The 130,014-nt window shown below is 52.6% G+C and overlaps 4 protein-coding genes across 7 annotated transcripts; 2 read left to right on the top strand and 2 right to left on the bottom strand.

Moving 5' to 3' along the window:
* Positions 1–8,217: 8,217 nt before the first annotated feature.
* On the top strand, positions 8,218–37,932 carry GFAP (glial fibrillary acidic protein). The gene is made up of 9 exons (XM_084615967.1): positions 8,218–8,751; positions 17,154–17,214; positions 21,882–21,977; positions 23,627–23,788; positions 24,463–24,588; positions 25,724–25,944; positions 26,669–26,712; positions 28,600–28,685; positions 34,270–37,932. The coding sequence occupies exons 1-9, from the start codon at positions 8,237–8,239 to the stop codon at positions 34,303–34,305; spliced, it is 1,347 nt and encodes a 448-aa protein (XP_084472093.1). The 5' UTR covers positions 8,218–8,236; the 3' UTR covers positions 34,306–37,932.
* Positions 37,933–42,817: 4,885 nt separating this feature from the next.
* Positions 42,818–69,113, bottom strand: LOC311513840 (Ig-like V-type domain-containing protein FAM187A). 4 transcript variants are annotated; one of them, XM_084615965.1, is made up of 5 exons: positions 69,007–69,113; positions 65,929–66,080; positions 50,809–50,941; positions 49,269–49,371; positions 42,818–44,264 (listed from the first exon to the last, which is right to left on the bottom strand). In XM_084615965.1, the coding sequence occupies exons 2-5, from the start codon at positions 66,069–66,071 to the stop codon at positions 42,940–42,942; spliced, it is 1,704 nt and encodes a 567-aa protein (XP_084472091.1). In that variant the 5' UTR covers positions 66,072–66,080; positions 69,007–69,113; the 3' UTR covers positions 42,818–42,939. The 4 variants fall into 4 exon arrangements, with proteins under 4 accessions (XP_084472091.1, XP_084472090.1, XP_084472089.1 ...); XM_084615964.1 differs by lacking the exon at positions 69,007–69,113 and adding an exon at positions 68,628–68,967; XM_084615963.1 differs by lacking the exon at positions 69,007–69,113 and adding an exon at positions 67,205–67,335.
* Positions 69,114–69,183: 70 nt separating this feature from the next.
* EFTUD2 (elongation factor Tu GTP binding domain containing 2) lies at positions 69,184–105,508 on the top strand. Its single transcript, XM_084615962.1, has 28 exons — positions 69,184–69,303; positions 71,191–71,299; positions 72,972–73,137; positions 73,557–73,635; positions 78,042–78,117; positions 82,400–82,465; positions 82,746–82,781; positions 84,271–84,361; positions 85,875–85,957; positions 86,467–86,633; positions 87,665–87,789; positions 89,345–89,408; positions 90,061–90,151; positions 90,680–90,815; positions 91,557–91,684; positions 93,030–93,223; positions 94,226–94,337; positions 94,699–94,839; positions 95,420–95,521; positions 97,181–97,263; positions 98,029–98,115; positions 99,336–99,462; positions 99,999–100,086; positions 101,581–101,699; positions 102,332–102,426; positions 102,827–102,980; positions 104,347–104,454; positions 104,731–105,508. The coding sequence occupies exons 2-28, from the start codon at positions 71,195–71,197 to the stop codon at positions 104,824–104,826; spliced, it is 2,919 nt and encodes a 972-aa protein (XP_084472088.1). The 5' UTR covers positions 69,184–69,303; positions 71,191–71,194; the 3' UTR covers positions 104,827–105,508.
* Positions 105,509–107,865: 2,357 nt separating this feature from the next.
* On the bottom strand, positions 107,866–116,089 carry HIGD1B (HIG1 hypoxia inducible domain family member 1B). The gene is made up of 5 exons (XM_084615553.1): positions 116,072–116,089; positions 111,384–111,499; positions 109,952–110,055; positions 109,252–109,386; positions 107,866–108,079 (listed from the first exon to the last, which is right to left on the bottom strand). The coding sequence occupies exons 3-5, from the start codon at positions 110,046–110,048 to the stop codon at positions 108,015–108,017; spliced, it is 297 nt and encodes a 98-aa protein (XP_084471679.1). The 5' UTR covers positions 110,049–110,055; positions 111,384–111,499; positions 116,072–116,089; the 3' UTR covers positions 107,866–108,014.
* Positions 116,090–130,014: the final 13,925 nt, after the last annotated feature.

The raw sequence follows: 130,014 nt of genomic DNA on the forward strand, positions 1-130,014 counted from the left end.
GGCCAAGCTTCCCAGCCCTGCTGCGCTGGGCAGGATTTGCACTGGGGCCAACAGGAGAAAGGCTGCAGAGCAGCACCTGGAGGCAGCCCGGCCCAGCAGGGCCAGCATTGTCCTACGAGCACGGCAGCACTCTAGACAGATCCGTCTGCTAAATCACGTTGGGAGCTGGTGGGAGCCCACACAGGCCCGGTCTCCCCTTCACTCCCTGCAAATTCTCCCCCACACTGCACTCCCACTCAGACACCACACCCTGGCCTTAAAGGGACCACTCCCATAACCAGATACAGACCATAAACACCAACAGCCACCAGTACCAGCCCTGAGCTCACTTCTAAGCACCCTGCTTTGCACTCGGGATAATTCCAAGTCACTCCAGGGACCCGACGCTCTCTTTTACACCCAGCTGGAGGTTGTGTCATTTGCACATGCACCATCAGCCGGGTTTGAACACACGGGCCTGGAGAGCCACAGCACAGGCCTCGTCCTCCCGTCAGCGACAGGAGCCAGTGGCCGAAGGAAGCTGGCTGCTCCTCTGTGCGTGGACCGCCCCATGCAGGGACCCGCAGCCTCTAGCCCGTGGGCTGCACCGGTGCTTGTGAGAAAGCAGCAGGGTGCTGGGCAGTGGGCTGGGCAGTGGGTTCCATTGCTGGCTCGGGGAGCAGACAGCCGAGCCGAACGCGGGGCCCGGCCCCACAACCTCCGCGGGGCAAAGCCCAAGCTGGGCCCACGAGGGAGGCAGCTCTGAGAGGGTGGCAGATCACTAAATGCTCTGTGGCCTGGCCGCGAGGGGGTGACACACCACTCGGTGCCCGCGCGTCACAGAGGCTCTATGTTTGAATAACTCCTTTGAAGGGGTGTGTGACGGGTTCAGTCACAGAGACCCCCTTGGGATTGTCACCTGATGTGCTGAAACTACCTCTGAGCCTGTTTTCTTTGCCAGCTTGGGACTCCAGAACCCTGCCTTGTTGAGCCAGACACGTTACACTGCTGCAACCCAGACCCAGGGTCTGAACCACGCCACCAAAGCTGCATGCTTTAACTGAAAACACTCAACAGGTCACTTATCTCCAGCACCCAGACACCCAGCTCCCAATGGGATCCAAACCCCAAATAAATCCGTTTTACTCTGTATAAAGCTTATACAGGATAAACTCATAAATTGTCCACCCTCTATAACACTGATAGAGAGATGCACAGATGTTTGCTCCCCCAGGAATGAATCACTTACTCTGGGTTAATTAATAAACAAAAGTGATTTTATTAAGTATAAAAAGTAGGATTTAAGTGGTGTCAAGTAATAACAAACAGAACAAAGTAAGTTACCGAGCAGAATAAAACAGAACATGCAAGTCTAAGCCTAATACATTAAGAAACTGAATATAGGTAAATCTCACCCTCAGAGATGTTCCAATAAGCTTCTTTCACAGACTAGACTCCTTCCTATTCTGGGCCCAATCCTTTTCCCGGTACAGTTTTTGTTAGTTCCAGCTCAGGTGGTAACTAGGGGATTTCTCATGACTGGCAGCCCCCTTTGTTCTGTTTCACCCCCTTTTATAGCTTTGGCACAAAGCGGGAATCCTCTGTCTCTCTCTGGGTTCCCACCCCTCCTTCTAAATGGAAAAGCACCAGGTTTAAGATGGATTCCAGTATCATGTGGCATGTTCACATGTCCTGTGAGACTTCATTACCCAGAGGCTGGCACACAAGTATACAGGAAGGCTTACAAGTAAACAGAGCCATTTACAACCAATTGTCCTAGTTAATGGGACCCATCAAGATTTCAAGCCACCATTAATGGCCCACACTTTGCATATTTACAGTAGGACTTCAGAGTAATACTTCATATTTCTAGCTTCAGATACAAGAGTAAAAAGAAAAGGAGGACTTGTGGCACCTTAGAGACTAAAAAAGTTATTTGAGCATAAGCTTTCGTGAGCTACAGCTCGCTTCCTTCATAGAAATAGGATGACCGCACTCAGTAGATTATAAGCTTTGTAACGACACCTTGCAAGAGACCTTTGCATAAAGCATATTCCAGTTACATTCTATTTACACCTATAACCATATTTCCATAAACATATGGAGTGCAGCGTCACAGGGTGTGTGGCAAAGCGCCGATGCCTGGCCCTGTTATGGTGGAGGCCAGGGTTTTAGTGACGTTCGTGCAGGACGTTCGTGCAGGATCTCAGCTCTCTGGCCTGGGAGTGCTAGACCCTCGGATGGCCAGTGTGCCCCGTGCCCCTTGGCTCCTCAGAAGGGGTCAGCCATCGGCTGGGCTAGAGCTCATGGGCCCTGGGCTGGGTGCCCCTCCCCTACATTGCAGGGTGGGGATAGGTCTGTCCCTCCATCTTACTGCCCCAAAATGGGAGAGCTGGCAATGCCGCTGGGGGGCCCTGCTCAGCGCAGCCCCCAGCCTGGCCTCCTGTGCTTTGGCTGCCATCCCTGGGTCAATTCTGAGCTACACACTGACTGCAAAAATTCCCACCCCCAACCCCAGCCTGGGAAGGGATCCATCCCTTGCCCAGAGCACTGGGGGGACAGCTTGCTGGAGTGAGGCTGGTTTAATGCACATCCCCCTCCCACTGCGAGATAGCAGCTTCTGGAGTGGGGCAGAGGGGAGGGGGCAGAGACAGCCTCTCCCATGTGGGGCAGAGGTGGTGTTAGCTCTTTAGCTGGGGTGGGGGAGGAGGATGTGTCTGCCCTCGGCTCCTGCCCCTGGTTTTTTGGACACCGCCGGCTTTGGCTGTAGCCTGTGCATGGAGGGGGCTTGGGGTGGGGAACAGGCAGGGACCCTCATTCAGAGCCAGGCCATGTGCTGTGGTTCCCACAAGCCCTCAGCCTGTCTCCGGGGGTGAGGGCACCGTTCGGTGAGTTCCCAGCCCAGCCATAGGGTCGGTCTGTTCCCGTGCCAGGATGGGGCCCCGGGGCTCTGTGGGGCAGCCAGAAGGAATCAATCCCTGGCGCTGAGCGCTGGCTGGACGACACCTTGGAGCACAAAGCACCTTCTGTGCCGGCCCTGTGGGGGAGAGTCATGCTGTGGCCCCTGCCCCATTAATAAGGCCTTTGTGGAGCTGTTGGCTCCTGGCCCCAGAGAAGCCCGATGGATGCGCTGTCCCATGGCAGGGCATAGCTGAGCCTGCCTCAGTCTCTCCATAGTGAGGCCCTGGGGTGCAGGAGCCCAAGTCAGCAGAGGGGATGGCAGGGGGGCACGGCGGGGGGGAGGGCACGCCTCAGGCAAGGTGTTTCCAGTAGAGGTGAGGGGATGAGGCCTCATGGGTGCAGTTCCAGTCTCCCACTTCAGAAGATGAATTTGAACTGGACTCGGTGCAGGGACGGGCGACTAGGCTCAAGGAGCAGGGAACCAGGCGATGGTGTAGGGAGAGATGAGAGCAATCTGTACATACATCAGGGGGCTACACACCAGGCAGAGAGAGGAGTTATTTACATTAAGGGCCCATGTTGGCACAAGAACAAATGGCTGTAAACTGGCCAACAACATGTTTAGGCTTGAAACTAGGCCAAGGTTTCTGCCCATCAGAGGAGTGAAGTTCTGGAGCAGCCTCCCAAGGGGAGCAACGGGGGCAAAAACCCTAACTGGCTTCAAGACTGAGCTTGACGAGTTTATGGAGGGGATGGGATGATGAAACTGCTGACAGAGGCACGTGGCCCACTCACACCTGTTATTAGCAAATATCTCCAATGACTGAAGATGGGACACTAGATGGGGAGAGCTCTGAGTTACTACGGAGAATTCTTTCCCCGGTGTCTGGCTGGTGAGTCTTGCCCACATGCTCAGGGTCTAACTGATCACCATATCCGGCTGGGAAGGAATTTCCCCCCAGGTCAGATTGGCAGAGACCCTGGGGGGTTTTCACCTTCCTCTGCAGCCTGGGGCACGGTCACTTGCTGGTTTGAAGTAGGGTAAATGCAGGGTTCTCTGTAACCTTGATGTAACCATGATTTGAGGATTTCAGTAACTCAGCCAGAGTTTCTGGGTCTGTTACTGGAGGGGGTGGGTGAGGTTCTGTGACCTGCGATGTGCAGGAGGGCAGACTAGAGGATCATGTTGGTCCCTTCTGGCCTTGGACTGTATGGCCAGCTGCTGTCCTCACCAATGTGAGGTGCCCAGGCTTTTGGGGGCACACCCCCAGGTTCCCTGCACTGCTGTGAGCTGTCACTCTACGAATTCTTTCCCAGTGAATTGAGGGAGAGCCTGTCTGTCCTTTCTGGGCCCACGGGGGGAACTGTGGGAAGGCTCTGGAGGACGAGCCGCACTCAGGCGGAGCTAGCTTGTGTCCGCACTGCGGAGTGGCTGTTAGTAGCTGGGGAGCTGGAGTCACTCGGGTGCCAGCCTGCTCCCCTCTCAGCCAGAGGGTAGCACCACCGCTCTTGAGCGAAGGGGCTCAAGTTAGGGGCAATCCTTGAGGGCACTGAAGCCCATCCCCATTCCCCTCTCGCCCTCCCTCTCGAGTCTCAGGGCTTCGACTGAAGGAGCTCCCCATCCCTGGGGTCCTAAGAGAGCTTATTGGAGGCCAGCTCCCCAAGCAGCATGTCTCTGCTGGGCCAGGAACCAGGCGATGCTGGCCCTTGGCAGTGGGTGTGTCCCAGGTCCTGGGCTGCCCAGAGAGCACCAACCCCCCAGGCCCTTGGACCAGGGGGAGCCCATGAAGGAAGGGAAGAAGGAGACAGGCCTTGCAAATGGGCAGAGCTTTTCAGGTCCCTCTGTTTCGCTGCCCTCCCAAATTCATTCTTAATTAACACAGCTGCAGATCAGTCCTGAGACGAAAGGTTATAGCAGAGGGAGCCCAGCCTGGGCCTGCCCAGGGCCCCCCCTTCCTGCTCCTCATTGAATTGGAGTCCTTGGCCGGCTGCCTTCAGCTTCACATACAGCTTCTGGGGCCTTCTGCTTAGCTTGTGCGACTCTCAAAATCAGCGTGATCACCCCGGAGTCCTGTGTCAATCACCGGTACCTACTCTAACTACTGGTGTCTCCCAGAGGTCCTGACTCCCAGGTCCCTGCTTTAGACCCTGGATAACTCTCTTCCAGACGTGGGAACAGACCCCAGTGGGCCTGAATTCCAGCGCCCTGCTCTCTCAGCTAGACTCAGTAGCATTAGAAGCTTCCCTGAGAAAAATCACAATAAAAATACAAAAAACGGTCCGTAAGTTTCCACAGCTTTTACAGAACCGCTGGGCTGGAAACCAAGTCCAGAGCTTTCAAACAGACACTTAATTTAAGTCTTTCTTAATTAGCTTCTCAGCGGTCTGGCTAAGCTTTCCTTTTAAAAGAAATTCTCAGTTCAAGATAGAACAAGGGTCTGCCGTCCAGCTGACTTTGATGGTAACCATCCAGGATGGCAGCGAATACAGCTGGCCATCACTGACTGGAGAAGACGCCATGTGTGGAGTGCTGGGAATGGGCTGGAGGAGAACCAGGGTACGTCTACACTGGTGCTGGAGGCATCCTTTCCAGCTCACGTGGACACACCGGAGCTCGATGGACTGCGCCGGTACACTAAAACTAGCCGTGTAGCTGCAGTGTGCTCCTGGCGGGGAGCTGTCCCGAGCACGATCCTGTCCGAAACCCCCAGTACGTACGCAGGGCGGCTTGGCCCTGCCGCCACTCGCCCCACCACAGCTGCACGGCTAGTTTGAGTGCCCTGGCTCCGTCAAAGCAAGAGCACGCACATCTACCGCGCAGGAAGTTACGTGGCCAGCGCCCGCGTAGACGGACCCTCGGATAACAAGACTTGAATGGGACTTAAGGGTTTGGTTATAGTTAGGCACGTGCTTTGCTAAGTGGGGCCCTGAATGTCAACTGTAAAATGCCCCTGTGCTCAGCCTCCACCCACACAGAGACCTGCTGGCAGGATCACACACACTCGGGTTCTTGGAAGCCAAAGGTTTCAATGGCAGCCTCCATACTGGAGAGATGAGAACAGGAGCCAGTGACATGGTGTGGGATTGCTATACGTTATCAAGGGGGCAGTTGTGTCTGTGTTTGTAAGTCAGATTAAAGTGCAGATGCTTCAAAGTGCTCTAGGGACACAGAGAATCCCCAGAACACTTCGCTCAAAATTTCAAAAGAGGCTCATTAATTATAATTGAAATGATTATTTATTAATTTCTATCACAGGAGTGCTTAGAGAGCCTGACTGAGATCTGGGCACTGCAGTGCTGGATTCACCACATACACAGCACAAGAGACAGGCCCGGCCCTGCCAGCATATAGTCTGAAGAGACAAGAAAGAGAAAGGTTGGGAGGGGAAACTGAGGCACAGAGCTGGGCAGGGACTTACCAAAGGCCACCCAGCAGGTCGGGGCAGAGCTGGGAACAGAGCCCAGGTCTCCTGACCCACAGCCCATGTCTGAAGTCATATGATAATTCAAGAAATGATTCAAACAGCTTAATTCAAACTTTTAAACAGCCGATTGGAACTAATCATAAACATGTTAATAGCCTAATTTTTTGGAGGGGGGAGGCAAGCAGGGGGTGTGAAGGCATGTCTACGCTCGAAAAAATGTTTTCAACTGTGTTAGCTAACACATTTGAATGGACACAATTTTAGACAGGCCTTTGCACCTGGTGTTGACAGGGCCCATTGTGTTAAACATGTTACATGACCATTTCTCCAGCCATGTCCTGTGAATCAAGAGAGCTGCACGCAGAATGGGTCCCAGCCTTGGCGAAGGACTTGCAGGCAGGTTTTTCCAGTGTGTGCAAGCTGAGAGAAAAGAAAAGACTGGCATGGTCCCAAGCATGTGTTGTCTCTTCGCTAAGGAGGAAAGTAAACTGCAGCCAGCAGATGTGTACTGTGCAATGAAATACACGACATGCCCCGGTTGCCGGGACTCCTTCAAGCATCACTGGTGTTATTTTTGAAAAGGTATTTTCCTTTAAACCAGCCAGCTCCCTTGCTATACCGAATCTTTCCTTACCCGAAAGGAAATCTTTCCCACCCCAACTCCTCCAAGTATTTCAGCAGCTCAGAGTAGGGGCTGGGTCCCAAAGCCAGTGCGTGCACATGGCTTGGCTCCATCTCCAGCCAAAGCAGAGAGTTCTGACAAGGGTAATCACACCGCCTGGTCTCAGAGCTGTCCCTAGTTTGGAGTTCCTCCATGTCTCCAGAGGGCCTTAGCTGCACAACATCATCGTCTGGGAAACCAGCTCTGTGCAGATTGGTTCCCAGAAGCAAAAGCATCCTGAAGACAATCCACACACATCCATGCACAACCCCCCCCCCACACACACACAAAACACACACCCTTTGCACACACACATGCACTCCCAAAACACACACCCTTTGCACACAGGTGCATATCCCATACACAACCCTATCACAACATACACACATGCACACCCTTTGCACATATACACACAAACACACAGCCCTCACATGCGCACACCCTAGACATTTGTTCACCCTTCTCACCCCCCATAGAAAACCATGCACACCCTTCTCACAAAACACACACAGCCACATGCCCCCCTCTTGCACACCCATCCCTTGTTGAGCAGAACTCCTTTCACCCAGGAAGGCCCTGCTGCGTCCCTGGGGACTGGGGCTCGACCTGTGCTTCAGAGGAAAAGGCCACATTGACTCTTACAGAGTAGCAGCCGTGTTAGTCTGTATTCGCAAAAAGAAAAGGAGGACTTGTGGCACCTTAGAGACTAACCAATTTATTTGAGCATGAGCTTTCGTGAGCTAAAGTGAGCTGTAGCTCACGAAAGCTTATGCTCTAATAAATTGGTTAGTCTCTAAGGTGCCACAAGTCCTCCTTTTCTTATTGACTCTTACGAGTCTCTAGGATACTGGGAAAGGGGCACTTGCAGACCAGGCTGTCCCCTCCTGCTGCCGCCGCCTCCCAAGTACATGCAGCCATGAAACGAGTTCGCGGAAAGCGGTGCCAGAGGGGCATGGGGTGCCTGGAATGGTGCCACGCACATCACCATGGCGCATGTCGATTTGCATTTGTTTCTCCTCTGCACAAGGCAATAGCGGAGAGTTTCTGCTTGTTCTGTCACTCTTTGTTTCGTTGCCAGGGGCCTGGGTGGTTGGCTTGGTACATGGCAGACATTAGGACCAGGCACAGTCCCCACCTCCTCCTGGCCTCCCCCTCCTTCTGCCTCTGTCACCCCCCCCCACCCCCAGAGGGCTGGTCCTGTATATAAACCCCAGGCCGCACAGAGAATTCCATCTAAGGGCTGCACTCGGGACTCAGCACAGCCTGCAGGATGAGCCTGAGCATGGAGAGCCAGCGACAGTCCTCTTATCGGCGGCGGTTTGGCCCCCAAGCCACCGCTGTCCACCAGCCCCTGAGATCCTCACCCCTCTTCTGGCTCCTGTCCCCCAGCCCCAGCACCAGAGTCTCCATGACCAAGAAGAGGACCTCGAGCCTGAGCATCCGTGCCAGCCCCAGGTTCTCCCAGGACAAGGCAGATTTTTCCCTGGCCGACGCCCTCAACACGGAGTTCAAGGAGACACGCACCAACGAGAAGGTGGAGATGATGGAGCTGAACGACCGCTTCGCCAGCTACATCGAGAAGGTGCGCTTCCTGGAGCAGCAGAACAAGGTGCTGGTGGCAGAGCTCAACCAGATCAGAGACAAGGAGCCCACCAAGCTGGGCGACATCTATCATGAGGAGCTGCGAGAGCTCCGCCGGCAGGTGGACCAGCTGTCTAATGCCAAGACCAGGCTGGAGATCGAGAGGGACAACCTGCTGGACGACGTCAACGGCCTCCGGCAAAAGTAAGGAGCCTCCTTTGCCAGGCGCAGGGCTGGAGAGCAGCCAGAGTAGCGTCTGGTGGCCACGCAGCCAGAGCAGGTCACCTAACCAAGGAGAGTGGCGTGGACAGGTTACACCCAGAGAGAGAGCAGTCACTAAGGCCAAGTAGCTGCCCTTTAAAGCTGGTGGGGAATCTGTGTGTGGCTGCGAAGGCAGGGAGGTGCAGTGCTAATGCCCGGGGCTGGGTGCTAGAATTCCTGGTTCCCAGCTCTGCCGCGCCCCTGCCGGCAAGTCCCGTCCTTGCTCTGTGCCCCAGCTGCACAATGGGGTGATGCACTGGTCCCTGGAAGGGCTCTGCGGGTGGGAAGAGTGAAGGGTTATTCCACAGCTGCAGAGCGGCCTCCAGTTTTCAATGTACAAAAATCCGCACCCAAATGTCTGCGCCTGTAAACCTGCGCGCTCGTAAACCACACACCTCTAGCTAGGTGAGCAGCTACACACAAACCCCTGTGTACCTGCACAAAACACACACATGCACGCACAAACAGCTGGATCTCAGGGATGGCAGCTGGCCCAGGCCTCAGCTGAGAACGTGTACTGCAGAGGGACCTGATCACCCTGACTCAATCGGGGCGCTTCTCTTGCTGAGCCGATGTTCAGAAATGTGCAACATTCCTGGCACAATGTGCTCTGGGCTGAGACTCAGCCGAAAAGCCCTTGCCCTGGGAGCCAGGCTGCTCACTCTACACATGTAATAAAACCTCCATCTGACTGAACGCACGGGGAGGGCAGCAGAAGGAGGCGAATGTTTACCAGCCTCAGATAGAGGTTTGCTCTTGTATTTTACTGGTTCTACACCAACCGTCTGTTGCTTTCTAGAGGAACTGTTATCTAATGGTTAGTGCAATGGAATCAGTGCCCTAGCTCCAGCCCTGGAAGAGGAGCGTGGTCTAGCAGTTAGCATATGGAAAACCTAGACTCCTAAATTCTGTCCCCTGCTTGGAGAGAGAAAGGTGGTCTAGTAGTTGGTAGAAGGGTCTTGGAGTCATAACTCCTGGGTCCTCACCATTGACCAGGGCAAGGTGTTTACTTCTCTGTGTCGAAGGGGATAATAATAGTGTCTTAGCACCACAGGGAGTTAGAAACAGGGTTAGTTTATGTCTGTGCTGAAGAAGGGCACAGGATTATTGCTGCTGGCAAGAGCTCGTCGGGAGGTTTCCAGTGAAAGCGTGGTTCATCAGAAAATGCTGATCCATTGAAGCAGAACTTCCCGGGAAGGGGCAGTTTGGATGAATCTCTGGATTCGAAACGGTTTGAAATTGTTGAAACTTCCCATTTTGACATTTTCAAAAGGAAAAGTTTCACTTTTCTGCTAGCTATGACTTTGGGTTTAAGTTTTACATAATATATGCTTTTAAAAGGTTAAAAATGTAACAAACTGATCAAACTGAAGAGTTTCAGTTGACGCCATCTGAAAAGTTTCTCAGATGATTGGGTCATGAAAAGTTTTCACATTTCTACTTTTGTATCCTGACTCAGGATGGGAAAAATATTGATCTATGTAAAACTCTCCTGCTCTGGGACAGCATTCCCCACCCAGCTGTCACTGAGCGAAGCATGGGGGTGGGGCAGCGAGAGGTTCTCTGTGTGACTTTGGCAAGCACCCACAACTGGGGCCGGATTTTCAGAGAGTTCAGCTTGTGTTGAGTTCAGCTCTTTAGAAAATCTGGCCCCAGTTGTGTCTGCTGAGCCCTTGAAAATCTGGCCCTGAACCTCTCTGGATCTCAGCTCCTCGTGTGCAAGGTGAGGATAAGGCTCCTTCCTTTCTCCCCGGCCTCCTCTTGTCTCTTCTGAATGTGAGTTTTCTGGGCAGGGACCATCTCTTACTCTGCATCTCTGCAGCACGGGGAATGCTGGGCCTCTAGCATAGTAAAACACTCAATAGTTACGACAACACTGGGCTGAGGACAATGACAGATGTAGGGGATAAAACCAGCAGTTAAAAAGGTAAGGGGCGAGATAATAGAATCATAGAATATCAGGGTTGCAACGGACCTCAGGAGGTCAGCGAGTCCAACCCCCTGCTCAAAGCAGCACCAATGCCCAAATAAATCATCCCAGCCAGGGCTATGTCAAGTCTGACCTTAAAAACTTCTAAGGAAGGAGATTCTACCACCTCCCTAGGTAACGCATTCCAGTGCTTCACCACCCTCCTAGTGAAAAAGTTTTTCCTAATATCCAACCTAAATCTCCCCCACTGCAACTTGAGACCATTACTCCTTGTCCTGTCCTCTTCTACCACTGAGAACAGTCCAGATCCATCCTCTTTGGAACCCCCTTTCAGATAGTTGAAAGCAGCTATCAAATCCCCCCTCATTCTTCTCTTCAGCAGACTAAACAATCCCAGTTCCCTCAGCCTCTCCTCATAAGTCATGTGTTCCAGTCCCCTAATCATTTTTGTTGCCCTCCGCTGGACTCTTTCCAATTTATCCACATCCTTCTTGTAGTGTGGGGCCCAAAACTGGACACAGTACTCCAGATGAGGCCTCACCAATGTCGAATAGAAGGGAACGATCACGTCCCTCGATCTGCTGGCAATGCCCCTACTTATACACCCCAAAATGCCATTGGCCTTCTTGGCAACAAGGGCACACTGTTGACTCATATCCAGCTTCTTGTCCACTGTCACCCCTAGGTCCTTTTCTGCAGAACTGCTGTCGAGCCATTCAGTCCCTAGTCTGTAGCGGTGCATGGGATTCTTCCGTCCTAAGGGCAGGACTCTGCACTTGTCCTTGTTGAACCTCATCCGATTTCTTTTGGCCCAATCCTCTAATTTGTCTAGGTCCCTCTGTATCCTATCCCTACCCTCCGGGATATCTACCACTCCTCCCAGTTTAGATCCCTAGGAAGCTGAACACTCCACACACACACATCCCACCTATAATCCAAGAGCCGGACAGAGATTGGAGGGCAAGCAATGTTTCTGTCTCCAAAAGATCTTGTGTTTGGCAGAATTTGCTACCCAGAAGGCTGGGACACATTCAGACAATGACCTTTGGGGATGCCCTGTCACAGATCACATGGAGCAGGGATCAAAGGAATGAAGTCCTGATACACTTGGCAATAAGACCCTTTGCCTGTCTCCACGATCTGCACAATACCAGCACATCCAACCTCACACACGCTTAGGGTGACCAGACAGCAAGTGTGAAAAATCAGGACGGGAGTTGGGGGTAATAGGAGTCTATATAAGAAAAAGACCCAAAATTGGGACTGTCCCGATAAAATCGGGACATCTGGTCACCCTACACACTCTCCACCGTGAGCAGTGTATGAACAATATCCCCCTGTCAGAGGCAGGGAAAACGAGCCCAGGCAAGAGAAGCGACTAGGGGCTGAGTGGCTCAGGGGACTGGCAATATGGAGCCCTGCACCTCAAGGCTCCTGGTTCCACTCTTAGCCACGAAGCAGGGTGACACCTCCTGGCAGGGAGCTATGAGGGAGTTGTTCCCTGCCACTGCCTGCACTGCACCAGCGTGGGAGTGAACATGGCTGGAGGGGGGATCTGGGTGGTTATCAGTGGGTGTTAGTGAGGGTGGGAAAATGATGGGGTGTGCATGTGAGAGGGGATGGGGTGTCTGTGCTGGTGACAGTGAGAGGGGAATGGGCTCTCTGGCTGAGGAGGAGTGTGTGTACATTGGGGGGAGCATGGCTGTCTGTGTGAGGGGGACTGTGTGTACATGTGTGCGAGAGAGGAGGATCAGGTGTGCGTGTCTGTGCGAGGGGTGCCTATGTATGTGTGTGTGACAGAGGAGGGTCGGGTGTGGGTGTCTGTGTGAAGAAGGATACTCGGTGGGGTGCGTGTGTGTGTGACAGAGGAGGGTCGGGTGTGGGTGTCTGTGTGAAGAGGGATACTCGGTGGGGTGCGTGTGTGACAGAGGAGGGTCGGGTGTGGGTGTCTGTGTGAAGAGGGATACTCGGTGGGGTGCGTGTGTGTGTGACAGAGGAGGGTCGGGTGTGGGTGTCTGTGTGAAGAGGGATACTCGGTGGGGTGCGTGTGTGACAGAGGAGGGTCGGGTGTGGGTGTCTGTGTGAAGAGGGATACTCGGTGGGGTGCGTGTGTGTGTGACAGAGGAGGGTCGGGTGTGGGTGTCTGTGTGAAGAGGGATACTCGGTGGGGTGCGTGTGTGACAGAGGAGGGTCGGGTGTGGGTGTCTGTGTGAAGAAGGATACTCGGTGGGGTGCGTGTGTGTGTGACAGAGGAGGGTCGGGTGTGGGTGTCTGTGTGAAGAGGGATACTCGGTGGGGTGCGTGTGTGACAGAGGAGGGTCGGGTGTGGGTGTCTGTGTGAAGAGGGATACTCGGTGGGGTGCGTGTGTGTGTGACAGAGGAGGGTCGGGTGTGGGTGTCTGTGTGAAGAAGGATACTCGGTGGGGTGCGTGTGTGTGTGACAGAGGAGGGTCGGGTGTGGGTGTCTGTGTGAAGAGGGATACTCGGTGGGGTGCGTGTGTGTGTGACAGAGGAGGGTCGGGTGTGGGTGTCTGTGTGAAGAGGGATACTCGGTGGGGTGCGTGTGTGTGTGACAGAGGAGGGTCGGGTGTGGGTGTCTGTGTGAAGAGGGATACTCGGTGGGGTGCGTGTGTGTGTGACAGAGGAGGGTCGGGTGTGGGTGTCTGTGTGAAGAAGGATACTCGGTGGGGTGCGTGTGTGTGTGACAGAGGAGGGTCGGGTGTGGGTGTCTGTGTGAAGAGGGATACTCGGTGGGGTGCGTGTGTGACAGAGGAGGGTCGGGTGTGGGTGTCTGTGTGAAGAGGGATACTCGGTGGGGTGCGTGTGTGTGTGACAGAGGAGGGTCGGGTGTGGGTGTCTGCGTGAAGAAGGATACTCGGTGGGGTGCGTGTGTGTGTGACAGAGGAGGGTCGGGTGTGGGTGTCTGTGTGAAGAGGGATACTCGGTGGGGTCCGTGTGTGACAGAGGAGGGTCGGGTGTGGGTGTCTGTGTGAAGAGGGATACTCGGTGGGGTGCGTGTGTGACAGAGGAGGGTCGGGTGTGGGTGTCTGTGTGAAGAGGGATACTCGGTGGGGTGCGTGTGTGTGTGACAGAGGAGGGTCGGGTGTGGGTGTCTGTGTGAAGAAGGATACTCGGTGGGGTGCGTGTGTGTGTGACAGAGGAGGGTCGGGTGTGGGTGTCTGTGTGAAGAGGGATACTCGGTGGGGTGCGTGTGTGACAGAGGAGGGTCGGGTGTGGGTGTCTGTGTGAAGAGGGATACTCGGGATGCGTGTGTGTGTGTGACAGAGGAGGGTCGGGTGTGGGTGTCTGTGTGAAGAAGGATACTCGGTGGGGTGCGTGTGTGTGTGTGACAGAGGAGGGTCGGGTGTGGGTGTCTGTGTGAAGAGGGATACTCGGTGGGGTGCGTGTGTGACAGAGGAGGGTCGGGTGTGGGTGTCTGTGTGAAGAGGGATACTCGGTGGGGTGCGTGTGTGACAGAGGAGGGTCGGGTGTGGGTGTCTGTGTGAAGAGGGATACTCGGTGGGGTGCGTGTGTGTGTGACAGAGGAGGGTCGGGTGTGGGTGTCTGTGTGAAGAAGGATACTCGGTGGGGTGCGTGTGTGTGTGACAGAGGAGGGTCGGGTGTGGGTGTCTGTGTGAAGAGGGATACTCGGTGGGGTGCGTGTGTGACAGAGGAGTGTCGGGTGTGGGTGTCTGTGTGAAGAGGGATACTCGGGATGCGTGTGTGTGTGTGACAGAGGAGGGTCGGGTGTGGGTGTCTGTGTGAAGAAGGATACTCGGTGGGGTGCGTGTGTGTGTGACAGAGGAGGGTCGGGTGTGGGTGTCTGTGTGAAGAGGGATACTCGGGGTGCGTGTGTGTGTGTGACAGAGGAGGGTCGGGTGTGGGTGTCTGTGTGAAGAAGGATACTCGGTGGGGTGCGTGTGTGTGTGACAGAGGAGGGTCGGGTGTGGGTGTCTGTGTGAAGAGGGATACTCGGGGTGCGTGTGTGTGTGTGACAGAGGAGGGTCGGGTGTGGGTGTCTGTGTGAAGAAGGATACTCGGTGGGGTGCGTGTGTGTGTGTGACAGAGGAGGGTCGGGTGTGGGTGTCTGTGTGAAGAAGGATACTCGGTGGGGTGCGTGTGTGTGTGTGTGACAGAGGAGGGTCGGGTGTGGGTGTCTGTGTGAAGAGGGATACTCGGTGGGGTGCGTGTGTGTGTGTGACAGAGGAGGGTCGGGTGTGGGTGTCTGTGTGAAAAGGGATACTCGGTGGGGTGCGTGTGTGTGTGACAGAGGAGGGTCGGGTGTGGGTGTCTGTGTGAAGAAGGATACTCGGGATGCGTGTGTGTGTGTGACTGAGGACGGTCGGGTGTGGGTGTCTGTGTGAAGAGGGATACTCGGGGTGCGTGTGTGTGTGTGACAGAGGAGGGTCGGGTGTGGGTGTCTGTGTGAAGAGGGATACTCGGTGGGGTGCGTGTGTGTGTGACAGAGGAGGGTCGGGTGTGGGTGTCTGTGTGAAGAAGGATACTCGGTGGGGTGCGTGTGTGTGTGACAGAGGAGGGTCGGGTGTGGGTGTCTGTGTGAAGAAGGATACTCGGTGGGGTGCGTGTGTGTGTGTGACAGAGGAGGGTCGGGTGTGGGTGTCTGTGTGAAGAGGGATACTCGGTGGGGTGTGTGTGTGACAGAGGAGGGTCGGGTGTGGGTGTCTGTGTGAAAAGGGATACTCGGTGGGGTGCGTGTGTGTGTGACAGAGGAGGGTCGGGTGTGGGTGTCTGTGTGAAGAGGGATACTCGGTGGGGTGCGTGTGTGTGTGACAGAGGAGGGTCGGGTGTGGGTGTCTGTGTGAAGAGGGATACTCGGTGGGGTGCGTGTGTGTGTGACAGAGGAGGGTCGGGTGTGGGTGTCTGTGTGAAGAAGGATACTCGGTGGGGTGCGTGTGTGTGTGTGACAGAGGACGGTCGGGTGTGGGTGTCTGTGTGAAGAGGGATACTCGGGGTGCGTGTGTGTGTGTGACAGAGGAGGGTCGGGTGTGGGTGTCTGTGTGAAGAGGGATACTCGGTGGGGTGCGTGTGTGTGTGACAGAGGAGGGTCGGGTGTGGGTGTCTGTGTGAAGAGGGATACTCGGTGGGGTGCGTGTGTGTGTGACAGAGGAGGGTCGGGTGTGGGTGTCTGTGTGAAGAAGGATACTCGGTGGGGTGCGTGTGTGTGTGACAGAGGAGGGTCGGGTGTGGGTGTCTGTGTGAAGAAGGATACTCGGTGGGGTGCGTGTGTGTGTGTGACAGAGGACGGTCGGGTGTGGGTGTCTGTGTGAAGAGGGATACTCGGGGTGCGTGTGTGTGTGTGACAGAGGAGGGTCGGGTGTGGGTGTCTGTGTGAAGAAGGATACTCGGTGGGGTGCGTGTGTGTGTGACAGAGGAGGGTCGGGTGTGGGTGTCTGTGTGAAGAAGGATACTCGGGATGCGTGTGTGTGTGTGACAGAGGAGGGTCGGGTGTGGGTGTCTGTGTGAAGAGGGATACTCGGTGGGGTGCGTGTGTGACAGAGGAGGGTCGGGTGTGGGTGTCTGTGTGAAGAAGGATACTCGGTGGGGTGCGTGTGTGACAGAGGAGGGTCGGGTGTGGATGTCTGTGTGAAGAAGGATACTCGGTGGGGTGCGTGTGTGTGTGACAGAGGAGGGTCGGGTGTGGGTGTCTGTGTGAAGAAGGATACTCGGTGGGGTGCGTGTGTGTGTGTGACAGAGGAGGGTCGGGTGTGGGTGTCTGTGTGAAGAGGGATACTCGGGGTGCGTGTGTGTGTGTGACAGAGGAGGGTCGGGTGTGGGTGTCTGTGTGAAGAGGGATACTCGGTGGGGTGCGTGTGTGACAGAGGAGGGTCGGGTGTGGGTGTCTGTGTGAAGAAGGATACTTGGTGGGGTGCGTGTGTGACAGAGGAGGGTCGGGTGTGGGTGTCTGTGTGAAGAAGGATACTCGGTGGGGTGCGTGTGTGTGTGACAGAGGAGGGTCGGGTGTGGGTGTCTGTGTGAAGAGGGATACTTGGTGGGGTGCGTGTGTGACAGAGGAGGGTCGGGTGTGGGTGTCTGTGTGAAGAGGGATACTCGGGGTGCGTGTGTGTGTGTGACAGAGGAGGGTCGGGTGTGGGTGTCTGTGTGAAGAGGGATACTCGGTGGGGTGCGTGTGTGACAGAGGAGGGTCGGTTGTGGGTGTCTGTGTGAAGAAGGATACTCGGGATGCGTGTGTGTGTGTGTGACAGAGGAGGGTCGGGTGTGGGTGTCTGTGAAGAGGAGTGGGAGCGTGTGGACATACATCAATGAAAGGGAATTATAAGGGCTCTGCTCGCTCCCTGGTTGTTTTGACCTTGAGAGTTTGTTTGTTTGGATTTAGCTCAGAAAAGCCGATAATTATATAAAATCCTGCCAACTGCCTGTTTGCTTCTTGTTTCAGGTTACAGGAAGAGACTAATCTACGGCTTGAAGCCGAAAACAATTTGTCTTCCTACAGACAGGTGAGGCGTGCGCTGCTTGCGGCCCGCCAGGCCCTGTCCTGCAAGCCGGGGGCCCTCAGCTCCTTGTGGGGTCAGGCCCCTCAAGCTGGACACCAGAGCACTGAACCCCAGAGCCCTGGCTTGACAAGCCCAGGCCGCTGTGGCAGGGGAACAGGGAGAGGGTGGGACTCGGGTGGACGGGCAGCCCAGTGTCGGGGAGAGATGAGGCGGGGCCGAGGGTCACCAGTGCTCGCGGCCCCTGCAAGGGCAGGGAAAGGGTTACGTGAGATACACCCAGACAATCTGGGCCAGTGACCGGCCCCCCACACTGCTGGGGAGGGCAAAACAACCCATGGCCCTGGCACTCTGACCTGGGAGGAAATTCCTGCCCAGGGGGCCCAACCATTTCAACGCTGAGGGCAAGATGCCAGTTTTGAGGCCGAGGCACCTCTGCAGGCCACGTCCAGAGCCGTCATTCCTCTAGCCTCAGACCCTGCGGCTGGGGTTAGCCACTGAGGCATGTCGGGGTCAGGAGATGATAGAACGGAGTGAAAGACGGGACTAGCTCAGCTCTCACTTGAACTTCAGAGCTGAGCCAGGCAGGGCCCACCCGAGATCGGTCAAGTGAGCCGCATGCCCTGGCCTCCTGACTCGGGGAGGAGCCCCTGGCCGTGGCCTCACTGCGGTCAGTGTGCTGCGTGTGCAGCGGTGAGTCGCCCTCCCCACCCCGCCCTGGGTGCCCTCCCATGGGAGACCCCCTGCCAGAGTCCTGGTGGTGCGGGCTGGGAGGAGACTGGAGGACCAGGCATTTCCCTGAGCCACTGCCGCACCAACTGGAACACCTGAACTGTGAGCAAGGACCAGACAGTGCCGCCTCAGACCCCTGGCCTGTGTCCCATCTCCAGCTGTGGCTACTCCTGATGCTGCAGAGGAAGGGGGGGAACAGAATACACTGGGGGGGCGGGGGGAAACCCCTTCCTGACCCCTGCAGGTGAGCAGCTGAAGCTCGGAAGCATGGGATTTTAGGAACATACAGCAAACCAGAAAGGACCCCCAGACTTGCCAAGCCCTGCCCCCTATGATCACAAGCCATCCTGTCACATAATGTACCCATGAATGTGTCCCGCTCCATACCCCTGACCAGCCTAGCAGTCCTTCACAGCACCCCCTTTCTTGAATGTGGGAGACCAGACTTGCACACAGCGTTCCAGATGAGGTCTCACTGGTGCCTTGTACCATGGCATTAACACTGCTCTCTCTCTCCTGGAAATACCTTGCCTGAGACAGCCTAGGGTCTCATTTGCCTTTTCCATGGCCGCATCCCATTAGTGGCCATCCTGTGATCGACCCACACACTCAGGTCTTTCTCCTTGGTTGCTTCCAACTGATTAGCATGCAGTTTATATCAGAAGTTCTTCTTAGTCCCTAAATGCACGAACTTGCCCTTTGCACTATTGAATTACATCCCTATTTACCAACCAGCCCTTCTCTTCTAAAAGGATATAAACCAGGACAGGGAGAGTCAAGCCAGTAATAGGCAGTGGATGGTAGGCCCCTGTCCTGGGGGTGAGGAGAGAACAAGTGGTGTGTCCTCGGAGTAGCCAGGGAGAGCCATGTGTCTGTGGGCGTGACAAGTCGACTTTTCAGTCTGCAATTCTCACACACACGGGCAGTGGAACAGAGGGGAACTTAAAAGGGCAAAAGAGAGACTGAAAACCATGATTTGATGGTCTCTCAAACCTTGATGGTCTCTTGAGGTTGGCAGTACTGGATGTGATCTTTCTCAGTGGACCTATAGGGCACAGTCCCCACACACCCCAAATCCCCACCATGCTGACATGACCCCACTAACCCCTAATCCCCATCACACAGACACAACCCCCCACATGCCTAATCCCCCACACACAGACACAATATCTCACATTCACTTCAATCCCACAAACAGGCAGTCCCCGCGCACAGACAATCCCTGTACACAGACATGGCCCCTCACACTCCTGGTCCCCACACACGTGGGATAACTTGGCCATGAACACACTCAGGCTGGATGCTAGAGGGAGGCTTCTAACCACGGAGGTTTTGAAACAGCCTCCCAATAGCTGTAGGGGGTAAACAATGGAATGAGTTTGATGAGAGTGGACACATTGAGGTGTGTGGCTGGGTGACAGGGTTGCTTGTGATGGTGGGGGCAGAGCTCAGCAGTTCTGGGGTCCCTTCCCATTTTCTTCCTATGACTCAGGAGTCAGGGTTTTGGCCACTCACCTGCAGGGGTCAGGAAGGGCTATGGTTTCCCCCAAAGTATTCTGTGTTGTTGTTTTTTGCCTCCCTCCTCTGAAGCCTCAGGATGAGGAGCACCAGGGCTCTGAGGTGGCCCTGGGCATTTTCTCTCTCAGGTCCTTGGCTGGTGGGTCTAGCTCACAAGCTCAGGGTCTAACCAAGCACCGAATGTGGGGTAGGGCAGGAATTTCCCCCCAGGTCAGGTTGGTGGTGAGCTTAGGGGTTGGTGGTGAGCTTAGGGGTTTCCCCTGCAGCATGGGGGGTGGGTCACTGGCCAGGATTATCTGGGTGTCTCTCACTTCATTCCCCTGCCATTGCGAGGGCCTGGCACCCCTTGCCGCTCGGCATAGTTCAGTGTCCTAAGGGCTGTGACCCTTTGGGCTCATTTCAGTTGGGTTCAGTGTGCGGGTGCTGGGTGGGGCTGATGCCCTGGGCTACACAGGAGGTCAGACTTGGTGAGCTGGGGGTCCCTGCTGCCTTCAACTCTGTAACTCTGATCCCCCTCACACGGACACAATGTCTCACACTCATCCCGATCCTCCTCAAACGGACACATCTCATACTCACCATGATCCCTCTCACACGGACACAACGTCTCACACTCACCCCTATCCCCCTCACACGGACACAATGTCTCACACTCACCCTGATCCCCCTCACATCGACCTGTCTCACACTCACCCCGATCCCCCTCACACGGACACGTCTCACACTCACCCCGAACCCTCTCATACAGACACGTCTCACACTCACCCTGATCCCTCTCATATGGATACTTCTCACACTCACCCCGATTCCCATCACATCAACACAATGATTTAGTTAGGGATTGGTCCTGCTTCGAGCAGGGGGTTGGACTAGATGACCTCCTGAGGTCCCTTCCAACCCTGAGATTCTATGATTCTATGAATGTGTCACACTCATCCCAATCCCCATCACACCATCACAATGTCTCACACTCACCACAATCCCCATCACATGGACCCAACGTCTCACACTCATCCTGATCCCCCTGACACCAACACCCACCCCGTTCCCTCACAGACACACGCACGCACTGTGTGAGTGTGGGTAGTGGTGCAATGTGCTGCCATTTGGAGGCTGGGGTCGAAGTTTAGGCCTGTGCCATGTAGCGCACAGGGCGCATGGCTGCCTGCTAGAAAGACTCTGAGTCCTGCTCGATGCATATAGCTGTGTCTTCAGCCTGCCTGGGTGTGAGGGCCAGCCCTGCCCCTCTGGGGCTGGCGGCCCCGGGCTCTGGGCTGCGCAGTCTAGGCAGCTGGGGTATTGCTCCAGTGAGAGTGTTGCCGGGGCAAAGCATTTGGCCCTTGTCACGGAGTCCCCCGGCGATGCTCTGGAACTGCTCCCTGTGAAGTCAGTCAGGACTCTGGGGAAGTCTCCTCTCTGTGAGCAGCCTGTCTGCAGGACACACAGCTCACGCGGCTTCCACCTTCCTGGGTCTGACCTCGGAGCATTCAGCAGCCTCTGCCCCTCCGTGCGCTTCCCACAGCCAGTCTGCCCAGGTGGGCTCCTGGGGAAGCCCGAGGGTCCTGCCCCCCAACTCCGCAGCCAGACGTGACTCTCAGCCAGCCAGTGAAACAGAAGGTTTATTAGACGACAGGAACGTGGTCTAAAACAGAGCTTGCAGGTGCAGAGAACAGGACCCCTCAGCTGGGTCCATTCTGGGGACAGTGAGCCAGACAACTATGTCTGCACTTCACTCCATGTCCCAGCCAGCCCCAAACTGACTCACCCTCCAGCCCCTCCTCCTCTGGGCTTTGTCCCTTTCCCAGGCCAGGAGGTCACCTGATTCCTTTGTTCTCCAACCCTTTAGCTCGCAGGGGGGAAGGGCCCAGGCCATTAGTTGCCAGGAAACAGGGTGTCAGCCATTCTCTCTGTCCAGACCCCTGCACACACCTGACCACTAGGGCTCTGCAGTGATCATACACCCTTATCCCACCCCCTAGAGACTTAAGAACTACATAGGGGAAACTGAGGCACCCCCACACTATTCAGAGGAAACATTAAGAACAGTCCCACTTCGTCACAGCTCTCTCTGTTGATGGACCTCCAGAGAAGGAGGCAGTGGCTGGGAGGGAGGGAGGGATGACTGAGAGTCCCAGGCCAGTGAACTGGGTGCAAGGGGTGATTTTACCCCACGTTTTATAGCAGGGAAGACGCAAACGGGCGGATGAAGAGCAAACTCTTCTCCATGACTCAGCTGCTGAACAGGCCCAGGAAGCAGGCTGAGCCCTTGGTTGGCCCAGGTAACTGAGCCCACAAGAGCGGCTCAGCCCCTAACCCATTGTGCCCAAAAGCATGGCTGGCCCTGGTGTCAGGCCGGGTCCTCAGCCCAGCGCACTCGGAGCGGCACTGTGACTTCGCCTCCCCTGCTCTCGCCCACATGGCAGGATGTTGACAGTGCAGCACTCGTGCGCCTGGACCTGGAGCGGAAAGTCGAGTCCCTGCAGGAGGAGATCAACTTCCTGAGGAAAGTCCATGAGGAGGTATCGTGTGTGACCCACCCTCCTAGCCCATAGGGTGCCTGGCTGGGGATGGGATGGCAGAGAGAGAGGGCCGATGATGGGGGCTAATTTAGCTACAACTAATCAGGAGAAAGTTCTTGGAGTCATCGTAGACAGTTCTCTGAAGACGTCCATGCAGTGTGCAGCGGCAGGCAAAAAAGCAAACAGGATGTTAGGAATCATTACAAAAGGGATAGAGAATAAGATGGAGAATATCTTATTGCCCTTATATAAATCCATGGTACGCCCACATCTTGAATACTGCATACAGATGTGGTCCCCTCATCTCAAAAAAGATATACTGGCATTAGAAAAGGTTCAGAAAAGGGCAACTAAAATGATTAGGGGTTTGGAACGGGTCCCACATGAGGAGAGATTAAAGAGGCTAGGACTTTTCAGCTTGGAAAAGAGGAGACTAAAGGGGGGATATGATAGAGGTCTATAAAATCATGACTGGTGTGGAGAAAGTAAATAAGGAAGTGTTATTTACGCCTTCTCATAACACAAGAACTAGGGGCCACCAAATGAAATTAACGGGCAGGTTTAAAACAAATAAAAGGAAGTTCTTCTTCATTCAGCGCACAGTCAACCTGTGGAACTCCTTGCCTGAGGAGGTTGTGAATGCAAGGACTATAACAGGGTTTAAAAGAGAACTGGATAAATTCATGGAGGTTAAGTCCATTAATGGCTATTAGCCAGGATGGGTAAGGAATGGTGTCTAGCCTCTGTTTGTCAGAGGGTGGAGATGGATGGCAGGAGAGAGATCACTGGATCATTACCTGTTAGGTTCACTCCCTCTGGGGCACCTGGCACTGGCCATTGTCGGTAGACAGGATACTGGGCTGGATGGACCTTTGGTCTGACCCAGTATGGCTGTCCTTAAGTTCTTATGTTCTTATGACCTCTGTCCTTGCCTTGCCAAGCACTGCAGCCTGGGCCCAGCTATCCAGAGAGGCAGGGACCTTACAGTGCAAATGGCTCGTCATTCTCCTTTGGGCGGTTTCACCTCTCCCCCAGGCCCTCCCTTGAGTTCCATTGTGCACCTGCGTGCTGGGTTCCCATCACCTGGCCCATTATTCCTGCCAGCCAGGAGAGACAAGGAGGGAGAAATCTTTGGCCCAAACTCAAAGGGTGATGTGTAAATTCTGCATCTGTGAAGGGGTGTCAGGGGATCTTAGCCGGTGTAATTTACACCCCACAGTCACATGAGGAGGGCCTACACCTTCTTCTGCTGTCCTGTCAACTCCACCCTTTTCTGTCAGCCTTTGGGTGTGTGAGTTATGGGAGTCCCTTCCCGTAAACCCAGGCAGGGACTGGTAATTTCCACCAGCTTGTCCAGAGACCCAGAGAAGGACGGCTGGATGGAGGTCTTCTGTAGCAGCCACAGCAATGGAATGTCAGACCACAGAGTGGCCAGCAGTGGGCACTGCAGAAGGGATGTGGCTGACCCAATCTCCCACACGGTCAGCCCTTTCCATCCCTTGGGAGCTAGCGGGCTATCCCCGCCACGCCGGGATCCGCAGTGGCCACCGTGGCATGTTCAGTCCTGTGCCCGGCGCGCGGCTCTGCGGCCTGGGTGTGGCACAGCCCTGTCTCCGTGCCGCCCACCCGCCTCGCTTGCATCTTTGCAGGAGCTGAGAGAGCTGCAGGAGCAGCTGGCGCAGCAGCAGGTCCACATTGAGATGGACATGTCGAAACCGGACCTGACGGCTGCGCTGCGGGAGATCCGCATTCAGTACGAGTCCATGGCCTCCAGCAACATGCACGAGACCGAGGAGTGGTACAAGTCCAAGGTAACGGGGCCTGAGACAGGCCCTCAGACCGGGGCTGCCAGTGAAGCGCCCTGTGGGTCGCACATGCAGTTTCTGTCTCTTACTGACTGGCACTGGATTGTGGCTCGCCCCTGCATGATGCCCCATGTGCTATATGCCACCCAGGGGAGTTACCAGACAGGTTGGAAGGGCTGGTTCATGGGACTTTCCCCTGCAGTGTCTCCTGGCTTCATGAAGGCTGTGGGAATAATAATACTTAGATGTTTGTCTTTGACTAGCACCTTTCACACCAGGATCTCAAAGCTCTTCACTAGTTGTACCCCCCGCATCCTAGGAGCCGCGGGGGATTATTCTCCCCCTTTGACACATGGGGGAAGATCAGAAACAGCAGTTAAGAGACTTTCCTAAGGTCACACAGCCAGTTAGTGGCAGGATGGAAATATAGACCAGGAGCCCTGACTCCTGAGCTCTAACCACTTGTCAGTGCAGGGCCTAGAACCCAGGCATCCTGGCTACCAAGCCCCTGCTCCAGCCACTGGAGTACTTTGTTCAATCAGCTGGTATCACCATCGTCATCTTACCCTGTTCTCTCCCAGTTTCCTGTTCCCCGGGGCACCAAGCCCCTGCTGAGCGCTCTCCCTGGGGAGGGACGTCCCTACCTCTCCGGGCCAGGTGCACTAACTCCTCTTCCTCAGTTCGCAGACCTGACGGATGCGGCAGCTCGGAACATCGAAGCCTTGCGCCTGGCCAAGCAAGAAGCCAATGAGTACCGGCGCCAGCTCCAGGCACTCACCTGCGACCTGGAGTCCCTGCGGGGAATGGTAGGTGTGGGTGCTGGGGGCAGGGGCAGGCTGCAGTGAGACAGCGCATGGGCCCTTGGGTGCCCTCCATTAGCACAGGCCTCCCAATGAACATCACCCCATCACTGAGCCCTGCTTTGGGCTCCAAATTCCCCTCATCTCCAGTTAACCTTGTCAAATAAACCTCGGCTCAGAATCAAACATGCCAAGCTGGGAAATGAGGACTCAACAGATATCAAACAATGCTGGGCTCCCTTGTGTTCCTGTAATGTGCAAAGAGGAAGGCGGCCAGACAAGATGGGCCAGGCGTCTGCTCCCATAGAGCAGAGACAGGAGATGGGGCTGGGGCCTGGGGTCTCCTCTCGTCGGGCAGAGACAGGAGACGGGGCTGGGGCCTGGGGGTCTCCTTTCATAGGGCAGAGACAGGAGACGGGGCTGGGGCCTGGGGGTCTCCTTTCATAGGGCAGAGACTGCTGATGGGGCTGGGGTCTGGGGTCTGCTCCCATAGGGCAGAGGCAGGAGACTGGGCTGGGGGATGGGGTCTGCTCCCGTAGGGCAGAGACAGGAGACGGGGCTGGGGCCCGAGGTCTGCTCCCGTAGAGCAGAGACAGGAGACGGGGCTAGGGGATGGGGTCTGCTCCCTTAGGGCAGAGACAGGAGACGGGGCTGGGGCCTGGGGTCTGCTCCCGTAGAGCAGAGACAGGAGACGGGGCTAGGGGATGGGGTCTGCTCCCTTAGGGCAGAGACAGGAGACGGGGCTGGGGCCCGAGGTCTGCTCCCGTAGGGCAGAGACAGGAGACGGGGCTGGGGCCTGGGGTCTGCTCCCGTAGGGCAGAGACAGGAGACGGGGCTAGGGGATGGGGTCTGCTCCCGCAGGGGCTAGGGGACAGGGTCTGCTCCCGTAGGGCGAGAAGAAAGGATAGCAGCTGAAGCGAAGTGGTCTGGTCTGGTGCAGGCAGGAGGTGGGGGACTGGACCATCTGCTCCAGTGGGGCAGCCCACACTGGCCTCTCTGTAGCAGCCCTGGAGCGTGATGATCCCTGTTAGGATCACATGACCCTGGCCTCCTAGTGCCATGTCACCAACTCTGACATGATCCCTGGGGGTGGACAACGGAAGGCAGATCAGTAACAGCCCTTCACCCCCGCCCCTCCCAGAATGAATCCCTGGAGAGGCAGCTGCGGGAGATGGAGGACCGCTATGCCACTGAGACAGTCAGTTACCAGGACACCGTCATCCAGCTGGAGGAGGACATCCGGAACCTCAAGGAGGAGATGGCTCGGCACCTCCAGGAATACCAGGACCTGCTCAACGTCAAGCTGGCCTTGGACATTGAGATTACCACCTACCGCAAGCTCCTGGAGGGAGAGGAAAGCAGGTGAGCCTCCTGCAGACAAATTGCAGGATGAGGAAGGGGAATTCATTCTTTCAGGGGGACTCTGAGGAACCTGTTCCGTGGATACCCAGAGGGACACCAGTGCCCAGGGCTGCCAACCCAGCACCCCTTGTTTTAGCTAACAGGTGCTCCAGGCCACCGCTGGATTGAATGGCTAGGGTCTCATGCTCTGTCACTTAGAGAAGGGCCTGAACCAAAACTCTGGATCCAAACTCTCCTAACCTTTGGAGGAAAGCTAGGACCGGATCCAAGCCTGGCAGCATGGGCCCATCTCTTCCATATGCTGTTGGAAACGAATGACTTTCAATTGTCCCCCTGCAACCCATTGACCTCAACAGCATCATTGCAAGCAGAAGTGTCTAGACAGCCAGACGCTGAGGGTATATGGCTGGGTTAGGTACGTGGTGGGAATGGGCCAGTTGTCATCTAGGGCTGCCGATTTTGGTTGGATGGATTCCTAGAGGTTTCATCACAGGACATAATATTTAATTAAAGATTAATCTTTAATTCCTGGACACTCCTGGAGGGTTGGCAACCCTATAGTCACCTGGCTGTTCTCGAGCTCCCTGATGAGCTGGACCTGTCACGTGGGTTTCCCAGCAAAGGCCTCCCTTCTCCCAGTCACTCAGAGGCAGCCTTGCCTGGGAAGTGCCTCTTGTGTGGCCCGTCTCACACCTGTGCTTCTCCGATTGCCTTGTTTCTGCAGGATCACGATCCCCGTGCAGACCTTCTCCAACCTGCAGATCCGAGGTCAGGACGCTGCGCGCCCCAAGGGAGGAGGGATGGGATGGGTGGTCATGGCTACATCGCGCCTTCACGTCTGGGTGTGGAATCACTTTCCCATGGTACTGCCCCCGCCACGTGCAGGCTCTGACTCTTGGCCAGGACTGGAGGAAGGGCTGGGTAATGTGATAGCAGCTAGAGGCACTAAGATGGGGGCCATCAAATCTCATGCTTCAGGGCATACGCTGAGCACTGTGGGGAACGTCTCCATAATGCACAGAGTTGTGCAATTGGCCAGCTGCATTGTGGGTTTTTCCCCATCTTCCTCTGACGCATCAGGGCTGGTTCAGTGGACCGGGAGCCAGGAGACCTGGCTCTGCTCCTCTCACTAACCTGCTACGTGAGCGTGGGCGACCCTTCCCCACTGTGTGCCAAACAGGGATAACCAGAGCCTGGGGATTTCAGTGGCCTGTAAAGTCTGAGTATTGTCACTGGCAGGTTCCCAGGCTTGGGGCCCCACTGGTCTGATCTGGGCCCACTCATCCAGCACATTGATGCTCCCTGTCTCCAGCCAGGCCAGACTCCAGGAGGTACAGGTGAAGGGAAGCCTGCGCCGTGGCCTCCTTTGGGACCCAGCCCGGTGACATGGGGACCCTGTAACAGGTGCAGGAGCCCTGAGAGTGTCCCTGAAGCCACTTCTCTCTGCAGTCTGCTCTGCTGTGCCGGGGGACCCTGCAATGTGGGATGGGGGAGCCCCAGGGAACCCAGAGCTTCGGGGTGTGTTGGGGGGCAGGAGGAGGTGCAGATTCGGAGCAGCGGTGCCTCACCCCGGGCCATGTACCTTTCCAAGTAGGAATTCAGACAGGGCAGACCCATGGTGACTCTCCCACTCAGTGGCGGATTAATGATTTTGCCACCCCTAGGCCCTGAAATAATTGCCCCATATGAACTTGTTTTAGTTTTTTTACAAATTCATTTGAACCCACCGGCAGCTCCCCACGGCGCCCCCCAGCTCACCTCCGCTCCGCCTCCTCCCCTGAGCGCACCGCTGCTCCGCTTCTCCCCCTCTCTCCCTCCCGGTGCTCTGGTGCGGCAAGCCTGGGAAGGAGGGAAACGCAGCGCGCCCGGGGGAGGAGGCAGGGCTGGGGATTTGGGGAAGGGGTTGCTATGGGGGCAGGGAAGGGGTGGAGTTGGGGTGGGGTCGGGGCCGGGGGGGCACGAGCACCCACCGGTGCTGGGTAAAGTTGATGCCTGTGGCTATTATAAATTTGCCACCCCTGCAAATTTGCCGCCGTAGGCTTAGGCCTTGTCGGCCTAGGCGATAATACGCGGCTGCTCCCATCCCGGGGCAGTCCCCACAGAGACGGGGCTAGGGTGCAGCCCACGAACTCCACAGATCCATCTGAACAAACAGTATCATGTCAGGGGCAGCCCAGCCAGGGGCATGCCAGGGGACAGCCCCAGATAGTCCACAGGGTACCAGAGGTGATGGAACAATGTGTGCAGTGGGGGCGCTGAGAGCCATTGAACCAAACTGTAAACCCTGGATATGATGGAAACCACTTTAAGCCAGGGGGTGCGGCAGCACCCCTTGTTCCAGCACCTATGCAGGGTACTGCGTGGGCTTGTAGGTCCACTTGCTGTGTGGGCCGCTCCGCTCCCGGTCTGAGTCAGGGAGGGGAGCACAGAGCCCTTTGCTAACAGATCTTGGAGCCCTGTGAATGTGGAAGGGCTGTTAGCTGTCGCGGGGACAGGTTTCATGGCTCCTGTGCCATGTGCAGGGAATCTCAGCTCAGGCCCAGAGCTAGCCCGACCTGGCAGCCTGTGTGGCCCTAGGTGCTTCGTTCTGCCTTGTTCTGCTTGGTTGGGCTTTCTCAGAGTGGAGACAACGACCACACGTGCTCTTCTCCACAGAAACCAGCCTGGATACCAAGTCAGTGTCTGAGGCTCACCTGAAGAGGAACATCGTGGTCAAAACTGTGGAGACCAGAGATGCAGAGGTAGGAGATGGTCTCCCCTGCCCCTGCCCCACCATCCATCCCCACCCCTCCCCTGCCTGCTGGAGACCACCTGACCTTGCCATGCTGCAGTTCCCTGTTGTCTGGGGCTTCCAAGTAATGGGCCTTGAATGGGCCTGGTCCTGGGGGGTGATGGGCATGTGCCTCACTTGCTGAGCTGTACAGCTGTAACGGCCTAGCAGGGGCAGCATTCTCCTGGAGAGAAGCAGGGGGGTTGTTCTCTTGGTGGATCTCACCATTAGTCGACTGCCTGCCGAGTCAGTGACTCCCCTTGTGTGTTTGGTGAGGTGTGCAGCAAGGCTGGGGTGTATGGCAGGCCAGGCGCTGGGGAAGGACGTACTGCTGTGCGGGAATGCTGGGCAAGACAATTCAGTGGAACCGGTTCTGTTGGACAATGCGGTGTCATCGAAATCAGGCCTTGTCTACACTACAGGGGAGGTGTACACGCTGCAAAGCGACTTTTGGCGGCAAAACTCTGCTGTTTTGCTGACCAAATAAAACCACCTCAAGGAGAGGCACAAAGCGTCAGGGTCGACACTGCTGTTTGCTTTGTCGACAGAACGGGGTTCCGCCAGTATCCCACAATGCCCGCCGTGGCGGCGCTGCTCACTGTTTGAGGCAGGCATGCGCCCTCCCCTTTCAAAGCTCCGGGACGTGTCTGACAGCTGAGCCTGCTGCTCCCTTTGGGGAACAAAGAGCAAATCATTAGCTGGAAGGCTCCTGCTCTGCCCTGCCCTAGGAACACAGGGGCAGGCAGACTGCTGCGGCGGGGAGCACGGGGTGGGCGGGGGGCAGGGGACAGCCATGCTGCCTTGACATTCCTCAGCAGGGAGAGCTCACAGAGCTGCTCAGGATGCTGCTCCCAGCTGTGGGAGAACTCGGAGGGAACCGTAGGCAGGCAGGCAGAGCGGGCTGCTTCGGGAGAGACTGCTGTGCCGAGCAGAGAGGGAGCTGATGTGGGGGGTGTCCCCTTCCCCCTTCTCAGGATAGGCTGGTCAGCCTGCTGTCTTCCCACCCCAGACCCACCCCGTCCTCTCTCTTCCCCCGCACACATCCGCTGAAAAGCGGCTGACAATTGGATGGGATTAAGAAACCTGCATCATGTGATATTGTATCTGCCCCAATAGGCACTGCAAACCCTTCCCAAAGCACCCTGCGGCCAGTTGCATTGTGGGATAGCTACCACCGGCACTGTGTCGATACAAGAGCTGCTAGCATGGATGCACTCTGCCGGCACAAGGAGCTAGTGTGACATGCAACAGCGGTTTTAATTCAAGCAGCATAACTTTTGCCAACAAAACTTCGTAGTGTAGACGAGGCCTCAGTGTCAATTCTGGTGCCATTTTTGACAGAAGAAAGTTGAAATGAATGTTTTGGCTTTCTCGTTTCTTTTCAACTAGATCGATAATGTGGCGTTTTGATAACACTGAAGCGTTTGGATATGGTAAAGCCATTTCATTCTGATGTGTTTCGAGGCATTTCACTTGGACTTGTGTGTTATGTTAAAACATTGATTTAATGTTATATTATGTTCACTAGTCACTATTTATTGTAATTAATATTTAATGTAATATCAAAGTCTAAACAAAATGAATCAGAACTATTGAGTAAGAACAACATGTTTTCGCCTTATCAAAGGGCCATGTTTTAACATTATCAGAATGCAATGACTTGATGGTCCCAAAATGCCCTGTGTTTTGGAGTTTGTGCGGCAAAGGAAATGTCAGCTCTTTGTTCTGACTCTGAACTCATTAGTCTCTGAAAATCAGAATTTCCAGCTGAATAGAAATTCTGATTTCCAGCCGTTTCCACTGTGTGGTTACGGCACCACATGGGACTCTGGAGATCTTGGCTCAAGTCCCACCTCCGCCCCAGACTGTGTGATGCTGGGCAAGGCTTTTAATGAATCTGAGCCTCCGTTCCCCATCTGTAACTTGGGGTGAATGATCCTTCCCTTCTCCCACCCTTCGTCTGTCCTCTGTCCTTAGACTGTTTGTAGTGCTGGTGTAGCCAGGTCAGTCCCAAGATATGAGAAAGACAAGGTGGGGAAGGGAATATCTTTTATTGGTCCAACTTCTGTTGGGGAGAGAGACAAGCTTTCGAGCCACACGGAGCTCTTCTTCAGGTCTGGGAAAGGTACTTTGAGCATCCCAGCTAAACACGAATGGGGATGGCTTGTTAAGCAGAAGCGTTAAGGCATGTTGGAGGCAGTGGCTTGAAATGAAGCAGGCAGTTCTAGGTTAGATTATTATGCATAAAGGGGTTGAAGTGGGTAATTAAGGGTAGCAGGCAGTGTGGTGTTACAAATTGATGAGCCTGGGAACTTAAATTCATAACTCTGCTAGACACCAAAAAACATGGACTTAACATGGACACTTTATGGCTCATTACAACAATTCATAACACACCCCACTGCCTGCTACCTTTACTTGCTCACTGTCTAGAGCAGCTCACAACCATGCATGCCAGCCTCAGGGCAGACTGTCAAAAAGCAGGACAGAGACCCCAATCAGGTGGTATGTTCCATAATTAGATTTCACCAACCCAGTAATGAGAGTGACCTCCTAAAGCACTATAACAGGCTGACCGTGGACTCAGACAGTCCCCTTGGGCATTCCAGTCTGTCTTGCCACCCAGGCAAGCTGGACAATGCAATAGATGGTCACATTACACCAAAAATCACAGCAATATTCAGGCTATTCCCAGTCCCAAAGGACCAGTCACTTACCCCAGGTCAATTGTATTTAGATCTCAAACCAGAGACAACTCCTGTAGCCAATCCTGGCTAAATATGTATTAACTAAGAAATGAGAATTATTTACAAGGTTAAAACACAAACATACACACACAAATGAGTTCCAGTCTTTGATTTAATATAAGCCTCCACAGTAAGCGGCTCTCTATGTCTTTTGGGGCTGACCCATGCCAAACAGAATGGGGATCTCTTGCTCATGCTTAGGAATCTTTGCCCTTCTGCGACCAGACATAAAAAGCAACCCAGTTTCTCCTTTGTATCCCTTTCACCCCAGATGCCAAGCTGGTGGGATGAGTTCATGCGCAGGCCTCCCCTTCCTGGAGGGAGTGAGGAGTGCAGCCAGAGAAGTGTCTGGCCTTTGATGCTGCACAAAGCCTCATTTGCCTCCAATGGGCCCCCTAGTGTGCAGGACAGTTACTTCCCCTTAATTCATTCTTTTTCCTGTTACACAATCACAGAGGTTTGCGGTGCAAACACTCGATATCGCTTTGTACCAGGGGATGCAGCTATTATAAGCAGGATTCATACATGCAGCATCCTACAAGCATTCCATGAAGTCTAAACAGGAAACACATCCTTATAACACTGAACCCTGTTTTAACTCTATGTTGACCCACAGCCGAGCCAGACTGGTTTCCAGCTCTGCATTTGTCAGTGTTCAGTGAGGCCCTGGGCCTTGGCATGAGCTGGCACCTGGCTTGCCAGCGTCACACCCACTTCAAACCCTTTATGCATAACAATCTAACCCACAACTGCCCATGTAACCCCAACAGACCCCACTCGTCGGGATCGAACCAGGGACCTCTGAAGCTTCGTGCATTAGCCTCTACTGCAGGGGTTCTCAAACTGGGAGTCATGAGGTTATTACGTGGGGGGTCGCGAGCTGTCAGCCTCCACCCCAAACCCCACTTCACCTCCAGCATTTATAACAGTGTTAAATATTTTTAAAGTGTTTTTAATTCATAAAGTGTGGGGGGGGGGCCGCCCCCGGAGGCTTGCTGTGTAAAAGGAGTCACCAGTACAAAAGTTTGAGAACCACTGCTCGCTGCGTGAGCTAAAAGCTCCCATGGCCCTTTATCTAAGGCTGTAGCAGGCTCATTAATCTCTCTCTAACTGCCACTAGATGGGACAGAACACCACACCCAAGAGGTGTGTGTGTTACACCCACTTCATTTCAAGTGACACCCTCCAACTCCAGGTACCCCTTCTGCTTAACAATCCAGCCCAATTTGCATTTGGCTTCCTGCCCCACACTGGAGAAGAGCTCCGTGTCACTCAAAAGCTTGTCCCTTCCCCCCGGCAGAAGCTGGTCCAGTAAAAGATATCCCCTCCCCTCTGGTCTCTCTTGTTTAGACTGTAAACCTTGGGGCAGGGGCTGTCTCTCCTGGAGTATTCACACCCTGGGAACAAAGGGGAGAGGGGCTGAAAAGACAAACTTTTGGTGGGGTTATACTAGAGGATCAGGCAAAACTCAACACAGCCTCTGCAGGGCATTTTAACAACGGTGGCACCTTAAAGACTAACAGCTTTATTTGGGCATAAGCTTTCGTGGGTAAAAACCCCACTTCTCCTCGCTGTGTTTGTGGATACAGACTGAGAGGGCTACTCCACTGATGTCCGTGACTTTGAATGTTGGCTCTCGGAGGTCCCAGGCTGGGCCATGACCCTTCCTGACACCTGGCACGGAGGGGCAAAGCTGGCATGTTAGTGACCCAGCCCCAGGGTGTGAGCAGCCCACATGCTCCCTCGGTGCCTTGGCACACTGAGGAGCTGCAAGTCCCAGCAAGCTGTGTCAGCCCGCAGGAGCACTGGGGTGGGGAGCAGCAGGCTGGCTCAGTAGAAACACACTGGGTCAGGTGCAGGCAGCTGCAGTGGGAACGGTAACACCCTTTCCAAGCCTCTGGCATCCCAGGGACTCCAGCCAAGCACTTTGCTAACCTGGGTGGACTGAGCCCTGCCAGGGGGGTCACTAGCATTATCCGCACAGCTAGACTGGGGTGCCAGCTTCCAGTGACCGTGCGGGGAAAAGAACCCAGGGGTCCGGACTCCTCTGTGCTAACAGAGACTGGCTGCCTCTCTCCTGCTCCGTGCCAGGAGACCTTGGGGCAGAGAGAGTACGTCCGGGGGGCGCCTGCTGGGGGTGTGAACTGTCTCTGGTTACAGTGAGCCCACTCTACCCTGTAGGACACAGGCACATTCCAGCTTGCCAGATAACTGCCCCACACAGGCCCCCCAGAGCCGGTGTCTTGGAGCCCTACAATGCCACACCCGGCAGCCTGGGGCTGCGCTTTGCTTCCCAGACACTCAGCGAGCCTCGCTGCAGGACAGGAGGAATTTTCAAGCCCCACAGGCCAGACCCACCCTTGGTCTGTGGCGTAGCAGGTGCAGATGGACCATGGGGCTGGTGGGAGGACCCCACCGAGGGAGTTCACCAGCACAGGGGCCTCTCGACCAGCTTTGCACTGCCCACACAGTAGCTCTGGGGGCAGGCCAGGGAGACAGGGAGTGACCCTAGAGCAGGCGGTGCTGTGCACAGCGATTCTGCACAGCCACTAGCCCCCGGGCGCCATGGCGGGGCCGGGTTCAGGGAGCCCCGAGGTGTACGTGCTAACCCGCCGCCCCACCCACGTGCAGCCCTGGTTCCTCACAGGGACAAATCCCCGACAGGAGAGTGGGGCTTGCTAGGGACTTGCCTCCTGGCCTCCCAGGGGTTGGGGGCCCCTCGGCTGGCTCCAAGCCAAGGAAATCCCGCCAGTGGAGGGGGGCAGTGACTGGCCATGATGGTAACATTTGCCCTCTGTCTGCCCACAGGTGACCAAGGAATCCACCCAGGAGCACAAGGACTAAGGCGGGTGGAGCGTGAGGGTCGGCTAGCCTGTAGCTGTAGATCTCTAGCAGCGTAGATCCCGCCTGACACTCAGCCCCTCTGATGTGGAACCAGGAGGGCTCAGCTGCTGCGAGGGACCCACATGGAGGGAGCGTGTTTCGCTTGCCGGAGAGTGGCGCTAACGAGCCTAACCGAGGAGCTAGAGTAACCAGCGCCCCTTAGAACCGCTGCACACTGTTCCGAGCCCCGTCTCTCCCTCCCGCTGCCCCTGCCCAGTCTCCCGTCTGCCTTGGTCCGCGGCAGTCGCGCCCCTCTGGGAGACGCCTGCTGAGCTGCTCCAGAGCCTGGTGGTGTTTGAGGCCCTGCTGAGGCTGCCAGAGCTCACCTAGGGATAGGGCTGTGCTGGGCCCACCCAGAAACCCATGAACGCCGGCTCCCTTGGGGGGCTCTGTAGGAGGCCGTCTGCGCAGGGAAGGCAAAGCAATGGAAGGCCCAGCTCATGCCCACAGAAAGGGCCAAATCCCTGGCCCAGCGGCTGCAGAGTTTCCACGGCCTGCTGGAGCCAAGGGGTGGGATTTGGCTGCACCCCACCACCTGCCCCAGATCTCAAAGCCCCAAGGATGGCTGAGGCCCTGACCCCGGCTCAGGCCCAGGCACCCCCAGGAGAGGTAGGAGGGGCCCTGAGTGTGAGTCTGCCCAGGGTTAATGCTGACAGCGCCCATGATCTGGCCCAGGGAGACCCCCATGGAGTTGCAAGGGGGGGTGATGCTGTGGAGAGCAGCTCTCCTTCAGCACAGCCCCTCACGCCCCCCCACCAGCTTCTTGGAGATCAGGCTGAAAGACTTCCAGGGCGGGAGATGCTGCTGCCCTCCCTGTGATGGGCTTGGGCCCAAAGGAGCAGGGTTTCTGCTTCCTGGCCCCTGCAATGGGATGGTGCAGCAGCACCTGCCGCCCAGTGCACCAGCGGTGGGCCTGGGGGAGGCAAAGGCACTAGGCAGCCGCGCTGCACCGAAGGCCCTGGCCGGCCCAGGAGCTGCGGCTGGGCTAATGTGGAGGAGAGCTGATTGGAACTGGAGGCAAGAGCCCTGGACACGGGGGGGCTGGGCTGGCTGATGTCCCCCCTTTGTGCTGAGGGCTTGGAACGGATGTTTCCTGCTCACTGAGCACCAGGCAGATTAGCCAGAGGAGCTGAGGGGACGGGAGGGACAGAGCCTCACAGGGAAACAGCTCCCTGCTGCTGGCAGGAGGCCACGAAGCCTCTTCAGGCTGCACAGAGGACATCAGACCCATCATGAGGGGAGGGCTGCGGGCCGCAGCCTCCTGGCAGCTTCGTGGTTTAATCCAGGCCTGTTCCCAGACCCCGGGCTGGCCAGCTGCGAGGGCCGTGAGCGGCGGGGCCCTGCTGAGCAGTGAGGCGCAGGTTTGCCCTGCTTGGTGATGGCGGTGTCCAGCCCTCGCTGTCACGGCCCCTCCAAGCGGCACTGCAGAGCCAGGGAGCTGGTGAGCTGACTGTGCCTTGCTTGGCTACAGTCTGGGCCAAGACCAGCCAGGTCAGGGGCTCAGGGGCTCGGGACTGGGTCAGGCGCTCCCTGCCATTGGCTCCCCTGGGAGCAGAGCAGGCCGCTAGCTCCCCCATCTGTGTGTGTGTGTGGGGGGGGTATTTTCCTCGCTCCCAGACAGGCTGAGGGAAGCTCACTGGTGTTTGGGAGGGGGCAGAGCCATTACAGAGCAGGCCCTACGGCAGGAGGGGCTGGCAGCATGAGTTAAAGCCCAGGAGGGTCCCTGCGCCCTCCCAGTGCGAAGGGTTTGTTAGCGGGGCCCCTTGTCTCCCAGTTTCCTACGGGGTTGCTCTGAAACGCTCACTCTGTGGAGCAGTGCCAGCAGAGGGTGCCTGGCTCAGGGAGGTACCGCTCTGGCTCGGGAGGGTGGCAGAATCTGGCTCTATGTCGAACTCTCTCTATGGATTGTTCTCCGTGTGTCCTGAACTGTTGGACAGTGGTGTGTGCCGGTGAACAGCTGCCACCTTCTGCCCCAGAGGTGGCTGCATTGCAGCCGGGGTGAATACAGTGCAGGGATGTGACTATGGGTGTAGAGCCAGCAAGGTGGCTGATCTCAACCAGCCAGTGCTTCTTCCCCCAGTTGGACATTTCTAATGCATGTGAAAATGGAGAGGGTGGAGAGAAAGGGACTGGAGGGTGAGAGAGGAGCCGGATGGGGCCGGCCTGTCTGGGAGCCCCATTGTGTGTTCAGGGGCAGGAGATGCTCCTAGTGACCATAGCCGCGTTGGGGAGGAAGGAGGCTCCATTGTCACTCCAGCCCCAGCTGCGCTGCAGCCCCCTATGGGCCATGCTCTGCCTGTGATCTGCATGCCAACACGCCCCCAGTGCCTGCCACCCTGCAGCCTCACACGGAGATGGGCAGCGGGAGAGGGGGGCGGCAGCAGGCCCAGAGTTTACATATTCTGTGTCCCATAGGAGCCCAGTCAGCTGGGACTGCCTGGCAAAGACCCTGCCAGCCATCACACGTGGGCAGCGAATCCTGCGAGCGCACCCGTGTGTGGGGTGGAAAGGTCAGCCCTGCTCCACTGCCCTGAACCTGCGGGCCTCCGCTATACACGGAGCCAAGCCAATGTGAGCCAGCCACCCCGCAGGGCAGGACGGTCATAACTCATCAAAGAGCTGCTCAGAATGACCTCCCCAGTGCTCAGCCTGCTAGACTGGGCCTGCCCGCTCCTGACCCAGGGCTGCCATATCTAGCTGCATCCCGGTGCTAGGAGCCCTCCGCCCCATTTCCCTTGTGCATGGTTGGTTGAGGAGCGAAGATCTAATGGCCGCTAGCTCCACTGCTCGCAGGCTCTGAGTGCAGGTTATCACCATGAATCCACGCAACCTTGCAGCTCCCCAGAGGCAGGGGCGTATTATCATCCCGTACGTGCAGCTGGGCCAGCTTAGGCAGAGAGAGGTGTGACGTGCCCAAGCTCACCCAGCAAGGCGGTGGCAGAGCCAGCGTAGCCCCTGGCTACCCTAGCTCCCACGCCTGTGCCCTACCCACTAGACAACACTCTCCTTGTAGAGTCTCCACAAGAGCATTGAGGGGATGGTGGCACTGACGTGGCCCTGCAAGGCACCTGCAGCAGCTGTGCTGGGCCCTGGAGTGACTCTCCCAGCTGGGTGCCAACCTGTTCAGCAGAGATCAGAGATTCTGGGCAGCTCAGGTTTTGGGGATCTGGGGGATTTTCAGAGGTGGGTGCCCAGCATTTCTTAAAACCAGAACCCTTCAAAGTGTCTCCACATGGGCCCCCAGAATGGAGCCCTGCCCCAACTCATTCGTCATTTATGGAGCAGGGACCTTTGGCCTCAGAACCTCTGTTTCCAGAGCCCAGACCCTAATCCAGCCGCAGGGAGGGCCAGGGTCAAACCAGAGACAGAGTCCCCAGAGCTGCAGGAATTGGTTGCCCTGGGCTGTTCCTGGAAGGCCGGGGGTGTGTGGGGGGCCTAGGTAGGAGGTGGCCTGAGGCGCGCCAGGGAGCAGGTGTGTTGTGTGTCGTTTGCATAGAACCCTCGCTCTGCGCTCTGCATTGCGTGGGGCTACTGAATTCATATGCTAATAGCAGCAGCCTGAGTCGAGAAATAAAGCTAAAGCAAGCACTGCTTTTGTGCTGGTTGGATAAATCTCCCTGCGCCGCACCAGGGGAGGCTGCGTTCAGTGCTCAGAAAAATGAGCAGTTGGTTGTATCTGCAAGAAACTAGAGTGGGCAGCTCCTGGGCAAGCTTAGCTCTACCAGTCCCAGCTGGCATCCCCCCAACCCTCTGCTCCACCAGTGCCCCTCACACCCAGCCTGGAGGCCCCCTGCTATTCCAGGCCTGCGGTCCCACCCAGCTTTTGCCAAAGCAGCTCAATCCTGACCCGAAACTTGCCCTATGGCAGGTCCAGCTCCCAGCCCCAGTGTCTTTGCTGAGCGTCTCCATGGGGAGCTCAGCACTCCCTGCTACAGTCCTCCCATGACAGTTCTGCCAATGCACTTCAGCCCCATCCGTAACACTCCAGATGTTCTACTTCTGAGCTGCCAACACCCAGCCATGCTGTGGTGCCATGGGGCTTGTGAGAGGAACTCAGACGCAGAAGGGGAAATAGGCAGCGGATACCAATTGGCTCCAAGATAATATGGCAACTTTCCCAAATGGCAGGACAGGCACACGAGTGCTGTAGGTGTGACCCTCGTGTGGAATACAGCAGCCAGGCAGCATTATCTGGACAGAGCAGGGAAGAGATCCCGTCATGCCTCAGGAGAGAGGAAGAAGGATTGAACCTGGGTACTTTAGCAGCAAAAGCACAGGCTTGAGCTGCAGGGAGGAGCTGGGACAAAGCCAATTTTCAGCATATTGCCCCAGTGTCCCAGGCCTAGAAAAGGGAGTGAGCAGGGAGGTGGTAACATCTGCAGCTGACACCAAGTTCCCTTGACTTGAGAAAAAGGTCAGGAAAGTCAGAGGCACCCAACCAATCAGGGTGAACTGGTAACACAATGGCAAATGAAACTCAGTGTTGTCGATTGCAAGGAAAAGCCCATTGGAAGGAATAATCCGACCTACTGATGCCCATTGTTCAGGCTCCAAATTAACCGCAGTCCCTCAGGAAAGAGCCACGTGCTCAAAGTGCAGGGAGTAGGCAGAAAAGCAAACAAGGACCCAGATCACTGACTGGTGTGAACCGACACACACCACAGCTGGGACTGGTGTGAACCGACACACACCACAGCTGGAACTGGTGTGAACCGACACACACCATGGGTGGGACTGGCGTGAACCGACACACACCATGGGTGGGACTGGTGTGAACCGATCCACACCACTGGTGGGACTGGTGTGAACTGACACATACCCTCGGAGGGTTTGGTGTGAAAAGACACACACGCCAGTGAGACTGGTGTGAACCAACACACACCCTGGAGGGTCTGGCAGACAGTGTTAAGATGCACAGACAGGTATGGTAAGTAGCACTGCAAATCTTCTAATACTTTTATATAGATCAGTGGTTCACCCTCACCTGGACTAATGTGTCCAGTGTCGGTAACCCTGTCTCAGAAAGGACATAGCAGCACAAGTGAGGTTCAGAGACAGGTGACAAAAGAGAGCAGAGGCCTAGAGCGATTTCTATATGAGGAGAGTTTGAAAAGACCAGTCCTCTTTAATTTAGGGAACATGACAGTGAGATCCAAACTAAGGTAAACCAACTGCTTCTCTCGACCTTGTCTCAGGGGACATCCAGAGAAACTCAAAGGCAGCTCCTTGAGAGGTTGTTTTTCACACAATATGGTTTAGCTTGTGGAACTCATTGCCACAGCCTGCCACTGAGACAGGAGCTTGGTGGAATGTCAATGGCTAATGCGTGAGACCATCCACAGTTACATGAGAGAGGCAAAAAAGTGTATGTAAAACCTCCTGCTTCAGAGAATAAACCAACCACTGACAGGGCTACGCAGACACTTCCCTTAAGGCCCGGTTATTCCACTATTGTCCAGTAGGGGATTCTTGCACCTTCCTCTGAAGCAGCTGGTGCTGACCATGGCTGGAGACTGGGCCAGCTGGATGACTGGACTCTTTGCCTGAACTGGCATGATACCCCATGTGGCCAGTCTCCTACAGACACAAGCATCTTTCTCCACTAGGCAGAGTTTGCAACACCCGGTGCTGCAGTGCTCAAGGCATTTGACACATTCCAGTGTAGCACCCCAGTACCTACGCACTGGTTACCCTGGCCTTGCCAAACTCCGGGCAGGCTCCCAAAGAGAAGTGGGTGGAGGGAGTTAGCACCCAGGGGAGAGCAATCGGGCACTGACAAGGCTGGCAGCTGGAAGAGAGGCACCACAGATGGCAGGGCCTGCAGTGCCCTCTGTGCCCCGGGATCCTCTCCAGAGAGCGCTCTCATCCCCGTCAATTAATATTTTATAATTCATTAGCTCTATGGCAGCAGCACCCCTAGAGGCCCCAGCTAAGGTCAGGGGGCTGTCCTGCTGGGTGCTGCACAGACACATGAGAGACAGGCCCTGCCCCAAAGACCTGGGGCGTAACGTGACACGCTGGTGCACGTGGGTTACAGGGCCTGGCGCACAGCCTGAGCTTGGCACAGTATTTAGGCAGGTTTAGCAGCTCAGCCAGCATCACCACACTAACACCTGCCTTACCCCTTACAAAGGAAAAGGGGAGCGAGATGGACAGCGCCCCCATCTGGCCTAGGGCCTCAGGATTTAAAGGGCTGCTGCTGGAAGGTGGCAGCTGCTGCTCCTGTGGACAAGGCACCCTGACCTTACCAGGGCCTTGGCTGGTTTGGTTAAAACTTCGGCTTTAACTCCACCAGCTGCCTTGGGTTAAAGTCCCACTGCTGGTCTCCGTGTGCTAATCCACCCTTTCAGTCCTCATCTAGATGCAGCCTGGAGGGCAGCAGCGGTGACCCTCATGCTGTGCTCTGACAGCGAACAACCCTGAGCTGGGCAGATGGTCAGAGCGCAGGCCCCTCGCCCAGGCACTGGCCATCTCCCACGAGCAGCGTCACCAGCCCTCGCAACTTCTTCACCACCACGTGGGTTTGCTGCCAATGCCAGCCCTGCGTGGGGGAAACCCCCTCTGATTGGCTGTCTTCCCCACTGCCCTGCCTACTGGGGAAGAACAGCCAATCATGGGTGCTGCAGGAAACTGGCAGCACTCTACCCCCTTCCCTCAGGAGCCAAGAACCCAGTTCTGACAGGAAGGGAGGGAAAAGGAGCAGAGAGTCAGCAGCTCAGGGCAGCCCTGCTCCCTCCGTTCACCTCCTCCTGTGAGCAATGGGGACAGGACGGGACCTCTGCCCCATTGCCCTTCCCTCAGCAGGACACACCTGGGAAGGGGGCTGAAGAGCCCCTGGAGTCACACACACCAAGCCTGGAATGGGCAGAGGGGACCCTACTGCAGCCCCCCCAAGCATGGGAGAGGGAGGTGAAGAGCCCCTCAAGGAACAGAGCTGAGAGGGTGCAGGGCAGAACTGATGTGGGGCAGATCAGTTGCTGGACCAGGGTGGGCAGACATAGGGGTGGTTGCTGCTGAAACAGGGGCCAGAATCACTGAAATATCAGGGCTGTAAAATGAGTGCTGGCTGCACTGATCATCACCCACACCCGTGTGTGGGGCGGGCCATCCTCAGTCAAAGACAGACCAAACCCACAATATCATGGTCTTTTAAATCACATGATTTTGGGCCAGTCTCCTGAGTCTGGAGTCTGACTCATGACGTTTGAACCTGTGGGGTTGGCCATGCTGCAGGAGGCTCCTGGTCTCAGCTGCACAGACTGGGTGCTCTCCTGGGGACTCAGCAGCTGCCTCCTTTGGATGGCATTGGCATCACCAAGGCATGCCCCAGAATGCATTGCAGGCCCCAGATAAGGGAGCCCACTGAGGTTGGAGAGAGATAAGGAACCTACCTGTGCCTAGGGTGACCAGTCAGCAAGTGTGAAAAATCGGGATGGGGGTGGGGGATAATAGGTGTCTATATAAGACAAAGCCCCAAATATCGGGACAGTCCCTATAAAATCGGGACATCTGGCCACCCTACCTGTGCCCCACCCTGAGGCTTGGGGGTTTAGGCTGGAGATTCTCCCCGCAGGGCACCCTATGGTTCTGGGTGTGTACGTGAGAGAGAAGAACCGAGGGTAACTTTTTCCAAGCACAGGGGAGACAATGAGGATGGGGGAGCTGAGCAGCAGGAACCCTTCATGAGGAGCCTACAAACAGGTGCTCTGGGGAGGGGCTGAACTGACTTGCTGCTGGAGCCATCAGACTAGAGCCAGAATTTCCAAGGGCTCAACACCTGCAATTGGGGGCAGCGTTCCAAAGAGCTCAGCTCCCCTTTAGATGCCAAGATAAATGGTTGGACTTTCAGAAGAGCCCAGCGCACTGTGGTGCATGTTGGCTGCTGAGCCCTTGAAAAGCTGGCCCCTTGTGCCTCAGTTTCCCAGCTGTACAATGGGGATAATAGTAAGGTACTTAACCGTCTTCATACAATGCTTTGAGACCCTTGGCTAGGAAAAATAAAGCCTTGTCTACATTACCACTTACTTTGGCGTAACTTATGTCTCTCAGGAGTGTAAATAAGCCACCCCCCCGAGCGACGAAAGTTGCAATGACCTAAGTGCCGGTGTGGACAGCGCTTCTCCCACCAACATAGCTACCACTTTCGGCGGAGGTGGAATTATGCTGATGGGAGAGCTCCCCCAGGGGCATACAGCATCTTCACCAGACATGCCACAGCGGCGTAGCTGTGCTGATGTAGCACTTCTAGTGTAGACTAGCCCTAAGTAAGTGCAAAATATTCGTATTATTTTACTGAGTGACTTGCCCAAAGTCACACAGCAGGTCAATGGCACAGCCAGGAACAGTCCCCAGAAGTCCTGGTTCCCAGACTCTGTCTCTAACAAGCTGAATGCCGTTCTCATTAGGGTTCAGTTCTCTCTTTCTCCACAATGAAAGGAAATGAATGAACATGCACGGGTAGCATTTTGCTTGTATTTATTGCTAACGTGCATTAGAAAAATTCCCAATAGCCCAAGCGAAAATGTTCCAAGACATAATCATGAACAAACAAGAGAAATAATTTCCCTGGCCTGCAGGCAGCGCTCGTCAGCGAGGCTACCCCAAGAGAGTGCATCTGAACGCATAATAGCAGCAGCGGCTGATGTGGATGCCGACGAACACCATGGTGATGAGGACATAGCTTGTGAGGATGGCCTTGATGGCATATCTCGTCTCAGGGTCATCGAGGGTTCGCTTACGGTCACCTTGGAACCGCACGGAGAGCCGGAAGCCAGCAACCATTTGCCCCTCACGCCAGCAGTAGTAAGTGCCCCTGTCGTCCAGCTGGGTAAATCGAATGTGCAGGTGGTTGCCATGGTCAATGAAGACCCGCATGCTTTTGTTGACCCCAATGAGGAAGCTGGTGCGGTACAGTCGAGTTGAATCTTTGTCCCACGCCACTGCATGCTCTGGCCTGGCCCCGGGGCAAGCAATTATCAGACCGCTGCCGAGGTGTTGCTTGTGGAACTGAATGGGGACTTTGGGCAGCCAGGGTTTCTGGCCAACCTTTGCAATGAGATTGGAGATGGACAGCACTCCTTCCTCGGGGCCCTTTCTCTTTACACAAGGCGTCAGGCAGCTTCGGATGACAACCTCAGGCTTCCTGAGCCGGATGGTGCCCTGGAAGCGCCTAGGGACAGATCTTGAGCCACAGGACACCACGTCTGTCGGGACTGTGCGGTACCTGGGGTAGAGGTAGGCGCTTTTCACGTAGCAGAGACCAATTCTCCATTGCTCACCTCTCACTCCACAGCGGTCACACTTGGTCCAGTCCCAGAAGGTGGTGAACACGCTGAAATGCTCTTCTGTATGATCCTTCTGTGGGTGCTGGTTCCTGTCCTCAAAGGCCACAGTGATGGCCTTGGAGGACTGCACATCCACATCATAGCCATAGAAGAAGTCCCCTTCCTTGGTACCACAGAGATAGTGGCCTGAATCCTCCACCTGGGCCCGGAAGACGATGAGACTGAACATCCTAATGCTGAAGCGCTTCAGCATGTGGCTGCCCACACGGATGTGGCCTGAGTCCAAGAACATGGTTCCATCGAAGTCGGTTAAGACCTTGGTCTGCCGGCTGCCCATGCTCTTCTGGAAGTACCACACGACTGAGGTGACTTCCTCTGGCTTGCACTTACAAGAGAGCTCAAAACTCATGTCAGCCAAGTAGGCAGCATTGTCAAACATCAGGAAGGCTGGGCAGGGTGTTTTCTTGAATACATCTTCCTTCTCCATGATTGCAAAGGCATGGAGAACATCTGCCATCCCAAGGAGAATGGCAATTCCAACCAGCCTCATCTCCATTAACCAGTCTAGATCCTCAATCAAGCAGTGTGATGGAACGGCATCAAAACATCTCAAGATCCTTACTGATCCTCTTGTCACTAAGGTTAACAGCCAGAGAACAGCGCTGGGACAAAGATGATTTTAATATGTTTCACTATATAAGTATGGGTTTTGTAGTCGAGTTTGGCAGTAGACTCTCCCCTCTGGAACTGCTTTGGTTGATGGGAGAAGGTAGATAGCAGTTGGGATTATCTCATCACGGCCAAATGCTTGCTGGGGAAGCTATTGTAAAAGGTGAGTGTACTGTTTGAAAGAACTTCGTGTTTGTCCTGTGCTGAAGGTTCAAGGCTATCGACTGGGTGTTCAGAGACATTAACTCTAGAACCTTCTATTTTTGTCTCACGTCGGTTCTAGAATGTGAACACCGCCCTGAGAATGGGCGTCTCAGGAAAGAAACAAGCCCTCGCAGCCCAAAGCATGTTACAGGCATGTACACAAAGGTACCATGGAAACGCAGCCACCTCTGAGTGGAAGGCAACAGCCATATAAATCATTGGCACACAGCACAACTGTGGGATGTGGCAGGGCACCTCCCATGCCTCACCGGCCTCTGCGTTACTCCCAGGCAATGGGGGCTGGAATAAACCAGTCTGACTCTGGAAGGTTTTCCTCTTCACTCCTGTTCTATTTTCCCTTCTTATACGGTGGGCCTCATGGTAGGCCCAAGAAGTCCCTTTCAGCAAAACAACAGAGTCCCCCAGTGCAAACAGAAAAGCTTTCCCTGCCTCTTCTTCCCGGGTGCTACCGTACTACACAGGATCCTACTAGCCAGGGTTTCCCCAAGCAGCGTTATCTTTGTTTCTTTCCCTATAGGGAGGGGAGACTGCTTTCCAGCCAGAGGAAGCTTTTCCTTCCTCCTTCCCCCCGCCCTTGCCCTGGCTGCAGCCTGTCTCTCATCTCTCCCCTCCCCTCTCTCACCAGAAAAGGGGGTTTTAAAGGTCACTGGAGCCCTTAACTGGGCCCAGGTGTCTCTAGTTAACTTGAGGTCACCCTTTTTCAGCTCGTAGGGAACAGGGCCTTCATCATTTTAGGGCTGATAGATCTGCCCTCCACCACTCTATCCTGCCCAGAATATCAGGGCAAACATTGGTTGTGAACACTGATGCAGAGCAGACAAGACCTCCATTGTTTAATGTTTTGGTTGACATTGGATCCCATGTACCCCTCTGGGAGAGATGGATGGGGAGGGCTCAGCACTGTCTGGATTTGACCCCATGGTTCCAGGGGGTCTTGGGATTTCAAACCAGACACTTAGGCCATTAAGCCCTCCCTGCCTTCAGCTTTCCAAAAGCTAGAGCTGGGGGCACTGGATTTCATAGAGTCATAGATTAGGGTTAGAAGGGACCTCAGGAAGTCATCTAGTCCAACCCCTGCTCAAAGCAGGACCAATCCCCAACTAAATCATCCCAGCCAGGGCTTTGTCAAGCCTGACCTTAAAAACCTCACAGGAAGGAGATTCCACCACTTCCCTAGGTAACGCATTCCAGTGCTTCACCACCCTCCCAGTGAAATAGTTTTTCCTAATATTCAACCTAGACCTCCCTCACTGCAACTTGAGACCATTGCTCCTTGTTCTGTCATCTGCCACCGCTGAGAACAGCTGAGCTCCATCCTCTCTGGAACCCCCCTTCACGTAGTTGAAGGCTGCTATCAAATCCCCCCTCATTCTTCTCTTCCGCAGACTAAACAAGCCCACTTCCTTCAGCCTCTCCTCCTAAGTCATGTGCCCCATCCCCCTGATCATTTTTGTTGCCCTCCGCTGGACTCTCTCCAATTTGTCCACATCCTTTCTGTAGTGGGGGGCCCAAAACTAGACGCAATACTCCAGATGTGCCAAATAGAGGGGAATAATCACTTCCCACAGTCTGCTGGCAATGTTTCTACTAATGCAACCCAATATGCTATTCACATACAGGGTATGGGACTTGGGAAGACCGGGCTGGTGGCTCCCACCCTGAGCAGAGCTCAGCTGCTTGCCCCAGCTGGTCTGGTTAGGATGGGACTTCCTCTTCCTCTGCACAGCACCCAGGGCGAGGTCAGACCCACCCCCAGATTTCCACCCCAGCTCCAGGAAGCTCTGCAAACTCCCCTCTCCACAACTCCCTGCTTCCTGTACACATCACACCTCAGCTGCAGGGGGAGAGATCACTGTATGGGGAGCTTCTCCCCCATCCACCCCACCCCTATGCATCCAGACCCCCTCATACCCAGACTCCCCACCTGCGCCGAGCCTCACCCCCTGTGATGTTATTGACAGGAACTGTGACCGTACAGATCATTGTTGCAACCAGGGTCCTATGGTTGCACCAGGTCTTGTACAGAGGAGGTTCAGTGGGGTGTCCATGGAAAGGTTATAGTTTGCTGGTTATGATTATGCTGTCTGTATTTGTGCATCATTTTTGTATTCAAAGTTATGAGTATTGGCTATGAACTTGTTTGATTCTAAGTAGTCTCAGTGAAGCATTTTCTCAGCTTCTTGAGAAAGGACTATTCTCAGTAAGTGCCCAATCAAGAAACATTTAACAGACAATGGACTTTGGGAGATGCCAATCCACATCTGAGCTTTCCTGTTCAAACTAACATGTAAACAGTGGCACTGGCCTGCAAAAAACTGAGTCATGCATGAACATCTGACTTGCCCAAGTGGCTACAGGCTCCATCTTGTTGTGATTTTGCACAGGAGAACAGAGGGGTTTCCACCCACAAGAGAGAGAATATAAAAGGCCCTGGAAACCCCTCCATTTTGTCTTTAGCTGGCTCAGAAGATAGCCTCTCCACCGCAAAGAGATGCCTGAAAGAAACTGGAACAAAGGACAGTAACTATGGAGGTGTGAGTGACTGCTGGACCCAGACTAGGAAGGAATCTAGTCTGTGAAAGAAGCTTATTGGAACATCTCTGAGGGCGAGATTTACCTGCATTTAGTTTCCTACTGTATTAGGCTTAGACTTGCGTGTTTTTGTTTTATTTTGCTTGGTAATTTACTTTGTTCTGTCTGTTATTACTTGGAACCACTTAAATCCTACTTTTTTATATTTAATAAAATCACTTTTTGCTTATTAATTAACCCAGAGCAACTAATTAATACCTGGGGGCGCAAACAGCTGTGCATATCTCTTTATCAGTGTTATAGAGGGTGAACAATTTATGAGTTTGCCCTGTATAAGCTTTATATAGAGTAAAATGGATTTATCTGGGGTTTGGACCCCATTAGGAGCTGGGTATCTGGGTGGTGAAGACAGGAGCATTTCTTAAGCTGTTTTCAGTTAAGTCTGCAGCTTGTGGGGGACATGGTTCAGACCTGGGTCTGTGTTTACAGCAGGCTAGTGTGTCTGGCTCAACAAGACAGGGTACTGAAGTCCCAAGCTGCCAGGGAAAATGGGCTCAGAGGTAGTCCCAGCACATCAGGTGGCAGTCCAAAGGGGGTTTCCGTGACCTAACACATCACACGCCCCCAGAACCCCACCTGCCAAGCCCCACTCCCCCTGAACATGGACCACCCCAACGAGTCACCCAAAGCCAGATCCCCACCCCACCGAGCCCCAACCAGCTGCACCTGGATCCCCACGCCACTGAGCTCCACTCCCCCCAGCATCTGGACCCCCACACCAGATCCACATGCCAAGCTTTATCCCGCCCACACCCAGAACCACCCCCCCCCCGCTGAGCCCCAACCACCTTCATCTGGACCCCCCTGTAGAGTCCCATTACCGTTGCACCCAGAACCCCCAACAAACCCCTGTGCCTCCAGATCCCCCCCACACCCAGATCCCCCACTGAGCTCCCCACACCCAGATTGCCCCATACAGAACCCTCTCAATCCACACCGGGATCCCCCCTCACTGAGCCCCTCCACACTTGGATTCTGCTGGGCTGAGCCTGCCTGCCCACACCTGGTGCACCTGGCATGGAGAGGCAGGGCCCTGGGGTGTTTCTTGGGCAGGCCCAGTCCTGACACTGTGTCCTGGGGGGAGCTGCAGAGTGATCTCCCACCTCTGTGCAGCCAGTGGCCTGTGCTCCCCAATTCCATGCTGGAGCCTCCACATTTATCTGACAAATAAAATTTGCAGAATTTTTAATTTTTTGATGCAGAATGCCCTCAGGAGTATGACTGTGGAAATTAGCAATGTACATTCCATATATTTATTCCAGGTTCTGTTTAAGCAGGGCGTCAGATCAGTCCTAGATATGGCTGTACACATGAACCCATTCCACACTTGGCGGTTACTGTTTAACTATTATAATACAGCTGCTTATGTTTCTAAAATCCCCTGTTGACCAAAAACGCGTGGCCAGAGAAAAGAATAGAGGGGGATTCATCTTCTCCCACTAATACTAGAGTGATATTTCCCATCCCCAAACAATATATTCAATACAGTACTACTGATTCACAGCAAGTGTTGTCTCCTGTGTGATGGCCCCTTCCCCAAGATAATCCTTCTGGTGACTAATGTTTATTTGTACCAGGCCATTCTTCTAGGTAGGTGAAGCAGGTACAAAGTAAAACTCAATCAACAACTTTCTGTAGAAAACGGGTCTCTCACTGTCCCTCCATCTTTGATAGAGCAGTACAGGAAAGGTCCCTCCTGGCCCTCAGCTCCTATAATCCTGGTGGAGCGTGAGCTGTAGCGGGAGCCTGTGCTCCTTCAGCTAACGCAGTAACATTTCACCAGCTCTTTAATTAGTCTGTCATCTGCCTCCTTTCGCTGGCCAGCCCCCCCCAGATGGGTTTCTCTCTCAGCCTCATTCTGCTCTTCCTGCAAAGCAGCTGTACCTGCTTCAACTGTGCCCTCGGGAAGGCCATCAGCACCACAATTCCTGCCCATGCGCTGTAGTTTCCCGAACAAGTCCCTGCAGCTATCCTTCTCCACCTGGCTCAGGAGAGCCACATTTAGTCCAAAGCGCTTGGTCCCAGAAAGGCTCTGTAATATCTGAAGGACAGATTCTCTGTCTTCCCTACAGGCATGCTCGGCCAGCACCACAAGAAATTCACCCAGGAGGCCAAAGCCAACATCAGCTTGAAAGATTCTGCCCAGGTCCTTACCGCCGAGCTGAAACAGGAACTGGTATCTTTCCTGTCCACTTTTCAAGCATCTGCGCCAATATCTGTAAAAGTCTGCAGACGTTTCAGGGAGTCCATCCCATCCCTGGATGAAAAAGATGGTCAATAACAGTTACATAAAACAGGTGCAGAATCCCACCAGCTGGTGGGGGTTGGGAGCAGAATTCCCTCTGGACAGGTCATTCCATAACTGGTAACTGAAAGGCTGTGCTATCACTGAGTTTAATTCGTAAAGTCAAAATGGCTTTGCCACTCAAGTTTATGGTAAGTATGAGTGAGAGTGGGTGAGGGTGTGTGTTGTGCTGGTAGATTTTTTTGATTTGTGCAGTAGGTGAATGAGAGGTATGGGCTGTGGTGAGGGGCTATGTGTGTTAGGGGTTATTGTGTGTGCTGGTTGTGATGTTGTGTGTGGTTGTGTCTGGAGGAGTTGTGCTGGGAATTTGTGTTGATTTGTATTTGAGGGGTGGTGCAGGGAGATTTGTGTTGAACAGCGTCTGAGGGAATGCTGGGAGATGTGTGTCGATTTGTGTATGTAGCAAATGAGGGGTTGTATGCTGTGGTGAGTGTGGTGCTATGTGTTTGGGCTTGTTGTGTTGATTTGTGTGTGGATGATGCTGGGAGATTTGTGTTGATTTGTCTGGGTATGTGTGTTATGGTGGGGAGTTTGCACAGATTTGTTGGGGGAGTTTATGTAAAGTTATATGGGTGGCAATTCAACCTTTGAAGAACTGTGGCAACTGGTCCAAGTAATTCACCATCTGTGCAGTCTCCCTTATATCACTCATTACAACCAATGAAACTGTTGTATACAAATTACATGTAGCATAAAGATACTGATTGGTTGAGTTAGCTCTCATATCACAATGGCTAGAACTCTTGGCATGGCATAGACAAATGCATGCCTTGCTGTCACATGGGTGTAATTCATAGCATCAGAATGGCTGAGGACTAAAAAACTGGAGAGTAACAGACCAGCAATCCGAGGGATGACTGAACAAGCTGATATTCTAAACAAAAAGAGCTTTCAGCCATGCTTGTGGCTGTTTCCACCATTTCACACTGACTCAGAAGACATTCTATGCTTCAGAGTGACACCCAGATGAATCCTGGAATATTATTATATAGATTGTTCCCTAGGGGCTGCTTTGCACTTTCCTCTGATGCAGCTGGTCCTGGCCATTGTCAGAGATAAGATGTAGGACTAGATGGACCGTTGGTCTGATCTACTGTGGTGATTCTGGAGGTTTCTTTTACTGCTTGTCTACACATTGTGCTAAAGCTATTGTGCTTTAAAATTCACCCCCGCCAACCAAATTAACTTTTAAGTGTAGACAAGCCCTCATCAGCTCAATCCACTTTGGAAGTAGATTAAACTAAAGCAGAACAAGGTACTCATATTCTGGAATAAGTGTTCATACATGGAATTATTCTGGAATAGCTATTGCATTTTAAATTCACACCCTACCTTAATTTGAATTAACTTTTGTGTGTAGACAAACACTAATGGAGTTTTCCTCCTCACCTGGGCTAGCTCCATCTCTCTGTCCTGCTTGCCATTAGCTTGGGTAGCATAGGAATTCCAAAGAAGGTTTTTCTTTTTTCCCATTTTGTCCTTTTTCTCTAGAGGTTTCAGGTGTGATGCTAGCACAATATCCCTGCAGGAAATATAGAGGGAGCAGTAAACCCAGCAAGAGCAAATATCCTCTTGAAATTAGCGCCATTTCCAGTTTGATTCCTCTCTGTGAGACTGGCACAGTCACTGAGTTTGTAGTGCAAAGTTCTACCATGTAAAAGATCTGGGTTCAAATCAAGATCACAAAATCTCTTGTGGCCAGATTATATGTTCCCAGTTACTGCTTACTACTACACAGACTAACATGCAAGAGATCTAATTCCACTTCTCAAGTCTGATCTCTCATACTCTGAAACCTGTCATCCCAGAATGAAAAGGGGCTAAGGGCACTGTGACAGAGAGTTTGGACCTCTGTCCCTAACTGATAGTTCCTAACTGTCACGGAGTCCCTGGGCGATGCTCTGGAACTGCTCCCCATGAAGCCAGTCAGGGCTCTGGGGTAGTCGCCTTCCTGTGAGCAGCCTGTCTTCAGGACACACAGCTCACACCTTCCTGGGTCTGACCTCAGAGCATTCAGCATCCTCTGCCCCTCCGTGCGCTTCCCCCCAGTGAGTCCACTCAGGTGGGGCTCCTGGGGAAGCCAGAGGGTCCTGCACCCCAACTTCGCAGTCAGACGGGACTCTCAGCCAGCCAGTAAAACAGAAGGTTTATTAGACGACAGGAACATGGTCTAAAACAGAGCTTGCAGGTGCAGAGAACGGGACCCCTCAGCTGGGTCCATTTTGGGGGGCAGTGAGCCAGACAACCACGTCTGCACTTCACTCCATGTCCCAGCCAGCCCCAAACTGAAACTCCCTCCAGCCCCTCCTCCTCTGGGCTTTGTTCCTTTCCCGGGCCAGGAGGTCACCTGATTCCTTTGTTCTCCAACCCTTCAGCTCTCACCTTGCAGGGGGGAAGGCCCAGGCCATCAGTTGCCAGGAAACAGGGTGTTGGCCATTCTCTGTGTCCAGACCCCTGCACACACCTGCCCTCTAGGGCTTTGCAATGATCATACACCCTTACCCCACCCCCTAGATACTTAAGAACTGCATAGGGGAAACTGAGGCACCCCCACAATATTCGGAGGAAACATTAAGAACAGGCCCACTTCGTCACACTAACGACAGAGAGGGAGAGAGCGAGTGTGTGTCAGAGACCTGCATACTGGTCTGTGAAATGAGGTTTCAAAGTGGTAGTTAAGCCTTTGGAAAGGAAGCTATTACTCATCCTTACAGATCTTTGTATCCTCATTGGGCTATCTCTAAGGTCTGGTATACACTACAGAGTTAAGTCGATGCAAGGCAGTTTACATCAACCTCACTACGGAAGTGTCTACACTTAAATTTCACTCCTGCTGATTTAACAGCCCAGGTCCATCAACTTAATAACTCCACCTCTGTGAGTGGCATAGAGTCAAGGTCGATGTAGTTAGGTCGATGCAGTGTCAGTGTAGACACTTTTCAGAGTAGCAGCCGTGTTAGTCTGTATCCGCAAAAAGAAAAGGAGGACTTGTGGCACTTTAGAGACTAACCAATTTATTTGAGCATGAGCTTTCGTGAGATACGTGCATCCGATGAAGTGAGCTGTAGCTCACGAAAGCTTGTGCTCACATAAATTTAGATACAATTTAGTAGACACTGTACTGCTTACGTGAACTGTTACTGGCTGTGAAACACTGTCCCACAATGTCTCACACTGACAGTATAATCGATTCAAGCACTCCTGGTGAGGATGCACATTGCCGACACAAGAAGCAAAGTGTAGACATGCACAAGTGATGTAATTACCGCAACAGCTGTATGCGGACATAAGTTAGGCCCACTTAAATTTGTAGTGCAGATATGGCCTTAGAGAAAGCAGGAAGCTTGAGCCCTTATTGCATGTATAGAGCCTTGTCTACACTCCACAGTTTTGTCAACAAAAGTCAGCTTTCATCGACAAAACAGTGGAGGTGTACATACTGCAATGTTCCTCCTGCCGATGTAACTCCCTTGCTACACCAACATAATAAAACCAACTCAAAGAGAGGCATAGGGCTGTTTGCAACATGGTTAGAGTGACACAGCGTCAGTATAGGTCCTGTGCTTGCTTGCGTTGCCCTAATTGGCCTCCAGGAGGTGTCCCACAATATCCATTATGACCACTCTCGTCAGCAGTTTGAACTCCACTGCCCTGAAGGTACACATGTGTGCACCCCTCCTGCGTTTAAAGGCCCTGGAATTTTTGAAATTCCTCTTCCTGTTTGCTCAGCGGGGACAGTTCACACAGCATCTTCCCAGCTGACCATGCCGGCTTTCCACAGTAAACGCGCTCCTGCATGGAATACACCAGAACTGTTGGATCTGCTGGATCTGTGGGGAGAGGAGGCTGTGCCGTGGCAGCTTTGCTCCAGCATAGGAACTTTGATATCTAGTATGATTAATGTTCAGAAAGCAAGCACCACAGGGATCATTCAAGGCAGCAAGTAAACATTGCCTGGCCGAATGCATCACTTAAAGCCACATTACTGGGAATAATTGTCAAAATGCTCCTTCAAAGCCTCCCTAATTTGAATACTCCCCCTGCTGTACCCCTCTTATTACCCTGGTATCTGGCTGCTCAAAATCAGCAGCCAGATGATCTACCTCAGTGCTCCACCCCTGAGGAAACTTTTCCCCCTTCCCTTTGCAAATGTTATGCAGCGCAAAACAGGCTGCGATAACTATTGGAATATTTTCCTCATTGAGGTCTAACCTGACAAAAAGGCAGCACCAGCGACCTTTTAATCAGCCAAAGGCACATTCAACAATCATTCAGCACCTGCTGAACTTGTTATTGAAGCACTCCTTGCTGCTGTTTAGGTTCTCAGTGTAAGGCTTTGTGAGCCATGGGACCAAGGGGCAGGCCGGGTCTCCCAAGATCCCTATGGGAATTTCCACATCCCCCGATTGAATCTTCTGGTCTGGAAAGTCCCAGAATGTAGCTTTCTATACAGTTCAGTGTTTCTAAAGATTTGAGCATCATGCACCTTCCCTGACCACCCTGCATTGATGTCAGTGAAACAGCCTCGGTGATCCACCAGCACCTGCAAGACCCTGGAGAAGTAGCCCTTCCGGTTCATATACTCTGTCACAAGATGGTCTAGGGCCAAAACTGGTACATACGTTCCATCTATCACTCCACCACAGTTAAGGAATCTCATTGCCTCAAAGCCATCAAGTATTTCCTGCATGCACATTACTGAGAGTCACAGTCCTTTGCAGCAGAAGGTAATTAATGGCCCTGCACACTTGCATCATCACAACCCTCACGGTGGACTTTCCAACTCTAAACTGATTCACGACTGAAAGGTAGCAGTCTGGAGTTGCCAGCTTCCACACAGTGATCACCACTCGCTTTTCCACAGTGAAAGCAGCTCTCGTTTTGGTGCCCTTGCACTGGAGTGCTGGGGCAAGCTCCACACACAATTCCAGGAAGGTAGATTTGTGCATCCAAAAGCTCTGCAGCCACTGCTTATCATCCCAGACCTACATAACAATGCTATCCCACCACTCAGTGCTTGTTTCCTGAGCCCAGTACCGAAGGTCCATGTGCAGCTGCTCCATGAATGCCAGCAGCAATCTTGAATTATTTCTTTCCATGGCACACAGCAGGGCAGGTACCACCAATTCACTTTCTGATTCACAGCTTATGAAATACTGCAGGACCAGCTGCATTGTGTTCATAACACTCATTACCAGACGGGTGAGCAGTTCAGGATCCATGCTTTCAGGCAGAGATGAAGGGCACACAGTTAACAAGGGCTGTTGAAAAACATCATGAAACAAAGTTGGAAGCCCATGGAATGATAGGACAGAAAGAACTGCATCATGGGATGGTAAGCACGTCCCCATGATGCACTGCAATCCTTTCCCAGAGCTCCCAGAGGCAGAGAGGGGTGAGTTGCACAGTGGGATAGCCTACCAACAATGCAACACTTTCTCTGTTGATGCAAGAGCACTGACTGTGGACACACTCTGCTGACACAAGGAGCGTTGTGTGGACACGCACAACCAAAGCGGCTTATGATCATCAATGTAACTTAAGTCAACTTAACTCTGTAGTGTACACATGGCCTAGGTAACTGGAGAAAACTGATTCGGAGAACAGGGGTGGGTGCCCAAGATCAGGGGAGGTGTATGCAGGTATGCCAGCTGGTACAGATGGAGGCTATTGATAATAAAAATCTCCAGACACAGAATGGCCTTGGTAACTAGTCATAGATTTTAAGGTCAGAAGGGACCATTATGATAATCTAATCTGACCTCCTGCACAACGCAGGCCACAGAATCTCACCCACCCACTCCTGTAACAAACCCCTAACCTATGTCTGACACTAAACTGGGAAGAGAGGTAGATACGCTGGAGGGTAGGGATAGGATACAGAGGGACCTAGACAAATTAGAGGATTGGGCCAAAAGAAATCTGATGAGGTTCAACAAGGACAAGTGCAGAGTCCTGCACTTAGGACGGAAGAATCCAATGCACCGCTACAGACTAGGGACCGAATGGCTAGGCAGCAGTTCAGCAGAAAAGGACCTAAGGGTTACAGTGGACAATAAACTGGATATGAGTCAACAGTGTGCCCTTGTTGCCAAGAAGGCCAATGGCATTTTGGGATGTATATGTAGGGGCACTGCCAGCAGATTGAGGGATGTGATCGTTCCCCTCTATTTGACATTGGTGAGGTCTCATCTGGAGTACTGTGTCCAGTTTTGGGCCCCACACTACAAGAAGCATGTGGAAAAATTGGAAAACGTCCAGCGAAGGGCAACAAAAATGATTAGGGGACTGGAACATATGACTTATGAGGAGAGGCTGAGGGAACTGGGATTGTTTAGTCTGCTGAAGAGAAGAATGAGGGGGGATTTGATAGCTGCTTTCAACTACCTGGAAGGGGGTTCCAAAGAGGATGGATCTAGACTGTTCTCAGTGGTAGCTGATGACAGAACAAGGAGTAATGGTCTCAAGTTGCAGTGGGGGAGGTTTAGGTTGGATATTAGGAAAAACTTTTTCACTAGGAGGATGGTGAAACATTGGAATGCGTTACCTAAGGAGGTGGTGGAATCTCCTTCCTTAGAGGTTTTTAAGGTCAGGCTTGACAAAGCCCTGGCTGGGATGATTTAGTTGGGGATTGGTCCTGCTTTGAGCAGGGGGTTGTACTGGATGACCTCCTGAGGTCCCTTCCAACCCTGATATTCTATGATTCTACTGAAGTCCTCAAATCATGGTTTAAAGACTTCAAGGTGCAGAGAGTCCTCCAGCAAGTGACCTGTGCCCCACACTGCAGAAGAAGGTGAAAACCCCCAGGGCCTCTGCCAATCTGCCCTGGAGGAAAATTCCTTCCCAACCCCAAATATGGTGATCAGCTAAACCCTGACCATGTGGGCAAGACTCACCAGCCAGACACCCAGGAAAGAATTCTCTGTAGTAACTCAGATCCCACCCCATCTAACATCCCATCACAGGCCATTGGGCACATTTACCGCCTATAGTCAAAGACCAATTAATTGCCAAAATTAGGCTATCCCATCATACCATCCCCTCCACAAACTTATCAGCCAGATATGTCTTTTGCCCCCACTGCTCCCCTTGGAAGGCTGTTCCAGAACTTCACTCCTCTGATGGTTAGAAACCTTTGTCTAATTTCAAGTCTAAACTTCCTGATGGCCAGTTATGGCTCTTGGGGGTGGGGGGTCTCTGCCAAAAATGCCATGCAGCTGTTTGTAAAAGAGGTATGGCTGCAGCTCCACACCAGAGTGACTGTTGGCCTCTCTTGCCTTCTGGTACACCTGCCGCACTTCCTTGGCTTTCATGTGCCTCTACTGAGGGTCCCTCTCTTAGCCCTTCTTCACCATGCCCGGAGCGATCTGCTCATAGATATCTATGTTTTCATGGCTGGATCAGAGCTGTGCTGCACAGCCTCTTCTCCCCACAGTCCTGGGAGATCCACCACCTCCTGGTTACTCCAGGCAGGAGGGCAGCTGCAGCATGGTCAGCTGCTAGGTAAGCTCTCCATGCCGAGCAAACAGGAAATGGAATTTCAAAAATTTGCAGGGATTTAGAGGGGGGGGGGAGGCATATACCTGTGTACGTGGGCACTGGGCAGTGGAGTTCAAAAGGGTGACCAGAGCAGTCATGGTGGGGCATTGTGGGACATCTCTTGGAGACCATTAAAGTTGACATAAGTAATGCAGTGTCTACACTGACACTGTGTCCACCTAACTACATTGACCTAAGCACTAGGCCTCTTGCAGAGGTGGAGTTATTAAGTCGTGTACTGAGCGATCTACTCAGTTGAAGCAACATTTTAGTGTAGCTGCTTCCAGACTTAGGCGAACGTAAACTGCCTTATGTCGACCTAACTCTGTAGTGTAGACCAAGCCTGTCTCTCCCATGACAACAGGGACTTCAACAGTGGTGCTGGAATCAGAGTACAGGGCAACTGCTGACTGCTAGAGGAAGCTTTGGACAGTAGCATAGCAAAGGCTGAGAACTGGATGTGATGGGAACTCATGGAAGTGATTCTGAGAAAGATTAAAAAGAGAAAAACTACAATGTAGCTTGTCAGGGTTCCCTCCCCACTCTGAACTCTAGGGTACAGATGTGGGGACTCGCATGAAAGACCCCTAAGCTTATTTCTACCAGCTTAGGTTAAAAACTTCTCCAAGACACAAATCCTTCCTTATCCTTGGATGGGTACTGCTGCCACCCCCAAGTGAGTTAGACAAAGATTCAGGAAAAGGGCCACTTGGAGTTCCTGGTTCCCTAAAATATCCCCCCAAGCCCCTTCACCCCCTTTCCTGGGGAGGCTTGAGAATAATATACCAACCAAATAGGTAAACCAGATTCTTAAAAAACAGAACTTTATTATAAAGAAAAAAAAGTAAAAGCAGCACCTCTGTAAAATCAGGATGGAAGGTAACTTTACAGGGTAATCAGATTCAAAACACAGAAGATTACCCGCTAGGCAAAATTTTAAAGTTACAAAAAAACAAGGATAAACCTCCCTCTCAACACAGGGAAAATTCACAAGCTAAAAAACAAAAGATAATCTAACGCGCCTTGCCTTATTTACTTACTCTTTTTGCAATATTAAGACTCATTTTAGGATGATTTTAGGAGAAAGAGTTTTCTGACCTGATGCTTCTCTGCTTCCCCAGAGAACACACACAAAAAAAGAGCACAAATAAAGCCTTCCTCTCCCTCCCCCCCCCCGTCCCGCCCGCTCCCACCCCCGATTTGAAAGTATCTTCTTTCCCCATTGGTCCTTTTGGTCAGGTGTCAACCAGGTTATCTGAGCTTCTTAACCCCTTACAGATAAGGAGGAATTCTAGGCTATGCTTAGCTGTATGGTTATGACATAGCTGGATACAGATGGATGAATAAATGGAAAGGAAGGAGGACATACAAACACTTCTGGGGTCTAACATGGCATATGTTTAACAGCTTGGGAATTGTTGGATAGCACTGGCGGGCAACATGTACTTTAGCTACATCCTCACTCTATAGTGGGTGGGCAGAGACATGCACTACAGTGGGCCACAGGCTTGTACCTATGCCCCCAGACAAGCTAGCAAGCTCAAGTTCTGATGACATACAGGAACTTGTCTGGGGATTTATATGTGGATGGTTGGGGAGAAGGGGGTTGGGCTTAAACATGTGTCAGACCTGCTGTGTAGACATGCCCTAAAGGGAAGCAAAGACTTACCTTATTCAACTGAAGCTTCAGGAACAATTTAGGGAGATTGAATTTAATTACCCAAAACGTAATTTGATCAAGGCATGAGTTAGCACTGTTACTGTGAAAGTGTCACAGGATCTTTAATCACCCTAGGTGGCCAGGGTCTCAGTTTTATGTCTTCTGAAAAGGTAGCACCTCTAACAGCCCAGTGACCTCTGACACAATGCTGGAGCAGTAGTCTCATAGTACCAATAAGAGTGCCATCTCTACCTCCTTCTGCACCCAAAGAATCTCCTTGAGGTCTCTCATCTAAATACTGACCCACCAAACCCCTACTTCATTTCCCAAAACCGACAGGATGCCAGTGAAAGATGCAATTGTGTCACTGCAGGACATTCATTTGAACACTCTTCCCTTGTAGGAAAGAAGGGCTTAAAAGCCAGATGCAAAGTGACCAAAGGGAGCTAGCAAACAGGGGAGTTTGTAGGAGGGAGAAAGAGTAAACTCAGCATGGTTCAGAAAGGCTACATCGCCAAGGCCGACACTGCTCCTGGCTCCTCCACCTGCTCCTGCGTCCAGACAAGACAACCCAGCCATGGATGTCTCTACCAGGTCCTGATGTGGAATTGCAGAAACTGTGGCCTGCATTTCCCCATCACAGAAAGCCAGGCTGGGGGGACCATCCAGTGTGAGAGGGGCCTACTGGTACAATCTCTCAGGAAGCAGGAGGGAGAGCTACAGGAGGAGGAGCCTAGGTTGAGGAGCATCCATGCATATGAGGAATTAATTGAAAATATTCATATGGAAACATCCAAGCTTGAGGCAGCAATCCAGCTGGTCAGGACTGAAGGAGCGTCACCAGGGGAGGAGAAAATGGCTCCTTCACAGGGAGGAAGCTGGCTGCTGGTTACTTCTGGCAGCAGGCAGTGCTCCCCACCCCTGCCCCACTCCCAAACCACTATCTAGAAAGATAAAAAACTGGTATGCTACCCTGGCAACAAGGGATGAGGAATTTCCCCAAGGGTGGAGGGGGAGAAGCCATGTATCCCAAAGGTTGGGAGGATCGCAGCCACCACTCCCAGGAAGAAACTAAGGGTAGTGGTGGTCAGTAATTCCCTTCTAAGGATGATGGAGGCATCCATCTGCTGGCCTGACATGGCATCCTGGGGCCCATATCCAAGACATTATGGAAGGACTGCCAAGGATTATCCAGCCCTCTGACTACTACCCTATGCTGGTCATCCACGTGGGCAATAATGATAATGCAAAGTCTCACCCTGAGCAGATCAGAAGTGACTACAGGGTTCTGAGAGTGAGGGTGAACTGGTCGGGGGCACAGGTGGTGTTCTCATCATTCCCTCTCGTCAAGGGTAGGGGCCCAGGCAGAGATAGATATCCTGGAAATAAATACATGGCTGCACTGATGGTGTCGCCAGGAGGGCTTCGGTTTCCTAGACCATGAGATGCTGCTCTGAGAAGAAGGACTGCTGAGCAGAGATAGAGTCCATCTATCAAGGGGAAGTATATCTTTGGATACAGACTAGCTAACCTAGTGAGATGGGCTTTAAATTAGGTTTGATGGGGGCAGGAGACAAAAGCCCACATGTAAGTCCAAAACAAGAACCTGGGTGAAGGGTCAGAATCTTAGGGGAATGTGGGCATGTATACTAACGCAAGATGTACGGGAATAAACAGGAAGAACTAGAAATACTAGCGAATAATCACATTTATGACATAACTGGCATCACAGAGAGTTGGTGGGATAATTCACATGACTGCAATATTGTCATAGAAGGGTACAGCTTGTTCAGGAAAGACAGGCAGGGAAAAGAAAGGAGGAGGTGTTGCCTTGTATGTCAAAGGTATACACACTTGCACTGAAGTTGAGATAGAAGTGGGAAGCAGACTTGTTGATAGTCTCTGGATAATGATTAAAGGGGTAAAAACCAAGGGTGCTGTCATGGTCGGGTCTACTACAGACCCCTAACCAGGAAGAAGAGGTGGATGAGGCTTTTTTTAAATTAACAAAATAATTCAAAACACAGGACTTGATGGGGATGGGACACTTCAACTTCCCATATATCTGTTGGGAAAATAGCATAGCAGGGCAAAGATTATCCAACAAGTCCTTGGAATGCATTGGAGACTCGTTTTTATTGCAGGAGGTGGAGAAAGCAACTAGAGGAGAGGGTGTTCTAGATTTGATTCTGACAAATAGGGAGAAATTTGAAGGTGGTTGGCAGCTTGGATGAAAGTGATCGTGAAACGATAAGAGTTCATGATTCTAATGAATGATAGGAGGGAGACATGCAGAATAAAGACAATGGAATAAAGAAAACATCCTGTTACAAGCAAGCTTAAGGGGAAAAAAGAGTTCAGGAGAGCTGGCAGTTTTTAAGAGGCATTATTAAAGACACAAGAGCAAACTAGCCCAATGCATAGGAAAGACAGGAAGTATGGTAGGAGACCACCCTGGCTTAACCTGGAGATCTCCGTCCTGAAATTCAAAAAAGAATCACAGAAAAAGTGGAAACTAGGTCAAATTACGAAGGAACATGTAGGGACAAACATGTAGGGACAAAATTAGAAAGGCCAAGGCACAAAACAAGATTAAACTGGCTACAGACATAGAGGGTATTAAGAAAACATTTTACAAATACAGTAGAAATAAGAGGAAGACCAAGGACTGGGTAGGCCCATTACTCAATGAAGCGGGAGAGACAATAACAGAAAAGGCAGCAACAGCCAAAGTTTTAAATGCCTTTTTTGCTTCAATTTTCACCAGAAAGGTTAGCAGCGATTGTGCAACTAACAGTGAAAATCAGTGTAAACGAGGTAGGATCGGAGGCTAACATAGGGAAAGAACAAGTTGAAAAGGGCTCAGGCTATGTCTACACTATGCAGCTTTTAGCGACATGGCTGCGCCTCTACAGCCATGCTGCTAAAAGGCGCACAGTGTAGCCGATGTTTGTCAGCAGGAGAGAGCTCTCCCGCCAACAAAAAACTTCCACCCCAGCTAGCAACATTAGCGTTGTTGGCAGGAGAGCGCTTCTGCTGACAACGCTCTGTCCACACCGGTGCTTGTCATCAGCACAACTTTTGTCTTTTGGGGGCTGTTTTTTTAACACCTCCGAACGACAAAAGTTTTGTCTTTCACTTCCCAGGGTAGACAAAGCCTTAGACAAGGCAGATGTCTTTATGTCAGCAGAGCCTGATGAAATACATCCTAGAAGACTCAAGGAGCTGACTGAGAAGATATCTGAGACATTAGCAATTATCTCTGAAAACTCATGGAAGACAGGAGAGATCCCAGAGAACTGGAAAAGGGCAAATATAGTATCTAGCTATAAAAAGGAGAATTAAGGACAATCCAGGGAATTATAGACAAGTTTTTACTCCTGGGAGAATTCCCTGCCACTGTGCATGCGCAGAATTCATGTCCCCCACAGAAAATGACTTTCTGACAGGGAAGCAAAGGGAAGCTGCAAGAGCAGTCACGCACCACGCCCTAGCTGCACAGATACATTGTTTCAGGCAGCCAGCAGAGAGGTAAATCACTGTAGGGCTGGGGACACCCCTGCCAGTGGCTCCTACCCTGAGCCGGGATCAGCTGCTAGTCCCGGCTGAGCTGGAGGCAGGAGAGGACGGGACTTCCTCTTCCCCTGCAAGCAGTGGCTGGGGCTGTGTCAGAACCACCCCCAGAAATCTCTCCCAGCTGCAGGAAGCTCAGCATCCTCCCCTGCTTCCTCCTCACATAGTTCCTCAGCTATGGGGGCAGCTGCTCCCCCATCCACCCAACCCTTGTGCATCTGGACCTCCCCTACTCAGACACCCCTGCCAAGCCTCACCTGGTACTCCCAGAACTTCTCAGCCCTCCATACCCAAACCCCACCCCACTGAACCTCAACCCCTGCATCAGGAGCCTCCCTGCACCCAGATCCCCTGCCTCCGGCTCCCCCCACCCCTGCACCCAGACCATCTCCCACTGAGCTCCATGCACTCAAACACCCACCCTGATGCCCCGCCTCCTGCACCACCCTGAGCCCCCACATCCAGACCCCCACGCCATTGACCTCCAACTAGCTGCACCCAGACCCCCACTCCACCAAGCCCCACTCCCCAGCACACAGACCCCTTCGCTGAGCCCCAACCACCTTCACCTGGAAGCCCCTGCAGAGTCCCATTACCTCTGCACCTGGAACCTGCCCCCCCAGTGAGCCTCTGTGCATCCAACCCCCCCCCCCCAGCTAGACCCTCCACTGAGCTGCCTGCACCTAGATTGTCCCACACAGAACCCTCTCACCCCACACCTGGATCCCTCCATACTGAGCCCCTCCACACTTGAATCCTGCCTGGTTGAGCCTGCCTGCCCCACATCTGGTACACCTGGCACAGCGGGGCAAGATCCCAGGGTGTTTCTGGGGCAGGCCCAGACCTTGTGCTGTGTCTGGGTCGGATGCAGCCTCACTGCTGAGTCCATGTCCCGGGAGTGGGGGAGCTGCTAGGCAATCTCCCACCTTCGTGCAGCCAGTGGTCCATGTTCCCCACTGCCATGCTGGAGCCTCTGCATTTATTTAATGACAAATAACACTTGCAGAATTTTAAAATATTGTGCGCAGAATTTTTAATTTTTTGGCGCAGAATGCCCTCAGGAGTAACAAAGTCAGCTTAACTTTGTTATCCAGGAAGCTAATGGAGCAAAAATAATCAATCAATCCATTTGTAAGCACCTAGAAGTTAATAAGGAGATATGTAACAGTCAAAATGCATTTGTCAAGAACAAATCATGTAAAACCAACCTAGTATCCTTCTTTGACAGAGTAACAAGCCTTGTGGATGAGGGGATGCAGCAGATGTGATATATCTCAACTTTAGTGAGACTTTTGATACTGTCTCACATGACCTTCTCATAAATAAAGTATGGAAATATAGCCTAGACCAGGGGTGGGCAAACTTTTTGGCCCGAGGGCCACATCGGGGTGCGAAACTATATGGAGGGCTGGATAGGGAAGGCTGTGCTCCCCAAACAGCCTGGCCCTCGCCCCCTATCCGCCCTCACCCACTGCCCGCCCCCTGACTGCCCCCCTCAGAACCTCCGACCCATCCAACCCCCCCGCTCCTTGTCCCCTGACCGCCCCCTCCCGGCACCCCCTGCCCCTAACCAGCCCCCCAGGATCCCACCCCCATCCAACCCCCGCCCCGCTCTCTGTCCCCTGACTGTCCCGACCCCTATCTACACCCCCGCCCCCTGACAGGCCCCCCCAGGTCTCCCACACCTATCCAACCCCCCTGCTCCCTGTCCCCAGAATGTCCCAACCCCTATCCACACCCCCGCCCTCTGACAGGTCCCCCGGAACTCCCATGCCCTACCCAACCTGCCCTGTTCCCCGACCCCTGACCACTCTCCCCGCCCAGAACCTCTGCCCCATCCAACTGCTCCCTGTCCCCTGACTGCCCCCCGGGACTCCCTACCCAACCCCCGCCACTGCCCCCTTTCCATGCCGCTCAGAGTGGCAGGAACTCACAGCCCTGCTGCCCAGATGGAGCCAGATGCGCTGCCCATGCAGCGGCGTAACTATGGGGGGGATGGGAGGGGCAGCAGGGGTGGGGCTGGTGGCTAGCCTCCCCGGCCAGGAGCTCAAGAGCCGGGCAGGACAGTCCCGTGGGCTGCATGTGGCCCGCAGGTCGTAGTTTGCCCACCTCTGGCCTAGACAAACCTATATAAGATGGATGATAACTGGTTGGAAAAAGGTACTCAGAGAGTAGTCACAGTCAAGCTGGAATGGCATATCGAATGGGGTCTCACAGGGATCTGTCCTGGGTCTGGTTCTGGTTCTGTTCAATATCTTCACAAATTATTTGAATAATGGCATAGTGAGTACACTTATACAATTTGCATATGATGCCAAGCTGGGAGCAGTTGCAAGTGCTTTGGAGGACAGGTTTAGAATTCAAAATAATTTTGACAAACTGAAGAAATGGTCTGAAATAAACAGGATGAAATTCAGTAAGGACAAATGCAAAGTACTACACTTAGGAAGGAATAATCAGTTGCACAAATACAAAATGGGAAATGACTGCCTTGGAAGGAGTATTGCAGAAAAGAATCTGGGGGTTATAGTGGATTACAAACTAAATATTAGTAAATAATGTAATACCATTGCAAAAAAAGTGAACATCATTCTGGGATATATTAGCAGGAGCATTGCAACAAGACACAAAAAGTAATTCTTCCAGTCTAGTCAGCACTGATAAGGCCCCAACTGAAGTACTGTGTCCAGTTCTGGGCAATGCACTTCAGAAAAGATGTTGAGAAATTGGAGAAAGTCCAGAGGAGAGGAACAAAAAATGATTAAAAGTCTAGAAAATAAGGCCTACAAGGAAAGATAGAAAAAATTGGGTTCGTGTAGTCTGGAGAAGAGAAGACTGATGGGGGACACGATAACAGTCTTCAAGTACGTAAAAGGTTGTTTCAAAGAGGAGGCTGCTTTAAAGAGGATAAATTGTTCTCAACCACGGAGGACAAGACAAAAAGTAATGGTCTTAAATTGTAGGAAGGGAGAAGAGTAGACATTAGGAAAAACTGCCTACGTATATAGGTAGTTAAGCACTGGAACAAATTACATAGGGAGGTTGTGGAATCTCTGTCACTGGAAGTTTTTAAGAACAGGTCAGACAAACACCTGTCAGGGATGATCTAGACCGGGGTAGCCAGCCTGAGGAGGAGCCAGAATTTACCAATGTACATTGCCAAAGAGCCACAGTAATACGTCAGCAGCCCCACATCAGCTCCACGCCCCCGCTCCCAGCGCCTCCTGCCCACTGGCAACTCTGCCAATCAGCACCTCCCCCTCCCTCCCCACACCTCCCGATCAGCTGGTTCATGGCGTGCAGGAGGCTCTGGGAGGGAGACGGGGAGGAGCGAGGGCATGGCAGGCTCAAGGGAGGGGGCAGGAAGGGGTGGAGTGGGGGCAGGGCCTGGGGCAGAGCCAGGGGTTGAGCAGTGAGCACCCCCCGGCACACTGGAAAGTTGGCACCTGTAGCTCCGGCTCCGGAGTCGGTGCCTAGACAAGGAGCCGCATAGTAACTTCGGAAGAGCCGCATGGCGCTCCGGAGCCCCAGCCTGGCCACCCCTGATCTAGATAAAACTAACTCCTGCCTCAGCACAGGGGACTACTATACTAGATGACCTATCAAGCTACCGTCCAGGCCTACATTTCTCTGATTCTCTGATTAACTAACATGAAACTTTCATCCTGATGAAAGAAACATTTGATTGTTATATTCCCAATTCTGTGATTCACCATAGAAAACAAAATCCTGCAAACCTGAATTCTTCATAGGATGCCACCTTCTGGTGAACGGCTCGGAACTTGGCATCGTTTTCTCTTTGATACTTTTCATCAGCAGCAACAGCAGCCTGCAGTTCTCTCTCCAAAGCACAAAAATCTATTGCTCCAGTTTCCTCCATTTCAAAAACCTGAGAGCCACACATATAACCACGAGAGTGACTTCAGGTGCATAAGCATCAGACAAGAGATACTCCTCACTCTTTCCCATCTATCCATTTCATCACTAGAGATTTTGTTAGACTCACTATAAGTAACTAATAGTACAGCGTGTCATGCGTTAATGATCCCACCTCAGCCAGGCAAACTCCTGTCTTATAAAATCACTTCAAAGTATGCCATAGGTGCTGGAACTAAGGGTCTGGGGGTGCTGCAGCACCCCGACTTGAAGTGATTTCCATTATATACAGGGTTTACAGTTTGTATCAATGGGTCTCAGCACCCCCACTATATAAATTGTTCCAGCACCCCTGAAGTATGCCCAAATTTTCCAGTGCAATTTTGTTTAACCTGTAGTTAAAGACCACCCTCTACTACACAAATGCTTTTATTCTGGACTCCCATTTAGTCACTGAAAACAGGCATCATTATATATCACTATCATCAGACACCCTAAACGTTGACTTAAGACTGCCAGGATATAAACGTAGCTAAAAATACAGACTAAGAATGTTACAGTTAATAAAGCCTAAGGGTCAAAAAGAACGGCAAGGGTCATGTTGCCAGAGAGTATAAAAAAATGTACAGCTCACACATACTCTTAACAATATTCAGGGTCAGATACAGACACTGAAAATAAAAACACTATGTGCCAGTCAGGCACGCTTCCTCATGCTGAGTAGCATGTTACTTTATTTCAATGGCAATACTCATGGAGTAAGGTACTTTTCAAAGTGCATAAGGGTGTGACACCCTGTGTTTTATTTTCAAAGTGCTGAAGAAAAGCTCCATGTAGCTCAAAAGCTTGTCTCTTTCACTAGCAGAAGCTAGAGAGACAAGGTGGGTAAGGTAATATCTTTTATTGGACCAGCTTCTGTTGCTGAGAGACAAGCTTTCAAGCTACACAGAGCTCTTCCTCAGGTCGGGGGTCGCGAGGTACTCAGAGTGTCACAGCTAAATAAAAGATCGAACAGATTACTTATGCTAAATAACGAGGAGTCCTTGTGGCACCTTAGAGACTAACAGTTAGGCCTGAATAAAGACTGGGAGTGGATGGGTCACTACAAAAAGTAATTTTCCCTCTGCTGATACTCACACCTTCTGGTCGACTGCTGGAAATGGGCCATCTTAATTGCATTGGCCTCATTAGCACTATAAAAGTAATTTTACCTCCCTTGGTATTCACCCCTTCTTGTAAACTGTTGAGAATCGGCCACTTCCACCTTAATTGAATTGGCTCATTAGCACTGACCCCCCACTTCGTAAGGAAACTCCCATCTTTTCATATGCTATAATATATATTCTTCTTACTCTATTTTTCACTTCATGCATCTGATGAAGTGGGTTTTAGCCCACGAAAGCTTATGCCCAAATAAATGTGTTAGTCTCTAAGGTGCCACAAGGACTCCTCATTGTTTTTGCTGATACAGACTCACAGGGCTACCCCTCTGAAACCTGTCATTATGCTAAACAGCACATATTCTAAGGGGCCGTTAAAGGTAAAGTGGTCCATTAACATCCCTGTGCCTTAGGACACCCCCTTTGTGTAGGGTTTCAGAGTAACAGCCTAGTTAGTCTGTATCCACAAAAAGAACAGGAGTACTTGTGGCACCTTAGAGACTAACAAATTTATTAGAGCATAAGCTTTCGTGGGCTACAGCCCGATGAAGTGGGCTGTAGCCCACGAAAGCTTATGCTCTAATAAATTTGTTAGCCCCTGCGTGTAGGCTTCCCACACAATAACTATAGCTGGGATGGTCCCGGCAGGGGCTCTAGACCAAGGGTGGGCAAACTACTGCCCACAAGCAGGATCCGGCCCTCCAGCCGTTTTAAGCTGGCCCTCGAGCTCCCACTGGGTAGCGGGGTCTGGGGCCGCTCCACGTCCCACTCTGGCGCTCCACCCAGGGCGCAGGGTCAGGGGCCGCCCCATGTGGCTCCTGGAAACCACAGCATGGCCTCCCTACAGTGCACCAACCGGGGAGCAGGGTTGGGGGCCGCTCCACAAGGCTCCCAGAAGCTGCGGCATGACCCCCTCCGGCTCCTACATGCTCCAATGGCCCCCTCTGGTGCTCCAATGGGAGCTGCAGGGGTGGTGCCTGCGGACGGGGCATGCTGCTGCTTCCAGGAACCACTTGAGGTAAGTGCCGCCAAGAGCCTGCACCCCTGAGCCTTTCCCCAAGCCCCAACCCCCTGCCCCAGCCCTGATCCCCTTCCCACCCTCCAAACCCCTCATCCCCAGACCCCCCTTCCCCTACCCCAAGACCCTGCCCTAATCCTCCTCCCGCCCTCCGAATCCCTCAGTCCCAGCCCGGAGCACCCTCCTACACCCCAAACTCCTCATCCGCAGCCCCACCCCAGAGCCCGCCCGCACCGCCCAGCCCTCTTCCCCAGCCCAGCCCAGCCCAGCGCCCCCTCCCACACCTTGAACTCCTCATCGCTGGCCCCACCCCGGAGCCCGCACCCTCGAACAGAGCCCTCGCCCCAACCCCAATTGTCTTCGCATTCATGGCCCGCCATACAATTTCTAGTCCCAGTTGTGGCCCTCGGGCCAAAAAGTCCCCCCATTAGCTCCGGCTCTACGATTCCAACGGTGCCCCCCGCCCCAGGGTTGCCAGGGAGCAGCCAGGGGACGGTTGCGGTGACGGGGCCCCCCGCCCCCGCGGGATCACAGCGGCCCAGCGAAGGGAGCAGGGGCCCTGGCCACGCTGGGGCGAGTCCCGGCTTCGCTCCGGGCCTGCGGGGGACCCTGGGCTAGCCCCGCCAAGGGGGCGCAGAGCTGGGCGGGACTGTTCCCGCCGGGACCGGTCAGTGCAGGGGGCCGCCCGCGGCTCGGGGCCGGGCCCCCAGGGAGCTGAGCCCACCGAGCCCCGGGGACCCCTGCTCCGCCCCCGGCCTCACCTGCCGTCTCCATAGCAACGGCCGCGCCGCGGGGCCGAGGCCCCCGGCTAGAGGTGTCCCTGCCAAACGCCTGATCAGAACCGACTGCACAGCCGAGACGGTCCGGCCCCAGGGGCCGCGGACCCAGCTGGGCCTACACCTCCGAACTCCCCGCTCCGGCCGCGGCGCTGGCTGCAACGGGGTTTGAAGCGGCCCATTAGGCAATCGTACCGCTCGCCCCCCGGGTCCTTCCGCGCTGGTGTCGCACAGTCGCAGGCAGCGGCCGCCGGAACGGAAGGCGCGGAGCGCGAGCGTTGGGTGAGGCGTGCGGGCCCGGCCTGAGCTGGGGCCACGGCGCCTCTTGGGAGGGGATGGGGGGCTGCGCGCTGCTGATGGGACGTTGGTGTGGGGGGGATGCAGGGGGCTGTGGACGAGGTGATGTGGAGGGGGGATGTAGGGGGCTGTGGACGAGGTGATGTGGAGGGGGGATGTAGGGGGCTGTGGACAAGGTGATGTGGAGGGGGGATGCAGGGGGCTGTGGACGAGGTGATGTGGAGGGGGGATGCAGGGGGCTCTGGACGAGTTGATGTGGAGGGGGGATGCAGGGGGCTCTGGACGAGGTGATGTGGAGGGGGGATGCAGGGGGCTGTGGACGAGGTGATGTGGAGGGGGGGACTCTGGGGCTCTGGACGAGTTGATGTGGAGGGGGGATGTAGGGGGCTGTGGACAAGGTGATGTGGAGGGGGGATGCAGGGGTCTCTGGACGAGGTGATGTGGAGGGGGGATGCAGGGGGCTGTGGACGAGGTGATGTGGAGGGGGGATGTAGGGGGCTGTGGACGAGGTGATGTGGAGGGGGGATGCAGGGGGCTCTGGACGAGTTGATGTGGAGGGGGGATGCAGGGGGCTCTGGACGAGGTGATGTGGAGGGGGGATGCAGGGGGCTGTGGACGAGGTGATGTGGAGGGGGGGACTCTGGGGCTCTGGACGAGTTGATGTGGAGGGGGGATGTAGGGGGCTGTGGACAAGGTGATGTGGAGGGGGGATGCAGGGGGCTGTGGACGAGGTGATGTGGAGGGGGGGACTCTGGGGCTCTGGACGAGTTGATGTGGAGGGGGGATGCAGGGGGCTGTGGACAAGGTGATGTGGAGGGGGGATGCAGGGGGCTGTGGACGAGGTGATGTGGAGGGGGGGACTCTGGGGCTCTGGACGAGTTGATGTGGAGGGGGGATGTAGGGGGCTGTGGACAAGGTGATGTGGAGGGGGGATGCAGGGGGCTGTGGACGAGGTGATGTGGAGGGGGGATGCAGGGGGCTGTGGACGAGGTGATGTGGAGGGGGGATGCAGGGGTCTCTGGACGAGGTGATGTGGAGGGGGGATGCAGGGGGCTGTGGACGAGGTGATGTGGAGGGGGGATGCAGGGTCCTCTGGACGAGGTGATGTGGAGGGGGGATGCAGGGGGCTCTGGACGAGGTGATGTGGAGGGGGGATGCAGGGGCCTCTGGACGAGGTGATGTGGGGGAAGTTGGGGGATGTGATGAGACGCAGGGGGTTCTGAGAGGGGGGATGTGGGGGACTTGCTGAGGGTGATGTGCTGGGAAGTTGGGGGCTGTGGTGATGTGGGGGAAGGCAGGGGGCTCTGGACGAGGTGATGTGGAGGGGGTGATGTGCGGGACTGGCAGAGGGGCTCTGGAGAGGGTGGTGTGCTGGGGCTTGGTAATGTAGGGGGTGCTGGTGATTGGGGCTCGGAAGGGTGTTGGAGTGCTGGGGTCTGATGGAAGGGGTTCTGGAGGGGGTGATGTGAAGGACTTGGCAGAGAGGGGTTATCTGAGGGCACACTGGGTGCTTGTGCTGGGGGCTTTGGGGAGGATGACATTTGCCAGCGATGCTGGGTGCTGGCAGAGGGGACTCTAGGGAGGATGATATGCTGGGCGATATGCTGGGCGTGGCAGGGGTGCAATGTAGGATGGGCTCTGGTTGCTGATTAACCAGGGGCTCTAGGGTGGGTGATGTGGGATGGGTGCTGGTGAAGAGGGGGGTCATGGGGGAGCACTGGGTGATGGCAGAGAGAGTCAGTTATCAAATGTGTTTAATAAATAAACTTAAATGACGGGGGGGGGGGCGGGATGCACCTTCATCCATGGTGCAGGAAAACAGTTGCCCCGATTATTCTAGTTACACATGGCTTTGTCTCTCTTGGTACTTAGCATCATGGACACAGACCTGTATGATGAGTTTGGGAACTACATCGGGCCAGAGCTCGACTCCGATGATGATGATGATGAACTGGGCAGAGAGACCAAGGATCTTGATGAGGTGCAATGAAACTTGCGCAAAAAGATCTTAATTTGTATTTTCACCAGAATAACGTAATACTGAAATGAAGCATAAAGAAAAGGAGTACTTGTGGCACCTTAGAGACTAACCAATTTATTTGAGCATAAGCTTGCATCCAATGAAGTGGGCTATAGCTCACAAAAGCTTATGCTCAAATAAATTGGTTAGTCTCTAAGGTGCCACAAGTACTCCTTTTCTTTTTGCGAATACAGACTAACACGGCTGTTACTCTGAAAACTGAAATGAAGGTTATTCATGTCTTAAGTTTTCCTACTCCTGCTCTAACCTGTTTCTCCTGAATTTTAATCCTGACTACAGTTATCAACCGATCTCTGGTGCAAGCTGAAAAGTAACTGTTCCTTCTGTGTCAGTGTCTCCTGTCCCCAGAAAATGATTTTTTCTCTCTCTCTCTCTCTCAAAAACAAAACAAAACTCCACACCACAGCAAACTTACTTAATGTTTTCAAGGAAAACTTTGATGTACTATTAAATATTCTGATTTAGTAGATTTCTAAAAACAAAGTATCTAAAAATATAATAAAAATTAAAAATCTAATAGGAAGCTGCCCTCTTGATAGTCAGAAAGAGACAAGGAAATTCAGCTTCCACTTGAATGTGTGAAAAAAAAATAAGAAACTTTCTCTGTTTTAAGTGAGTTTCCTTGCTGTTGTACGCATTCAAATAGGAGCTCCATATCTTGTGTTTTAAACAAGATCCTTACACTGAGTCCCTCATTATTTTACTCATACTTTCCGGTGTCTCCCATTAAGAGATGTTAACACCAACACATGACACTATTAGTCATGTTTAATGCATGACTGGAAGGTGTTCAGAGATTATGATGATGAGCTTGGTGTAAGAACATAGAATAGGGGAATATGAGTAGTATTTATATTTATGAAAACAGAAACAGCCACTGATATGTTTAGGAATGGTGCTGAAAATTGCTCTTTCACTGTGAGTTCTTTGGTAGATCTTTAGTGATCTAAGAAATTGGAACTAATCACTGGATTGTTCCTTTAAAGAAGTAGAGCTCCTAATGGTGCCAGTATTTATATGTATATGCAAAATAATCATTATTGTACTAGTGAAATCATAACTCACACACGTGGGGTTTTGGGGTTTAATGCACAGGGTTTGGTAGCTGCACTTTGATGCAGAAGGGGTCCACTGTGTCTCACTACTTGTACTGCCAGCCTTGGGTATGTTGTGCACATGGATAAAGGGTACTGGTATCAATTGCTTGCTGTGCAAGCATCACTTGCATGTGACATTGGTATCTGATTTAAAGATGACCTGCTGTTCATTGTGGCTATCTGGAATGGATTCAAGGTGGAAAAATGGCCTCCAAACTGAAAGTGGGGGAGCCCATCAGAACGTTTTTCAGGACCTGACTTTGATCGGTGCCTGATACAGCAAGACTGGGACCTGCACTGCAGTTGCATATGATCTAGATTCTAGTTGTAGTTATGATGGCCAGATTCTTTTCCAGCTGCGTCAATGACTTGAAGTGTGACCATCAGCTAATCACCTACCCACTTACTGCCTCCAGTTTCCTAACTGTAAAATAGGAGTTTAATGTTTGTATAGTGCTTTGAGATCCTTGGATGTAAAGCTCTAAAGAATAGCAAAGTATTGTTCTTGGTTTCAGCTTGATGATGATGACGATGACGATGATATAGGAGATCATGATGAAGATCATCCTGGAATGGAAGTGGTACTGCATGAGGATAAGAAATACTATCCGACTGCAGAAGAGGTTTACGGGCCTGAGGTAGAGACCATAGTGCAGGAGGAAGATACACAGCCTCTCACTGGTGAGTAATGAGAGGTTAGTAAATCGTGGGTGCGATCAGGGAGGGTTTCTTAAAACAAACTTGTAAGGGAGAAGGAAAACAAAGTCTTGCTGCTGGCAGTATCGTTAGTTTCCTCACTTCAGAATTCTCTCTGGTTAGCATTTGGTTTGTCGTTTTAACAGAAGTTCTATTGAGACAGTTAACAAAGAAGAATTTTGTTCATGAGTTAATTTAAAGATGGCAAATAAAAACTTATTTCAGTTTAGTTTCTGATCCTCTGCACGTACAAGAGTTGAAGGGATGCCATCAACTTGAAAATCACAGTGCCAGCTTAAAGTTTTGTCTACTATTTATTACAGTTAATTTCTAAAATTAGAGAGAATGCTGGAGCTGAGGGGTACTAGGGAATACCTTTCCATTTTTCTTTGGTTTGTTTCCAGAGCCTATTATTAAACCTGTGAAAACCAAGAAATTCTCCCTGATGGAACAGACGTTGCCTGTCACCGTGTATGAGATGGAGTGAGTACTGTGTGGCTTTCTTTTTCTTTCAAAAGTTCGTATTTGGTTCAAGTCATTCATACAGTGTACCCTTTGCTTTCCCATGTTCACAGGCTGAGGGGAGGTAAGAGGGATTGGTATGTACCACTCGGAGGAAAAAGCTGCTCTAGAGTGGAGGTGAAAACGTCTTGTCTTCCAGCTTTCCAAAACAGCAGCAGTTTGGCCTTTCATTGGCATAGGGATACCATCAGCAGAACTGCAAGAGCAGCTGGTTTCCCTTTTTCTAGCTAGAGGGGAGAAGGAAGAAGGTACAAAAGGAACTGAAGCTTAAAAATGCATTCCACTCACTGCACTGCACAGCACACATAGTGTCGTTACTTCACTAACTTCAGAACCCTAGTTTTCACCGGTTAATGTGGAGTTTGTCAGTCAGAAACCCACACCTTGAATTCACTTAAAACATAGCTATTTTCTTGAGTGACTCAGAAAAAGTGCAGAGAGAGTCCAGAATCCTGGGTGCTAGTTACAGCTGTCCTACTGACTGTATGAGGCACTTTGTAGATTGTGAGGCCAGAAAGGACCATTGTGGTCTTTGACATCCTATATAATGCAGTATGAGGCATTAAGCAGATCTTTTAGAAAAACATCCAATCTCAATTAAAAAATGTCCAGTGATGGAGAATCCATCAAAGCCCCTGAAAAATAACTGAAGAGAAACAGTCAAAGGAAAGAGTCCCATTCAGTTACATCACATAAAGGCAGACGACTAAATATTGACAAATTTTATAAGAGCTTGTATACAAATGCAAGAAGTCTAAATACTAAGATGGGTGAACTTGAGTGCCTGGTATTAAATGAGGATATTGCTTTAGTAGGCATCACAGAAGCTTGGTGGAATGATAACCAATGGGACATGGTAATACCAGGTACAAAATATACTGGAATAACAAAGTAGGTCGCACTGGTAGGGGACTCGCACTATATATGAAAGAAAACATAGAGTCAAACATATAAAAATCTTAAATGGATCAAACTGTACCATAGAATCTCGATGGATAGAAATTCCATGCTTGAATAATAATACAGCTGTAGGAATATACTACTGACCACATGACCAGGATGGAGATGGTGACTATCCCCATATTGACTGGGTACATGTCATCTCAGGCCGGGATGCAGAGATAAAATTTCTAGACACCATTAATCCTGCTTCTTGGAGGAGTTAGTCCTGGAGTCTTCAAGGGGAGAGGCTATTTTGATTTAGTCCGAAGTGGAGCACAGGATCTGTCCAAGAGGTGAATATAGCTGAACCACTCAGTAATAGTGACCATAATATAATGAAATTGAACATCCTTGTAGGGGGGAAAATACCAAAGAAACCCACCACAGTAGCATTTAACTTCAAAAAAGGGGACTCCACAAACATGAGGAGGCTAATTAAACAGAAATTAAAAGGAATGGTCACAAGAGTGAAATGCCTGCACATTACTTGGAAACTTTTTTAAAACACCCAATGAAGTGAGCTGTAGCTCATGAAAGCTTATGCTCAAATAAATTGGTTAGTCTCTAAGGTGCCACTAGTACTCCTTCTCTTTTTGCGAATACAGACTAACACAGCTGCTACTCTGCAATCTATAATAGATATAGTTTCAGCTTCTATGCCTCAAATAAAAAAAAGGAAAAAAACAGAAGACCAAAAAAAGCCACCATGGCTAAACAACAGAATAAAAAAGGCAGAGACAAAAGGCATTCTTTAAAAATCGGAAGTCAAATCCTAGTGAGGAAAATGGAAAGGAACATAAACTCTAGCAAGCCAAGTGTAAAAGTATAATTAGGCAGGCAAAAAAAATAATTTGAAGAGTAACTAGCAAAAGACGCAAAAACGTAACAATCAGTGGAGCCACTGGACAATTGAGGTGCTAAAGGAGCACTCAAGGAAGACAAGGCAATTGTGGAGAAGCTAAATGAAGCTAAATGAATTTTTTGCATCCGTCTTCACTGCAGAGGATCTGAGGGGAGATTCAAACTCCTGAGTTGTTCTTTTTAGGTGGTAGATCTTAGGAACTGTACCAGATTGAAGTGTCAATAGAGGAGGTGAATAGGAGGGTTCCCCAAGGATCTGTACTGGGAACTGTGCTGTTCAACATATTCATAAATAAGGCTCAGATTTAGTCATGGGTATTTTTAGTAAAAAGTCATGGATGGGTCACGGCAATAAACAGAAAAATTCACAGCCCCTGACCTGTCCATAACTTCTACTATAAATGCCCCTGACTAAATTTTAGCTGCTGTGGAAAAATGGGTAAACAGTGAGGAGGCAAAGTGTGCAGATGATACTAAACTACTCCAGAGAGTTAAATCCAAAGCAGATTGTGAAGAGCTATAAAGGGATCTCATTAAACTCAGTGACTGGGCAACAAAATAGCAGATGAAATTCAATGTTGATAAATGCAAACTAATGCCCATTAGAAAACGTAATCCCAACTATACATACAAAATGATGAGGTCTAAATTATTTGTTACTACTCAAGAAAGAGATCTTGGAGTCATTTTAGATAGTTCTCTGAAAACACCTGCTCAGTGTGCGGCAGTACTCAAACAAGCTAGCAGAATGTTAGGAACCATTAAGAAGATAGAAAATATCATCATGCCACTATGTAAATGCCTGGTACCCCACACCTTGAATACTGCATGGAGTTCTGGTCCTTCAATGTCAAAAATAAATAAATAAAATAAAGTAAAATAAAATAAAATTAGAGTTGAAAAAGTACAGAGAAGGGCAACAAAAATGATCAGGGGGATGGAACAGCTTCCATATGAGGAGAGATTAAAAGGTTGAGACTGTTCAGCTTGGAAAAGAGACGACTGGGGGGGATAGGACAGAGGTCTATAAAATCATGACTGGGGTGGAGAAAGTAAATAGGGGAGTATTATTTACCCCTTCACATAACAGTCAAACCAGGGGTCACCCTACGAAATTAGTATGCAGCAGGTTTAAAACAAACATAAGGAAGTAACTTCTTCACACAACATATAGTCAACCTGGGGAACTTGTTGCCAGGGGATTTTGTGAAGGCCAAAAGTATAACTGGGTTAAAAAAAGATTAGATAAGTTCCTGGAGGATAGGTCCATCAGTGGCTATTAGCCAAAATGGGCAGGGGTGCAACGCCATGCTTCAGGTGTCCCTAAACCTCTGACTACTAGAATCTGGGAATGAATGACAAGGAACGGATCACTCAATAAATTGCCCTGATCTGTTACTCCCTCTGAAGCATCTAGCACTAGCCACTGTCAGAAGACCAACATATTGGGCTAGAAGGGCCATTGTCCATTTTTATGTTCTTATGTTAAAGTTGTTACAGTGGTTAATTACCCTCACTGTTAAAAATGTGTGCCTTATTTCTAGTCTGAATTTGTGTAGCTTCAATTTCCAGCCATTGGATTTTGTTATATCTGTCTGCTCGATCAAAGAGTCCGTTATTACATTTCTGTTCCTCACATAGGTCTTTATAGACTATGATCAAGTTATCCCTTAACCTTCTGTTGGATAAACTAAATAGAGTTCGCTCCTCAAATCTATCACTATACAGTATTTTGTCAAATCCTTTAATCGTTGTCATGGCTCCTCTCTGAACCCTCTCCAATTTATCAACATCCTTCTTGAATTGTCCAGAACTGGACACAGTATTCCAGCAGTAGTTGAAGGGACTATAATATAATTAATGCCAAGTAACATGGATTTATGGAAAATATCATCAAATTAATTTAATCTCCTTTAATTCTTCTTGAGCCCTATATCAGCCATTCCATTATCTTGTCAAGGTGACAGGTCTCTATAATTAACTGGGTCATCCCCTTTTTAAATGTTGGCACAACAGTAGCTTTTTTTCAGTCTTTTAGAACTTCCCCAGTGTTCCAAGAGTTACTGAAAATCAACATTAATGGTCCAGCAAACTTCTTGGCCAGCTCTTGTAAAACTCTTGGATCCAAGTTCTCTGGACCTTCTGAATTAAAAATGTCTAGCTTTAGTAGCTGCTGTTTAGCATCCTCCATAGTTACTGTTGGAATGGAAGGTGTATTATCATCATCATATGATATAAATACATCGTCTGTTTTTCCCAAAGTACAGAACAGAAATATTTATTGAACACTTCCATCTTTTCAGCACTGTTATTGACAGTTCTACTATTTCATCAAGTAATGGATCAATACCATTGGTCCAATACTTAATCTCTGTGGGTCAGCTTCCCAGTCTGTGAATTGAGGATGTTTATGTACCTGGCAGGGAGCTAGGAGAATGAACGTTCTAAAGCACTTCAAGACCCTGGGTTGAAAGGTGCAGCTGAAGTGCCAGGTCTTACTGGGGGATCGTACTGTGGGCAGAATAGAAGCAGCTAACTGTCATTTGTTTCTTCCCTTCCTCTAGTTTCCTGGCAGATCTGATGGACAACTCTGAGCTGATTCGGAATGTGACCCTGTGCGGGCATCTCCACCATGGCAAGGTAGAATGAATACAGGGCTGTGCCTAGCTGAGGACAGAGGGTGTCTTCTGTGTTAATGAATCAGCTGGTGCTGTTGAAGGATAACAGCACACTTGTGCAGGGACATGCCTTGCTAATAGCACCTATGTAAGAGCTCACTGGCTCACAGTAGTGACTGTTTTTTTAATTAGGAGGCCAAGCCGATTGTTGATGGTCTCTCAGTGGTTAAAGTAGTAAGCCAGAAGCCAGTTATGCATTCAGTTCTGTGTTCTCTAGCTAATGCATGTGTAGTTATCTAACTCTGCTTTAAGAAGTGATGTGTACGCATCAGCTTGGGAGTGTTTGATAGTATATATCAGTACAATATGTAGGTAGATCTAACCAATTGGGGGAGAGGGGAGCAATACCCTTACCGTGGCCTTGTCAAGGCTGCCTTCTGCTGTGATGCCTACAAAACCAGGCCTGCTCCTCATGGCTAGGGAGCTGACAGAGTGTGACAGTCCCTCTTTCCTTCCCTCCTTTGCTCTTACTAACTCCCACATTTTTCCCTCTACTCCCAATGAATAAAGAAAGGGAAAAAACCCCAAATGTAACTAGTCATGCTGTGTACATTTTTCACAGTGTTCATCTACTTGTATGTTCTTTCCCTGTTAAACATCAGAACGGCCATACTGAGTCAGACCAAAGGTCCGTCTAACCCAGTGTCCTGTCTTCTGACAGTGTCCAGTGCCAGGTGCCCCAGAGCAAATGAACAGAATAGGGAATCATCAAGTGATCCACCTCCTGTCGCCCATTCCTAGCTTCTGGCAAACAGAGACTAGGGACACCTTCCCTGCCCATCCTGGCTAATAGCCATTGATGGACCTGTCCTCCATAAATTTATCTAGTTCTTTTTTGAACCCTGGTAGAGTCTTGGCCTTCACAACATCCTCTGGCAAAGAGTTCCACAGGTTGACTGTGCATTGTGTGGAAAAAATACTTCCTTTTGTTTGTTTTAAACCTGCTGCCTGTTAATTTCATTTGGTGGCCCCTAGTTCTTGTGTTTATGAGGAGTAAACAACGCTTCCTTATTTACTTTCTCCACACCAGTCATGATTTTATAGACCTCTATCATATCGCCCTTTAGTTGTCTCTTTTCCAAGCTGGCAAGTCCCAGTCTTATTAATCTTGCCTCTTACGGCAGCCGTTCCATACCCTTAATCATTTTTGTTGCCCTTTTCTGAACCTTTTCCAAGTCCAATATATCTTTTTTGAGATAAGGCGACCACATCTACACCCAGTATTCAAGATGTGGATGTACCATGAATTTATATAGAGGCAATGTGATACGTTCTATCTTATTATCTATCCCTGTCTTAATGATTCCCAACGTTCTGTTCGCTTTTTTGACTGCCACTTCACATTGAGTGGATATTTTCAGAGAACTATCCACAATGACTCCAGGATCTCTTTCTGGAGTGGTAACAGCCAATTTAACCCACATCATTTTGTATGTATAGTTGGGATTATGTTTTCTAATGGGCATTAGTTTGCATTTATCAACATGGAATTTCATCTGCCATTTTGTTGCCAAGTCACCCAGTTTTGAGAGATCCTTTTGTAGCTCTTCACAGTCTGCCTGGGACTTAACTATCTTGAGTAGTTTTGTATCATCTGCAAATTTTGTCACCTCACTGTTTACTCCTTTTTTCAGATCATGTATAAATATGTTGAATAGGACTGGGCCCAGTACAGACCCCAGGAGGACACCACTATTTACCTCTCTCCATTCTGAAAACTGATCATTTATTCCTATGCTTTGTTTCCTATCTTTTAACCAGTTACCAATCCATGAGAGAACCTTCCTTCTTATCCCATGACTGCTTACTTTGCTTAAGAGCCTTTGGTGAGGGACCTTGTCAAAGGCTTTCTGAAAATCTAAATACACTATATCCACTGGATCCCTCTTGTCCACATGCTTGTTGACCCCCTCAAAGAATTCTAGTAGATTGGTGAGGCATGATTGCCCTTTACAAAAACCATTTTGATTATTCTCCAAGAAATTATGTTCATCTATGTGTCTGACAATTTTGTCCTTCACTATAGTTTCAACCAGTTTACCAGGTACTGAAGTCAGGTTTACCTGGGGTCCTGTAATTCCTGGGGTCTCCTCTGGAGCCCTTTTTAAAAATTGGTGTCATATTAGCTATCCTTCAGTCATTTGGTACAGAAGCTGATTTAAATGATAGTTACAGACGACAGTTGTTAGTCCTGCAATTTCACATTTGAGTTCCTCCAGAACTCTTGGGGGAATACCATCTGGTCCTGGTGACTTATGACTGTTTAGTTTATCAGTTTGTTCCAAAACCTCCTCTAATGACACCTCAATCGGGGACAGTTCCTCAGATTTGTCACCTAAAAAGAATGGCTCAGGTTTGGGAATCTCCCTCACGTTCTCAGCTGTGAAGACTGATGCAAAGAATTCATTTAGTTTCTCCGCAATGGCCTTATCGTCCACGAGTGCTCCTTTAGCATCTCCATCGTCCAGTGGCCCAACTGGTTGTTCAGCAGCTTCTTGCTTCTGATGGACTTAAAAATGGAAAATTTGCTATTACTTTCTGAGTCTTTGGCTAGCTGTTCTTCCAGAAAAAAATTTTGGCCTTCCTAGTTATATTTTTATACTTCATTTGACAGAGTTTATGCTCCTTTCTATTTTCCTCACTAGGATTTAACTTCCACTTTTTAAAGGATGCCTTTTTGCCTCACTGCTTCTTTTACTTTGTTGTTTAGCCAAGGTGGCTCTTTTTTGGTTCTTTTCCTATGTTTTTTAATTTGGGGTATACATTTAAGTTGAGCCTCTATTATGGTTTCTTTAAAAAGTTTCCATGCAGCTTGCAGAGATTTCACTTTTGGTGCTGTACCTTTTAATTTTTGTTTAACTAATCTCCTCATTTTTGTGTAGTTCCCCTTTCTGAAATTAAATGCTACAGTGCTGGGCTGCTGTGGTGTTTTCCCCACCACAGAGATGTTAAATTGAATTATATTATGGTCACTATTACCAAGCAGTCTAGCTATATTCACCTCTTGAACCAAATCCTGTGCTCCACTTAGGACCAAATCAAGAATTGCCTCTCCTCTTGTGGGTTCCAGGACTAGCTGCTCCAAGAAGCAGTCATTTAAGGTGTCAAGAAACTTTATCTCAGCACCAGTGAATGCTGAAGCGTGTGTACCAAGAAAGGCCACTACGCATTTGGCAATCACTTGGTAACCGAAAGCTTCAGTGGCACAATAAGGTGATCATCACAAACCCAGCTATCTATGTTTCTAATGATCGAATTGCCCATTACTAATACCTGTCTCTTCCTAATAACTGGAGTTCCCTCCTCCGGAGAGGTATCCTCAGTGCGAGAGGATACCACAACATCATCTGGAAGGAGGGTCCCAGCTATGGGATCGTTTCCTTCTGCTCCAGTTGGATGTTCTCCTTCCCTGAGACTTTCACCCTCCTCAACAGCACAGAGGCTATTAGACTGGGGGTGGGATCATACTATTGTGTCCTGGAAAGTCTCGTCTGTGTATCTCTCTGTCTCCCTTAGCTCTTCTAGCTCAGCCACCTTGGCCTCCAAAACCCATACATGCTCTCTCAGGGCCATATGCTACCTGCCTACATGCTGCATTGTGTGCAATACACTGGGTAGCCCCCCACTCTGTTGCTGGACTTCTGCCTGCATTCTCTTTTTACTCCTGCCACTGGTTCCTTTGTTGTCGTTTTGTTTTTATCAGGGGATGTTTTGTAGCTTAAGTTTAAAGAAGTTTAAGAAATGTTAAGTGTATGTAGTGCCCCCTGTAAAATCCCTCACAAAACTCCCCTGTTAGCTGCTCCTGTTCACTAGTTCCTCTTGTTGCTTAGGAGCGGGCTCTTTAAAGCCCTGGTCTTCCTGAGTATCCCCACTCCATGGTTAAGGGTTGTTCCTGACCCTTCATCTCTTGTGTGTGCTTTAGATTGGAAGCCCTTCAGGGCTCAGATTACATCTATTTATGTTTGTACTGGTGCCCAAACAGTGGGGCCCCCATCCTGAGTGGGCCCATAGTAAAATTGTAGTAGTATTAATGATCTGTCAGTTACTTCATCACTACTCTGATAGTTTTAGTCCCTTGAGAGATTGCTATCACAGAGAGTCCACTTCAGGTAACATACAGTTAGCCACCAGCTCCGCTCCCTCCCACCTCTCTGGCTAAAATAGCAAAGATTTGGTGGCCCATCTATATCTGCTTATCAGCCATACGGTCACCTTGCTTTTTCTTGCCTTTTTCATACTTTCAGACTTGTTTTGTGGATTGCCTGATAGAGCAGACGCACCCAGAGATCAGGAAGCGCTACGACCAGGATGTAAGTGGCTTTTCAATATGTTCTGATCGTTTGGGATGACAGGAAGGCAGAGGGTGCTCACATTCAAATAGAGAGATTCTGTGCATGAGGGAGAATACAATCTAAAGGTTAGAGCCGAGAACTGGAAGTCAGGCATCTGGGTTCTGTTCTTAGCTCTGCCATTTATTTACTGTGTTGTTTATATGTAGACAGCCATCACTTCCTAGTTCAGACTTCAAAATGTTTGATATAAAGACATCTTGTTTCATGATCTGACCCTGAGAACTGTCTGTTTCTGCAGCTTTGCTACACTGACATACTGTTCACGGAGCAAGAGGTAAGTGCACCTTGAGATAGCAAGCTTGAGATAGCAACTAACTCTGGCAAACTGCGCTCAAGCTGCAGAAAGTCATGAAAAAATTAATTCTTCACTCGTAATGTTTCCAAGTGTGACCTCTTTTGCCCTGTATGTTGGGAGGAAGGTTCATTTTGATTAATCACACCAGTTGATCTGTAAACCAAGGATCTTATTGCTTCAAGCAATGACAAGCAGACCAAACCTTATGTTCCTTCCATTACTCTTGCCTCCTTATATATAACCTTAATAGTCACGTTTAATTAAATAAAAAAGATATACTGAAGCTGACCACCTGTGGCAATCTGGTCAGTTGTCCTTGTAGTTGAAACTGCCAAGAGTTTCTCTGATGCTGAGGCTAACTGACCAATGTAGTATTATGAAAGGGCTATTTAATATCCTGCATGTTGGAGGTAAATGTAAAATTGGTGATGGATGTATTATTTGGATGGAAGACCAGCGAATGCTGAAGTGTGTATACCAAGAAAGGCCACTATGCATTTGGCAATCACTTGGGAACCAAAAGCTTCAGTGGCACAATAAGGTCAGATAGACACAGACTGGCCAGCCAGCCAGATCACCTTAAGAATCCGGGTGGCACTTGATCTGCAAGGGGGATTGCCGTGATGATAACGGTTATAAAGTTAAACTCTTTAATTTCCGAGGCTGTCCCAGTGGCACGTGTGGGTTCGGTCTGTGAAGGGAAGGCGCAGGGCAGGGGTTATTCGCTGCTGTGGCAGTGGAGGGTAAACTCAGAGATCAGAATAAACAGATTCCATTTTTCATAAATCCTGGGCTTTCTGGGATTTGAACCTTTAGACTGAAACAATAAGGTGTCCGGTGGCACCTTAAAGACTAACAGATTTATTTGGGCATTAGCTTTCGTGGGTAAAAACCCCACTTCTTCAGATGGCTTATGCCCAAATAAATCTGTTAGTCTTTAAGGTGCCACTGGATTCTGTGTTGTTTTTGTGGATACAGACTAACACAGCTACCCTCTGATACTTACAACCTTTAGACTGGGGTCTTTGATTATATTTAAAAACAAACTGGGTCATACTGATTACACGTTGTTGGTGCAGAGTCATGTCTGGGTCTGTTCTGTCAACTTTGTATTTCCATCCCTACACTGTTTCTTTACACTGCGTATGGGCAGAGCTCGTGCCAGGGCATGACCTGGTGGCAGCAGCGAGAAGGGAGGCAGAAGGAATTCATTCTCCCATTAGCTGAGTGCAGTATTCAGGAGATTTCTCTTTCCTCAGATGACCTGGGTGTTAGCTACTGCTCGAGCAGGTTTACTGGGTGTCTGGATCAGCAGCCCAATCCAGTATGGCAGGAGAATGGGACCTTGGGATGGATGGGCGATTTCCTGTGTCTTGTCTGATGAATTCTCCTTCCATGGTTGACTGCCACTTCCTTCAGTCATGTTGCACTGTAATTTATCTGCTAATCCTGGCTTCATTTCTTTCAGAGGGGTGTTGGAATCAAGAGCACCCCGGTAACTGTTGTTCTACCGGACACCAAGGGGAAATCATTTCTCTTCAACATCATGGACACGCCAGGTGTGTTGAGCTGATCCAGACACTAACAATTTGTGGGTTTAATCCTGGCAGTCCTGCTTGTGAGTTAGTCTCAGTAAAGCCAGTGGTGCTATTGGTGTGAGTAAGAAATGCACGTTTCAGTAAAGGCTTCCACAAATGGGCCCCAGTTCATAAAACCTATAGGTCTTCTGAAAGAAGGTGCATAGACATGAATGGAATATTAAAAATATAAACCACTGTCTGACAAAGGAGGGTCTGAGGGGGGCTTTGGTGCTAGGGCATAATGGAGTTTTGCGCCAAACCAGTTTACATTTTCTCAAATCCAGTGTCTGTCTATTTAAATCTCATAGACCAGTTATTCAGTTTAGACTTTATAAAGTGCAACAACACTCTAAAAAGTTTCCCTTCAAAGATGACCTCCTGGGGTTTCATGTTTACTCTTAGTAATTCCATTTCAGCCCTAACAGAGCTTCAGATCTGACCTTCCAGCTGGCTGCTCTCTGCTTCTGAAGACACTACCAGCTATAGAGAGATTTTGCAGCTGGAATTTAGCCGGCAGTTTTTTGTTTCTGATGCTTAAGGCAGCATAGGCTTCAGCTCGTGCTCTCTTAGCTGGACTAGTTCCTTCATGACTAACAGGACTGAGAACATTGCTCTCTCACTTTTTCGAGGTCAGACAAGATGATCAGAATGGTCCCTTATTGGCCTTGGAACCTATGAATCTTGTTTGTGTATGAGCTGAATCAGCAGAGGTGACTTAAATATATGGGAAGTAGATGTGTGGCCAGATTTTCAAAGTCTCAGCACCCACGTTTGGGCCAGATTCTTCCAAAGTGCGATTGTGAGACTTACGCTTAGGTTTTCAGAAGAACTTGGTGCCTGCCGTACTGAGCTCTTTTGAACACGTGGTCCATTTGGGCAAGAAAGTGAAATGCATTCATTCCTGCTCTAATCAGAGCCACACTTCTGCTTGCTATGTATGGAGTTACAAAACAGCCTGGGACTGGAGACTGATACAGTGCATTACAAAATAACACCCCTGTTGTGTCCAAAGAGCTTTCAGTCGAAGCCAAGGAGAGACAAGCACAGAAGACACCAGAAGAGGCAGGAGGGTTTTGCAGGGATTATACTGGTTGCTGCCCAACTCTGCTCCTTAACTTAGTTCATTCACCTCTCTGAAAGTACTACTTTAATTACCACCTTTCCACAGGCATTTGTACAAAGATCTGGGGATAGAGTTACAGTTGCAAACAGATGACTATTAGAAACAACATTAGTAGCATGCTGTAGTCTCAAAAATCAGCATAAGACAGTCTGGAAGGTCTTTATACACAATGCTGGCAACAGTGCCCTGGCTAGATTAACTGAGGTGCTTTCTGGAAGGCAAAGGAACACTATTCTTCTCACCCCTGCCCTCTGGAGTGCAAGCTTGTGACCAATGACAGGTTATCAGAGGTGCAGGCAGCTTTCCCCACTCCAGTGAGTCATTTCTGTGAACTGGGCTCACTGAGCTTTAACTGCTTTTGTTTTGAAGGCCATGTGAACTTTTCTGATGAGGTTACTGCCGGTCTTCGAATTTCCGACGGAGTTGTGCTTTTCATTGATGCGGCCGAGGGGGTAAGTGTTAGTCTCTTTTACCTCCTGTGGATGTATTTCAGAATCTCTTGAGCTCCTTGATCCTGACTTCAATCTAGCTGAAGCAATCTGTGTAGAGTTCATTTGCATTAGTGATGGGGCTCTTTGGAGGCTGATTTAGAATGGGTAGCATTTTCTAGGTATTGAAGCAGAGAGTTATGGCTCCTGGGTTCTATTTCCAGGTCTGACACTGATCCACTGTGACTTTGGACTACTCGCTTAACTACTTTGTACCTCCATTTCCCCCCACATCTGAAATAAAGATGATTATTTATATCAGAGGTGTCAGAAGGGGTGGCTTAAAGGAATGCTCTTGGGTCAAATACATACTTCTAAAATTCATATTATTAGCAGGTCACTGGTGGGTGAGCTTAGACTTTTCTCCAGGCTGCTGGCCTAGTGGATAAGGGTCACTGCTTTGTCTGTCACGCCCCATAGAGCATGTTATCAAGGGCTTTAGCTCGTCTGGTAATGCTCCTTGTTTTCCACAGGTTATGCTGAACACAGAGAGGCTGATCAAGCACGCAGTGCAGGAGAGGCTGGCAGTGACCGTGTGCATTAATAAGATAGATCGGCTGATCCTGGAGCTGAAGCTTCCACCCACTGATGCCTATTACAAACTCCGACACATAGTAGATGAGGTCAATGGCTTGATCAGGTAAAGATTTGTGAGGGGGGTGGTCATTGGAGCATGGTATCCTTGGCCCACTGAGTCCATCTTGGAGTCTGTGTTTGAGCATCACTCATGCTAAAATCAAAAGTATATGTCATTACAGTTGCATGTCATGGAACCGTTCTCCACCCATGGCAAGTGCACGCACTAGATACGTAACTTGGAATGGATTTGTTCACTTAACACACATTTGGTGGAGAGGACTTCACTGTTCTACAGTGTGTGCATGTACATTTTGGGGGGGGGGAGCCCTGGCCCTGGTCATTATCTGGTGTTTTGGCAGGGCCAGCCTGTCCCATGGTGGATGTCCTCAAAATGGTATGAAGCTGTAGATAATTTTTTTTTAGAGCCTGGGCTGAGATTTTTTCAAAGCTGACCAAGGGATTTGAGTTTCCAATTTCCATTAAAAGGTAATGGGACTTGGGCATCCCAATCTGCTAAATCCCCTGTGAAGTACTGCTGTCTCTCAAGCATCCCTGCGTACTGCTGTGCCCCTAGTGCAGTGGGACCCTTCCTGAACAGGGCAGAGGGGAGGAAGGCAGCATTTCACTGCTGTCCATACACACCATGTGTTACTGCCCGCTGCTTTATCAGGCGCCCTACAGAACAGCACTGGCAGTTGGGATGGTGGCATGTTGCAAATTCACGTTTTCATTTTATTCCATCCCGGCTTTGTTTGTCCTCTGTTGGTCTCTTCCCCTCAATTGTCCAAAAGGTTTTTTTTTCCTTCTCCATTTCTTTCATGTGTTTTGAAAAGAGTAAACAATAGTTAATTAAACTGCAAAATACCTTTAGATGAAGTGTGTGTGTGTGTGTGTGTGTATGTACAACAACCAACCCTAAAACACAGCTCCTTAGTGCTGGAGCCCTCTTGTAGGCCCCTGGGGGCAGTGCAGAGTTCCTTCAGTGGAGTGGCTCTTGTTTCTGGGTTTAGGTTCATTGACAGTGTCTTCCTCTGTTTATATCTCCATCACTCTATAGAGTTATGCCATACATAAAAGCTTTTTCTGTTTCAGCATGTATTCCACCGATGAGAACCTGATCCTCTCCCCTCTTCTGGGGAACGTCTGCTTCTCCAGTTCCCAGTATAGCATTTGCTTCACGCTTGGCTCCTTTGCAAAGATTTATGCAGACACATTTGGTAAGACTCAGCCAAAAACCATGCACACATCAACATCTCAAGTCCTGTTAACTTCTGTGGAGCCCCTTCAAGTACTTACAGCAGCTCAGGTCTTCGCTGGCTCGTGTATGCACTTATATGCTAGCACATGCAGTCAGAAACATTTAGGGAGCTGAGAGTTATTGCAGAGCCCAGTTGGGGTATTTCTCACCTGCCACTTTCTGGCTGTTGAGGAAACAGGAATACCAGTGAGGAACGTTGTTGGATAAATATTTTCTCTTGTAATTCTTTATCTTGTAAATATCGGAATGGGTGGAAGCCACTGTATGGTACGTACATCTATAATGGAGAAAACCCACTGTCGCTGTTCTAGATAAAGGGTTACATATGTGTTGCCCTCTGCATGGGGTAACAAAATGGTTCAGAGCTGAAAGGGTTAAGAATCTTTCAGCATAGCCATGAGGAAAGCCTGGTTCTCTGGAGTTGAGACTCCACTGTATCCAGGCTGAAGTTTGCCCCTGGGGGGTCTTGCCCTCTTCCTGCCCCCTGGATCTTTTTTATGTAACTGTCCTGGCTGTGGTTTGAATCTCTGCTGCCTCGATGCCAGCCTGAGGCAATCTGCCTGGTGTGAAAGAGCAGGCAGTAAAAGAATAGCCATGTGCTTAGCCTGGCCAGCTGGAACTTGGCAAGTCCCAGGTTCAGAACGGGGCTGCAGTTGTGGTGAAGTTGGGATCTAGGAGATGCTGCCAGGCAGCTGGCCCAACTTTGGGGGTGGGCATGAAAAGCAGCCTTTGTTCAGAGATCAGGGGGCTGACGCGCTCATGCACCATAAGAAGGAATAAACAAGATCCTCTTTCATTGTGGCATCCTTTGGTGCCCGGCCTGAGGTTTTCCCGACTCTCAGGCTAATTTAGCGTGCGGGCAGCAGTTGGTGAGGCACGCTAATGGACTCTGCATTTAGTGGAAGTGGTGTGAGTGGGTGCTGATGTCTTATCACTTGTAAACTCAGCATGACTTGAAATCTAGAACTACGGTCCCGCCTATTCCCTGGGCATTTGAGGAGGGATATTCATGTATGGACTTAGTACACGATCTAAAAGCTAGGGAAGGGAGGGAGAGGGGATGCTGAGAGATACTCGTAGGCAGAAAATATTGTAATGAGCCTGGGTGGAAGGTGGAGATCATGCTATGCCAGCTGCCCTCCAGTGCTTAGCTTGAGAAGTGAGTTGGAGAAGCGAGTGGATCCCGTAGGTCGGCTCTTTTCAGTCATAATTTTTTGGAAAGAGTTCCAGTGTCCCTTGGAACTGAACAGACTCCTTGGGCCCTGACTGATCCCCTTGTCAGCAGTCAGGTCACAGACACTGCACTCCCTTCTCACCGCTGCGTGGTTTTCCAAGTTAGTGCTGAGGATTGGTGTCAGGGAATCTTGCTCTGCAGCTGCCTGAATTTCAGCCTCAGAGCTGTCGAGCCAGCGCCCTTCTGCAGCTCTGAACTCCCTTGATCATTTACAAAGAAAACAGTGGAGAGAGGTATTTCATCGTGTGATAGCTGAGGTTATTTCTTTATTCCCTTGTAGGAGACATCAATTACCAGGAGTTTGCAAAGCGGCTTTGGGGTGACATCTACTTCAACCCCAAGACGTACGTAGTGTTTTTAATTATCTTTGTTCACCAGCTTTATTACTGTGCAAGCAGCATCTCTTGCCCTCCCCGACCCCATCCTGTAGAACAACAGAGGAGTTGGAAGAGGCTGAGTTGAGCCTCTCCTCTACTAAGTGTGAATCCACATTGCTGTGTGTCCTGCCTGTTGGTGGCACAGCGATCATGTTCCTCTGCAGACATGGTTAGTTGTCATTGCTGGGCTTACCCTGGGGCATAGACATGCCTGCTCTAACTCACCGGGATTATGCAGAGGGATTTTGAAAGGGGATGCAGGATGGCATGTGGCTAAACTTCCTGTTTTTCTGAGTGGTAGTGGATACCTTGGAGGGGTTGCAGGTTCAATTCCTAGGGACCTAAATGCCCTACTAGCATTCCTACTAAATGCCCATGAGGGTGCATTGGGGTCTGTTTTTTTTAATAATGTGTATAGCTCCATAGGAGTGCACAGAGCTCCCCAGGACAGGTCAGGTCAGAGTCCCTGCCCAGCAGATCTTACACTCTGCGTAGGGGGAAGGGGGAAATATGAATATCCAGGCATGCAGGGGCTAGTGTACATATCACAGAGGTCATGGTGCTTTTGGGTGGCAGAGCACTTTCCATTCACATCTTTCCTCTTGGCTTTCCTGCACAGACGAAAGTTCACTAAAAAGGCCCCGACCAGCAGTTCCCAGCGGAGCTTTGTGGAGTTTGTCCTAGAACCCCTGTACAAGATCCTGGCTCAGGTACATGCTTTCTTTCCCCTTCCCTTTGACGTGAGTGCAGTGCCAAGTGATGGAAGCCTGTAGTATCTGTTGCTGAGTGTTTAAAGACTGAACACTAGATGGCGCTACACATGAAATCTGTCTGCTGTCCTGTTAGGAAAATTCCACAATCACAAATGTTTGTGTCTGAGGGGCAGCCCCTTCTCTTCCAGCACCTGTTCTGCTCCTCATTCCAAATATGCCCTCTGTTCATGGTGCTCTCCTCAGCAGGACCTGCACCAGGTGCGTTGGATCTGGGATGTGTCCCAGTGGCCACCAAGTACTAACTTTAAATTACCCAACCAGTTTCACTGCAGGAACTAAACTGATCTGAACCCAGCTCTCCCAGGGTAAAAGGCCCGATGTTAGCCTGCAGGCCCCCTAGTCCTTTCACACTGATGTCCTGTCCCATCGCCATTTGAATGGCTCAGATGTACCGTTGTCTGCACACGGGAGTCAATGGCAGTGAATCTCTCAGTAACTGTGGCAGTGGTGTGTGCCGTCCCACAGGTGGTTGGTGATGTGGACACCACTCTCCCCCGCACTCTGGATGAGCTGGGCATCCACCTGACCAAAGAGGAGCTGAAGCTAAACATTCGACCCCTGCTAAGGCTTGTCTGCAAGAAGTTCTTTGGGGAGTTCACAGGTAGGTCCTGTTTCTCCCCTGCCCTAGCTGCTGGGCTCCTGTAGCTGTGCAGTGCTCTGCCAGCACTCTGGGCCAGTAGCTGGATGCCTCGGCTGCCAGTTTAACCTGCTGCGGGCAGAGCATTAGGGCTCTGTTTTCAGTGGTGATGTCCCCATGTTGCAGGTTCCCCTCACTTCTCAGCTGGTGCTGGTGGTGCCCATTGCTCCACGAGTCAGGCTGCTTATTTTGGTGCCTACATTTGGATTTAGAGACAAATTGTAGGTTCCTGGCTTTTAACGGTCTTGGCCTTTGCACCTAAACTCAGTTGACTGAGTTGGAGGAAGTGAGACGTAGGTGCCCAGAAGCTCTAGTATAGTTTCCAGGCCACACGTTATACATGACATTGATTTGCACTGGGTTCAGTATGCCAGGAACTCCCTGAAAATAATTCATTTGCACACACATGCCCTCAACTCTGCCTTCAGCATGTTCTCCTGAAAGGCTGCCCCTGAACGCCCCAATGTGCAGCCTAAAACCAGTAGGCTGGCGTCCTGTGGGGGTTCACTGATCCTTCGCCAGCAGCACAGTGTCCTCTGTTGGCAGTTCCAGTATAAGCTGTCCGCTCCCAAGTGAGTTGTCACCCAGGACTGTAGACTGACTAGTCCTCTGGGTTAAAGATGTCGTGTTTTATTCAAGCCCCCTCAATGCTGTACTCTGGATTCCTCCACTTAGCAGCATTCTCATGAAGCTCTGCTCTCCTAGGCTTCGTGGACATGTGTGTGCAGCATATTCCCTCCCCAAAGGTGGGAGCCAAGACCAAAATCGAGCACACCTACACCGGCGGCGTCGACTCAGACCTGGGGGAGGCCATGAGCGAGTGTGACCCTGATGTAAGGACCCCTTTCACTTACCATTACCTCTCTAAAAGCAGCATGGGGTAGAAGAGAAGTCCTCCTTTCCTGCGGTCACCAAGGCAGCCTCCTCCTAGAGAGGCATCCAGCAGCATTTCACAATCTCTTATCTGCTACTGAAGCAAATCTCTCCGCTCTGAGAAATTCAGAAGCCTGCCAGGGCAGCCGTAGAGAGAGAGGGTTATTGGAGAATGTGCAGGGAAAGACAGAGATCAGGACTGAACTTCCCAACAGTTGGGAACTGCACTGTGATGGTGGGATGTTCGGGGCCTTTTGTGGACAATTATTTTCCATTTTAGATGAAGGTAGATCTCTGCATGAAAGTCTGACCTGAAAAATTGGTCTGAGCTAGTCTGAGCAGAGTTTCTGCCTTTACAGTGTCTTTTGTACTTAAAGGGATCACTTCTTCAAATGTAGCTTCCTCTGGGGTGGCACTCGGCAGCTGTTTAACAGTCCCACCAATGCTAGACAGCAGCTTAGGAAGTGAAGAATTGACCTGTAAATAGTAGAGCATCACCTTCAAACTGTTGAGAAAGAGAGTGCCTTGCCCCATTTAAGGTCTGTGTAACTAGCGAAAATTATCAGAGGGGGTAGCTGTGTTAGTCTGGATCTGTAAAAGCGGCAAGGAGTCCTGTGGCACCTGATAGACTAACAGACGTATTGGAGCATAAGCTTTCTTGGGTGAATACCCCCTTTGTCGGATGCATGTGATGAAGTGGGGATTTACCCACAAAAGCTTATGCTCTAATACGTCTGTTAGTCTATAAGGTGCCACAGGACTCTTTGCCGCTTTTAGCAAAAATTAATTACCCAAGCAGATTTACCAGTGCTAACCGTCAAGGGACCTGGGCACGACCTGGGTTTTGTGTCTCATCTGAAATATGGGACCTCCAGCAGCACAGAAATTCTAGCACTGGGTCTTAGGCTAAGGAGTGACTTGGCAGTTCAGCAATGGCATTCTTCTCTCCAAGCCCCCTTTCTAAAGTGGTGCATCCAGGTAGAGGCCTGGCCCAAACTTCTCAGTTTGCAATCTCTGGGATCATATTGTGAGGTAGCACTGTTACAGGCTTACGTGGTGGTGTTTACGTGAGGAAAGCAGCAATTTGCCGCAGTGTTCATTTGAGAAATGCACTTAACCATGCTCTTTCCAGGGATCTGGCCAATGGGGAGGGAATTCCAGGCAGAGGAAGAAAATTGAGGACCCGAAAACTGTTCCTTGTGGATTTTCAGACAGAGTTCCTGATAATCCCACGTGGGTCTAATAGCTGCTTTATGAGTTCGTGTCTTGGGAGTGACTTACTTTGATTTCTTTTTTGGGGGCAAGGGTCCACTAATGTGTCACACCACGAAAATGTACAGCACAGACGATGGGGTTCAGTTCCACGCCTTTGGCAGGGTGCTGAGTGGGACCATCCATGCAGGGCAGCCCGTGAAGGTACTGGGAGAAAACTACACGTTGGAGGATGAAGAGGATTCCCAGATCTGCACTGTGGGACGGCTCTGGATCTCAGTGGCAAGGTACCAGGGTATCAGTGAAGAGGACAAACCTCGGCAGTCTGGGAGAGGAGTCCCCACTCATTGCTGCTGTTCTTGATGCTGCAGTGTGAGGGAGAAAAGCTCAGGGTTTTGGAGGCGGGGAGGGGTGCATTTAGTGTGGTGAAAAGTCCCAGGTTGACCAACTGGATTGAGGCTACATTGAGTTTACGAAATTGAGCCAAAATACCCAGTGAGCCCCAAAGATCTTACAATGGGAGAGGATAAGTGACATTCAAAGGGTGCAGAGAGGGATATGATCAGTACAGCTATAGATGCGTTTGCATTCTCTTTTACCATTATCTGATAGACCAGTGGGTCCCAAACTTTTTACTAAGTGACCTGCCAACTGCATGCTACCATCATCACAGATATGCACCTTCCACCCTAGCATCACAACACTAATCCTGGCCAAGTGCAGAGGGGCGGCCCTGGTGGGGTGCGGGAGGGTTGGAGACCGAGCATGTAGGGGGGTCCTACCTTGTGGGGCTGGGCCCAGCACTGGTCACCGCATCGCTCAGGTTTGAAGGGCTGGCCAAACCTGAGTGGTGCTGTGACCCCCGTACACCACATTGTGACACCTGAAGCAGGGAGCCAGGCCCAGCCCCCTGCAGGACAGGAGCTGCCTCCGCAAGGTGAGTGTGAGGCACGCTCGCTCTCCAGCCCTTTCCGTCCCCTCCGAGCCAGGAGAAGTATATGTTTGCCTAGGTTAATCCGGCCCTAGACATAACCACCGATCTAGAACCTTGTTGGAGCCCTATCAGCATTGTCTGCATGCTTGGAGTTGCAGCAGAAGAGAGGTTTGCAGAAGAAGAGGGCAGCCAATCTTCTGCTCAGCACAGGGGCGTTGTTCCACAGGGAACAGGCAGCATGGAAGAAGGTGCAGACATGTATGTCTGAGAACCAGGGGGCGAGAAGGTGGATGAACAGAAGACAGCATGGGGACAGCAGTGACTAATGAGTGTGCTATCCTGTTCTGTATGTCAGATACCATATAGAGGTGAACCGGGTCCCTGCCGGCAACTGGATCCTAATAGAGGGGGTGGACCAGCCAATTGTGAAGACTGCAACCATCACAGAGCCTAGAGGCAATGAGGAGGTACTGTGCGTGACTCAGCATCCTTCCCAGTAGGGGAGCGTCAAGGAGTCTGCTGGCTGTCTAGGATGGTCAGGTTGGGGGCAGTGACTTCCTCCAACCAGAATGTTACTTTCTCCCATGAGCAAGGCAGCCCCGTTGTGGATTACCAGTTTTCAGGGTGCCTGGCTGTGTCTGTCAATACAAGAACACTCACTATGAATGCAGGTGGCCTCCTACTAGCCTGCACTTGCTCCATGGTGCTGCCCAGCAATGACATGGGCATGTACTGTGGCTGACTCCAGGCTCCAAGGGATGGTTGTCCTACGAAGTAGAGATTTCCCTTGTCACCAGAATCTTACTGATGGTTCTGATTTGGTTTCAGGCTCAGATCTTCCGTCCATTAAAGTTCAACACCACGTCTGTCATCAAAATAGCCGTGGAGCCAGTCAACCCTTCGGAGCTCCCTAAAATGCTGGATGGCCTGCGGAAAGTTAACAAGAGTTACCCATCGCTCACCACCAAGGTGTGTCGCTGAGGCGAGGCTGATCCAGGTGCCCCTGGTTAGGCTGCTCCTAGGCCCTGCCCTGCCCTGCTCTTTGGGCCCCCTTGTGCTGTCTTCACTTAACGCTTTAAATGGTCAAAACCAGCCCATTTTTGACTTTGCCATTCTCTCCCCTGAAACTCACTTGCTATTAGTCTGCATGGACTAGCCGACCATGATTCTCCAAGGGCTGAACCCTTCGTCATTCCCTAGAGCATCTTTTGCTGCGGGGGCTAGGCCAGATGAAGGTACAAGTTTCCCACAGAGCCTGTATCTCCAGCAAGAAGAGGCTGGAAGCAGAGTAACTGTGTGCTCCCTCACAGCCAAACGGCTCTGCAGCACGTCCTGCAGTGTCCCATGCTGGGAACCTAGGGCTCGGGCTGCTCTTCCTTCTCAGCAAGCCAGGAGTTGGCCCCACTTGCCTTGTTGATTAGACTCAGGAGCCGGGACCTTTCCCTCTTGGTTCTCTGACTGTAATAAGTTTCCCTTGGCCTTGTGGACAAAGCTGGAAGGGGCTAGGTCAGAAGGAATGCTGTGCTGTAGCTTGGGCCATCTGTTTCAGGTGGAAGAGTCTGGGGAGCACGTGATCCTGGGGACGGGGGAGCTGTACCTGGACTGTGTGATGCATGACTTACGGAAGATGTATTCAGAGATTGATATCAAGGTGAGGAAGCAAAATGAACCTTTCCTGTGGTCGTTACTGGGGGTACATAAAACAGGACTTCCTCCCCCTTGAGAGTGTGGCAATCAGCTGCTGCCCCCAGCCCATTGCTCCAGCAGGTCTCATGACTGCAGCTCCTGAGGTGTAGAGAGACTGCTGTCTGCTGAGACAGAGCACGGTGCTATTCGTACCTCTGCCACTGACTTGCTGCGTGACCTTGGACGAGCCACTTACCTTCTGTAGGCTTCACTTTATCCCTCTGTGAAACATACTTCCGTACCTCGCAGGAGGGGTGAGATTTGGGATGTCTGAGATCCTCACATGACAGGCACTAGAGAAGGGCGAAGAATTGTTATTCCCTTTCCGGGGTTTCAGGACATGGGGAGAAGTTTCCCTTTATTTCTTAATATCAAAGAAAGCAAATACATCCCTCCAGGACAGCCAGGGCCCTGCGCGTCCCTTGGCACAGAGTCATGCCTCAGAATCTCAGCTTCATGTTTTTAAAATTGAGCTTCTAGCCCTTATGGCTGCAAAGATAACTTTGAAAACCTGGACGGAGTGTAACCAGTGCAGGTCTGACTGCAGAGAGCCTCAGTGGCTGGCTCAGAGAGGAGTGAACAGCCTGGATCCTGTCATCACCACAGTTCCTGAGCTTTGCTGTTTGGTTTTTCCAAGATGCCATAGAATCCAGCATTTTTGCTGCAGAAGTTACTGTTTCGCCAGATGCAGGCACCTGGCGTTTTGTTTCCTGCCGAGACTTACTGCAGCTCTCGAGCTTCTGTTCCGTGGAGCCGGGCAGCAGGGAGTGGGAGCTGCAGAGCCAGAAGTGTCGGCTGGGTAGTTATGCTGCCTGTGGAACAGCCAGCAGCCAAGGCCTGAGAACTGACATGAACCGCCGAAGCTCACTACAAGCTCCCCTTTCCTCTGACATACATGGGGGAAAGGCCGTTCTGAGCCAGGCTGTCCAGATGACACCATGACAACTGAGACCCACAGAGAAAAAATCCATTGTCAGAAATAGCCATTGTTGGAAACAATCCCCACTGCATAGTAGGTCACTGAGCACTTTCAGCCCTGAGGCCCTGTTGGGGGCAGGTGTTTGGGGGCAGGAGTGGGAATGAAGAGTATTTCATGGTACTGCAGTACATTCACATTAGGGATATTTGCTGAAGAATTCAGTCCCACGGTGCTGCCGAGTGCATGGGGCTCAGAGTATAACCTAGGGAGTCAGTCTCCTGGATCCAGGTGCCTTAAAGGGAGACTGTCAAGTTGAAATCCAGTCAATTTCAAACCCTGAGAACTGTTTTCAGAGCTACCCCTGTCCAGAGCCCCTTGTGGCCTCACAGTCACACTTCCTTGGTTTTTCAATGTTTTTCTCTCCCTTGCTGCTGTGAAAGACCCACAACTGTCCAGGGCAGCCTAACCAGCTGAGAGGAGTGGGGACACTGACTCGACACCCAGTGCTGCCAGTTGCCCAAAGGGAATACTGAGCAAAACAAGCAGCTAATATTTCTCGCGTTGCTTTTGATTATAGTGATCTCAGGCATTGCTGGGGACAATGGGAGGGTTAAAAGGTTTCAGACAGTCCCTGTGTAAAGTGTGTTTGTGAAGTTGAAAAGTTCAAAGAAAAGGCACAAACTGCTGCTGTTGTTCTTTTTAAAGGTTGCTGATCCGGTTGTGACGTTCTGTGAGACTGTTGTGGAAACTTCCTCCCTGAAGTGTTTTGCCGAGACACCCAATAAGAAGTATGGCTTAGTGACCCAATAGTCCAACTCTGAAATGGTGTCCCCATGGGAGACAGTGGGAACCCCTTCCCCTGGACTGAAGCCAGTCTCTGTTGTGTCCCTTCCCCCATCCTCCTAACCACATTATACCACACCAGCACTTTCCTCTGCAGCACCTGGCACTGGCAGCTGTTGGAGGTAGGGTACTGGGCTAGATGTACCTTGCATGTGATCTGATCTGGCAACCCCTGTTTCCAGCACTCTGTAGTGTACAAGAGGGCACACTCCTACACCGGCCTCAGGAAGGGACCTAACAGGAGTTTCTGTGAACTGGAATTTCTGTTTTGATATGTGCTGGTTAAAAGGGCTGCTTCCCAGTGTCCAGGGCTCATTCTAATCAGATTCCACTGCACATCATCATCTGCAAACCTTCTGACTGCTGAGCTCCCGGTTCTGCCATTCCCATGGCAGAACTCTGGGTCTCCTGACTTTCCAAGAGCTGTGAGCGAGTCAGTCCTGGAAATATAAACAGGCAGTAAACTGACACATGTGCGGCTAGCTCTGTCTCCCTAGCCACGTTCCAGGTGTTGTACTGTGCACGCAGCTGTTGTAAAAACACAGTGGTTTCCCACAGAACAAGAGGGGAAACGTATTTTTCCACTGTAACTTTCTCTGGGTTCCTCATCCCCTTTCACGTCAGTCTGTTGCCGCTAACTGTGCAGCTTGCCCTCTGGGAAAGCTCCCATCTCTGTGACTAGCTGATTGGCATCGTCTCTCTCTGCACAGGAACAAGATCACAATGATTGCTGAGCCGCTGGAGAAGGGACTCGCGGAGGACATTGAGAATGAGGTGGTCCAGATCACCTGGAACAGGTCTGCCTAATTTGGAGAGCAGAGGCTTTGTGGGTGTGTGTAGAAGAACTGGAGGGAAATGTACAGCTCTGGAAGTCACACAACATCAGTGTATAGGAAGAGGAACCTAATAGGGACGGTGCTACCCTGCCAGTCCATGAGCAGCCCTAATACAGCCTGTGGGTCACCCTGAGGCTAAGGCTATGTCACTGGACAAACCTAAGTCAACCTACATTAGGTCAACTTACAGCCACCGCAGTAATTACTGTGGTGGCACGTGCCACACTATTCTCCTTGGGTCAGTGGTGCGTGGCCTCACCAGGAGCGCTTCCACCAACCTAAAAGGGGCAGTCTGTGGAGCTGAGAGCCCGGTCTCTTAGCTCTGCTAGCAGCTCCCTGCCAGGAGCCTGGCTGCCCCACAGGCTCCCAGACTCCTGGTGGGCTACCCCCGCTCTCCGTTCCTCTCAGGGAGTGGGGAAAGCTGCCCACCCTTGTTCCCCACCAGGAGCAGGGACTTCATACCCTACCCCACCCCGGTTCCCTACTGGAAGTGAAGGAAGCCACCCAGGGCTTCTCCCCTACCCGTTCCCCGTTGGGAGCAGGGGAAAACGGTCGAGGCTTCTTCACCCCCTCCACCCGTTCCCCTCCAGGAGCTGGGAGAAGCTGCCTGGGGCTCCTCCCCACTGGACAGTGGGGTCCAGCTGCCCCCCCTTCTCGGCCCCGCCCCCTGCTGTGATCTGGGCAGCCTTGTCAATTTCATGGCTCGCCCAGCTGTGAAATTGACAAGGCTGCCAGGCTCCATGCAAGGAGTGGGCAGGGGGCTGCCCCAACTTCTCACCCAAGCTCCCAGCTAGGACTGGGGTCCAAAGCTGCCCCGGCTCTCAGCAAGGAGCAGGGTCCAGCCTCCCATCTCTCCAGAGGAGTGGGGGCTTTCTTGTCAATTTCACAGTTCAGTGAAGTTGACAAGACAGCCAATGTAAGGGATACCCTGTCTACACAGACACTGTGTCGCGTTAACTACACCAACATAAGCCTTTCGCCTCTTATGGAGGTGGAGTTATGATGTCGGTGTAGCAGAGCACTTACATCGGTGGAAGGAAGGCTGCAACTGCCTTATGTCGACCTAACTGTAATGTAGATGCGCCGTAAGAGGAGGATGAGCTATGTGCCTGCATGTCTCTACCCAGTGAGTCAGGATCTGGGCTGTCCAACGTTTTCCCTGTCTGTTCCCTTCCCATCAGGAAGAAGCTGGGCGAGTTCTTCCAGACCAAGTATGACTGGGATTTGCTGGCTGCCCGTTCCATCTGGGCCTTTGGGCCAGACGCTACTGGCCCAAACATTCTAGTAGATGACACGCTGCCCTCGGAGGTGAGGAACCACAGCCCTGGGGAAAGAAGTTAGATGTGAGGAGCGCAGTCACACTGGAGGGACTTGGGCAACTTTGTCTACCCTGTAGTTCAGAGGCAACATGTTTTCCCCAGGCGTTGGCAGGAGGGGTCTGGAGCTGTAATTTTGCAAGAGTGCTGTCTTACTGGTTAGAACAGGGGGCTAACAGGGCATCTATGGGCTAGTCCCAGCTTTGTCACTGACTTGCCTTGACTTTGGGCCCAGCCACTTGTGGCTTAAGTGCCCTGTGATCCAGAGTTGCTTAGCTCCCGCATAAGTCAAGCCACTTTGATTAATGGATCGAGGTGCCAAATTTTGAAATGTTGACTCTGAGCTCTTTGCCTTATTGTTACCCCTCTGTCAAAGGAAGAGAATATCTGCATCGTGATTGGAGTGCCCTTAGAAGTGCAAAGCAATGCTGCTACTCTAAGAATTCACTCTTGAGAATGGTCCCTCTCTTTCCCTTGCTGCAGCTGGATGCAGCAGTGCTGATCTGTAATGTGTCTGTTTCTGTGTAGGTGGATAAGGCCCTGCTGGGCTCTGTGAAGGACAGCATCGTGCAGGGGTTCCAATGGGGCACAAGGGAAGGGCCCCTCTGTGATGAGTGTAAGTAAGAGAACTTGAGGCAGATGCAAATAATAAAACAAGAAGAATTAATTCTCCTCCCCTTTGGCAGCCAAATTATCTGTCTATAATATGCCCCAGGGCAAAAGGTCTGCTCTGGTTTAACCACCAGGTGTGTTGCTGTCTAAACAGGACTTGCTGGGTGAACTCTGTGGCCTGTTATACAGGAGGTTGGACTAGATGTCTAGCAATGCAGAAAAGACAGAAATATTCAATAAATATATCTGTTTTGGGTTTGGGGAAAAATCAGATGTCATATGCTGCTGAAATACTTTCCATTCCAACAGTAAGGAGGATGTTAAACAGCAGCTACTAGAGCTAGACATTTTTAAATCAGCAGATCCAAAGAACTTGCCTCCAAGAGTTTTAAAAGAGCTGGCCAAGGAAAAGGTTAAGGGATGACTTGATCACAGTCTATAAGTAAGGCTATGTTTTAGTCATAGGTATTTTAGTAAAAGTCATGGACAGGTCACTGGTAGTAAACAAAAATTCACGGCCCATGATTTGTACTATATACCCCTGACTAAATCTTGGGGAGGGGGGTGGCCCAGGGCGGTACCACGGGTGCTCGGGGGGAGGGGAGTGGGAGCGGCATGTGGCCTGGGACCCATGCTGGTGCTGGGTGACGGGGCTGGCAGGCTCCCTACCCGGCTCCATGCCTTCCCAGAAACAACAACATTCCTAGGCAGAAGCGCAGCCATGCGTCTCTGCACACTGCCTCCTCCCCGAGCACCAGCTCTGCAGCTCCCATTGGCCGGGAATTGCGGCCAATGGGAACTGCAGGTGCAGTGCCTGCAGGCAGAGCCAGCGTGCAGAGCCCCCTGGCCGTGCCTCCCCTAGGAGCGGAGGGATTACGCTGCTTCCGGGAAACCGCCCTGAGGTAAGCACCATCCAGAACCCTCACCCCCTCCTGCGCCCCAGCCCTGAATCCCCCACCCAAACGCCTGTGGCTGCTGGGGGGTGGCCAGCAATGGCCACTGCAGACGTCACGGAAAGTCACAGAATCTGTGACCTCTGTGACAGACTTGCAGCCTTATCTGTAAGTACCTACATGGGGAACAAAACTTTGAAGAGTGCATTATCAGTCCATCAGACAAAGGTGTAACAAGATCCAATGGCTAGAAGTTAAAGCTAGACAAATTTACACTAGAAATAATGGATTCTTCATCACTGGATACTTTTAAACCAAGATTGGCTGTTTTCCTAAAACATGCGCTCTAGTTCAAACAGGAATTAATGCAGAGATGTTCTGTGGCCTGTGTTACACAGGAAGTCAGACTAGATGATCACAGTGGTCCCTACTGGCCTTTCCCCTGTTCCTGTGCACCCAAGCTATGTGTCTGCGCTGGGCGTGATGATCCCTGAGAATGTGCGGTTTGGGCTGGTCTTTGCGGAAGGGTTAGCCTTCCGCTCTTAATGGGACTTCCTCCAGCCACGGCGTCAGTCACTCCCTGCTCTCTTCCTTCCCATGCTCAGTGATCCGCAATGTGAAGTTTAAGATCCTGGACGCTGTGATCGCTCAGGAGCCGCTGCACCGGGGAGGAGGGCAAATTATCCCAACAGCAAGGAGGGTTGTGTACTCCGCCTTCCTCATGGTAAGGCCTGTGCTGGGCATGGTGAGGCCAGGGCCTAACACAGCTTCTGTCTCCTTCAGGGGCAGTGTGGAACTGTGGGGTTTGTGTGGGTGGGTGGTAAGTACCGCGGAGGTGTGTGGTGAATTCCTGCCCTGAGACGTTTTCAGCCTAAATCAACTCATTCATCAATTAATCTTCCCAGTCCCCAGAGGAAGAGGCAGGCGCAGCGATAACAGTGTCATTCCTGTGCTACAGAGTAAACCCAGTCTGCTTGGGAACCTGCACGAATCTGCTCCATCTCCAGGTCCATTACTGTGTTTGGCCTGCTGAGACCGGGAGGGAGCAGCCTGGATGCTTTGAGCCAAGACGAGATCCTCCCTCTGTGGGTTTGCTCTGGGATGGTTGTAGAACAGACCAGACACCTGCAGCAGCTCCACGAGGTTCTGTTTATCCGCTGCAAGGCGTTCAGCAGGTCAGGAGCCTGGCCAGCGGGGTCAGGATCCCTCCGCTAGTAACTCTTGGTCCTTCCCGTATGTGCCCACAGTGCTGTCCGTCTCCAGTTCACACATGTGTGCTCCCTCCTGGCCTATAGGAACACCTGGGGCCTGGGCTTGGTGTGTGCCTGGCGTCTTATTTCCCATTCCTTTTCCCAGGCCACTCCTCGGCTGATGGAACCGTACTACTTTGTGGAGGTCCAGGCCCCTGCTGATTGTGTGTCTGCAGTGTACACTGTGCTGGCCCGGCGGAGGTAAGCTGCAGGGAGCCCATGGCTCCACGGGATGCCCTCGTGGATGTGTGTGCGAGGTGGCGACTCTGCCCAGAAGCGATGTCCCTTTGGGGTGGCAGGCCACGTGAGGAAATCAGAGTTGCAGTATGTGCAGTCACAGTGTTCATTTTCCAGTGGCATTGCATGAAACCTTCTCTGGCGGATCTCAACTGCCCCTGATGCAGGGGCGAGGGTGTCTCGGGGAGCCCCCACTTCAGCCAGAGGGGGGTGCTCGAGATCAGATTCAGTCCTTTGTGTATGTGGTTCTCTCCTGCAGTGCTCACAGTGGAGGGGTGAACAGAGGTAATGTCAGTGGGATGTTTTAACAGATGATGCCTCAAAGGCAGATGTGGGAGGTTAATTCTTTGTGACTCTTCGCCAGAGGTCATGTGACTCAGGACGCTCCAATCCCAGGGTCCCCGCTTTACACCATCAAAGCCTTTATCCCAGCCATTGACTCGTTTGGGTTTGAGACTGACTTGAGGACTCACACGCAGGGACAAGCTTTCTCTCTCTCCGTCTTCCACCATTGGCAGGTGAGTGCCTGCACCATCTGAGCCATGTGGGGGGGCATTTTGTGTTCAAGGCCTGTGCCCCACCAGCCTCGCTGTGCACCACGAGCAAAGGGAACGGATGACTGCAGGCCCTCGGGGGTTGGGAGGAGCCTCTGCTCCCTTCCCGTTTTGTATGTTAGCTGTACATTTACTGCTGCTAGCCAGATGACCAGTCCCAGGCCTTAGGCCAGGAGGCTCCATATTGCAGCTTCCCCCTGGATGATGTGGTCTGGATGGGATCCCTTTCACCGCTGCTTAATGGGCACTAATGGGTCCTTCATTGGTGACACAGGAAGCTGCCTCAGTGCCACTCCCAGCCCTTCAACTCAGGGAGCAAGAAACCAGGGCCAGGAACTGGGATCCCGGTTTCTGCAGTGCAGGGCACTAGCCCTTGAGCGCACAGGCTCCGCCTCAGCGGTTAACTATTAAAGAACTTGTTTCAGTGCCTCTCTACTCTGGGAAAGTGCCGGCTGAGCTGTGGGCCCCAGACCGTACTGGCACGGTAGAGATGCCTAAAACACTGGGGCTGCAAGTCCCCCCTCAGCAGGAGCAGGCAATAGTTCCCTCCTAACGGGCACCTCAGACATTAGACTCCTAGGCTGGACTGTTAACTCCTTAGCTTGGAAATTCCCATTAGAATGAACCCTGAGCCAGCACCTCCATTCAAATGGGAGCTGCCAGCAGGCAGCCGTATCTCCGCAATGATGAGTAAATTCCTTTGATGGTTGGCATGCACGTTACGGAAGGTCCTGGGGCCTAGGCTCAGGAGCTGGCCTCCACGCTTGTGAGACAGGTTACGCACCTTGGGTTTCAGAAAACAAAACCCTTCCTGGTTTTGACTGAATCATAGAATATCAGGGTTGGAAGGGACCTCAGGAGGTCGTCTAGTCCAACCCCCTGCTCAAAGCTGGACCAACCCCAACTAAATCAGCAACAAATCGGCCCGTGTATACCTTCCTAAAGCTCATTGTGACACTTGGGAACCAATACGCAGCTTAGTGCATTCTGCAAACACCTCTTCTCCACTGACTGTCACTGTGGCAATGCTCCAACCGAAAGAGGTTGACTATAGCCGAGATTAACCCTTCAGGGACTGTTGGTGGCAATAACTGAGCAGGCCTGCAGCCGTGTTGCTGTCATACCCATAGGCACAGTTAGTGGTGCTGTGGAAGATTAAGTTGCCTAGCCCCACACGGAGAACAGGCAGACTGGCTGTCAGCGGCAGTGACTGCAGTCACCAGGACTCGGATTTACTAGGCTTTCGCCCAGTTTGCTCTAGTTGAGGGTTGCTCTCAGGATCCTTCAGGGGCTCTTCTCTCCCATGCTGACTTCCTGGCCTGTGTTTCAGATAGTGCCTGGAGACCCCTTGGACAAGAGTATCGTCATCCGGCCCTTGGAGCCCCAGCCAGCACCTCACCTGGCCAGAGAGTTCATGATCAAGACCAGGCGCAGAAAGGTAAGGCCCGCAGCAGCCTCGCCTACTCTGCTGACTCTTCTCCCCTATCTGCACAGTTCACAGGGCCCAGCATGCCCCTCACACCACAGCTGTGCTTTGGACTCCGTATGCTGCCCTATGCATGGAGCCATCCCTTGCACTGCTGCTGGAATGGCTGCGCTGTTTCCCAGGGTCTTTCAGCAGGGCTTTGAACGCACCAGGGTGGGCTGCTCAGCTCTCTGGGAGCTCTGCTGGCTCTTACCTCTCCAGCTCACGCTGCTGCTTCTCCTTCCACAGGGCCTGAGCGAGGACGTGAGCATCAGCAAGTTCTTCGACGACCCTATGTTGCTGGAGCTGGCCAAGCAGGATGTTGTTCTGAACTACCCCATGTGACCATGTTGCTGCAGAGGCTAACCAGAGACTGCTCCAGTGTCTGCCGGCCCAGCTCTTTCCCCCTCCTCGTCGTCCTGCAAACATCTCCTCCCTCGCAGTCCGGCTGCCCTGGTACTGCATGTGCTGGGCACTTCTGCTAAGGCCTCAGAAGTACCCTTACCCACGACCTTACAGGCTGTGTGTGTTCAGTGCCTCCCTAGGCCAGGAGTCTGCACTCGAGACGGACAGAATATGGACATGGCTGATATCACTCTTGGTCCCCTGCAGCCTGTCACTTCCATTGCTGTGTACAAATGAATTTTATAGCCGTGTGTGGCAGTTCCAGGCCCAAAGGGGTTAATCCACACCCGTGTTCCCCTAGTGAACATGGCGTTAGGGACAAACTGAAGTTTCGTGCAGGGGTTTCATGCTGGGTTCAGCCCTCTGCCTCTGATAAAGCTGGGAGCTGCCGCCAAGCTCCTGCAGCCAGTGACGTGCGTAGGCTTCTCGTGGTGGGGGGAGACAGAGCCTCTCCTGGGGTGCCCAGGAAGGGGGATGGCCTGTGTCTGGGGGGTTGTTAGTGACCTTGCAGGGAACGGGTGGCGGGAGTCTGGACCTCCTGACAGTCTGGATTTTTATTTCTATTTTGTACAAGTTTATTTTTGAGCTTTGTAAAGACTGAATAAAACCCCTCTCCTTCTGGCGTGTGTCTCTGTCCCGGGGGGTCTCATTGCCCAGAGGGGAGAGATGCTTGGCTCAGAGCCCACATACTGGAGCCAGTAGCCAGCACAGGAGCAAGGACCCACTGACCCTTGCTTCTGTACTGTGAGCTGCACCCGTCCTCTGGCCCATCTGCCTCTGGGGGGAGGTGTGTGCTGGGTTCAGCAGGTTTCAGTGCAGCCCCCCTGTGGATTCTCCAACAAGCAGGATGCGCTAGTGTCAATCACCGCCATGGCTTGGCAGGGTCGCTGCTCCCATCTCTGCAGCTTGTGGCTCATGGGCTGGGGGATCGCCGGTGCGCTAGGCTTAAGACTCTCTCGGCAGCCCTGTGGCTGTTGCCTCATACGTACTGTGCAGGGCCTGTGCTCTCGTGTTTGCCTTCCAACGTAGCTCTGCAAATCATAATGTCCCCTTCCCCTTCGGTCACAGGCCTTCCCCCAGATCACACTCCAGTCTCCTGCTTCCAGCCAGCCCGCACTCTCTCCGGGCTAGCAGGCAGGGGCACAGTAATGGTCCCATCTCCTGTCAGTCTCTGAAGAGGCCAGTCCCTGAATGGCCCATGGTGGACACTGACCGTTTCCCCTCAGCCCTAGTGCTGCCCCCCCAGGTCAGTGTTGGGAAGCCGGCCCTGCCCCTGCTCAGGCCATACCTCTTCTCCGCATACCCTGGGGCCTTTGCTTGAGGCTGCCTCTGTTCACCCTCCAACTTGCTGGGTTTGGTCTCGTGGAGCAAATGCTGTGCTGGTCCCTGGTCTCTTTCCAACTCCATGTGACTGCACTTCCCTGGGTCCGTTCATATTGGAGCCCCGACCTCTTGCTGGGCTGGCCCTAGCCATGGCCCCTCCAGAGTCCCATCCTCATCCCTGCTTTATTCACTCATGTGGGTCTTGCTGGCCTGAGCTGAGGCAAGGTGGAAAGTCCTTGGGATGTCAGGCCCCCGGCGGCAGCACTGAGCTCCTGTCCTCTGGGCAGGCACCTGTGTCCTGTGCCAGGCTGTGAGCATGGCCCTTGGCCCATTGCTAGCAGCGGGGAGCAGGGCTGCCTAACAGAGCAGGTCTCTGTCTTATGGCTACCTAGGGCTGGATGAGGGGGCTCAGCTCCAAGGAGACCAGTTTGGCCTGGCTTCAGTGCATGTTGGTAACAAGCCTGTGGGGGCCCTGAGCCCTGTTCTCTCTCCATGGAGATCTCAGTCCCATGGCGTGGCTCTGGCCCAGGACCCTGCCATGCACCTCTCCCAGCCCTGCGGCAGTCCTTTGTTGGCACAGCTCCGCCCCAGACCACAACCGGGGCAAGGGAGAGGAGATGGGGTGGTTACCCTGTTTCAGAGCTGGGGGAACTGCCCGTGCCAGGTTTACAATGGCGCCATGGAGCCGGGCCCATGCTCAGAAGGGGCCCCAGCCTGCTCTGCTTGCCCTGTGCGCTGAGACCCTGCCAGCCTCCCTGCCCCACCCCATCCCACCCACCACTTGTTCCTCTTCATCCCCTGGCCCTGCCCCCCGGCCAGACCCCAGTGCAGCTCCGGGCAGTCTATGCTTCCCACCACCCATGGTATTTCTGGGCTCTGTCTGCAGCCCGTTTCTGCGCCTGTCTCCCGGGAGCTGAGCCACCTGGGACTGGTGCAGAAGCATGGCCAGTCTCAGCCAGTTGGGTGGGGGAGGGCTTGACTGGGCCCCTCCAGGCAAGTGGGCCCTGGCCTGGCTGATTGCACCACTCCCGAGGGGCTGGAGCAATTCCCCGCCCCAGGACCAGCCCTGGCTGTGCTGTCGGCTCAGCCCGTCAGACGGTCACCTCCCAGCAGAGCCAGTGAGTGCGGCCGGGAGGCAGGGTATGGGGAAAGGGGTGTCTGGGGGGCAGTGGGTGCTGGGCTGTGAGGGGGTGGGGAAGAGCTGTGGGTGCCGGTTTGTAGATAGTTCCCTGCACTGGGCTGGGCGGAGCGCAGCCATCCCTGCCATGCCATGCCCCTGGCCAGCCCCTCGCTCCAGGGACTGACCCCACTGCACCCTGCTCCATTGCCCCCATGGGGGCCCACAAAAGGTTAATCCGGCTCTGGGAACTGCAGCTCAGAGACACTAGTGCCAGGCCACCCAGGTGTAGAGCAGGGCATGGAGCGCAGGCCCCGGCCTTCGCCACACGGGCATCATTTCTCCCTTCACCTTAGCACCATTCATCCACCATGCAGCAGTCTGAGCCCTCGCCCCCCCCCCCCCCTCTGCCTAGCTGCCACGCTGCTCTCCCTCCAAGCTGGGACTAGAACCCAGGCGTCCTGCCCCCTGGAGCCCTGCACTGCCTGCCTGCCTTACTGACCAGCTCAGAAAGTGTGTTCCAAGAACGGGGCTGAGCCTCCCGTTACCTGTAACTTTATAAACCGTGAAAGCAGGATTGGTTCCATACACAACAGCAGCCCCAGGGAGCGCGGGGCTGCAGGGACCTAGGTTCCGCCAAGGGAAGATCGCTGTGCTGTGGCCCTCGGACGCTGCAGCTTCCTCTGGGCTATTTCTGGGCTCTGTCTGCAGCCCGTTTCAGCAGGTAGTCTTTGTACACCGTGTAGGTTGCTCCTGCAAGAGAGACCGTGACATCGTGCAGGCCCGAAAGGGAAAGGGACAGTGGCACCAGGAACATGCCACACAAATAACTTGTATTTCTAGAGCGTTGTCTGTTCTAGAGCGCTGTGGGTCACTTCACCCACTCCCGAGGAGCTGGCAGCTGAACCCGTAGGGGCAACTGGGAACAGAAGCTTGTAAAGTGTGAACCACGAGGGCCCTTGGCCACCAATGCAGCTACCCCCAGGCTGCGGGCGATTTGCCTCACGCAGGTGTCTCTAAAACCTGCCCCCAGTTGGCCTCGCTGCAGGCGGCACTGGCTGAAACGCTCCGGCTCGGGCCATGCAGGAGGGCAGACCGGATGGGCACAACACTCCCTTCCGGCCCCCAAATCACATTGCCCAAGTCTCGCTGCAAGGGCTTGCAGTATAAACGAGACTCAGGCCCAGCGAACTGCTACAGGATCGCCAAGCTGGAGTCTGGCCAGGGGGCAGGGCCCTAGCATCAGGAGAGCTTTTCCAAGCGGCTGTGGCCTCGGCCCTGCACCTGGGCTGACGCACTCGGCCTGCTGGAAGCTGCTAACTGCGCGCTCCAGAGAGCTCACTGGGGCCCATCAGCTTTCCGCACAGCTGTCCTCGCCCGGCTGATGTTCCCCAGCTGCCTGGCCCCCCTGCCTGCTGGCCCCTCCACACATCTTGGCAGAGAGGGGCTGCGTTGTCTCAAGCCATGGTGGGGAAGGGGAGGAAGGCAGGTTTCTCCAGCAGGGTGGAGGAAAGGGGACGCCGCTTGCAGAAGCAGCCCCGTTACTGTATGGGTGATTCAGGTGCCCACGGTGATATTCAGCAGCAGCCCTGGGTGTGGACAAAGCTTCTCCCTTTGTACGTGAGGGCAGGGACCTTGGACTTCATGGCCCAATTCTGTGTGTGACAAAGGAGTCCCTTCTATCTGGCACCAATTTCAAGTGAACCCCTCCGATTGAGTGACCCCCCCCCTTTCCTCTGCGTGACTCAGGCCGCAGCCCCAAGAAGAGGTGGCCAATGCCAACGCACCATCCAGCGGCTGCAGAATCCACCACCCTGGCGGGGGTTTCGGTGCCTAGCAGAATGCAGCCCCCGTCTGTGGTCCCAGCTTGCCTAGGCTACAGCCCATGTACACCTTGGCCCCAGCATACCCCAGCCCTCACTTACCCAGCGTGATGGCTCCAACCACGCAGGCTTGGGCAGCCATGCGGGTGTGGATCAGGTGCACAGACATCTTCATCTTTCCTCTGGCCTTCAGTCTGTAGAGGCCATAAGCGACCACAAGGGCAAAGCCCCCAATGCCTGTGGGAGAGCACATGGCAGCTGGGTCACTGGGAGGCTCTCCGGGGCACACAGCTGGCGTTGAGGAGGCTGATGCTGCGGCGTGAGCTGCTGGCCAAGGGCCTCCCTGGTACTTTTGGTGTGTTTGGTTCTTCCCGGCTTCTGTGCTACCCTGCTCCCGTCGGCAGCCCCCGCCCGTAGCACCGTCCATGCTACGGTTCCCCCTGCAGGGGCCGGTCAGCACATGGGCCCGGTAGTTACTAGCTCTTCCCCTCCCTTGGGCTCGGAGGATGGGTCCATTTCACATGCCAGCCAGCGCTCTGCACCCAGCGATTGTGGGAAGCCAGGAGCTGCCCTGGCTCGGCTGGGGAAGGGTTTTTCACACCTCTCATGGCCACGCAGCTTGTGGGGCAGATGCTATGAAAGCTCCCGCAGCTCCCATCTGACCTGCCACAGCCCTGCTATTCCGGTCCTGCCACCCCCGTCCATCCCCACCCAGCCTCCAGGGAGCAGCTCCTGAGGCCGTCCCCTCGCTGGGTCCCGGGGCACGCTGCCCTCCCAGCAGCACCCCTTCGCCCCCACTCACCAGCAGGCACGAATGGGGCCGCACCCGCCTTCTGCAGGAGCTTGGTGGAGACGGTGCCTTCGCGCTCAGGGACCCACTGGCTTTCATCCATAACCATCCTGCCCCTGCAGCCAAACAGGCTCCGTGAGCCAGCTTTGCAACCCCAGCAGTCAGTGACTCCCCTCCTCCAGTGTCCCCTTTGCCCCCACCCCACCCCACCGAGCTGTACCCTGGGGTCTGCCTGGTGCCCCCAGCCAGGGCTTTTCACTATCACAACTTCCTTGTGCTTCCTAGTGTCTTACCACAGGAACAACCCACGCCTCCTCCCTCTCCCCACTTTACACCTGGGGCCCGGAGAGGGGCGGGTGTCTGTTACCCATGGTCACAGAGCAAATCGGTGGCAGGGCCAGGGGCAGAACCCAGGAATCCTGCCTCCCTGGGGCCTGTCCAGGGGCTGCCCAGCTAAGGCATGTGAATGGCTGGGCCACTGCTGGCCACTTGTTCCCCCTGGGGCGGGGGGAGGTTCCCAGAACAGAACCCACGCGGTCCGTGCTGTGCCCTGCTGCCCCCAGCGATGGGCTCGTGCGGCTGCAGCAAGCGTCTGAGATGCCAGCAGGGCTCCAGTGCCTCACCCCTGCATCGTTCTGCTGGGCTTTGGGCATTGTGGACGGGTGCGACTGGGTCTGCAGCGCAGGGGACGCGGCATTCGCACCAGCCAGCCCAAGGCCAGGCTGTGCCTGGGGCCTGCCCGGTGCCAGCCCCAACCCGAGGCCACTGTCAGCCCCTGAGCCAGCGGGACAATTCCCAGGTAACCGGGATGGCGCTCGTGTGCCACAGGCCAGGGATAAGCTGTAGCTACGGTCAGTGACGGGCCTGTGAGCATGACACCATGAAGGGCCACGTTTGTCCTAAAGCAGGGCAGGCTGAGTTCACGGTGGGGAGCAAGCGTCAGGGTCCCAGGGGTGCAGTAAAATACCTGTAGCTGGTATCCTCTGAGGGGGTGGGGTCCTGACTTCCCTCTGCTCGAGAACCTGCCTCCCTCTGTACAGGAGCCGCCATCCCCTGGTCCGTGCCCAGGTGCGCAGCGGATGGGGCTGGAGCAGCTTTCATGCTGCTAATGCTCAGCAGCTCTGTAGCCATTACCTGCCAAGGGCCGCTGGGCACCAGTATGGCATGGCCTGGCTTCCCAGTGAGGGATATTTCCAAACCCCTCATCCCTGGGCTGCTTGCCCAGCGCCAACAGCTCTGCCAAGCGGCCGAGAAAGCTGCAGGCCCAACCCAGCAGAGAGCCGAGCGAAGCGCCGTGACCTGAGACACTGAACCTCCCTCCTTGCGCAGGCAGCCAGGGTGCCGAGCCCCTGGCAAGGCTGCTGGCTCCTGGGCACTGTCCAGCACTCACCGGGCCCCATCCAAAGGACCCAGAGCCATGTGCCAGGGGCCTGCTGGCACTTACCTGCTCTCAGTGTTGCTGGGCTAGGTCTGCAGGCTGCCCGGGCTGGATCTCCTCTCCCCGTCCGCACCAGGGACATTTCCCAGCCCCTCACGTTAGGGTTACAGCAAAGTCACTGGCTGGGGAGGGGGAGAGAGCAGAGAGGGGGCTGGTAACTTGGCACCAGTTCCAGGGACCTTAACCCTTTGTCTGCTGGACTCCAGCTCCTCTCCCAGAGGAAAGGGTCTCTGGTGAAATCAAGACCGCACCCACTGGCTGAGCACCCAGGCCTCCAGCTTTGCCCAGGATTCCCTGAGCCACGAGAAACAGGCGGGAAAAGTCCCAGCTCCACCAGCACCTCAGGGTGTCCACCAGCCTCTTGTCCCTCCCTGTCTGCCAGCCACCCCTGCAGTCGTAGCTCACAGCCCCCAGACTCCCCACCCTCGCCCCAGGATGGGCTCTGCCTTCCTCCCGCTAACAAGCCTTTGAGCTCCCTGCCCTGCCTTTGCTGCCAGCCCCGTTAACCACGGGACTCCCATCCCCTGGACCCCCTTACATGGCCCCAAGCCTCTGCCCCCCATGGGTAGGCAGTGACACCCGGTCGTGCCCGGCCCCTCATGCCTGAGGGATGGGGGAAGTGGTGGGGCTAGAAGATCCCCTGGGGGCAGGTGGTGCTGGGCAGTGGCAGGCTGGTGGCAGGAATTACACAACCCCACACACTAATGTTAGTACGGAGGGAAGAGCCCAGCGGCCTCCCCCGCCCCACACGAGGAAGGCCGGGTTGTCTGCTTAGGAGAGACAGCAGGGGCTGGGAGTCAGGACTCCTGGGTTCTGCACCAGGTCTGGCACTGATTCATTGGGCAAGTATTTCCCCTCCTGGGGCCTCAGTTTGAACATGTGTAAACCGAGGACACTAATATCTGCCGACATGGGGGCTGTGCAGCCAAGTGACCAGACATTGGTAAAATGCTTGGAGATCCTCTTGTGGGCGGTGTCACCAACATGCCCATGGCATTGTTTGATGTTGCTCACTGGCCGTGTCCCAGTGAGCCTGGGGAAGAGGCTTCAGCACCGGTGCGTTGTGAAAATCAGTAACTTCAGGCTGGGAGGCAGGGCTTCCGAATTGTCACATTCTCTGCTGGATTTAGACCAGTCTAGAGAACATCACCATGGAGCATTGCCTGCGTGCTGCTCCCGCGCAGCCATTCTGCAGCAAATGGTGTATGGGCTCTCTATGAAATCTATGGCAGAGGCTTTCCAGGGCTTCTCTTCCACGTTAGCAGGGGCTTTAGCCACAAGAGCATCTTTTCTTTCCAAGGGCTTTATAGATTTGGCATAGACCTTCCATCACCCTATGGAGCTGATAAATGGAAGGCTGCTGCAGAGAGTGGTCCATGCCTGGTCTGTCCAGCTGCATCATTAATGTGGAGAATAGCTGTCTTGGATGATCATGAAGTGTAAGGCAATCTCTGATAAACCAGGTCTCAAGCCATTAATTTGAAGCAAAAGCAGATATATATAAAAAACCAAAACAATAGATACCAAATGGAAAAAGGGGGCAGTTGATAGCAATGAATATAAATTAGAAGCTAGGAATTATAGAAAATTGATAAGAGAAGCAAAAGGACACAAGGAGGCATCTATGGCCGGCACAGTTAAGGGCAATAAGTAGAGGGGGTTTTAAGTATATTAGGAACCAAAGGAATCCTAGAAATGGTATTGGTCCATTACTAAATGGAAATGGTAGAATTGCAGACAAAGCAGAAGTGTTCAATAAATATTCCTCTTCTGTATTTGGGAAAAAGACAGATGATGTAGGTATATCATAAGATGATGAAGAAATACTTTCCATTCCAACAGTAACTCAGGAGGATGTTAAACAGCAGCTACTAAAGTTGGAGATTGTTAAATCAGTAGGTTCGGAGAACTTACAACCAAGAGTTTAAAAAGAGCTAGCTGAGGAGCAATCTGGAATGTTAAAGTTGATTTTTCCAGAACTTTTGGAACACTAGGGAAAATCCAGAGGACTGGAAGAAAGCTAATGTTGTGCCAATATTTAAGAAGGGAAATGGAACAATGTGGGTAGTTACCAGCCTGTTAGCCTGAAATCAATCCCGGGCAAAATAATGGAACAGCTGATCCACTCGTCAGTTAATAAAGAATTAAAGGAGCGTAACATAATTAATATCAATCAACATGGGTTTGTGGAAAATAGATCATGACAAACTAACTTGATATCTCTTTTTGATGATATTCCATGTTTGGTTGACAAAGGTATAATATAATTAGACTTCTGCAAGGCATTTGAGTCGATACTGCACAATATTTTGATTAAAAAACTAGAATATAAAATGAACCTGGCCCACATTACATGGATTAAAAACTGACTAAATATAACTGTTTACAGGGAATCATCATTGAGCAGGTGTGTTTCCAGTGGAGTCCTGCAGGGAGTGGCTCTTGGCCCTTCACTATTTCACAGTTTGATTAATAACCTAGACGCAAATCAGAAATCATCTCCGGGAAACTCTGCAGGTGACACACAGCTTGGGGGAGGGGTGAGTGGGGAGGAAGCCAGGTCCCTGGATCGCTTCAGAACGTGGGCAACGCAAAGGGTGTTGCCAGTTCATAGGGCTTTGTGGGTTAGGAGCAGCCCTTTGAAGCAGCAGACAAGCTTTTAGAGGACGCGGGGTCTCGGAGGAGGCCCAAGGCCTGAGCTTGGTCGCCCAGTGCCCAGTCCATCGCCGTCTTGACCAAGACACAAGGGATTGCACTGGGGCCATCCAGGGCTCAACACCGGAGTCTCTACAGCTGGCGTGCCCGAGGCCAGGGTGTTGCTAACCTCCGCTGTGGCAGACAGTGACACACCCTGATCAGTGGGCTAAGCTGCCCGAGAAGATCTGGGGAGCAGCCAGTCCCCATCCTGCTGGGGCTCCCAGCACTTCCCCGGGGAAAGGATTCTGTCCCAGTGGATCTCGGAGCCAGGCAGCTTTCCCTGCTCTTCCGCCCCATTTCCCTCTCTCTTAATCTAGTTCTGCCTGCCCCCCAGGATGTGCTGAGTCCCCCTACCCCGTGGGACCCCTGCTAGCCCGGATCCATCGCCCCATGTGCAGCTCCCACAGCCCCCTGCGAGAGGCAGGCAATATCTGCTTGCCCATGGTTGAGGGAGAGGGTGTCAGAAATGTGAGAGGGGATAAACTGGGATGCACTGGGGCAAGCCCCTGCCTTGGCTCAGCAGCAGAGTGCCCACCTGGGACACTGGCACCCTGGCTGCTGCTTCCCAGCTGCAGCGATTTATCCCCCACCAGTAATAAACCAGCTGGGAGGTGGGGGAGGGCAGCCCCAGCTGGGGTGCAACAGCCCCTCAACCCTGCCGTGCAGCACTAAGGACCCAGTTCCGCATGCAGCCAAAGGTGGCGAACTTGTCAGCACATGTTCCCCAGGGTGCCGAGCTCAGAGCCCCATTAGGTTTGCCATGTGCTCCTGGCTTCCGGGGCATGTGGCCGTCTTGCCAGAGTGACGGGGAGCGACAGGGCAGAGGCTCCGATCTGTGCCCTTCCACAGTTCCTTAGGAATTCTCCAGTATAGGCAAGATCAGGCAGTTCCCCTTCGAGCTGCCCTGAGGATCTCAGAGAGCCGTGCAAAGGAGGTCAGTGTCGGTGTCCTGTCCCCATTCTAACTGGGGGAACTGAGGCACGGAGCAGGGAAATGACTTGTTCAAGGTCACCCAGCAAGCTAGAGCTAGGAATAAACCCCAGGTCTTCTGCGTCCCAGGTCTGTGTGCTGGGCTATACTGCTTCTTGAGATCTTACTCTAGCCCCTGTCACCGTGGTATCTGGCCCACTGATTTCAGCCAGCAAAGTCAGTTGAGTTACTCTGGACTCACAGGGATGAGAAGTGAGGCGCCATGAGCCAGCCTCTGAGCCGGGGCCAGCGGGGAGGGAGGTTCCAGCAGAGGGAGAGTGCGACAGACGTGTCCCACCCGTTCCCACCAGGCTGGGGACGGGATTGTTTCTCATGAGGGATGTTTACAGAGGGACCCGGGTCAGAGCCTGGTGGCCCAGCTGCAGCCACCAACATCCTGTTCCCTCCCTCACTGCGGGGAGCTCGAGTGGAAAACACTGACCCCTCCTTAGATCAAAGGGCTGGAGCCGGGCCCCAGCCCCTGTGAATTCCAGGGGTGAAAGGGAGAGAGATAAACAGCCCTTTCCCAAGCTGGCTGTGTGAGCTCCCACGTGCCCCCAGGGTGCATCAGCGGGGTCAGGAGGGAGGGCGGCACGGCCCTGCTGCTTCCTCTCGCTGGAGCCCAGAGCTGCTTCCAGCCACGCCGCCACTTTGGCTCTGTCAGGCTGCCTCTGAGCGGCCTGGGGGCAGGAACCCGTCAGGGCAACCCCTGCAGCCTGCACTGGCAACGCCCCCCTCCTCCCCAGACACACGCGTCCGCTGTCACACTCTTTTCCTGGCACCAACACCCAGCTGCTTCCCTCCTGCGGAGAGCTCCTGGGCGGGGGACGGACCCTGCTCATGGGCCCCTGGCAGCAGCCCGGACCACGCGCGGTCCCAGGCTGGCTGATCGGCCACGCTAGCTGTCCCCATCGAAATAACAACCCCAGGGGGACGCTCCCATTCTGGGACCAGCAGCCGGGGGGGGGGGTGAGCTCTGGGGCCCACCCTGCAGGGAAGGGGACGTGTAAAATGGGAGCCAAGCTCACCCTGCTGCTGTGGGCTCTGGTGCTGCAGGAAAGCCGGCAGGTCAGGGCCTGGCACTCTCCAGAGCAAGGAGACTAGCAGGAGCTGCACCGCTCTGGCAGCGTGGCCAGGGCCGTGTGGGGCTGTCTAAGCAGGCCCCTGGCCTGGGATGGTTTGGAGCTATTCTCCTGGTCCCCTTCTGGCAACTGACCCGCCTGGGGAATGCTGGGCTCACTCCAAAGCGAGCTCTTCCCTCCCTGAAGCTGCTTCAGCTACTAGCAAATGGTGCTGGCCTGGCAGCCCCTATTTACCCACAGAGCAGGAAAGCTCAGGCAGCAGGAGGGCCAGCTTCCCACACATGCCTCCCTGGCTGAGGCGGGGGAGGGGAGCGGGGGGCTCTCCCACGCTCTGCCGCCGGCACATGAGGGCCAGTTAGTGCATTTGTAAAGGTGGATTCCTTGGTCCGCAGCCGTCTGTCCCCCTGCTCCTTCCCAGCAAGAGAGGGTGCGCTACCGAGCGGCCCAGGGCTGCCCACGCAGCGTCTCTGTTGAGGCTTGGGCAGGAGAGTATCTGGGCCAGAGCGCGGGGAGAAAAAAGAAAAGGAGGACTTGTGGCACCTTAGAGACTAACCAATTTATTTGAGCATAAGCTTTCGTGAGCTACAGCTCACTTCATCAGATGCATATCGTGGAAACTGCAGCAGACTTTATATATACACAGAGAATATGAACCAATACCTCCTCCCACCCCACTGTCCTGCTGGTAATAGCTTATCTAAAGTGATCATCAGGTGGGCCATTTCCAGCACAAATCCAGGTTTTCTCACCCTCCACCCCCCCACACAAATTCACTCTCCTGCTGGAGAGGCAGCTCGGGAGCTTGTAATGGTTCACTTCATTAAGCTAATTGGCTTTTCATGCATCCAGGACCTCACACTGTTTTGCTGGGGGGTCCTGTCGTTTCCTTTGAAGCATGGCAAACCAGTCTGGTAAGTGCCCCCCGTGTGTCCTTTGTCTACCAGCTGGCCGGGCTCTGGGAAAGCAGCGGGAAGGAACTGGAGCTTTGTTTGCAGGCTCAGCTGGGTCTCCGGGTGGCGGGGCTGGTTCGGACAGACGCTGTGCAGGCCTCTCAACTGCAGTTGGCGGGCGGCTTGCAGCCAGGTTAACGAGCGCATTCCGTCAGGGTGCCAGGGCAGGGCACATCAGGGCTTCCCAGCCCTCCACGGAGACGCAGGTGAAGGGCCACTGAGACACCGGCTGGAGTGGAACATTTAATGGGATCGATTGAGAAGTATTGTCCTTATTTACTTGAAGCAGCGAGAGGCCCTGCCCCAGTTCAGGGCCCTCCTCAGCTAGGTGCTGCATGGACACAGAGTAAGAAATGGTCCCAGCCCCGCAGGGCTCCACAGGATGGGAGAACAAGAGCATCTTTCTCCTCAGATGGGAAACTGAGGCACTGACTGACTTGCCCACGGTCACACAGGCTGTGGCAGAGCAGAGAACTGAGCCCAGCTATCCCAAGTCCCAGGCTAGAGCCCTGACCACTGAGCCAGCCTCCCTCCAGTTGTAACACTTGCTTTGTACAGCCCCATTCCTCCCACTTCCCGAATGGAGCCTGTCCACACTGCCTGGTTTCTGCCCTGCCTGTGTCTCCGGGGGAGCTAGCCAGGTGGGGCGGGGCACGGCCCCTTGTGTTTATCCCACTAACCCTTATCCTGGGACTCCGTCTCCCTCCCTGCTCCCAGAGCAGCTTCAAACACCATCCCTGCCTGCTCCCCACAAGGGGGAATTCGCTCCCTGCTCCCTCCCCACCCCCATACCACTCCTCAGCTCAGCTGGACAAGGCCAGGAAATGCTAGCTTGGCTAAAGAGCAATGTCGGGAAGCAGACTGAAGGGGGCGCCATATACTGATGGGAGGGAGTTTCTTGCCCCCACCCCTACACTGCAACACCTGGCCTCCAGCGTGGCCACTTACTTGGGCCTAGGAAACTGACTTGCCCCTTTAGAAGAGTCTGCGTTTGGAGCCCAAAAATGATTCGCCACTTTGGGAAACCTCAGCCTTGGCTCCTGTGTGCACTGAGCCGCTACGGGAGCCCAGAGACGGAGAAACGCCTCCCACAGGGGCTGGCAGCTTTGGAAAGCACTTGGGAGACCCTCCCATCGATGGGCTGGAGAGGGGCAAAAGCAAGTTTTGGAAGAGGCACTGGAGCGTCTCATCTACTGGGTCTGGGTGGAGTCCACCGAGAGGCTCCGTGCAGGGGTGCCGGAGCCGAGGGGCCCAGTGGGGCCATGCCTGCTCTCTCAGAACAAGTGCCCAGGTGCTGGATTCCTGTGACAGCTGGATGTATCTGCTGGTGACAGCTGGGGCTGGCTGTATCCCTCAAAGACTGGTGTCGGGGAGGACAGTGCACGGGGGAGATATAATAACAACAATACAACTTGTCTTGGGCGTGCGGATCTGAAAGCAGTTCACATACAAGAATGAAATAAACCTCACAGCCCCCCCGGGGGGAGAAGAGCAATATGGTGATTGACATTTGACAGATGGGGAAACTGAGGCACGGAGCAGGGCAGAGACTTGGGAAGCATCAGGGACAGAGCTACCCATCTCTTGACTCACAGGCCTGTGCTTTGCCCTCATTCCAGGTGGGAGGGGTCGGATGAAGAGCTTGGCACCATTAGCATGGAGACTGCCATTTTCAAAGGGCTGACGGAAGCTAGCCATTCTGAACCCATGGGAGTTGGTGCCCGAGCCCGAAGGTATTTAGGAACCTAACTCCCATTGGGGATCTGTGCCTGACTCCCTGAGGTCCAGGGAGTTTTGTCTAGTCTGAGGAAGTGAATGACAATGGCTTTAATGAGCCTTTGCAACTCTGCAAGTGGTTCTGTGACCAAACCCAGGGCCACTCTGACAATGCAGGTCCCTGCGGTGCCCACCCCCTTCCTCGCTGACTGGAGCCAGACTGGGATGGCTCTGACGAGCCTTGTGCTGAAGGGTGCTGGGAGTTCACACCTGGCCCCAGATACTCTGCCCTTTTTCCAGAGAGACTTTGAGCTTCCCCCAGTGCTGAGCCCGCAATACAATGCAATGCAAAGAGAGGAGCAAGGCTTTGGAAGTTAACTGGGTGTCAGGAAGCCTTAATATTAGCTGCCAAGTCTGGTTAGGATGTGGCATCGCGGGGACGGGAAAGGAGAGCGGAGGTCAAACCCTAGGACGCAGAGCCATTGTTAGTCTCAAAGAAACCCAAACTGGTGACTTGTCACTAACAAGGTCCAACGAGCATTTGTGTCATTCGGCCTGCCAGCTGCATTCATCACTGCAAATAAACCACCCTCGGAGCGGGGAGATGCTCTGAATAAAAAGAGAAGGCGCGGAGGAAACTTGAAAGCCCTCCAGCTTCCCCAAAGCGAGCCGGACAAGGCGCTAATGAGGCAACTGGGACTCTGAAGTTAACAGGAGCGGAGTGCTGGGGCTTTGTATTCCTCCTCCCAACGCAGAGCGTGAATGCACCTTGAACACAGAACCTACGTCCTTGACGCTAGCTAGTGCTAGTGGATTTGTGCAAGATTCTTTGGCAATACCTGCTTGGATCCTGACCCACAGCCGTGCCCCTGGGGACCCGGCCTTGCAAACATCTCAAGGGGGAATGGCCGTACATTGTTCTGACACTCCCCTTTGAGTGGAGACGGGAATTTGGGGGGTGAAGAAGAATGGTCATTGGTGGCTATTCTCCTGCTTTAAAAAGTTCCATCCACCCAGTCAGAAAGCAGACGTGATACCAAGTGACGAATGACACACCGCAAAGAGCCAACTGAACAGCTCCAGGGATGGGAGCGGCTTGACACCAGCCAGCAAATAGCTACGAAGAAGAGAGCCACCTGCAAAGCTCAGGGTGGGTTTGTGAGCAGAAAGAAGAAGGTGGCATCTCAGCCACTGTGAGCACCCGCTTGCAGCCCAGGTGTCTGCACAACCACGCGTGCTGATCAGAGTTTGTCCAAGTGGAGGTTCGAGAATCGAGAACCCGTCACCCGACCAGCCTTCCCTCTTGTGCGTGTAAGAACTTGCTGAGGGCACCAGGATTGCTCGGTTGGACAGTGCAGTCACCACGCTGTAGATTCACAGAGTTTAAGGCCGGACGGACCCATTAGATCACCTGGTCGGAACTCTGGTAAATCGCAATTCAGAGTTTCCCCCCGTCACCCCAGTACTGAGTCCAGTAGCTTGTTTGGCCAAAGCATCTTCCCGAAAGCCTCCGGCCTGGCTCTGAAGACTCCCTTGGTGTTTGGTCCAGCAGTTAGTCACCCTCCCTGTTAATGGTGCCGTTTCCAGCATTTGACTTGGGGCTCTGCTAATGAATATTCACCTTGAATATGACGGGGGCCGTTGTTTTTCAAGGTCATGCAGTAAGTCAGTGCAGAGCCCAGCTCTCCTGACTTGCACTCCTACTGGCTGATCTCAGCTCTGCCCAGGGCAGGCAGAATGCTTTGGGGCCCAGGATCTGGGCTGCTACAGCCCCACGCTCAGCCCATCTGCGTTATCCCAGGGCAGGAATAGGGTCGCCAGGTGTCTGATTTTCAACTGCAACATCCGGTCGAAAAGCGACCCTGGCAGCTCCTGGCAGCACCACCAACCGGGCCATTAAAAGACCAGTCAGCAGTGCTGCAGAGCTAAGGCAGGCTAGTGCTGCGCCCGGGAAGCATCCAGCAGATCTGGCTCCTAGGCGGGGGGACCACGGGTCTCCGCGCGCTGCCCTCACCCCAAGCACCAGCTCCACACTCCCATTGGCCAGGAACCGCAGCCAATGGGAGATGGGGCGGAGCCCGTGGGTGAGAGCAGTACATGGCGCCTCCTGTCCCGTTCCCCCCGCCTAAGAGCCAGACCTGCCAGCCACTTCCAGGGCACAGTGCGGTGCCAGGACAGGTAGGGACTAGCCTGCCGTAGTCCTGCAACACTGCTGACTAGGAGCTGCCCGAGGTAAGCCTGCACCCCAACCCTGAGCCCCCCTCCAAACCCGCAGCCCCCTCCTGCACCCCAAACCCCTCATCCCCAGCCCCACCCCAGGGCCTGTACTGCCTCCTGCACCCCAACCCCCGCCTCAACCCGCAGCCCCCTCCTGCACTCCGAATCCCATGGCCCCACCCCCCAGCCTGGAGCCCCCTCCTGCACCCCAAACCCCTCATCCCCAGCCCCACCCCAGGGCCCGCACCCCCAGCTGGAGCCCTCACCCTCTCCGGCACCCCAACTCCCTGCCCCAGCCCAGTGAAAGTGAGTGAGGGTGGGGGAAAGCGAACCACTGAGGGAGGGGGAATGTAGTGAGCGGGGGGCGGTACATTGGGGAAGGGGTGGGAAGGGGCAGGGCCTCGGGGCAGGGGCAGGGCTGGGGTGTTCGGTTTTGTGCGATTGGAAAGTTGCCAACCCTAGGCAGGAGTAGGGCGAATGGTGCTGGGCCATGGACCAAATGTGCCTGGCCCACAGATTCCCGTCCCCAGATGGTCACAGTGTGCGGGCCCTACCACGCCGTACACTTGGGAAGAAGCCCCGTGGGGCCTGGGATCGTCCGGCTGGGGCGGGGTTCGAAGGAAGGCAGGGCCGGCACTTGGCCAGCACTCATCAGGATGCTGTGGAGAGTGCGCAGAGTAACGGGGACACAGCCACGGGGCGGATGGAGAGAAAGGGAGAGGCCGGGCCAAGGCCGTGGCTGAAGCCAAGGGGGGGGTAACATTTTACCCCAGTCCGGTTCCAGGGCAGAGCTGAGACGGGGCCACAGGCTCAGCAGCTGCAAGGATGGTCTCCTGGCCAAGGCAGAGGGCTAGACTTGGGTTCTGTTCCCCCCTCCTGTGTGACTGAGCAGGTCCCTCTGTGACCCACCTGCCCAGTGGGGATGGGACCTACTACACAGGGCGTGAGCCTCAGGGCATCAGGGCTTCCAAGGGCCGTGGAGGTTCCTGGATGGAGGGGGCAGCATCGTGATCGAGTCACTGCACTGGCTGGGTCTTCCTGGAGGGGAAGGGCAGGGCCCCCGGCCGTGCCCTGAGAGGAAGCAGGGGAGGGGATGCTTCCTGCTCAGAGACAGGGACAGTGTTTTGGCGTCAGCCCCATGCGGGGAGCTGGCTCTGTCCCTCTGCCAGTAATAAACGCAGGTTCTGCTGTTCCTGGGTCATCACGCCAGGGACTCTGCCCACATCTGCCAGCCCACCAGGAAGCCGTGAGGTCGCCCAAGCTTTGTGTGAGGAAGCAGGGAGGCCGTCCCAGGAACCTCACAGCCTTGGCCTTCCTGTGGGGCTGTGGGGAGGAGAATTATGACTTCCAGAGTCCAGGGAGCGAGGCTCTTTGCAAGGCGGTGGGAGTCTAGCACACTGTGCCACCTTCAGCTCCACAAAGGCACATCTGCCAGGGCCCAACGTGATGTCCCTTCCCCGCAGAGCCAGCGCCTGGGGTGTGGCCAGAGCCTGGCACTGCTGCGGGGAAGGGCTGCAGGGGGCTCTGCTCAGGGCCCCCACCCACAGAGACAGGAGATTTCCTTTAAGGGCTGAGGGTGCCAGCCCTTGAGTGCACATTGCTCTTGATCAGAGCTTCCTTGTGGCCTCCACGGAAACCTTCCCCCGGAAAACCACAAGGCCCTGGCATCCCTGTCTTGTCTCTGCCGCCCCATGTTTCCACTCAGCCACGTTGCGCAAGATGCTGTGGCTACAACTTTGGAGCATCTGTCAGTCTCTCACTGTCAGCCAGTGACACACAAAAGCAAGAGACCCTGAGATGTGATCAGCAGCTGGGCCGGGGCGGGGCCTGTGGAGAGCAGGCGGCATCCTGGGGATTTTCTCTCTGGCCTGTGGGCAAGGGGCACGTGGATGGCCATCACCTGCAAAGAGGAAAGAAGAGTCGGGAGAGGCCAGGGCCCTCACACGTCTCTCCCACTTCCTCGCCTCACTGCACTCAGCTCTGCAGCAGCTAACAGCTGGAGCCTTGTGATCACGGCAGGGAAGCACCCCCGGGTGGAGCGTGTGTGACAGCGGAGATTTGGCTTGTTTTAGAATCCCCCTCCAGCAACGCAGAGCAGGAGAAGAGAAGAGAAGAGAAGATGCACAAAATTAGACAATGGAGACACCGGTAAGTCCTGCCATGATGCCTGTCGGAGGAAGCCGTGCTGTGGGCCCTGAGTTCCAGGCCACCCCGGCGCAGACACACACAGGTGAGGAGCATTGCCCATGTCCCCTCACCAAACCTGCCCCCCGCAAGGATTTAATCGATTTCCTTTTGCTTTTGTTTTATTTAACCACTGGCTCTCCAGGCCATGCTGTCAGCCGGGAGGGTTCCTGGCTGACCCTGCGCCTGCAGCCTGGCTGGAGCAATGGAAGCAGATCTGATGGCAGTCTGGAGCTGGCCGTGCAAGCTGTGGCCCTGAGCTATATATAGACCGCGAGGAAATCACAGTGGAGGAAGTAAACAAAGAGACCGCGTTGCTTCAGCCTGTGTCATGGTGGCCGGCACTGCACTTTCCCCAGTCGCTAGGCCTCCAAAGGGGCTTTCCTCTCACACACCCTCCTCAGCCTCACTCACTGGACACGGAGACTCAGACAAACCTGGCTGGGCTAGACGCACCGGCCTGGGGGATGCTGGTGGCATTCTTAAGGGAGGGGAGTGTGGGCGAGAGCCAGGCAGGGATGGCAGGACTCAGGTTATAGTCCCAGTCTGGAGAATCGGGGGCAATGTGATCTACTGGTTACAGCAAGGCCTGGGGCTCCAGATTCCTGGGTTCTATTGCTGGGGAATAGGGAATGGTCTAATCTAGTGGTTACCAGTCTCAGGGTACCTAGATTCTGTTGCTGGTTCTGGGAAATGTGGTCTATTACTTAGATAGGGAGCACATGTTAGCATAAATGTTCCTGTTCCCTAGTTGAGGAAAAGCCAGATGACACGGTCACATCACATGGTGATGATGAAAACCTTTCCATTCCAGCAGTAATTCAGGAAGATGTTAAACAGCAGCTACTAAAGTTAGACATCTTTAAATCAGCAGGTTTGGATAACTTGCAATCAAGAATTTTAAAAGAGCTGGCTTAGGAGCTTTCTGAACCATTAATGTTGATTTTCTGTCAGTCTTGGAACCCAGGGGACGTTCTAGAGGACTGGAAGAAAGCTAACGTGCCAATATGTGAAAAAGATAAATGGGACAACCTAGGTAGTTATAGGCCTGTCAGCCTGACACTGACCCCCAGCAAAATAATAGAAGGCTCATCCAGTCCTCGATTAGTAAAGAATTAAACAAGGGTAATATAATTAATGCCCACCAATGTGAGTTTATGGGAAAGAGCTCCTGTCAAACTAACTTGATATCTTTTGGTGACATTACAAGTTGGGTAGATAAAGGTAATAGTGCTGATGTAATATACTTGAACTTCTGTTAGGCGTTTGACTTGGTACTGCACAGTATCCTAAGAAACTAGAACGATACAAAATCATAGAATCATAGAATATCAGGGTTGGAAGGGACCTCAGGAGGTCATCTAGTCCAACCCCCTGCTCAAAGCAGGACCAATCCCCAATTTTTGCCCCACATCCCTAAATGGCACCCTCAAGGATTGAACTCACAACCCTGGGTTTAGCAGGCCAATGCTCAAACCACTGAGCTATCCCTCCCCCCAAATCAACATGGCACCATTACATGGATTAAAAACTGGCTCACTGATAGGTCTCACATTCTACAGGTGTGTTTCTAGTGGGGTCCCTCAAAGATCGGTTCTTGGCCTTACGCCAGTGGTTCTCACCAAAGTCCGGGGCTCCCAGGGGACCGTGAGCAGGTTTCAGGGTCTCCTCCAAGCACAGCCAGCATGAGACTCGCTGGGGCTCAGGGCAGAAAGCCGAAGCCCATGGCTCTGAGCCCTGCCACCCAAAGCTGAAGCCAAAGCTGGAGCAACTTAGCTTCGCAGGGGGGCCTCTGGCATGGGGTCCCAGGCAATTGCCCTGTTCGCTATCCCCAACGCCATCCCTGACTTTTATATGCAGAAAACCAGTTGTTGTGACACAGGTGGGCCATGGAGTTTTTATAGCATCTTGGGGGGGCCTTGGGAAGAAAAAGGTGGAGAACCCCTGCCCCAAGCTATTTAAGATTTTTATTAATGACCTGAAAAAAATATAAAATCAAAGCTGAGAAAATATGCAGATGACACAAAATTGGGGGAATGGTAAATCATGAAAAGGCCAAGGTCACTGATACAGAGTGAGCTGGATTGCTTGGTAGGCGGGGAAGAGCAAACACATCGCAGTTCAGACTGCCCAAATGTAAATGTCCCCCCTAGGAACAAGGGCTGTTGGCCGTATGTACAGGGTGGGGGACTCTATCCTGCGAAGCTGCGACTCTGAACAAGATTTGGGAATCGTGGTAGATAATGAGCTGACCACGAGCTCCCAGTGCGACGCTGTGGCCAAAAGAGCTAATGCCACCCTGGGAAACATGAACAAGGGAATCAAGTAGGAGCCGAGCAGTTATTTTATCTCTGTATCTGGCACTGGTGTGACTGTTGCTGGGATCCTGTGTCCAGTTCTGGTGAAGGATGTTGATAAATTGAGGAGGGGTCAGCGAAGAGCCACAAGAATGATTAAAGGATGTGAACAAATGCTTAGCATGCTATAGACTTAAGGAGCTCACTGGTTAGTTTAACAAGGAGAGGGCTAATGGGCGACTTGATCACAGCCTGTAAGTACCTGTGTGGGGAACGGAAATGTGGCAAAGGGCTCTTCAGTCCAGCAGACAAAGGGATAACATGAGCCAATGGCTGGAAGTCGAAGCAAGACAAATCCAGACTAGAAATAAGGCACATTTTTAACAGGGAGGATAATTAACCTTTGGAACGACATCCCAAGAGCTTCTCCAGCACTAGAAAGTGTTAAATCAAGACTGGATCTGCTCTAGTTCAACCAGGTATTAATTCAGGGCAGGTCTCTGACCTGTGTTACCCAGGAGGGCAGACTGATGATCACAATGCTCCCTTCTGCCCGTGTCTCTGCATCCGTGACTCTGTGGCTGTGGATGGCATATGGGGCATCCCTGGGACTGGACCAGGACCCATAGCTCCCTTGCACAGTTGCCATCCCCTCATGGCAGGGGCATTGAGGCGAGGTTTTCACCTCCTTCTGGAGCACTCAGCAGCACGATTCCTTCGCACCCTGGGTACGACTGGACCTTGTTCCCACGCTGCTGCAATTCTTGTACTACCAACAAACCGGTGCATTTAAGGTGGGTAGAAAGTTGGCTAGATTGTCGGGCTCAACGGGTAGTGATCAATGGCTCCATGTCTAGTTGGCAGCCGGTGTCAAGTGGAGTGCCCCAGGGCTCGGTCCTGGGGCCGGTTTTGTTCAGTATCTTCATAAATGATCTGGAGGATGGTGTGGATTGCACTCTCAGCAAATTTGCGGATGATACTAAACTGGGAGGAGTGGTAGATACGGTGGAGGGCAGGGATAGGATACAGAGGGACCTAGACAAATTGGAGGATTGGGCCAAAAGAAATCTGATGAGGTTCAATAAGGATAAGTGCAGGGTCCTGCACTTAGGACGGAAGAACCCAATGCACAGCTACAGACTAGGGACCGAATGGCTAGGCAGCAGTTCTGCGGAAAAGGACCTAGGGGTGACAGTGGACGAGAAGCTGGATATGAGTCAGCAGTGTGCCCTTGTTGCCAAGAAGGCCAATGGCATTTTGGGATGTATAAGTAGGGGCATAGCGAGCAGATCGAGGGACGTGATCGTTCCCCTCTATTTGACATTGGTGAGGCCTCATCTGGAGTACTGTGTCCAGTTTTGGGCCCCACACTATAAGAAGGATGTGGATAAATTGGAGAGAGTCCAGCAAAGGGCAACAAAAATGATTAGGGGTCTGGAACACATGACTTATGAAGAGAGGCTGAGGGAACTGGGATTGTTTAGTGTGTAGAAGAGAAGAATGAGGGGGGATTTGATAGCTGCTTTCAACTACCTGAGAGGTAGTTCCAGAGAGGATGGTTCTAAACTATTCTCAGTGGTGGAAGAGGACAGGACAAGGAGTAATGGTCTCAAGTTGCAGTGGGGGAGGTTTAGGTTGGATATTAGGAAAAACTTTTTCACTAGGAGGGTGGTGAAACACTGGAATGCGTTGCCTAGGTAGGTGGTGGAATCTCCTTCCTTAGAAGTTTTTAAGGTCAGTCTTGACAAAGCCCTGGCTGGGATGATTTAATTGGGTATGGGTCCTGCTTTTGAGCAGGGGGTTGGACTAGATGACCTCCTGAGGTCACTTCCAACCCTGATATTCTATGATTCTATGTCAGCACCCTCCCTCCACTTCTGCAGAGAGCAAACAGCATTGGTAGCCCAGAATCGGACCCATGTCTTTGTGCCCAGAGAAGTCGCCCACTGTCTCCCCAGAGCCAGTGCCCCTGAGCCCAGGTTTCCCAGCTTGGGTTCCCTCGTGTGTGCCAGTCACATGCCTGCCCAGGGTTTTGAAGCAGACCCAGAAGTTGTTCGTGTGACTTGTGACATTCTATACCTTGGGGGAGACAGAGTCCTGGAACCCCATATTCCGCCTTTTTGTACAGTCGTGATCTCACATATAAAGCAGGCCTTGTAAGGTATCAGGGGAAACATTCTGACCTGCTGAAAGTCATTTCTCTATCCATAGATGTGTATCATTCATGCATATGAAGTTATGAGACGTGTGTTGTATGGTGGTCACTAAAACATGCTGTAAATTGGGGAATCAGCCAGATATTGGCTCCCCAGAGGCAACAGCAAGGAAAGTCGCCAACACCCAGGCGGGGTGTCAAACAACCCATCACCAGCCATTGTCCAGCAAGGGAGCTACAATGCAATGACTCACCTGCATGAGGCCATACCAGAGGAATTGCTCAACCTTGTCTGGGGCCTCAGCAATGTCCCCAGACATGTGTGGACTTGTGTTTTCCAAGCAGATGGACAGAGGGTATAAAACAGACACAATGGCCACATGCTGGGCCTTTCTCCTTCACCCACTACACTGCAAGCAACAAGGACACTCTGAAGCCAACTGTGGGGACTGACCCAGATTTCAAGGGTGAAATCTGTGTCCTATGAACTGCAATATCCAGTAGGGTGAGAAAAACTGCTTAGTCTAGTTGTTGCCCAGTCTAATAGGGCTGAGAGGTTAGTCTGCGTGCTGATATTTTATTTCTTTTGGTAACTAACTCTGACTTTTTGCCTATCACTTAATATAACTTAAAATCTATATTCTGTAGTCAATAAATTTGTTTTACTGTTTATCTTTACCCGTGAGTGTGTATGACGTGTGTGGCAAATCTCTTCATATTGTGCAAAGGCGGGTGTATGCCCACTTTCCATTGATGAAGTGGGGAACCAGTTAGTAAATCTGCAGTGCTCATCTTGAGCAGCGCAAGACGGTATATTCTGGGGTGCAGTGCTGGGAGCTGGGGGGACTTGGCGGGTGCCTTTCTCTGGGTGATTCCTGAGTGGCTCTGGGAGCATTCGTGCAATCCAGCTGGGTGTGGGGCTCCGCATGCTGTGGTGCTGAGTGATCACAGCGCCTGGAGGGAGTTTCTGCTGGTCACTAGCAAGGCATTGTGAGAGGCCGCCCAGGCTGGAGAGACTTCAGGGGGCACAGCGGTCCCACAGTGCCAAGTTGCACCCCGGGGATCCCAACACACTGCTCACTTGGGGTTGCAGCTGCACTAAGCACAGCCCAGGTGGCTCAGTCACCGGTCTCCTGGTCCCTTTTGTTACCACCCTGAACTCCCAGCCACTTCACAGCCATTCACAACTTCAAGCCTCTGCTCTCGCTGGTTCCTTCTCAGCGAGGGGCCCGGGAGAGAAGATCATACCCATCCCAGCAATGCAGCACCGCCCGGGGGAGGACGATGTGAGGGTGTTATGCAAAAATCAGAGGGCAGGGTGCTATGCAGCAGCCCCGCGAGTTCCGGGGTGGGGTGGGGACCCTCCTGGCGCTGAGCCTACCTGCTGCGCGGAGAGGTGCCCCACCACCGCCACCTCCCCATGAGCCGGCGTTGCCGCTGCTCCCCACCACCCGGTTCCCCTCCAGCTGCCCAGCCCCAGCTGGTCCCCTACCCCCCGCTCCACAGCAGCCCTTGCCGCTGTTCTCCAGTCCCGCCATCGCTGAGGATGTGCAAGCATGCATGGCACTTGATGGTGTGCTATGTGGCCACACAGGTGCGCAGCTTAGCGGGAACACAGGAGGTAACTGTCCTGGTCTACTCAGCACTGGTAAGGCCTCAGCTGGAGTACCGTGTATTCTGGGTGCCACACTTTAGGAAAGATGTGGACAAATTGGAGAGAGTCCAGAGGACAGCAACAAAAATACTACAAGATATAGCATACAGACCTATAACTCACAGTACAAAGGTGATACAAACGTATAAACAAGATCTTCATACTTGGCAAATCATAACACTTTCACAGATACCTTACATGGCATATCTGGTCAGATTCCTTGCAATTTTATATATCAGTATCACTAATATTATAAATGGTCTCCCATGTTCCCTACAACGTCATATAGGCTTCCAAGGGAGGTATTTGTGCTATCTTTGGGTTACATCAATACCTGTCTGGGATGGTCTTAGTTTACTTGGTCCTGCCTCAGTGCAGAGGGCTGGCTTGATGACCTCCTGAGGCCCCTTCCAGCCCAATGTCTCTATGATTCTGTCTTCCATAGCATTAGAGCTGAGAATTGAACCCCACAGTTCTGCCACCAAAAGTCCTTATTTAAACACAAGAGGTGACATCCTGGCCCCACTGAAGTCAATGGGAGTTTTGTCATTGGCTTCAATGGGGCCAGAAATTCACCAGGAAAACACTGCACCTTCTTATACATCATTATAAATTGATTAAAATGTCATATTATTTATTTGAGGGAACAGTTCCTGGATATGACAAATACTTATTTATAGATGTGAGGACAGATCCTCAGCTGGTGTAAACTGTCC

The sequence above is a fragment of the Lepidochelys olivacea genome (genome assembly GCF_965140295.1).
Source record: "Lepidochelys olivacea isolate rLepOli2 genome assembly, chromosome: 27".
NCBI classification, from domain to species: Eukaryota; Metazoa; Chordata; order Testudines; family Cheloniidae; genus Lepidochelys; species Lepidochelys olivacea.

Bases quoted from the DNA above. Each gene is read 5' to 3' on its own strand.
- GFAP (XM_084615967.1), top strand. From the start codon at position 8,237: ATGAGCCTGAGCATGGAGAGCCAGCGACAGTCCTCTTATCGGCGGCGG. The intron at 24,589-25,723 runs GTAGGTGTGGGT...CGCCCCTCCCAG, and splicing joins TGGAGTCCCTGCGGGGAATG to AATGAATCCCTGGAGAGGCA. The intron at 26,713-28,599 runs GTCAGGACGCTG...TCTTCTCCACAG, and splicing joins CTCCAACCTGCAGATCCGAG to AAACCAGCCTGGATACCAAG.
- LOC311513840 (XM_084615963.1), bottom strand. From the start codon at position 67,255: ATGAGGCCAATGCAATTAAGATGGCCCATTTCCAGCAGTCGACCAGAA. The intron at 50,942-65,928 runs GTTTGCAGGATT...TATTTCCTGCAG, and splicing joins GCATCCTATGAAGAATTCAG to GGATATTGTGCTAGCATCAC. The intron at 49,372-50,808 runs GTGAGGAGGAAA...TTTTTCATCCAG, and splicing joins GAGAGATGGAGCTAGCCCAG to GGATGGGATGGACTCCCTGA.
- EFTUD2 (XM_084615962.1), top strand. From the start codon at position 71,195: ATGGACACAGACCTGTATGATGAGTTTGGGAACTACATCGGGCCAGAG. The intron at 87,790-89,344 runs GTAAGACTCAGC...ATTCCCTTGTAG, and splicing joins GATTTATGCAGACACATTTG to GAGACATCAATTACCAGGAG. The intron at 94,338-94,698 runs GTACTGTGCGTG...ATTTGGTTTCAG, and splicing joins AGCCTAGAGGCAATGAGGAG to GCTCAGATCTTCCGTCCATT.
- HIGD1B (XM_084615553.1), bottom strand. From the start codon at position 110,048: ATGGTTATGGATGAAAGCCAGTGGGTCCCTGAGCGCGAAGGCACCGTC. The intron at 109,387-109,951 runs GTGAGTGGGGGC...GCTCTCCCACAG, and splicing joins GGCCCCATTCGTGCCTGCTG to GCATTGGGGGCTTTGCCCTT. The intron at 108,080-109,251 runs GTAAGTGAGGGC...TCTCTCTTGCAG, and splicing joins GGTTGGAGCCATCACGCTGG to GAGCAACCTACACGGTGTAC.